Source organism: Sinohyriopsis cumingii, unplaced genomic scaffold, assembly GCF_028554795.1.
Source record: "Sinohyriopsis cumingii isolate HCF-2022 unplaced genomic scaffold, ASM2855479v2 utg000036l, whole genome shotgun sequence".
In the NCBI taxonomy this organism is placed as follows: Eukaryota; Metazoa; Mollusca; class Bivalvia; order Unionida; family Unionidae; genus Sinohyriopsis; species Sinohyriopsis cumingii.
In genome coordinates, this window is record NW_028315863.1 from 294,656 (window position 1) to 438,834 (window position 144,179).

At 34.6% G+C, this 144,179-nt stretch overlaps 3 protein-coding genes and 5 long non-coding RNA genes across 9 annotated transcripts; 6 read left to right on the top strand and 2 right to left on the bottom strand.

Annotated features, from left to right (window-relative positions):
* Window positions 1–4,873: 4,873 nt before the first annotated feature.
* On the top strand, window positions 4,874–8,351 carry LOC149774998 (uncharacterized). Its single transcript, XR_016416639.1, has 2 exons — window positions 4,874–5,049; window positions 5,251–8,351. It is a non-coding gene; the product is annotated as an uncharacterized LOC149774998 (long non-coding RNA).
* A 17,878-nt stretch (window positions 8,352–26,229) lies between these two features.
* LOC149774999 (uncharacterized) lies at window positions 26,230–29,531 on the top strand. The gene is made up of 2 exons (XR_016416640.1): window positions 26,230–26,405; window positions 26,607–29,531. It is a non-coding gene; the product is annotated as an uncharacterized LOC149774999 (long non-coding RNA).
* Window positions 29,532–47,907: 18,376 nt separating this feature from the next.
* On the top strand, window positions 47,908–51,373 carry LOC149775000 (uncharacterized). The gene is made up of 2 exons (XR_016416638.1): window positions 47,908–48,074; window positions 48,276–51,373. It is a non-coding gene; the product is annotated as an uncharacterized LOC149775000 (long non-coding RNA).
* An 18,116-nt stretch (window positions 51,374–69,489) lies between these two features.
* On the top strand, window positions 69,490–71,978 carry LOC149775001 (uncharacterized). Its single transcript, XM_089944555.1, has 3 exons — window positions 69,490–69,520; window positions 71,270–71,482; window positions 71,802–71,978. Exons 1-3 carry the CDS (start codon window positions 69,500–69,502, stop codon window positions 71,976–71,978), a joined length of 411 nt encoding a protein of 136 aa, XP_089800681.1. The 5' UTR covers window positions 69,490–69,499.
* A 674-nt stretch (window positions 71,979–72,652) lies between these two features.
* On the top strand, window positions 72,653–81,871 carry LOC149775002 (uncharacterized). 2 transcript variants are annotated; one of them, XM_089944556.1, is made up of 10 exons: window positions 72,653–72,730; window positions 73,449–73,550; window positions 74,257–74,300; window positions 75,039–75,456; window positions 76,293–76,428; window positions 77,702–77,995; window positions 78,820–79,481; window positions 80,426–80,509; window positions 80,922–81,044; window positions 81,553–81,871. In XM_089944556.1, exons 1-10 carry the CDS (start codon window positions 72,712–72,714, stop codon window positions 81,744–81,746), a joined length of 2,076 nt encoding a protein of 691 aa, XP_089800682.1. In that variant the 5' UTR covers window positions 72,653–72,711; the 3' UTR covers window positions 81,747–81,871. The 2 variants fall into 2 exon arrangements, with proteins under 2 accessions (XP_089800682.1, XP_089800683.1); XM_089944557.1 differs by lacking the exon at window positions 74,257–74,300 and having other exon boundaries at window positions 72,704–72,730.
* Window positions 81,872–92,260: 10,389 nt separating this feature from the next.
* Window positions 92,261–102,380, bottom strand: LOC149775003 (uncharacterized). The gene is made up of 5 exons (XM_089944558.1): window positions 102,320–102,380; window positions 99,986–100,084; window positions 99,493–99,612; window positions 97,728–97,811; window positions 92,261–93,935 (listed from the first exon to the last, which is right to left on the bottom strand). Exons 1-5 carry the CDS (start codon window positions 102,354–102,356, stop codon window positions 93,790–93,792), a joined length of 486 nt encoding a protein of 161 aa, XP_089800684.1. The 5' UTR covers window positions 102,357–102,380; the 3' UTR covers window positions 92,261–93,789.
* An 8-nt stretch (window positions 102,381–102,388) lies between these two features.
* On the bottom strand, window positions 102,389–106,116 carry LOC149775004 (uncharacterized). The gene is made up of 3 exons (XR_016416658.1): window positions 106,020–106,116; window positions 104,457–104,519; window positions 102,389–102,402 (listed from the first exon to the last, which is right to left on the bottom strand). It is a non-coding gene; the product is annotated as an uncharacterized LOC149775004 (long non-coding RNA).
* A 2,731-nt stretch (window positions 106,117–108,847) lies between these two features.
* LOC149775005 (uncharacterized) lies at window positions 108,848–133,786 on the top strand. Its single transcript, XR_016416654.1, has 3 exons — window positions 108,848–109,005; window positions 109,207–109,377; window positions 130,522–133,786. It is a non-coding gene; the product is annotated as an uncharacterized LOC149775005 (long non-coding RNA).
* The last annotated feature ends 10,393 nt before the right edge of the window (window positions 133,787–144,179 follow it).

Here is a 144,179-nt window from a genome sequence, read left to right on the forward strand (position 1 = left end):
TGTAACAAAGGTACCAAACAGTCCACTAAAATAACTGACTGAATTGCTAACTAGATGCTAAGTGATTATTTGAGTGGATGTATGGACTGGCCTGCAGATTTTCGAACTGGGTGCAGGGACTGACTGACTGACTGATAACTGTAACTGACTACATGACAGTGAGTATGCCTGGATGACATGCAGTATGCGTGGACAAATAAACTGGCTGAATAAGTAACTAACTAAACTAAGTAACTAAGTAACTAACTAGCTAAATAAATAAATAAATAAATAAATGATAAGGTGGTAGGACTGGACCAAAATAGATTAATAGTTTATTTCAATCAATAAGATAGATTACAACTCACAATGTATGTACCTATAAACCTATTTTCCTTGTTAAATACCCATCTAACCTATCGGCCTCGCTATCGATGTATTTATTTCCCATTCACGACCTTTATTTTGCAAAACATTTATATATTAGCCGCATACAAATTATGGGTATGGTCATGTCAACTCGGATATGAACTCACTGAAGGAATGCCGGTCTGTTTCACGATATCCTTAAGCATGGATACTCGTTTAGTAAATTGTATACAATAATCTGTAACTGAAACCGATATCGCAATCTACGTTATACTTTTATCGTTTAACGATATATTTCAAACAAAGCAAGGCATTTAAAACAAAGCAAACGTGGCAATGGTACTTACGATAATACATCGTAGCTATCCCCAAGTCCATTAAATAGCTTTAGATCTACCATTTTATCGAAATTTAACACTGTCTGAAACAACGCGTGTTAAATACGAGAACGGCGCTAGACTAACACTGACAACGTCCCATGTCAACCAGCAGATGACGTCGAGAATGTAGTGACGTCAACAGTTGCTTAGAATTTCGAAGTTCTTTAGAACAGACACTAAGAAAACTTTCGACCGCGGTATTTCTGAACTTAACGTGGTATAGTACAATTATATTAGCGACCAACAATTCAATGTTCTTGGGCAGGGGACTGACACTTTCCGTCTCTTAATACTGGAAATTGTCTTGATATTTGATATACATGTCAATTGTTGAATATGTTTAAATCTTAAAGCAGTACATAAAGAGGAATAATTAGGCTAACGTTTTAGCAGATACCGTTAAAGAGACCCTTTTGACATTAGAGAACGTATTGCTCAAAGTCGGAACCGTTGATAATGAAGAATACAATTTATTAGCTATACTATTGATGTAGGCAGAACAACTGAGTTGGATGCCAACCCTGGAAAAAATATGTGTCAGAGAGGGCAGGCAAATACAAAACACACATGCTTACCAACCGAGAAAATATTTAGTCGACTTGAAAAAAAAATGATCTAACGTTCAAGCAGAAAACAAACGCGCTCCTGAAAATATCAGGATCAATCGAAGCAATACAAAGAAAACGTAAACTTAACACATTCACATACACTAGTAAATAACTAAAACAGGGCATTCGGCGTTTTTTTTTTCTTCTTCGGGTGTGTGTGTTTTCGTTCCTTCTTTTTATCCGAATTTTTCCGGAAATTTAGATTTGGCCCGATTATGTTTCACACCATTTTGTTTTTCGCTGCGTTGGCATACTTGACACGTGTCAAAGATGTGATCACAAATTTTAAAGAATAATTTGTGACATATATAACCGTTTTGTAAAAAGATAATTATTGAAAACTCTTTGTCACGAATAACGAAAGGACGCATATAATGCTGATATCTCCGATTAGGACTCACAGTACTAATTCATTTTCCAGAGTAAAAATATGCAAACCCCATGATATTAAAAATAAAATAACTTAAATTGTTTTAGTGTTCATGATCAAACCTATATTTTTTAGTATAGATGAAACCCGGATGTCAGCTTCTGTGTAGAGGAAAGGATATGAGGCGCGGCATTTTCTGGACCTGCATCTGATCTGTTTGAAACATGTACTTTCAATTCCGCACCAAAGTGTCAGGAGCGAATTTTAGTAATGAGTGTTACAAACTCAAGACTGTTAAAGGACTAAACTTCCAACAATAAAAATTGTCTCTAATTTTTTCACTTACAACTAGGGTAAGTGCTCAAAAGATTCTTTTTCCTACAACATAACTTACATTATTAACCAATCATGGTCAGCCTAACCCATATATATTTATTTTAGGTTCACCCATTTCCAAGCTGCTTCCCATTTTTCCATATCATTAGTACCGCGTGTCCTTTATCTGGTATCTATTCTGCAACAATGATCGAAGAAAAGCAGTCTAAAAGCAAGCCTAGCCTATTTACAACTTACGGAAAAGTAGTATCTTTAATAATGTAATAACATATTGGCCTTAGAAATTTCCTTTAATATTGAGAACCCTTTACATAACGTCACGTTGGTTACCTTAGCAACTTAATATGAGAGAAGTAATTGGGTAATCAAATCAATCTGAAAAAGAAGAAGAAAGGACAAGCCAAGTCAGATGAGTGTGTGTGTGTGTGGGGGGGGGAGAGGGAAATGGGCAGACATACAGGTACATATGTAGGTAGGTAGGCAGGCAGGCAGGCAGGCAGATGGACAGACAGACAGACAGATAGATAGATAGATAGATAGATAGATAGATAGATAGATAGATAGATAGAGAGATAGATAGATTTTGAATTGGATATGTAATATAGCTTTAACATGTTTTCAGTTCCTATCACTAACTGTTACTGCTGAGCGCCAAGCGATATGTATTTGGTATGACTCGGCCGGGAACCGAACCCGCGATAAAGAGAGAGAGAGAGAGAGAGAGAGAGAGAAAAGATGATAAATGTGGAAATATCACTTGTGATTGTGAATTAGATCTGACTTATGAAATAAGGCAAATTGAAATCCAGACATTGATTGCACCAAATAGAAAACGTGTTTATTTCGCATAACACAAACTGTTAAACGAATACGGGTTATTCGGATAGGTAAAAAAATTGAATCAATATATTTATAGTAGTAAACACATATTGATAAACAACAATGAAGGACACTTCACTTTGCGGTGGGTATTATTTAATGGAATATTATCAAATTATCAGAATCTAAAAAAATGTACGTACAAGTATTGCATACATAATACCTTAACAAAACAAGTAAACACAGTGCATACCTTGTATACATTTATGGATTTGAATAGGGGCATGACAACGTAATATGCGTAATAAAATTAGGTGTAAAAAGGCTCTGTACTGAAGTGCTCCAAGAAAAAAAAACATTCGAAAACCATATAAAATTAAAATGAAGCTACAACAAAATTATTAAAACAGACAAAACAAACAACTAAAAAAAAAAAAGAAAACTGAAATTTGATGCTAAAATTTCTGTTCCAGTTACTATTGTAATACTCCATAGGGGTCTTTTTACATAGCGAATTCAATGCTAGCGTGAATCCCGCCAAAAGGCATTTTCCCCCCTGATCTCCAAGGATTTCTGTTCGTCGGTCGGTTACTGGTATAAACGATACAAATTGTACAAACCCAGATGGGCGGAGCTTAAGGACTGGCGGTACTTTTTCAACTCCAATAGTAAACATATGTAAACACTATCATATTCAAAATTCAATAACTTAAAATTTCTGGGTGCTGATGATGAGACCTATAATTATCCATGCACATCTAACCTTGGTGCAAGCTTATATGTGGGGAACACAATATGAGCCACGGCATTTTGTTTGTCTACATGTGCACGAAACAGTATTGAGTACTCCTGAGTCAAGCCTGTACAAATACTAAAATTGCATCAGTAGAAATATTTCTATCTTTTTTGAAAAAAAATTACATCTAGGATAAGCTATTTTAAGATATTTTTACTAAAATTTTAATTTTCTTTATGGCATCACGGTACCAATTGTTTTTCCATATACCTCAATGTTAATGTTTTGTGAAATAAATATACTTTCTGTCCAACTTGGGCATGCATGTCACACACTGTCATATAGAACACTGCTAGATTGTCAATTTGACAATGATATAACCAGTTACTCCATTGCATTTAAGAGAGATAACTCTACTGGAACTAGACAGGGGTAAGAGTTATCTAGTCACAACAGGCACATTTTCAGCCATGTGTACCATATTTTAAAAAAAATCATAAAACATACAAAATATGACCTAGATAGAAATTAACACAAACTCACATGTTGCCAAGAGGCTCAACTTTTTTTTAAAGCCAAACAGAAAGTACAACTCTTACATAATGCACCAATTACAGCTAGTGTTGTTCTTTAAACACCTTAAGCTCCGCCCACCTGGACTTGCGCAATTGGTACCGTTATACCATTATTAAACAGTTATGGACCACCAAACCCGTAAATACTCTATTATTTCTTCACCCATTTCTATAGTTCTTCCGTACAATTAGTACCGTGTGTCCTTTAGGTGTACGGAACAGTGTGTTCAGAAATAAACTACAAAATTAGCTGTGATTGGGGCAACATGTAAGAGTTGTACTTCCTGTTAGGATTTTATTTTATTTTTTAAAAATGAGCCTCCTGGTAACATGTGAAATTATGACAATTTATATCTAGATTATGTGTTGTATTTTTATGATTTAAAAAAAATAATTGTAGTACACATAACTGAAAATGCTTCAGCTGTGACTAGATAACTCTTACCCCTGTCTAGTTTCAGCAGAGTTATCTCTCTTAATTGCAATTGGGTGCCTGGTTTTGTCCCTGTCAAATTGTCAATCTAACATTTTTCTCTATGACAGTGTGTGACATGCATACTGAGGTCGGATAGAAAATATATTTATTTCACAAAACATTAGCATTGAAGTCTATGGAGAAACAATTGGTACCGAAATACCTGCTGTGACAATTGGAACATTGGTCAGTTACTTCCCCCTGATGTGATAAGGTGGCGCTTTAGTCAGGTAAACCCCTTCAATTCCGGTTTACTTCGTCTATGCTGAACCCATACTCGTGACTGTCTGAAAAATGCTTGTCGTGCCTCAGTGAAAAAGCCTATTACCTGTACTAGCCACATTTCTATTAAGATGGTTGGTCAAATGCATCAGTCGCACAATGAACGTGGTGTTCGTTATGGTGAGTACGTTATGACTTGGGCACATTTTGGTATTCATACATACGTACGTTTTGACTCTGTCAAGTTAATTTAGACTTGGGTATGTATTGAGTGTAATTCTCTGGCCAGAGTCGGCATTCATGTATTGGAAAACTTTACTAAGTGCTTTCTTTACTCTCATTAGTCATATAATGACCATGTGTAAATCTCTTCGGTTTCAGGTCAAATCTCCACAGTCCAGGATGCAACGAATCTGAATTCATTAATCAGAAAGACTATTGCTGATGGAAGAAACCAAACAACATCAACAACAACAACAACAACAAAAACCAAACAACAAACAAAAAACCGAACAACAAACAGCAAATACTCAATTGTGACATTCGTAATTAAAGGTACTCCAAGAGTTTCGACGTGAAGGAGAACATGCAGTTATACGTAGCTGAAAAGACATTGATGTCTGAAGTTTCTGATTAAATCATGTATGGCTTGAAAGAGCACGAGAGACTAGATGGAAATGAAAAGCCATTCAAGTGTGAAGTTTGTGACACCGTTCAGCCACAGGTCCACGGTGATTTTCCTTATGAGGGTACATACTGGAGTGAAACCATTCAAATGTGAAGTATGTACTAACATGTTTTGAAGGAGGTCAGACTTGAATGCCCACGTGATGATGCATATTGGAGAAAACAACATTCGTTTGTGAAGTTTGTGATAAACTGTTTAGAGATAATGCCATAGTGAAGAAGCACACAAGAATACAATGTGGAGGAAAACCATTCAAGTGTGAAGTATGTCCTAACCTGTTTTGTAGGAGTTCAGACTTGAATGCCCACATGATGATACATATTGGAGAAAACAACATTCATTTGTGAAGTTTGTGATAAACTGTTTCGAGATAATGCCATAGTGAAGAAGCACATGAGAACACACTGCAGAGGAAAACCATTCAAATGTGAAGTATGTACTAACCTGTTTTGTAGGAGTTCAGACTTGAATGCCCACATGATGATGTATATTGGAGAAAACAACATCCATTTGTGAAGTTTGTGATAAACTGTTTAGAGATAATGCCATAGTGAAGAAGTACACAAGAATACAGTGTGGAGGAAAACCATTCAAATGTGAGGCTAGTGATAATATGCTTAGTGAAAGTGATGAGTTTTGGGTGAACTTGAAGATACATACAGGAGAAAAAACATTCAGTTGTGAAGTTTGCAATGAATTGTTTAGTAGGCATTTAAAGTTGAAAGAACGCACGAGGTTACATACTGGAGAAAAGCCATTCAAATGTGAAGTTTGCTATGAAATCTGCATCAATTGTTCAAAGATGAAAGAGCACTGGAGTGTACATACTGGAGACAAAATATTCTTCCAGTGTGAAGTTTATGACAAACTGTTTAACCACCGTTTTAGCATCAATGCTCATAAGAGGTTATATACTAAAGAAAAGCATTCAAGTGTGAAATTTGCAATAAAATATTCAGTGAGGTTACAACCTGAACAGGCACGTTCAGATACTTACTGGAGAAAAACCATTTAAATTTGAAGTTTGTAAAATAATGTTTAGCCAGAGTACTAGTGTTACCAGACATATGAAAATGTATAAAGGAGTAAAAACATTTATATGCAGTGTTTGTGATATAATGTTTAGAGTGGTGATTCAATGAAGGACATGTAATACATACTGGAGAGAAACCATTCAAGTGTGAAGTTTTTTAGAATTGATCATTTCAAGAAGATCAAAATGACACATGTCATGAAAGCAGACAAGCATACATATGATACAATTGTGATAAAATGTTTGGGCAGTGTCCTCACATGGTCCAGATAAAACTCTGACATACAGAATTGATGACAAAAGTTTCCCCTCACCTCATCCGATGAATAAATTGATCTTTTGAACACTTATTTAAGTAAGTGTAGCCAGTCTTAGAAATTGTAACTAAATGCACCCAGGAGTAAGTTTTCAGTTTTCGAAATTCACTTGGGAATATTGCTTCAGTAGAAATTATGCCAGCATGAAAATAATTACTAGAACTACAAAAAGACACTGTACAATCTCTAGCTTTATATGCCTATTTTAATCATTACTTCATGTCTGTAGTCCACCTTGACTTCAAATCGTCAGAAAAGAAACTATGTTGTTGTAGGGTTTAACGCCATTTTTCAGCACACAATAGGCTATACATGGTGGCTGGTATTAATGGTGGAGGAAGAACCACTGACCCACAAGAAGCTACTGGCAAGCTTTCTCACATACCCACATTAGCTGAATCCAAGACTCAAACCCATGCATATATATGTATATATATATATATATATATATATATATATATATATATACGTTTCTTGTCCATTTGATACTTTTTGTAGACTCTTTGAAGTGAATGAAACAGTACTTTATGTTGGGGCATACTACTTTGTCACAAGAATTAAATCAAATTCAGCACTTTTGTTAAAATTAGACAGCAGTAGCTGCTACAAGGTTTAACAGCATATCAGCATGATCCTGGTTTAACTGTGTTTAGGAAATTTAGGTGTCCTTAGATAAGAAAGAAATCATAAAGGGTAATATCATTAAAATACAAAATCTATTCTTTGTTCTATATAAGCTGTCCTCTTGAAAGACAAAGTCCAAGACTTTTGCATTTGAAACATTATCCAGGATTATGAATAGATGCATATCCTGGTATTTTGACAATTGGAATTTAAATGTGACCCATTTCTAATGCATGGTACTCCAGCATAATTTCCTACTGAGATTGTGTTCTCCATTGCAAATTTACTGAACATGCCACCCATGATCAACATTTGCTAGACTACTGTTTACTACTTATTGGCCAATAATATCATACCAGTTTAAAATCATTATGAACTGGATGTAGCTAACAGTTCAGTGACGTGACACGTAATTGAATGAAGGTTAGTTTATGAAATGATTGTATTAATATTTCATCTGTTATCAGCATTTATTTGATTGTCCATTAAATTATAAGCAATTAGTCAAAACTGGAATATACAATGGATCATGAAGTCAGTGGTCAATGAAGTTGTCAATCCCAAGATGGTTTCCAGTGCTGAATATAACATTGAGTTATGGTAATGAATGGCATATCTTTTTTTCTTATTTACAAAGGGGAACAATGAGATTAGACTGACGTTTTGTCACTTTGTATCAGCTGTTGATTTCTTTTCCAACTTGACTAAATCACCTTCTTGGGGGATTAATTTATCTAGTGCTGTTAGATTTACTTTAAGTGAGTCATGCAATTATTTCAGTAGGTAATGATCTGTTTCCAAAATAAAACCATAGACTAAATTTGTTTGTTACTTTTCTGTGTTATTCTTTTATGAGTATATATTGGCACATGAGCCACCATATAATAATTACAATCAAAATACATGTTGCAGAGGCCTTTGAAACTCTGTAATTGTAGTAAGAGAATATCATAAAATATAAAAGAAAAACCAAATTGTATAGGACTTTGTACTGTGATGCACTCAATTGGAACATCTGTGACGTTCATCCTGGTTCTACTGTTATGTCCGTTTTTTGTAGTCATGTTTACTAAAGAAATTCTTCAATCTTGCTATACTATCTGAAGCATGATCATATGAATTGTTGTGTTCATTTTTGGATTTGAATATATTCAAATTATTTTTCACTGGAATCACAGTGCTCATTTATTTGGAATTATAGTAAATTCAGAGAAGGACATATTTGGATAATATTAGTGGGATACATCAAGAGACTGGTAATACATAGCTACACTATAGGACACTGGCACATTATCATATTCGAGACAACCGGCATATCAACACATTAAGTATTTGAACTGATTTGGAATACCACTAAAATTCAATTTAAATTTTATACATTTGGACTTGTGATAAAACTTTTAGGGCTATTGGGGATTTAATTAACAACACAGTAAGTTATTTTTGAATATTTACGTTGTATTTTAGGGAAATAACTTATTTGTTGAATTTTACAAAACTTGTTGGTTTTGGCTCATTTCTGTTTCTTAGTTTAAGGACATAGATTTGTAACATTATATTCATAGTAATTATGCTAGGGTTCATTGTATTTGCCGAAGATTTATATTACTTCCAATCGCAATACCTGTTTCAGTATAATAAAAGTGTAATATGACTTGAAAGATTCAAGTCACAGAATGAATGATACAGGAACAATGGACAAAAGGATGGACATATTGCCTGATCGCTGTTTTTCTTAAATAACGCAGTATGCGGTCAGGAAATGTCATCAGAAGAGAAACATTTCAGGTTCAATTATATTTATTTATTTCACGGTTTTATGTATATGACAATAGTGTACAATTGAAGAATATATAAATTTAATTTTGATTGGTCGTTAGAGAAAGAGAGAGAGATAAAAGTAAATATACATTGTGTGCAAGAGAGAGAGAGAGAGAGAGAGAGAGAGAGATACAGAAAGAGAGAGATACAGAAAGAGAGGTGAGATACATATAGAGAAAGAGAGAGGGAGATAGAGACAGAGATACATATACAGAGAGAGAGAGAGTGATATATATATATATATATATATATATATATATATATATATATATATATATATGAGATACATAGAGAGAGAGAGGGAGGGAGATAGAGACAGATACATATACAGATTGAGAGAGGGAGATGTCTGATGGTTTTTTAAATGTGTTCATATGTAGATAATTATACATTAATACATAATATAATCTGATTCAAATATCCACGTAAGAACAAAAACAATTGATGAATGGACGATAGTGAGCAAAGAAACTGAAAATTATAAGCATTTACATTCGATTATCAGTGAATGAGAAATGCACAAGAGAGAAATACAGAAAGGGGGGAAGGGAGTAAGATGGGGAAAATATTTGTTTTCAAATATGTTCATATTTCGCTAAACAAACAATTAAAACATGACTAAATCTAACCAAAAATTCACAACAAAAAAACCAAAACAAACGATTGATGGCAAAAGGAGGGAAGGTGAAATCGTGATTTAACAATCAGTCATAATGCCCTCTTCTCCACCAATCTGTACATTAATAAATTCTTTGTTAACCAGCTAAAATGCAACTGGACGGAATAAATCCGCCCACTTTCTTCCTTGTTATCCGTGATCTCCTCGTTCCATATACCATTCCCATGGAGTTAGGAGGTGTCAGTTGTTCCAACAAATCACCTAGAGATAGATAGATAGAAACAAAGATATTAATTTCTTTAACAACTTTATCAATTTTCATAAACAAATAGTGAACCCACCAAAATAGTGACATCAACATATTCCAAAAAGGTACAACATTGCTGCTAACCATTGACGAAAAGATTGTCTGTCAGAGAATATAGTTTCGGCGACATTTTTAACGCTTCTGCTAGCTAAAGTGTTATGATTTCAAATTCGATATAGGTGTTGCTGCAGAATGCGCGATGATAATAATTTCGATAGCATAATATAAACGACAGTTAAGGATACTTTAGAAAACTGACCCTTACGGGAAGTACTGTATAGTCTACTATAACCGATCTTAAATGGAAATAGGAAACTGATAATATCTTTACCTTTTTTGATATTCATTTCCAGAAATTCCATCTTTTTATGCTCATTAATAGCCACAGCCTTTACGCATCGATTCAGTCTTCTCTCACCTAAAATAAATGCTCGATTCAATGAAAGAGAGGTAACAGATTGTAAAAGTACTTTGTACGTATCTATAGCAGGTGTTATTCATTATTGTTTTGCTTTGGATGTTTTCAATAGAGAGAAATAACCTAAGCATAAATAAATAAACTTGAACGTGTTTATGCGTCGTTATTATTACTTCTTCTGTCCATATAAAACACAATCCCGTGTTCAAGGAATAAAATCTCCAAGTCTCATAATATAATCCTGTGCTCGAGGAGTAAGTTCGATGTACGTTTGTAATACATTACAGACCATATTTAATTTATTAATCGTTGACTCCGCCCTATAAACACATAGCAATGAACAATGTCCCGCTAACCAATGCTGTAACTGGCTAGATGGAAGAGTTACTTAAAATCGGCGTCAGTTGAATGACAAACGAGATGCTAATAAATAGACGTAGCCATATATGTCCGGATCAACTATTGATTACTACCTCACCCCTTGTAAGGATCAATAGACGGAGGTGTGATTGATTAATTATAACCCTCTTCCCCCCCCCCCCCCCAACCCTTGTACAAGTACAATTTGAAACGCTTTCTTTCTTTACCATTTATTAAACGAGAAAATAACAGTAATGGATTCTAACCAGATTCCATTCATCAATCAAGCAATTAAAGATAATAACGCAGTCTGGAATTTATTACTTCAGATTGAACGACTTGATTATATTACTCTAGTTTGAATGAAACAGTAATTTAGTGTATTTTTAGGTGCTCGATGTGTGTATTATTTTTCTTACGAATATCAACATATAAAGTGTATTTATACTATTTGTAGCTAAAGGTACTGGTTCTTACAATTGCAAAAGAACGAGTTCAACCTACCACAGCTGTGAATTGGGGTACAAGGATTATCCACTTCTTTATTTTCTTCATTGTTTTCATCTTCTGGAATAAAATATAGGTGACGCACGCTTTGTACTAGTTATATTGTACATTTCTATTTACGTCTCAAATTGTTTCATCAATATGTGTTCACAAGAAAAAGTGCAGAAGCTGATACAATTTCTGAAAGTCTAGTTTTCGTCAACGGAAACAGTTACAACAATCGTAGATAATTCCATTTTGGACAAGGGTTGAATTTTCTTACGGGGGTTTAACTTCACGTCATCATCAAGTCACATGCATTTATAAAACATGTTCTACTTCAGATTTTATTTCAACGCGTCATGCTTATGCATAATGTTTTAAGCATGGAACTTACCATTGAAACAAAATGGGTTGTATAGTTTATCGTAACTATCGGCCGGTGTCAATGGCTTGTTCCCATTCAGTTCCTCCTGTTCCTCATCTTTTTCGTTTCCTGAAAGATATTTTGGAAAATAAAAATGGTAAATGTACATTACCAAAATAACAACAGTTACAACACCAGCAAATGTAAATGTGTATTTTATAAGCATATTATCGTAAGAACAAATATCAAGTCTTATGAATTTAGGAATCATGGTCTCGTTCATAATTTATTTAAACACATAACGTTTGTGTAGGCTTGGCTAATAGTATTGTTCTCTTCGATTTCCTTTTCTTCTTCATCATTTTCATCTGCCGAAAGATATTGCGGCAGATAATAGTAGCTAATACTCATTGTGAATACAAAACATGTTCCCCTGCAGATTTTATTTCAACACGTCATGCTTATGCATTATGTTTTAAGCATGGAACTTACCATTGAAACAAAATGGGTTGTATAGTTTATCGTAACTATCGGCCGGTGTCAATAGTTTGTTCCCATTCAGTTCCTCCTGTTCCTCATCTCTTTTGTTTCCTGAAAGATATTTTGGAAAATAAAAATGGAAAATGTGCATTACCAAAATAACAACAGTTACAACACCAGCAAATGTAAATGTGTATTTTATAAGCCTATTATCGTAAGGACAAATATCAAGTCTTATGAATTTAGGAATCATGGTCTCGTTCATAATTTATTTAAACACATAACGTTTGTGTAGGTTTGGGTAATGGTATTGTTCTCTTCGATTTCCTTTTCTTCTTCATCATTTTCATCTGCTGAAAGATTATGCGGCTGATAATAGTAGCTGATATATATTCATTGTGAATACAAAACTAACTACAATTTAAACAAGAGATAATTACGATATGTAAAATGGTAAATTTTGGAAAGCATTTATCATAACAGCCACATCACGTCTTTTAAATTTATCAATTATGTTTTAATTCCTAATTTGCTTAAACAGTTCATGGTTAAGGATACATTTTAGATGCTTAACTTAGCATAAGAGCAGAAGTCTATCGTAACTATCTGCTGGGGTAAGGAGACTGTCATCCTTTACCTCATTCTTTTCTCCTCCATAATCATCTGCTGAAAGTAACATACATTGTAAAAACAATATCATATTTTGGAGTCGTTAGTTCGTTTAATTATATTTTATTCGAATCTGAGAAGGATATCGGGGCAAAAGCAATTACTCTGCCCCACCCCCAACCACCATCCCGCACCAAACATTAACCATTTTATATATCGTAATTATCTCTCTCTTTAGTTGTAGTTTGTTTTTTTTTATATTTATTCGCAATGAATATTTGCTACTGTTATGTGCCACAATACCACCACTGATTATCCAACACAAACTTAGGAACTTCCTCCAACTGATACAATCTTACTTTGTTTATTGGTCCAATAAACAAAATAAATTTGTATCAGTTGCATGAAGTTCCTAGGTTTTTGTTGGATAATCAATCACAAAATGTATTTGTTTCAAAAACATTTTGGTTAATATTTCCTAATTTCTATATAATCTGCAAAGAACTGATATTGGTCCGCCGAACAATGGAAGTAAAATGTCATACTGACGCGATCAAGAGCATTTATCCCAACTCAGGAATGATCGAGTACATACCACGAAAGAACACTTGTCCCAACTCAGGAAAATAATCGACTACAAATAGCGAGAATAAGAACACCGTAAAGCTACTTAGAATCCCAACTTCATAACTTTTCGTGGTTTCAAAATGTCCAGCTATTACAGGACTATTCAACCTCGCTAATCCGCTATTCAAATTTTTTCATAGAAAGCACAACAAATTCGATTGCATTAATAGCAAGCATGGTCATTACTGATTATGAGAAGAATATCTCTGCACAAATAATACAACTGTTCATTAAGTAAATGCATATGCTTGTATCTGATTGGTGTTGGTAGCCTACAAAACAAGCTTCCTAAATGTACATTCATTCAGTTATGCAACGTTAGCTCCGTCTTCGGGGTTGGATACTATACTTATAGTTGTTCACTTATGGCCATTTGTCTTGTTTGTGTGACAGTATAGAGTTCTCATTTTCGTAGCAACGTCTTGATCTCAATGCATGGATTAAGTGCTGGTGTAATAATGGACAAATGCACGTGGAAAAGAATGCATTCACTGGTTGTAATGTGACAAAGACATGAAAAATATGAAGTTTAACTATGAAATCACAAAGATAAGGACAAGGAAAAAGGTATTCCACCTGGAAAAACAACGTCTAATTTAAAGCATACAAAATATTTGAATAATTCCCGCTCTTTGAAAAGGTCAAAGCAAGCACAGCTGATGCATTATAACAAGGGCGAAAAGGCTGCCTCAATTAGTCGCCTCTTATGATACACGGGATGATGCATCTGCAATATTCTGTATTTCCCGAAACTAAATGGTGCAAGGGACAGTAGTTATGTTTCAAAATAGCCTGTCAGCATAAAACTGCTAACCCAGTGTGAAACATAAAATGTGCGCATAAAATATCTAAACTTTACGTATTTCTATATTATCCCGATTGAGAGAATGCTTCGTTAAACCCTCTATACATACATACAAACATACTCATATTGCATAACTCCAAACTGACCTGAAATGATAGTTTCTACCACAGGCCGATAACCAAGTAGCTCCTCAACATCGATAACTCCTTGGAATTCCTAGAAATAATCAAAGATCTTGAAGATTATTTATGACAGATTATAGTGACTAAAGGTTCAAGCGACATAGAGATCAAAATAATAATACAATCAAATCAACACACACACACAGAGACATACACACACACAGACATATTTTCGATATTTATACAGATATCCACGAAATCTACATACATACCTCGAACTATACGCTTGACAACAAGACCTAAACACTTGACACATTATGCACTATATATGTGACAATATCTTCGCTAGCCAAAGTTCCGATATGATACCCTATATACATCTTGGTGTTTCGAGCAAATTTTTATGTGCGTCGGGTCTTTGAATTTCATTGGATGCAATGGCTTGCCGCTGCATCGAATCAAAATAAAGTTGTTTACATTTGAACACTGTTGCTGCGTGATTGAGGCAAGGGAGCACACAACTTAAATGGACTATTTTTAAATATATATAAAAAGCTTATAAAAAAGGAATTTTCCACTGTCGGTCCGTGTTTGTACAAATATATTTACGCACATAAACCTGCAATGGCTTCTCTGTGGCACGTAGAGATACTTTCGATGCTAAACTTAGCAAAGTATTCTTTTTAAGGCAATTGTCTCCATCATTTCCGGCCGATTACAATGCACCGTTATTACACGCTATTGGTTAGCTGGCATTAAATACTAAAGTAGGAAATCCGATAGATGTATCTAGGAGAAAGCACTAAAATATATGTTCGATCCACCAAGGTGCAGATTGGGTTATCGTATTGGAACTTTGGCTAGCGAAGATGACATGAAGCCCGATTGGCACTGGAATCCATGTTCATGTATAACAGATAGTGCTAAGATAGTGCAACTGTAATGCGCTCGTTTCTCAGCTATCCGTCCTGGGTTCGATTCCCAGTATGTGCAATAGTAAATAATCATCAATCCATTTTCCGCGATTTCCTGTCGACTCAACAGTCATTTCAGCGAAAGAGTCCATCCTACGGTACCATATATTTCAGAAAGACATGGCTTGAACATTTGAACACGATACACGCAATAAATATGACAATCGCAAAACAATTCACGATTAAATTTAGAACACGTGTTTCTGAAACGCATACGAATGTCACGTGTTCTTATAAACCTTTTGTATAAGAAGAGTACACATGAATGAGACATTGATCTCATTGACTTTGTTCTCAGCATCACTAGCAAACGTTCCTCTGACACCAAGAAGGTTGAGCGGTCGTAGAGAAGATGAGTGTTTCCTAAGTGGCATTTACCTGGTATGTTGGTATATGGAGGCTTTCCTTGTTGAATTCTGATAGAAGCTTGACCAGCTTTTCACAATCAACTTTGCTGAGCAGGTATTGTCCTGTATTATTCACGTTCCTGAAAAAGACATGAAAATAATCAACATCATATTGACATGTGTATGAGTATATGTGTATGTTGAAGTCTCGTCTTATAGGACATGAATTATCACTCTATATTCATGGCATACAATTAGTTTTAAGGCTTCCAAATCCAGAAATATATGCCTGTTATAAAGAGCAGGATATTTGTCCAGGACTTCTCTTTACTGATTGTTCTGTCTTGGTCTAGCTGAAACTGGACATATATTTTGAAAATTAAAAGTGTTATGTTTCTGGATTTGACCGAACAATCCTACTTCATATATGTGGTCCTCCCTATACTAAAATATATGAATTTGTTCTGTTCTACCGTTTCACCTCTTTCCTATCAATCTTTTATATGACATTCGGGTATGTGCATTTCAGAGAGAGAGAGAGAGAGAGAGAGAGAGTATAATTGGAGGTAGAGGTGAAGAAATAATACGTTTCGTGACCTAATGCAGATAATTCACAGATAAATGAATAGTTGGATTAACAGACGTGTAGACAGAAGAATATATCAATTTATACAACGTTGTAAAGTCGGGATTGATGTACGTACATGCGTATATATGCTTTACCTTCTATCATCAGTGGAATTTTCTGCATGTTGTAACATACAGGTAGACCAACAGTCCACGAACGATTTGACCTTTTGTCAGCAATCTCAGTGGCGACTCCTTCATATTCCAAAGAGAGCTGGAAGATATAGTATTGGTATAAGCAGCTGTCGCTCGTTGTAATGGGATACCAAATAACTTCAGACAAAAAGCGAAATTGGATTTATGTAGAGATTTAATTCGATCCTGTAATGGTAAAGGTTGCCAATGTAATAGCCTTAACTAATATTCCATCTTATGCTATGATGACAGTTAATGTTTGTGTTAGCGTTATTCCTTTATCTCTCCTTGTCGTATTTGCTACTTAAGTGCCTTACTGTTACCAATTTTCCTTTCAAGTGTGGCGTAAGCTGCATCACGTTAAATAGGGACTAATTATTTTATATATTTAATCGCAAATTGTGTTTCTTTTTTATAAAAAAAAAAAAATTATACAGCTGCTAAATTCACCTTTAGTCACTGAATTTTAAATGCTTTGCCTGCTTATGTTTCAATTCATGCCGTGTGTATTTTGTCCAATTTGTATTCATGTTATGATGCGTTTTGATGTCTTGCTAATCACGCTTGTTGTAATGCCTGATTTGTTTTACGTAATGTCGGTAAATAGATTGTTGTTTTAAATCATTCCGACATTAAATACATCTTATCATATACTCTGATAATTACAAGTATGGAACAAAGAATTCTCATGTTCATTGGTATTTCCAAAGACAGAAATGATCCGAGGTGAATGGAAAAGTGTTATATCTGAAGAATATTACACAGCCATTTGTTAGTAATAAATATCGGCTTACTGAGGCAATGTTAACCGCTTGATTTGTCTCCTCCTTTAAAAGTTTAATGTATCCATCAGAGTTCCTCTTCGCCACCTTCCTGGCTTTCTTTACTTTCCTCTTGCTAAACCAAGACGCGTTCTCTTCCAAAACCAACTTTTCTAATCTGACCATTGATCGTTTGTAGACCTAGAAATGAGGGAAATAAAACATTAACAGGGGTCCTTACTTGACCGATCGGTTTCAAACCCTGGTGCGATTCCCGCTAGAAGTCATAAGTTTACCCCAAATATCCAAAGGCTTCCACACAACTTCAGTTGTAAAGTAGAAAGTCCGACGTGTCCCTTCTATACATACATTTTACTCTAATCATTGCAAGACCACAGATCTCACAACCTGACAAATATATGAAATATATGGTTTCTCTTCGTTATGTTTCCGTACCGCCAGCAGTTCACGTCGTAGAAATTATGCAACTGTCCCTGAACACAGGGAACTAGTTTAAACGACGCTACCTTAGGCCAGTCAAACTGTAGTTTCCAGGCACTGTCGTAGGTATAACTGTTTGGCCTTTGCCACCATGGCCACATAAACGGCATCTGCCGAGTCCCTTCTTATTGATTATATTGTGTAATTTACCGGTTTCCCACCATAAATACTGCCACTGCAGTCACACCACCAATGTACGCGACTAGATTTTAGTAGGTACTTTATTAATCCATGGACACTTATTCGGTATGGACTTGAATTCACTACTACTGAACAATGGCATCATGGAAACTCACTAACACTTTACTCTGTGACGTTTGTTCCTAGTAATTGGCCTATTATTTCGGGCAAAGGAATATTTATATTGCATCAAATTCCAATAATCAGACAAGTCATCACAAAAATATAAAAATTCCTTAAAACGGTACACTATAACCAAATGCGAATACTTCAAATTTATTACGATAGCATCAACAGCTGGCTATTTTTTTAAAAATCTACACATACAGATAATAATTCCAAATATTGACAAAGAATGAATTGCAACATTAAATTAGCCGCAAGGCATTTGGAAACTAACAAAAACTGCATGATGTTAACAATTTAACGTGATGAGTTCACTTACAAACAATACGACATGAAAAATGATCATGCGACATAAAATTTATCAGGTGACGTTTTGCCATCAAATGAAAAACCATCTGTCACAGGAATCATATAATCAAAGATAATCTTATGAATTTATGGCGAGCAGATGTAAATGATACACAATGTTTCATAATTTGAATATTATTCCGCGTGTCACCTACAATATAACGGGGGCTGTCCATATAATTATAGGCTTTTTTGTGTTTATCTGCCTAAATGTTTTATGTTTGTTTTGGACAGTGTGATTTAACGTTTTGGGCCTCGACACATGTCGTTTTGACTTTATGAACATCCAGCAAGGTTAAACATTTCCTAGGTTGGCATTTGAAAATTTCTATGTGGGGTAAAAAGGTCATATTTCGACAGATGTAGCCACCACTGTGCGTTTCTATGTTAGTTACCCTTTCTTTCCAATAACCGTTTGACTACCAATTGGTAAAACGGACGCCATATTGTTAACATAACATTAAAATAAAAGTGGCTGGGCAAGGAAAATCAACATGGTGGTGGACATTTTATAATATGAAGACAGAGGAATGATTTAATGAGCTTTTTTGGGACCAATTCAAAGATACGCTAGGTCTTGACATATCAAATATAATAAAGGACAAGCGCTATTTGTAAATGATATCAACTATGTGATAAACCTATTTATAACAGTTCTAGGTTGTTAATTAGGTACATACAGTCATGTTGTATTTGTTTAATACTCTAATCAGGAAATAAAACAATTCAGACCTTTGTATGGATGTATTCAGTTTTATGAACCATCAAAACTATCATATTGATCGACGCGAACTCATCAAGACGAGACTTACTGTTTCATAACTTCTTATTGAATTGAATAAATATATGTATTAATATTGTACCAACGTTTTCGGTTGAGCTCCAGTCTGTACTCAATGAATATAGTAGTATTTAATTACTCCGGACTAAATTTAATGTACCTTCTGTCCTTTTTCAACTCTATTACAGAAACGTTTGTATGGGTTCAGCATCTCCTGGAAGGACGTTTCGTATTTTCTCAAGATGACTTTTTCATCAGCTTCTCTCTCACTGTAAATTAAGATATAAAACCGTATTGTCGCGGCAAACATCTTTACTCTATACCAATTAAGGGCTAAGATACAGACATCGCTTTTACCAAATACCCAATCTCCCCGAGCAGATATTGAAATGTCTTGGCACACTTCAGGTACTATAGCAAAATAAAACCACACTAATCGACAATTTTCGCGATTAAAACAGTAAGTGGACTCTGGTTCGTTTCTTCACAGCCTTATGTTTACTTACAAAATATGTACAGTTCAAAGGATACATAACAAATTATTGTGATATTGTATGGAAACTGATTATCTAACATACTATATATCCACAATAATAATAATAATAATAATAATAATAATAATAATAATAATAATAATATATCATCATCATTATAATCGTAATCGCGACATTCGTTACATGCCAGAAAGTAGTAATTATGTAAGTAATCACGAAAATAGACAGGCTTCTTCAAGTTTTCGTAAAACCAACTTTATTCTCAATATAAGGAATCTAAAGCATGGAGATCACCTCCGATGCAACCCACCATACTTTTATTTCTTTTCTTTTACTTAAGGTTGTCTGGTATGATTCCCAACATGGACATGGTTATAGTGATGGGCTATTGAATTTCATTCTCAGTCTCAAATACTCTGGCGTCTATTTCCATGCGGGTACGGGTGGAGTGGTTGGGGTTGTGTTCATTTGGAACACCATTGACCTTTACCATTACATGCGAGAGTAAATCTATGATATTTAACTCACTCGCATTGGAAACAGACGATGACGGGTTTAATCTGGTTTGAACTGGTGCTGGGTCGTTCAAAATCTACCAATTGTACACTACTCTACTTAACAATTGTACTCACTCGAGAAGGAGATTGGCAGCCTCTTCATATGAACATAATGATTCACGAGCAAAACGGGTCCTTTCTTCCATCGATGCCACTTCCATTCGGAGTGCAGATTCTATCTGAAGTATACCTACAAACCAATAAAGAGCTTACGAATTAATATATCTCACTGTAGTAGACTGTGGTGCTACGTTTTGTGGGACGAGATTGTCAATGGATTGAGGAAGTAACGACGGAAAGATAGGCAAACTGAATTAGTGTTTCGAAATGAGAGTGAGAACGATGGAATGATACACTGTTTACTTGTTGGCATGTTTAATTCAAGCAATGCTTATTCCTTTCGTGATGTATTTGAAGCCGATGGATAGATGGATCGATAACTAGATGTTAATTTCTTACTTTAAATATAAAGTACTTGGTGTTTCAGTATATACATACAAGAAGGCTTTTAACAAAAAAAGGAGTACCAGCTAGCGTGGAAAAGGGGTGGAATCTGGTTCAATCGTTACCGCGAGTAAATATGGTCAAATGATTATACATGTATGTTATTAAAGGACATATGCAATGAAGGCAACCCCACCCAACCTCCATTTTTATGAATATCATCAAAGAAATAACTCTTATTAAAGAAGAAAATAGCAAACGTGGAGACATGTAGGAAACTTACCATCAACGTTGTGTTGCCTCAGGATATAAAGTTTATCAGACACGTTCTTACACCATTTCTCTGCCTTTTCGGCAAACTCTCTTTCCAGCTGGGTACGAACTTGCATCACAGACAACCAGAATGGAACGTCTCTAAGAAACAAGAAGAACGACACATTTGCTCTGTTGTAATTTTACTAGCTTAGGCTGACACAATAAATACCATGATTTATGCAGAGATATGCCTAACACAAAGAAGGAAATATAATTACTGCTAATGTAACAAAGGTACCAAACAGTCCACTAAAATAACTGACTGAATTGCTAACTAGATGCTAAGTGATTATTTGAGTGGATGTATGGACTGGCCTGCAGATTTTCGAACTGGGTGCAGGGACTGACTGACTGACTGATAACTGTAACTGACTACATGACAGTGAGTATGCCTGGATGACATGCAGTATGCGTGGACAAATAAACTGGCTGAATAAGTAACTAACTAAACTAAGTAACTAAGTAACTAACTAGCTAAATAAATAAATAAATAAATGATAAGGTGGTAGGACTGGACCAAAATCGATTAATAGTTTATTTCAATCAATAAGATAGATTACAACTCACAATGTATGTACCTATAAACCTATTTTCCTTGTTAAATACCCATCTAACCTATCGGCCTCGCTATCGATGTATTTATTTCCCATTCACGACCTTTATTTTGCAAAACATTTATATATTAGCCGCATACAAATTATGGGTATGGTCATGTCAACTCGGATATGAACTCACTGAAGGAATGCCGGTCTGTTTCACGATATCCTTAAGCATGGATACTCGTTTAGTAAATTGTATACAATAATCTGTAACTGAAACCGATATCGCAATCTAAGTTATACTTTTATCGTTTAACGATATATTTCAAACAAAGCAAGGCATTTAAAACAAAGCAAACGTGGCAATGGTACTTACGATAATACATCGCAGCTATCCCCAAGTCCATTAAATAGCTTTAGATCTACCATTTTATCGAAATTTAACACTGTCTGAAACAACGCGTGTTAAATACGAGAACGGCGCTAGACTAAAACTGACAACGTCCCATGTCAACCAGCAGATGACGTCGAGAATGTAGTGACGTCAACAGTTGCTTAGAATTTCGAAGTTCTTTAGAACAGACACTAAGAAAACTTTCGACCGCGGTATTTCTGAACTTAACGTGGTATAGTACAATTATATTAGCGACCAACAATTCAATGTTCTTGGGCAGGGGACTGACACTTTCCGTCTCTTAATACTGGAAATTGTCTTGATATTTGATATACATGTCAATTGTTGAATATGTTTAAATCTTAAAGCAGTACATAAAGAGGAATAATTAGGCTAACGTTTTAGCAGATACCGTTAAAGAGACCCTTCTGACATTAGAGAACGTATTGCTCAAAGTCGGAACCGTTGATAATGAAGAATACAATTTATTAGCTATACTATTGATGTAGGCAGAACAACTGAGTTGGATGCCAACCCTGGAAAAAATATGTGTCAGAGAGGGCAGGCAAATACAAAACACACATGCTTACCAACCGAGAAAATATTTAGTCGACTTGAAAAAAAAATGATCTAACGTTCAAGCAGAAAACAAACGCGCTCCTGAAAATATCAGGATCAATCGAAGCAATACAAAGAAAACGTAAACTTAACACATTCACATACACTAGTAAATAACTAAAACAGGGCATGCGGCGTTTTTTTTTTTCTTCTTCGGGTGTGTGTGTTTTCGTTCCTTTTTTTTATCCGAATTTTTCCGGAAATTTAGATTTGGCCCGATTATGTTTCACACCATTTTGTTTTTCGCTGCGTTGGCATACTTGACACGTGTCAAAGATGTGATCACAAATTTTAAAGAATAATTTGTGACATATATAACCGTTTTGTAAAAAGATAATTATTGAAAACTCTTTGTCACGAATAACGAAAGGACGCATATAATGCTGATATCTCCGATTAGGACTCACAGTACTAATTCATTTTCCAGAGTAAAAATATGCAAACCCCATGATATTAAAAATAAAATAACTTAAATTGTTTGAGTGTTCATGATCAAACCTATATTTATTAGTATAGATGAAACCCGGATGTCAGCTTCTGTGTAGAGGAAAGGATATGAGGCGCGGCATTTTCTGGACCTGCATCTGATCTGTTTGAAACATGTACTTTCAATTCCGCACCAAAGAGTCAGGAGCGAATTTTAGTAATGAGTGTTACAAACTCAAGACTGTTAAAGGACTAAACTTCCAACAATAAAAATTGTCTCTAATTTTTTCACTTACAACTAGGGTAAGTGCTCAAAAGATTCTTTTTCCTACAACATAACTTACATTATTAACCAATCATGGTCAGCCTAACCCATATATATTTATTTTAGGTTCACCCATTTCCAAGCTGCTTCCCATTTTTCCATATCATTAGTACCGCGTGTCCTTTATCTGGTATCTATTCTGCAACAATGATCGAAGAAAAGCAGTCTAAAAACAAGCCTAGCCTATTTACAACTTACGGAAAAGTAGTATCTTTAATAATGTAATAACATATTGGCCTTAGAAATTTCCTTTAATATTGAGAACCCTTTACATAACGTCACGTTGGTTAACTTAGCAACTTAATATGAGAGAAGTAATTGGCTAATCAAATCAATCTGAAAAAGAAGAAGAAAGGACAAGCCAAGTCAGATGGGTGTGTGTGTGTGTGGGGGGGGGGGGGGAAATGGGCAGACATACAGGTACATATGTAGGTAGGTAGGCAGGCAGGCAGGCAGGCAGATGGACAGACAGACAGACAGATAGATAGATAGATAGATAGATAGATAGATAGATAGATAGATAGATAGATAGATTTTGAATTGGATATGTAATATAGCTTTAACATGTTTTCAGTTCCTATCACTAACTGTTACTGCTGAGCGCCAAGCGATATGTATTTGGTATGACTCGGCCGGGAACCGAACCCGCGATAAAGAGAGAGAGAGAGAGAGAGAGAGAGAGAGAAAAGATGATAAATGTGGAAATATCACTTGTGATTGTGAATTAGATCTGACTTATGAAATAAGGCAAATTGAAATCCAGACATTGATTGCACCAAATAGAAAACGTGTTTATTTCGCATAACACAAACTGTTAAACGAATACGGGTTATTCGGATAGGTGAAAAAATTGAATCAATATATTTATAGTAGTAAACACATATTGATAAACAACAATGAAGGACACTTCACTTTGCGGTGGGTATTATTTAATGGAATATTATCAAATTATCAGAATCTAAAAAAATGTACGTACAAGTATTGCATACATAATACCTTAACAAAACAAGTAAACACAGTGCATACCTTGTATACATTTATGGATTTGAATAGGGGCATGACAACGTAATATGCGTAATAAAATTAGGTGTAAAAAGGCTCTGTACTGAAGTGCTCCAAGAAAAAAAAACATTCGAAAACCATATAAAATTAAAATGAAGCTACAACAAAATTATTAAAACAGACAAAACAAACAACTAAAAAAAAAAAAGAAAACTGAAATTTGATGCTAAAATTTCTGTTCCAGTTACTATTGTAATACTCCATAGGGGTCTTTTTACATAGCGAATTCAATGCTAGCGTGAATCCCGCCAAAAGGCATTTTCCCCCCTGATCTCTAAGGATTTCTGTTCGTCGGTCGGTTACTGGTATAAACGATACCAATTGTACAAACCCAGATGGGCGGAGCTTAAGGACTGGCGGTACTTTTTCAACTCCAATAGTAAACATATGTAAACACTATCATATTCAAAATTCAATAACTTAAAATTTCTGGGTGCTGATGATGAGACCTATAATTATCCATGCACATCTAACCTTGGTGCAAGCTTATATGTGGGGAACACAATATGAGCCACGGCATTTTGTTTGTCTACATGTGCACGAAACAGTATTGAGTACTCCTGAGTCAAGCCTGTACAAATACTAAAATTGCATCAGTAGAAATATTTCTATCTTTTTTGAAAAAAAATTACATCTAGGATAAGCTATTTTAAGATATTTTTACTAAAATTTTAATTTTCTTTATGGCATCACGGTACCAATTGTTTTTCCATATACCTCAATGTTAATGTTTTGTGAAATAAATATACTTTCTGTCCAACTTGGGCATGCATGTCACACACTGTCATATAGAACACTGCTAGATTGTCAATTTGACAATGATATAACCAGTTACTCCATTGCATTTAAGAGAGATAACTCTACTGGAACTAGACAGGGGTAAGAGTTATCTAGTCACAACAGGCACATTTTCAGCCATGTGTACCATATTTTAAAAAAAATCATAAAAGATACAAAATATGACCTAGATAGAAATTAACACAAACTCACATGTTGCCAAGAGGCTCAACTTTTTTTTAAAGCCAAACAGAAAGTACAACTCTTACATAATGCACCAATTACAGCTAGTGCTTTTCTTTAAACACCTTAAGCTCCGCCCACCTGGACTTGCGCAATTGGTACCGTTATACCATTATTAAACAGTTATGGACCACCAAACCCGTAAATACTCTATTATTTCTTCACCCATTTCTATAGTTCTTCCGTACAATTAGTACCGTGTGTCCTTTAGGTGTACGGAACAGTGTGTTCAGAAATAAACTACAAAATTAGCTGTGATTGGGGCAACATGTAAGAGTTGTACTTCCTGTTAGGATTTTATTTTATTTTTTAAAAATGAGCCTCCTGGTAACATGTGAAATTATGACAATTTATATCTAGATTATGTGTTGTATTTTTATGATTTAAAAAAAATAATTGTAGTACACATAACTGAAAATGCTTCAGCTGTGACTAGATAACTCTTACCCCTGTCTAGTTTCAGCAGAGTTATCTCTCTTAATTGCAATTGGGTGCCTGGTTTTGTCCCTGTCAAATTGTCAATCTAACATTTTTCTCTATGACAGTGTGTGACATGCATACTGAGGTCGGATAGAAAATATATTTATTTCACAAAACATTAGCATTGAAGTCTATGGAGAAACAATTGGTACCGAAATACCTGCTGTGACAATTGGAACATTGGTCAGTTACTTCCCCCTGATGTGATAAGGTGGCGCTTTAGTCAGGTAAACCCCTTCAATTCCGGTTTACTTCGTCTATGCTGAACCCATACTCGTGACTGTCTGAAAAATGCTTGTCGTGCCTCAGTGAAAAAGCCTATTACCTGTACTAGCCACATTTCTATTAAGATGGTTGGTCAAATGCATCAGTCGCACAATGAACGTGGTGTTCGTTATGGTGAGTACGTTATGACTTGGGCACATTTTGGTATTCATACATACGTACGTTTTGACTCTGTCAAGTTAATTTAGACTTGGGTATGTATTGAGTGTAATTCTCTGGCCAGAGTCGGCATTCATGTATTGGAAAACTTTACTAAGTGCTTTCTTTACTCTCATTAGTCATATAATGACCATGTGTAAATCTCTTCGGTTTCAGGTCAAATCTCCACAGTCCAGGATGCAACGAATCTGAATTCATTAATCAGAAAGACTATTGCTGATGGAAGAAACCAAACAACATCAACAACAACAAAAACCAAACAACAAACAAAAAACCGAACAACAAACAGCAAATACTCAATTGTGACATTCGTAATTAAAGGTACTCCAAGAGTTTCGACGTGAAGGAGAACATGCAGTTATACGTAGCTGAAAAGACATTGATGTCTGAAGTTTCTGATTAAATCATGTATGGCTTGAAAGAGCACGAGAGACTAGATGGAAATGAAAAGCCATTCAAGTGTGAAGTTTGTGACACCGTTCAGCCACAGGTCCACGGTGATTTTCCTTATGAGGGTACATACTGGAGTGAAACCATTCAAATGTGAAGTATGTACTAACATGTTTTGAAGGAGGTCAGACTTGAATGCCCACGTGATGATGCATATTGGAGAAAACAACATTCATTTGTGAAGTTTGTGATAAACTGTTTCGAGATAATGCCATAGTGAAGAAGCACATGAGAACACACTGCAGAGGAAAACCATTCAAATGTGAAGTATGTACTAACCTGTTTTGTAGGAGTTCAGACTTGAATGCCCACATGATGATGTATATTGGAGAAAACAACATCCATTTGTGAAGTTTGTGATAAACTGTTTAGAGATAATGCCATAGTGAAGAAGTACACAAGAATACAGTGTGGAGGAAAACCATTCAAATGTGAGGCTAGTGATAATATGCTTAGTGAAAGTGATGAGTTTTGGGTGAACTTGAAGATACATACAGGAGAAAAAACATTCAGTTGTGAAGTTTGCAATGAATTGTTTAGTAGGCATTTAAAGTTGAAAGAACGCACGAGGTTACATACTGGAGAAAAGCCATTCAAATGTGAAGTTTGCTATGAAATCTGCATCAATTGTTCAAAGATGAAAGAGCACTGGAGTGTACATACTGGAGACAAAATATTCTTCCAGTGTGAAGTTTATGACAAACTGTTTAACCACCGTTTTAGCATCAATGCTCATAAGAGGTTATATACTAAAGAAAAGCATTCAAGTGTGAAATTTGCAATAAAATATTCAGCGAGGTTACAACCTGAACAGGCACATTCAGATACTTACTGGAGAAAAACCATTTAAATTTGAAGTTTGTAAAATAATGTTTAGCCAGAGTACTAGTGTTACCAGACATATGAAAATGTATAAAGGAGTAAAAACATTTATATGCAGTGTTTGTGATATAATGTTTAGAGTGGTGATTCAATGAAGGACATGTAATACATACTGGAGAGAAACCATTCAAGTGTGAAGTTTTTTAGAATTGATCATTTCAAGAAGATCAAAATGACACATGTCATGAAAGCAGACAAGCATACATATGATACAATTGTGATAAAATGTTTGGGCAGTGTCCTCACATGGTCCAGATAAAACTCTGACATACAGAATTGATGACAAAAGTTTCCCCTCACCTCATCCGATGAATAAATTGATCTTTTGAACACTTATTTAAGTAAGTGTAGCCAGTCTTAGAAATTGTAACTAAATGCACCCAGGAGTAAGTTTTCAGTTTTCGAAATTCACTTGGGAATATTGCTTCAGTAGAAGTTATGCCGGCATGAAAATAATTACTAGAACTACAAAAAGACACTGTACAATCTCTAGCTTTATATGCCTATTTTAATCATTACTTCATGTCTGTAGTCCACCTTGACTTCAAATCGTCAGAAAAGAAACTATGTTGTTGTAGGGTTTAACGCCATTTTTCAGCACACAATAGGCTATACATGGTGGCTGGTATTAATGGTGGAGGAAGAACCACTGACCCACAAGAAGCTACTGGCAAGCTTTCTCACATACCCACATTAGCTGAATCCAAGACTCAAACCCATGCATATATATATATATATATATATATATATATATATATATATATATATATATACGTTTCTTGTCCATTTGATACTTTTTGTAGACTCTTTGAAGTGAATGAAACAGTACTTTATGTTGGGGCATACTACTTTGTCACAAGAATTAAATCAAATTCAGCACTTTTGTTAAAATTAGACAGCAGTAGCTGCTACAAGGTTTAACAGCATATCAGCATGATCCTGGTTTAACTGTGTTTAGGAAATTTAGGTGTCCTTAGATAAGAAAGAAATCATAAAGGGTAATATCATTAAAATACAAAATCTATTCTTTGTTCTATATAAGCTGTCCTCTTGAAAGACAAAGTCCAAGACTTTTGCATTTGAAACATTATCCAGGATTATGAATAGATGCATATCCTGGTATTTTGACAATTGGAATTTAAATGTGACCCATTTCTAATGCATGGTACTCCAGCATAATTTCCTACTGAGATTGTGTTCTCCATTGCAAATTTACTGAACATGCCACCCATGATCAACATTTGCTAGACTACTGTTTACTACTTATTGGCCAATAATATCATACCAGTTTAAAATCATTATGAACTGGATGTAGCTAACAGTTCAGTGACGTGACACGTAATTGAATGAAGGTTAGTTTATGAAATGATTGTATTAATATTTCATCTGATATCAGCATTTATTTGATTGTCCATTAAATTATAAGCAATTAGTCAAAACTGGAATATACAATGGATCATGAAGTCAGTGGTCAATGAAGTTGTCAATCCCAAGATGGTTTCCAGTGCTGAATATAACATTGAGTTATGGTAATGAATGGCATATCTTTTTTTCTTATTTACAAAGGGGAACAATGAGATTAGACTGACGTTTTGTCACTTTGTATCAGCTGTTGATTTCTTTTCCAACTTGACTAAATCACCTTCTTGGGGGATTAATTTATCTAGTGCTGTTAGATTTACTTTAAGTGAGTCATGCAATTATTTCAGTAGGTAATGATCTGTTTCCAAAATAAAACCATAGACTAAATTTGTTTGTTACTTTTCTGTGTTATTCTTTTATGAGTATATATTGGCACATGAGCCACCATATAATAATTACAATCAAAATACATGTTGCAGAGGCCTTTGAAACTCTGTAATTGTAGTAAGAGAATATCATAAAATATAAAAGAAAAACCAAATTGTATATGACTTTGTACTGTGATGCACTCAATTGGAACATCTGTGACGTTCATCCTGGTTCTACTGTTATGTCCGTTTTTTGTAGTCATGTTTACTAAAGAAATTCTTCAATCTTGCTATACTATCTGAAGCATGATCATATGAATTGTTGTGTTCATTTTTGGATTTGAATATATTCAAATTATTTTTCACTGGAATCACAGTGCTCATTTATTTGGAATTATAGTAAATTCAGAGAAGGACATATTTGGATAATATTAGTGGGATACATCAAGAGACTGGTAATACATAGCTACACTATAGGACACTGGCACATTATCATATTCGAGACAACCGGCATATCAACACATTAAGTATTTGAACTGATTTGGAATACCACTAAAATTCAATTTAAATTTTATACATTTGGACTTGTGATAAAACTTTTAGGGCTATTGGGGATTTAATTAACAACACAGTAAGTTATTTTTGAATATTTACGTTGTATTTTAGGGAAATAACTTATTTGTTGAATTTTACAAAACTTGTTGGTTTTGGCTCATTTCTGTTTCTTAGTTTAAGGACATAGATTTGTAACATTATATTCATAGTAATTATGCTAGGGTTCATTGTATTTGCCGAAGATTTATATTAGTTCCAATCGCAATACCTGTTTCAGTATAATAAAAGTGTAATATGACTTGAAAGATTCAAGTCACAGAATGAATGATACGGGAACAACGGACAAAAGGATGGACATATTGCCTGATCGCTGTTTTTCTTAAATAACGCAGTATGCGGTCAGGAAATGTCATCAGAAGAGAAACATTTCAGGTTCAATTATATTTATTTATTTCACGGTTTTATGTATATGACAATAGTGTACAATTGAAGAATATATAAATTTAATTTTGATTGGTCGTTAGAGAAAGAGAGACAGATAAAAGTAAATATACATTGTGTGCAAGAGAGAGAGAGAGGGAGAGAGAGAGAGAGAGAGAGAGATACAGAAAGAGAGAGATACAGAAAGAGAGGTCAGATACATATAGAGGAAGAGAGAGGGAGATAGAGACAGAGATACATATACAGAGAGAGAGAGAGAGTGATATATATATATATATATATATATATATATATATATATATATATATATATATATATATGAGATACATAGAGAGAGAGAGGGAGGGAGATAGAGACAGATACATATACAGATTGAGAGAGGGAGATGTCTGATGGTTTTTTAAATGTGTTCATATGTAGATAATTATACATTAATACATAATATAATCTGATTCAAATATCCACGTAAGAACAAAAACAATTGATGAATGGACGATAGTGAGCAAAGAAACTGAAAATTATAAGCATTTACATTCGATTATCAGTGAATGAGAAATGCAAAAGAGAGAAATACAGAAAGGGGGGAAGGGAGTAAGATGGGGAAAATATTTGTTTTCAAATATGTTCATATTTCGCTAAACAAACAATTAAAACATGACTAAATCTAACCAAAAATTCACAACAAAAAAACCAAAACAAACGATTGATGGCTAAAGGAGGGAAGGTGAAATCGTGATTTAACAATCAGTCATAATGCCCTCTTCTCCACCAATCTGTACATTAATAAATTCTTTGTTAACCAGCTAAAATGCAACTGGACGGAATAAATCCGCCCACTTTCTTCCTTGTTATCCGTGATCTCCTCGTTCCATATACCATTCCCATGGAGTTAGGAGGTGTCAGTTGTTCCAACAAATCACCTAGAGATAGATAGATAGAAACAAAGATATTAATTTCTTTAACAACTTTATCAATTTTCATAAACAAATAGTGAACCCACCAAAATAGTGACATCAACATATTCCAAAAAGGTACAACATTGCTGCTAACCATTGACGAAAAGATTGTCTGTCAGAGAATATAGTTTCGGCGACATTTTTAACGCTTCTGCTAGCTAAAGTGTTATGATTTCAAATTCGATATAGGTGTTGCTGCAGAATGTGCGATGATAATAATTTCGATAGCATAATATAAACGACAGTTAAGGATACTTTAGAAAACTGACCCTTACGGGAAGTACTGTATAGTCTACTATAACCGATCTTAAATGGAAATAGGAAACTGATAATATCTTTACCTTTTTTGATATTCATTTCCAGAAATTCCATCTTTTTATGCTCATTAATAGCCACAGCCTTTACGCATCGATTCAGTCTTCTCTCACCTAAAATAAATGCTCGATTCAATGAAAGAGAGGTAACAGATTGTAAAAGTACATTGTACGTATCTATAGCAGGTGTTATTCATTATTGTTTTGCTTTGGATGTTTTCAATAGAGAGAAATAACCTAAGCATAAATAAATAAACTTGAACGTGTTTATGCGTCGTTATTATTACTTCTTCTGTCCATATAAAACACAATCCCGTGTTCAAGGAATAAAATCTCCAAGTCTCATAATATAATCCTGTGCTCGAGGAGTAAGTTCGATGTACGTTTGTAATACATTACAGACCATATTTAATTTATTAATCGTTGACTCCGCCCTATAAACACATAGCAATGAACAATGTCCCGCTAACCAATGCTGTAACTGGCTAGATGGAAGAGTTACTTAAAATCGGCGTCAGTTGAATGACAAACGAGATGCTAATAAATAGACGTAGCCATATATGTCCGGATCAACTATTGATTACTACCTCACCCCTTGTAAGGATCAATAGACGGAGGTGTGATTGATTAATTATAACCCTCTTCCCCCCCCCCCCCAACCCTTGTACAAGTACAATTTGAAACGCTTTCTTTCTTTACCATTTATTAAACGAGAAAATAACAGTAATGGATTCTAACCAGATTCCATTCATCAATCAAGCAATTAAAGATAATAACGCAGTCTGGAATTTATTACTTCAGATTGAACGACTTGATTATATTACTCTAGTTTGAATGAAACAGTAATTTAGTGTATTTTTAGGTGCTCGATGTGTGTATTATTTTTCTTACGAATATCAACATATAAAGTGTATTTATACTATTTGTAGCTAAAGGTACTGGTTCTTACAATTGCAAAAGAACGAGTTCAACCTACCACAGCTGTGAATTGGGGTACAAGGATTATCCACTTCTTTATTTTCTTCATTGTTTTCATCTTCTGGAATAAAATATAGGTGACGCACGCTTTGTACTAGTTATATTGTACATTTCTATTTACGTCTCAAATTGTTTCATCAATATGTGTTCACAAGAAAAAGTGCAGAAGCTGATACAATTTCTGAAAGTCTAGTTTTCGTAAACGGAAACAGTTACAACAATCGTAGATAATTCCATTTTGGACAAGGGTTGAATTTTCTTACGGGGGTTTAACTTCACGTCATCATCAAGTCACATGCATTTATAAAACATGTTCTACTTCAGATTTTATTTCAACGCGTCATGCTTATGCATAATGTTTTAAGCATGGAACTTACCATTGAAACAAAATGGGTTGTATAGTTTATCGTAACTATCGGCCGGTGTCAATGGCTTGTTCCCATTCAGTTCCTCCTGTTCCTCATCTTTTTTGTTTCCTGAAAGATATTTTGGAAAATAAAAATGGTAAATGTACATTACCAAAATAACAACAGTTACAACACCAGCAAATGTAAATGTGTATTTTATAAGCATATTATCGTAAGAACAAATATCAAGTCTTATGAATTTAGGAATCATGGTCTCGTTCATAATTTATTTAAACACATAACGTTTGTGTAGGCTTGGGTAGCGACATTGTTCTCTTCGATTTCATGTTCTTCTACATAATTTTCATCTGCCGAAAGATATTGCGGCAGATAATAGTAGCTAATATTCATTGTGAATACAAAACATGTTAACCTGCAGATTTTATTTTCATACGTCATGCTTATGCATTATGTTTTAAGCATGGAACTTACCATTGAAACAAAATGGGTTGTATAGTTTATCGTAACTATCGGCCGGTGTCAATAGCTTGTTCCCATTCAGTTCCTCCTGTTCCTCATCTTTTTCGTTTCCTGAAAGATATTTTGGAAAACAAAAATGGTAAATGTACATACCAAAATAACAACAGTTACAACACCAGCAAATGTAAATGTGTATTTTACAAGCATATTATCGTAAGAACAAATATCAAGTCTTATGAATTTAGGAATCATGGTCTCGTTCATAATTTATTTAAACACATAACGTTTGTGTAGGCTTGGCTAATAGTATTGTTCTCTTCGATTTCCTTTTCTTCTTCATCATTTTCATCTGCCGAAAGATATTGCGGCAGATAATAGTAGCTAATACTCATTGTGAATACAAAACATGTTCCCCTGCAGATTTTATTTCAACACGTCATGCTTATGCATTATGTTTTAAGCATGGAACTTACCATTGAAACAAAATGGGTTGTATAGTTTATCGTAACTATCGGCCGGTGTCAATAGTTTGTTCCCATTCAGTTCCTCCTGTTCCTCATCTCTTTTGTTTCCTGAAAGATATTTTGGAAAATAAAAATGGAAAATGTGCATTACCAAAATAACAACAGTTACAACACCAGCAAATGTAAATGTGTATTTTATAAGCCTATTATCGTAAGAACAAATATCAAGTCTTATGAATTTAGGAATCATGGTCTCGGTCATAATTTATTTAAACACATAACGTTTGTGTAGGTTTGGGTAATGGTATTGTTCACTTCGATTTCCTTTTCTTCTTCATCATTTTCATCGGCTGAAAGATTATGCGGCTGATAATAGTAGCTGATATTCATTGTGAACACAAAACTAACTACAATTTAAACAAGAGATAATTACGATATGTAAAATGGTAAATTTTGGAAAGCATTTATCATAACAGCCACATCACGTCTTTTAAATTTATCAATTATGTTTTAATTCCTAATTTGCTTAAACAGTTCATGGTTAAGGATACATTTTAGATGCTTAACTTAGCATAAGAGCAGAAGTCTATCGTAACTATCTGCTGGGGTAAGGAGACTGTCATCCTTTACCTCATTCTTTTCTCCTCCATAATCATCTGCTGAAAGTAACATACATTGTAAAAACAATATCATATTTTGGAGTCGTTAGTTCGTTTAATTATATTTTATTCGAATCTGAGAAGGATATCGGGGCAAAAGCAATTACTCTGCCCCACCCCCAACCACCATCCCGCACCAAACATTAACCATTTTATATATCGTAATTATCTCTCTCTTTAGTTGTAGTTTGTTTTTTTTTATATTTATTCGCAATGAATATTTGCTACTGTTATGTGCCACAATACCACCACTGATTATCCAACACAAACTTAGGAACTTCCTCCAACTGATACAATCTTACTTTGTTTATTGGTCCAATAAACAAAATAAATTTGTATCAGTTGCATGAAGTTCCTAGGTTTTTGTTGGATAATCAATCACAAAATGTATTTGTTTCAAAAACATTTTGGTTAATATTTCCTAATTTCTATATAATCTGCAAAGAACTGATATTGGTCCGCCGAACAATGGAAGTAAAATGTCATACTGACGCGATCAAGAGCATTTATCCCAACTCAGGAATGATCGAGTACATACCACGAAAGAACACTTGTCCCAACTCAGGAAAATAATCGACTACAAATAGCGAGAATAAGAACACCGTAAAGCTACTTAGAATCCCAACTTCATAACTTTTCGTGGTTTCAAAATGTCCAGCTATTACAGGACTATTCAACCTCGCTAATCCGCTATTCAAATTTTTTCATAAAAAGCACAACAAATTCGATTGCATTAATAGCAAGCATGGTCATTACTGATTATGAGAAGAATATCTCTGCACAAATAATACAACTGTTCATTAAGTAAATGCATATGCTTGTATCTGATTGGTGTTGGTAGCCTACAAAACAAGCTTCCTAAATGTACATTCATTCAGTTATGCAACGTTAGCTCCGTCTTCGGGGTTGGATACTATACTTATAGTTGTTCACTTATGGCCATTTGTCTTGTTTGTGTGACAGTATAGAGTTCTCATTTTCGTAGCAACGTCTTGATCTCAATGCATGGATTAAGTGCTGGTGTAATAATGGACAAATGCACGTGGAAAAGAATGCATTCACTGGTTGTAATGTGACAAAGACATGAAAAATATGAAGTTTAACTATGAAATCACAAAGATAAGGACAAGGAAAAAGGTATTCCACCTGGAAAAACAACGTCTAATTTAAAGCATACAAAATATTTGAATAATTCCCGCTCTTTGAAAAGGTCAAAGCAAGCACAGCTGATGCATTATAACAAGGGCGAAAAGGCTGCCTCAATTAGTCGCCTCTTATGATACACGGGATGATGCATCTGCAATATTCTGTATTTCCCGAAACTAAATGGTGCAAGGGACAGTAGTTATGTTTCAAAATAGCCTGTCAGCATAAAACTGCTAACCCAGTGTGAAACATAAAATGTGCGCATAAAATATCTAAACTTTACGTATTTCTATATTATCCCGATTGAGAGAATGCTTCGTTAAACCCTCTATACATACATACAAACATACTCATATTGCATAACTCCAAACTGACCTGAAATGATAGTTTCTACCACAGGCCGATAACCAAGTAGCTCCTCAACATCGATAACTCCTTGGAATTCCTAGAAATAATCAAAGATCTTGAAGATTATTTATGACAGATTATAGTGACTAAAGGTTCAAGCGACATAGAGATCAAAATAATAATACAATCAAATCAACACACACACACAGAGACATACACACACACAGACATATTTTCGATATTTATACAGATATCCACGAAATCTACATACATACCTCGAACTATACGCTTGACAACAAGACCTAAACACTTGACACATTATGCACTATATATGTGACAATATCTTCGCTAGCCAAAGTTCCGATATGATACCCTACATACATCTTGGTGTTTCGAGCAAATTTTTATGTGCGTCGGGTCTTTGAATTTCATTGGATGCAATGGCTTGCCGCTGCATCGAATCAAAATAAAGTTGTTTACATTTGAACACTGTTGCTGCGTGATTGAGGCAAGGGAGCACACAACTTAAATGGACTATTTTTAAATATATATAAAAAGCTTATAAAAAAGGAATTTTCCACTGTCGGTCCGTGTTTGTACAAATATATTTACGCACATAAACCTGCAATGGCTTCTCTGTGGCACGTAGAGATACTTTCGATGCTAAACTTAGCAAAGTATTCTTTTTAAGGCAATTGTCTCCATCATTTTCGGCCGATTACAATGCACCGTTATTACACGCTATTGGTTAGCTGGCATTAAATACTAAAGTAGGAAATCCGATAGATGTATCTAGGAGAAAGCACTAAAATATATGTTCGATCCACCAAGGTGTAGATTGGGTTATCGTATTGGAACTTTGGCTAGCGAAGATGACATGAAGCCCGATTGGCACTGGAATCCATGTTCATGTATAACAGATAGTGCTAAGATAGTGCAACTGTAATGCGCTCGTTTCTCAGCTATCCGTCCTGGGGTCGATCCCCAGTATGTGCAATAGTAAATAATCATCAATCCATTTTCCGCGATTTCCTGTCGACTCAACAGTCATTTCAGCGAAAGAGTCCATCCTACGGTACCATATATTTCAGAAAGACATGGCTTGAACATTTGAACACGATACACGCAATAAATATGACAATCGCAAAACAATTCACGATTAAATTTAGAACACGTGTTTCTGAAACGCATACGAATGTCACGTGTTCTTATAAACCTTTTGTATAAGAAGAGTACACATGAATGAGACATTGATCTCATTGACTTTGTTCTCAGCATCACTAGCAAACGTTCCTCTGACACCAAGAAGGTTGAGCGGTCGTAGAGAAGATGAGTGTTTCCTAAGTGGCATTTACCTGGTATGTTGGTATATGGAGGCTTTCCTTGTTGAATTCTGATAGAAGCTTGACCAGCTTTTCACAATCAACTTTGCTGAGCAGGTATTGTCCTGTATTATTCACGTTCCTGAAAAAGACATGAAAATAATCAACATCATATTGACATGTGTATGAGTATATGTGTATGTTGAAGTCTCGTCTTATAGGACATGAATTATCACTCTATATTCATGGCATACAATTAGTTTTAAGGCTTCCAAATCCAGAAATATATGCCTGTTATAAAGAGCAGGATATTTGTCCAGGACTTCTCTTTACTGATTGTTCTGTCTTGGTCTAGATGAAACTGGACATATATTTTGAAAATTAAAAGTGTTATGTTTCTGGATTTGACCGAACAATCCTACTTCATATATGTGGTCCTCCCTATACTAAAATATATGAATTTGTTCTGTTGTACCGTTTCACCTCTTTCCTATCAATCTTTTATATGACATTCGGGTATGTGCATTTCAGAGAGAGAGAGAGAGAGAGAGAGAGTATAATTGGAGGTAGAGGTGAAGAAATAATACGTTTCGTGACCTAATGCAGATAATTCACAGATAAATGAATAGTTGGATTAACAGACGTGTAGACAGAAGAATATATCAATTTATACAACGTTGTAAAGTCGGGATTGATGTACGTACATGCGTATATATGCTTTACCTTCTATCATCAGTGGAATTTTCTGCATGTTGTAACATACAGGTAGACCAACAGTCCACGAACGATTTGACCTTTTTGTCAGCAATCTCAGTGGCGACTCCTTCATATTCCAAAGAGAGCTGGAAGATATAGTATTGGTATAAGCAGCTGTCGCTCGTTGTAATGGGATACCAAATAACTTCAGACAAAAAGCGAAATTGGATTTATGTAGAGATTTAATTCGATCCTGTAATGGTAAAGGCTGCCAATGTAATAGCCTTAAATAATATTCCATCTTATGCTATGATGACAGTTAATGTTTGTGTTAGCGTTATTCCTTTATCTCTCCTTGTCGTATTTGCTACTTAAGTGCCTTACTGTTACCCCTTTTCCTTTCAAGTGTGGCGTAAGCTGCATCACGTTAAATAGGGACTAATTATTTTATATATTAAATCGTAAATTGTGTTTCTTTAAAAAAAACAAAAACAAATTTATACAGCTGCTAAATTCACCTTTAGTCACTGAATTTTAAATGCTTTGCCTGCTTATGTTTCAATTCATGCCGTGTGTATTTTGTCCAATTTGTATTCATGTTATGATGCGTTTTGATGTCTTGCTAATCACGCTTGTTGTAATGCCTGATTTGTTTTACGTAATGTCGGTAAATAGATTGTTGTTTTAAATCATTCCGACATTAAATACATCTTATCATATACTCTGATAATTACAAGTATGGAACAAAGAATTCTCATGTTCATTGGTATTTCCAAAGACAGAAATGATCCGAGGTGAATGGAAAAGTGTTATATCTGAAGAATATTACACAGCCATTTGTTAGTAATAAATATCGGCTTACTGAGGCAATGTTAACCGCTTGATTTGTCTCCTCCTTTAAAAGTTTAATGTATCCATCAGAGTTCCTCTTCGCCACCTTCCTGGCTTTCTTTACTTTCCTCTTGCTAAACCAAGACGCGTTCTCTTCCAAAACCAACTTTTCTAATCTGACCATTGATCGTTTGTAGACCTAGAAATGAGGGAAATAAAACATTAACAGGGGTCCTTACTTGACCGATCGGTTTCAAACCCTGGTGCGATTCCCGCTAGAAGTCATAAGTTTACCCCAAATATCCAAAGGCTTCCACACAACTTCAGTTGTAAAGTAGAAAGTCCGACGTGTCCCTTCTATACATACATTTTACTCTAATCATTGCAAGACCACAGATCTCACAACCTGACAAATATATGGTTTCTCTTCGTTATGTTTCCGTACCGCCAGCAGTTCTCGTCGTAGAAATTATGCAACTGTCCCTGAACACAGGGAACTAGTTTAAACGACGCTACCTTAGGCCAGTCAAACTGTAGTTTCCAGGCACTGTCGTAGGTATAACTGTTTGGCCTTTGCCACCATGGCCACATAAACGGCATCTGCCGAGTCCCTTCTTATTGATTATATTGTGTAATTTACCGGTTTCCCACCATAAATACTGCCACTGCAGTCACACCACCAATGTACGCGACTAGATTTTAGTAGGTACTTTATTAATCCATGGACACTTATTCGGTATGGACTTGAATTTACTACTACTGAACAATGGCATCATGGAAACTCACTAACACTTCACTCTGTGACGTTTGTTCCTAGTAATTGGCCAATTATTTCGGGCAAAGGAATATTTATATTGCATCAAATTCCAATAATCAGACAAGTCATCACAAAAATATAAAAATTCCTTAAAACGGTACACTATAACCAAATGCGAATACTTCAAATTTATTACGATAGCATCAACAGCTGGCTATTTTTTTAAAAATCTACACATACAGATAATAATTCCAAATATTGACAAAGAATGAATTGCAACATTAAATTAGCCGCAAGGCATTTGGAAACTAACCAAAACTGCATGATTTTACAATTTAACGTGATGAGTTCACTTGCAAACAATACGACATGAAAAATGATCATGCGACATAAAATTTATCAGGTGACGTTTTGCCATCAGATGAAAAACCATCTGTCACAGGAATCATATAATCAAAGATAATCTTATGAATTTATGGCGAGCAGATGTAAATGATACACAATGTTTCATAATTTGAATATTATTCCGCGTGTCACCTACAATATAACGGGGGCTGTCCATATAATTATAGGTTGTTTTGTATTTATCTGCCTAAATGTTTTATGTTTGTTTTGGACAGTGTGATTTAACGTTTTGGGCCTCGACACATGTCGTTTTGACTTTATGAACATCCAGCAAGGTTAAACATTTCCTAGGCTGGCATTTGAAGCTTTCTATGTGGGGTAAAACGGTCATATCTCGACAGATGTAGCCACCACTGTGCGTTTCTATGTTAGTTACCCTTTCTTTCCAATAACCGTTTGACTACCATTTGGTAAAACGGACGCCATATTGTTAACATAACATTAAAATAAAAGTGGCTGGGCAAGGAAAATCAACATGGTGGTGGACATTCTATAATATGAAGACAGAGGAATGATTTAATGAGCTTTTTTGGGACCAATTCAAAGATACGCTAGGTCTTGACATATCAAATATAATAAAGGACAAGCGCTATTTGTAAATGATATCAACTATGTGATAAACCTATTTATAACACTTCTAGGTTGTTAATTAGGTACATACAGTCATGTTGTATTTGTTTAATACTCTAATCAGGAAATAAAACAATTCAGACCTTTGTATGGATGTATTCAGTTTTATGAACCATCAAAACTATCATATTGATCGACGCGAACTCATCAAGACGAGACTTACTGTTTCATAACTTCTTATTGAATTGAATAAATATATGTATTAATATTGTACTAACGTTTTCGGTTAAGCTCCAGTCTGTACTCAATGAATATAGTAGTATTTAATTACTCCGGACTAAATTTAATGTACCTTCTGTCCTTTTTCAACTCTATTACAGAAACGTTTGTATGGGTTCAGCATCTCCTGGAAGGACGTTTCGTATTTTCTCAAGATGACTTTTTCATCAGCTTCTCTCTCACTGTAAATTAAGATATAAAACCGTATTGTCGCGGCAAATATCTTTACTCTATACCAATTAAGGGCTAAGATACAGACATCGCTTTTACCAAATACCCAATCTACCCGAGCAGATATTGAAATGTCTTGGCACACTTCAGGTACTATAGCAAAATAAAACCACACTAATCGACAATTTTCGCGATTAAAACAGTAAGTGGACCATGGTTCGTTTCTTCACAGCCTTATGTTTACTTACAAAATATGTACAGTTCAAAGGATACATAACAAATTATTGTCATATTGTATGGAAACTGATTATCTAACATACTATATATCCACAATAATGATAATAATAATAATAATAATAATAATAATAATAATAATAATATATCATCATCATTATAATCGTAATCGCGACATTCGTTACATGCCAGAAAGTAGTAATTATGTAAGTAATCACGAAAATAGACAGGCTTCTTCAAGTTTTCGTAAAACCAACTTTATTCTCAATATAAGGAATCTAAAGCATGGAGATCACCTCCGATGCAACCCACCATACTTTTATTTCTTTTCTTTTACTTAAGGTTGTCTGGTATGATTCCCAACATGGACATGGTTATAGTGATGGGCTATTGAATTTCATTCTCAGTCTCAAATACTCTGGCGTCTATTTCCATGCGGGTACGGGTGGAGTGGTTGGGGTTGTGTTCATTTGGAACACCATTGACCTTTACCATTACATGCGAGAGTAAATCTATGATATTTAACTCACTCGCATTGGAAACAGACGATGACGGGTTTAATCTGGTTTGAACTGGTGCTGGGTCGTTCAAAATCTACCAATTGTACACTACTCTACTTAACAATTGTACTCACTCGAGAAGGAGATTGGCAGCCTCTTCATATGAACATAATGATTCACGAGCAAAACGGGTCCTTTCTTCCATCGATGCCACTTCCATTCGGAGTGCAGATTCTATCTGAAGTATACCTACAAACCAATAAAGAGCTTACGAATTAATATATCTCACTGTAGTAGACTGTGGTGCTACGTTTTGTGGGACGAGATTGTCAATGGATTGAGGAAGTAACGACGGAAAGATAGGCAAACTGAATTAGTGTTTCGAAATGAGAGTGAGAACGATGGAATGATACACTGTTTACTTGTTGGCATGTTTAATTCAAGCAATGCTTATTCCTTTCGTGATGTATTTGAAGCCGATGGATAGATGGATCGATAACTAGATGTTAATTTCTTACTTTAAATATAAAGTACTTGGTGTTTCAGTATATACACACAAGAAGGCTTTTAACAAAAAAAGGAGTACCAGTTAGCGTGGAAAAGGGGTGGAATCTGGTTCAATCGTTACCGCGAGTAAATATGGTCAAATGATTATACATGTATGTTATTAAAGGACATATGCAATGAAGACAACCCCACCCAACCTCCATTTTTATGAATATCATCAAAGAAATAACTCTTATTAAAGAAGAAAATAGCAAACGTGGAGACATGTAGGAAAATTACCATCAACGTTGTGTTGCCTCAGGATATAAAGTTTATCAGACACGTTCTTACACCATTTCTCTGCCTTTTCGGCAAACTCTCTTTCCAACTGGGTACGAAATTGCATCACAGACAACCAGAATGGAACGTCTCTAAGAAACAAGAAGAACGACACATTTGCTCTGTTGTAATTTTACTAGCTTAGGCTGACACAATAAATACCATGATTTATGCAGAGATATGCCTAACACAAAGAAGGAAATATAATTACTGCTAATGTAACAAAGGTACCAAACAGTCCACTAAAATAACTGACTGAATTGCTAACTAGATGCTAAGTGATTATTTGAGTGGATGTATGGACTGGCCTGCAGATTTTCGAACTGGGTGCAGGGACTGACTGACTGACTGATAACTGTAACTGACTACATGACAGTGAGTATGCCTGGATGACATGCAGTATGCGTGGACAAATAAACTGGCTGAATAAGTAACTAACTAAACTAAGTAACTAAGTAACTAACTAGCTAAATAAATAAATAAATAAATGATAAGGTGGTAGGACTGGACCAAAATCGATTAATAGTTTATTTCAATCATTAAGATAGATTACAACTCACAATGTATGTACCTATAAACCTATTTTCCTTGTTAAATACCCATCTAACCTATCGGCGTCGCTATCGATGTATTTATTTCCCATTCACGACCTTTATTTTGCAAAACATTTATACATTAGCCGCATACAAATTATGGGTATGGTCATGTCAACTCGGATATGAACTCACTGAAGGAATGCCGGTCTGTTTCACGATATCCTTAAGCATGGATACTCGTTTAGTAAATTGTATACAATAATCTGTAACTGAAACCGATATCGCAATCTAAGTTATACTTTTATCGTTTAACGATATATTTCAAACAAAGCAAGGCATTTAAAACAAAGCAAACGTGGCAATGGTACTTACGATAATACATCGTAGCTATCCCCAAGTCCATTAAATAGCTTTAGATCTACCATTTTATCGAAATTTAACACTGTCTGAAACAACGCGTGTTAAATACGAGAACGGCGCTAGACTAAAACTGACAACGTCCCATGTCAACCAGCAGATGACGTCGAGAATGTAGTGACGTCAACAGTTGCTTAGAATTTCGAAGTTCTTTAGAACAGACACTAAGAAAACTTTCGACCGCGGTATTTCTGAACTTAACGTGGTATAGTACAATTATATTAGCGACCAACAATTCAATGTTCTTGGGCAGGGGACTGACACTTTCCGTCTCTTAATACTGGAAATTGTCTTGATATTTGATATACATGTCAATTGTTGAATATGTTTAAATCTTAAAGCAGTACATAAAGAGGAATAATTAGGCTAACGTTTTAGCAGATACCGTTAAAGAGACCCTTCTGACATTAGAGAACGTATTGCTCAAAGTCGGAACCGTTGATAATGAAGAATACAATTTATCAGCTATACTATTGATGTAGGCAGAACAACTGAGTTGGATGCCAACCCTGGAAAAAATATGTGTCAGAGAGGGCAGGCAAATACAAAACACACATGCTTACCAACCGAGAAAATATTTAGTCGACTTGAAAAAAAAATGATCTAACGTTCAAGCAGAAAACAAACGCGCTCCTGAAAATATCAGGATCAATCGAAGCAATACAAAGAAAACGTAAACTTAACACATTCACATACACTAGTAAATAACTAAAACAGGGCATGCGGCGTTTTTTTTTTTCTTCTTCGGGTGTGTGTGTTTTCGTTCCTTTTTTTTATCCGAATTTTTCCGGAAATTTAGATTTGGCCCGATTATGTTTCACACCATTTTGTTTTTCGCTGCGTTGGCATACTTGACACGTGTCAAAGATGTGATCACAAATTTTAAAGAATAATTTGTGACATATATAACCGTTTTGTAAAAAGATAATTATTGAAAACTCTTTGTCACGAATAACGAAAGGACGCATATAATGCTGATATCTCCGATTAGGACTCACAGTACTAATTAATTTTCCAGAGTAAACCTATGCAAACCCCATGATATTAAAAATAAAATAACTTAAATTGTTTGAGTGTTCATGATCAAACCTATATTTTTTAGTATAGATGAAACCCGGATGTCAGCTTCTGTGTAGAGGAAAGGATATGAGGCGCGGCATTTTCTGGACCTGCATCTGATCTGTTTGAAACATGTACTTTCAATTCCGCACCAAAGAGTCAGGAGCGAATTTTAGTAATGAGTGTTACAAACTCAAGACTGTTAAAGGACTAAACTTCCAACAATAAAAATTGTCTCTAATTTTTTCACTTACAACTAGGGTAAGTGCTCAAAAGATTCTTTTTCCTACAACATAACTTACATTATTAACCAATCATGGTCAGCCTAACCCATATATATTTATTTTAGGTTCACCCATTTCCAAGCTGCTTCCCATTTTTCCATATCATTAGTACCGCGTGTCCTTTATCTGGTATCTATTCTGCAACAATGATCGAAGAAAAGCAGTCTAAAAACAAGACTAGCCTATTTACAACTTACGGAAAAGTAGTATCTTTAATAATGTAATAACATATTGGCCTTAGAAATTTCCTTTAATATTGAGAACCCTTTACATAACGTCACGTTGGTTAACTTAGCAACTTAATATGAGAGAAGTAATAGGCTAATCAAATCAATCTGAAAAAGAAGAAGAAAGGACAAGCCAAGTCAGATGAGTGTGTGTGTGTGTGGGGGGGGGAGGGAAATGGGCAGACATACAGGTACATATGTAGGTAGGTAGGCAGGCAGGCAGGCAGGCAGATGGACAGACAGACAGACAGACAGATAGATAGATAGATAGATAGATAGATAGATTTTGAATTGGATATGTAATATAGCTTTAACATGTTTTCAGTTCCTATCACTAACTGTTACTGCTGAGCGCCAAGCGATATGTATTTGGTATGACTCGGCCGGGAACCGAACCCGCGATAAAGAGAGAGAGAGAGAGAGAGAGAGAGACAGAGAGAGACAGAGAGAGAGAGAGAGAGAAAAGATGATAAATGTTTAAATATCACTTGTGATTGTGAATTAGATCTGACTTATGAAATAAGGCAAATTGAAGTCCAGACATTGATTGCACCAAATAGAAAACGTGTTTATTTCGCATAACACAAACTGTTAAACGAATACGGGTTATTCGGATAGGTAAAAAAATTGAATCAATATATTTATAGTAGTAAACACATATTGATAAACAACAATGAAGGACACTTCACTTTGCGGTGGGTATTATTTAATGGAATATTATCAAATTATCAGAATCTAAAAAAATGTACGTACAAGTATTGCATACATAACATCTTAACAAAACAAGTAAACACAGTGCATACCTTGTATACATTTATGGATTTGAATAGGGGCATGACAACGTAATATGCGTAATAAAATTAGGTGTAAAAAGGCTCTGTACTGAAGTGCTCCAAGAAAAAAAAACATTCGAAAACCATATAAAATTAAAATGAAGCTACAACAAAATTATTAAAACAGACAAAACAAACAACTAAAAAAAAAAAAAAAGAAAACTGAAATTTGATGCTAAAATTTCTGTTCCAGTTACTATTGTAATACTCCATAGGGGTCTTTTTACATAGCGAATTCAATGCTAGCGTGAATCCCGCCAAAAGGCATTTTCCCCCCTGATCTCTAAGGATTTCTGTTCGTCGGTCGGTTACTGGTATAAACGATACCAATTGTACAAACCCAGATGGGCGGAGCTTAAGGACTGGCGGTACTTTTTCAACTCCAATAGTAAACATATGTAAACACTATCATATTCAAAATTCAATAACTTAAAATTTCTGGGTGCTGATGATGAGACCTATAATTATCCATGCACATCTAACCTTGGTGCAAGCTCTTGTGTGGGGAACACAATATGAGCCACGGCATTTTGTTTGTCTACATGTGCACGAAACAGTATTGAGTACTCCTGAGTCAAGCCTGTACAAATACTAAAATTGCATCAGTAGAAATATTTCTATCTTTTTTGGAAAAAAATTACATCTAGGATAAGCTATTTTAAGATACTTTTACTAAAATTTTAATTTTCTTTATGGCATCACGGTACCAATTGTTTTTCCATATACCTCAATGTTAATGTTTTGTGAAATAAATAAACTTTCTGTCCAACTTGGGCATGCATGTCACACACTGTCATATAGAACACTGCTAGATTGTCAATTTGACAATGATATAACCAGTTACTCCATTGCATTTAAGAGAGATAACTCTACTGGAACTAGACAGGGGTAAGAGTTTTCTAGTCACAACAGGCACATTTTCAGCCATGTGTACCATCTTTAAAAAAAATCATAAAAGATACAAAATATGACCTAGATAGAAATTAACACAAACTCACATGTTGCCAAGAGGCTCAACTTTTTTTTAAAGCCAAACAGAAAGTACAACTCTTACATAATGCACCAATTACAGCTAGTGTTGTTCTTTAATTCTGAATACAATGTTCCATACACCTTAAGCTCCGCCCACCTGGACTTGCGCAATTGGTACCGTTATACCATTATTAAACAGTTATGGACCACCAAACCCGTAAATACTCTATTATTTCTTCACCCATTTCTATAGTTCTTCCGTACAATTAGTACCGTGTGTCCTTTAGGTGTACGGAACAGTGTGTTCAGAAATAAACTACAAAATTAGCTTTGATTGGGGCAACATGTAAGAGTTGTACTTCCTGTTAGGATTTTATTTTATTTTTTAAAAATGAGCCTCCTGGTAACATGTGAAATTATGACAATTTATATCTAGATTATGTATTGTATTTTTATGATTTAAAAAAAAATAATTGTAGTACACATAACTGAAAATGCTTCAGCTGTGACTAGATAACTCTTACCCCTGTCTAGTTTCAGCAGAGTTATCTCTCTTAATTGCAATTGGGTGCCTGGTTTTGTCCCTGTCAAATTGTCAATCTAACATTTTTCTCTATGACAGTGTGTGACATGCATACTGAGGTCGGATAGAAAATATATTTATTTCACAAAACATTAGCATTGAAGTCTATGGAGAAACAATTGGTACCGAAATACCTGCTGTGACAATTGGAACATTGGTCAGTTACTTCCCCCTGATGTGATAAGGTGGCGCTTTAGTCAGGTAAACCCCTTCAATTCCGGTTTACTTCGTCTATGCTGAACCCATACTCGTGACTGTCTGAAAAATGCTTGTCGTGCCTCAGTGAAAAAGCCTATTACCTGTACTAGCCACATTTCTATTAAGATGGTTGGTCAAATGCATCAGTCGCACAATGAACGTGGTGTTCGTTATGGTGAGTACGTTATGACTTGGGCACATTTTGGTATTCATACATACGTACGTTTTGACTCTGTCAAGTTAATTTAGACTTGGGTATGTATTGAGTGTAATTCTCTGGCCAGAGTCGGCATTCATGTATTGGAAAACTTTACTAAGTGCTTTCTTTACTCTCATTAGTCATATAATGACCATGTGTAAATCTCTTCGGTTTCAGGTCAAATCTCCACAGTCCAGGATGCAACGAATCTGAATTCATTAATCAGAAAGACTATTGCTGATGGAAGAAACCAAACAACATCAACAACAACAACAAGAAAAACCAAACAACAAACAAAAAACCGAACAACAAACAGCAAATACTCAATTGTGACATTCGTAATTAAAGGTACTCCAAGAGTTTCGACGTGAAGGAGAACATGCAGTTATACGTAGCTGAAAAGACATTGATGTCTGAAGTTTCTGATTAAATCATGTATGGCTTGAAAGAGCACGAGAGACTAGATGGAAATGAAAAGCCATTCAAGTGTGAAGTTTGTGACACCGTTCAGCCACAGGTCCACGGTGATTTTCCTTATGAGGGTACATACTGGAGTGAAACCATTCAAATGTGAAGTATGTACTAACATGTTTTGAAGGAGGTCAGACTTGAATGCCCACGTGATGATGCATATTGGAGAAAACAACATTCATTTGTGAAGTTTGTGATAAACTGTTTAGAGATAATGCCATAGTGAAGAAGCACACAAGAATACAATGTGGAGGAAAACCATTCAAGTGTGAAGTATGTCCTAACCTGTTTTGTAGGAGTTCAGACTTGAATGCCCACATGATGATACATATTGGAGAAAACAACATTCATTTGTGAAGTTTGTGATAAACTGTTTCGAGATAATGCCATAGTGAAGAAGCACATGAGAACACACTGCAGAGGAAAACCATTCAAATGTGAAGTATGTACTAACCTGTTTTGTAGGAGTTCAGACTTGAATGCCCACATGATGATGTATATTGGAGAAAACAACATCCATTTGTGAAGTTTGTGATAAACTGTTTAGAGATAATGCCATAGTGAAGAAGTACACAAGAATACAGTGTGGAGGAAAACCATTCAAATGTGAGGCTAGTGATAATATGCTTAGTGAAAGTGATGAGTTTTGGGTGAACTTGAAGATACATACAGGAGAAAAAACATTCAGTTGTGAAGTTTGCAATGAATTGTTTAGTAGGCATTTAAAGTTGAAAGAACGCACGAGGTTACATACTGGAGAAAAGCCATTCAAATGTGAAGTTTGCTATGAAATCTGCATCAATTGTTCAAAGATGAAAGAGCACTGGAGTGTACATACTGGAGACAAAATATTCTTCCAGTGTGAAGTTTATGACAAACTGTTTAACCACCGTTTTAGCATCAATGCTCATAAGAGGTTATATACTAAAGAAAAGCATTCAAGTGTGAAATTTGCAATAAAATATTCAGTGAGGTTACAACCTGAACAGGCACGTTCAGATACTTACTGGAGAAAAACCATTTAAATTTGAAGTTTGTAAAATAATGTTTAGCCAGAGTACTAGTGTTACCAGACATATGAAAATGTATAAAGGAGTAAAAACATTTATATGCAGTGTTTGTGATATAATGTTTAGAGTGGTGATTCAATGAAGGACATGTAATACATACTGGAGAGAAACCATTCAAGTGTGAAGTTTTTTAGAATTGATCATTTCAAGAAGATCAAAATGACACATGTCATGAAAGCAGACAAGCATACATATGATACAATTGTGATAAAATGTTTGGGCAGTGTCCTCACATGGTCCAGATAAAACTCTGACATACAGAATTGATGACAAAAGTTTCCCCTCACCTCATCCGATGAATAAATTGATCTTTTGAACACTTATTTAAGTAAGTGTAGCCAGTCTTAGAAATTGTAACTAAATGCACCCAGGAGTAAGTTTTCAGTTTTCGAAATTCACTTGGGAATATTGCTTCAGTAGAAATTATGCCAGCATGAAAATAATTACTAGAACTACAAAAAGACACTGTACAATCTCTAGCTTTATATGCCTATTTTAATCATTACTTCATGTCTGTAGTCCACCTTGACTTCAAATCGTCAGAAAAGAAACTATGTTGTTGTAGGGTTTAACGCCATTTTTCAGCACACAATAGGCTATACATGGTGGCTGGTATTAATGGTGGAGGAAGAACCACTGACCCACAAGAAGCTACTGGCAAGCTTTCTCACATACCCACATTAGCTGAATCCAAGACTCAAACCCATGCATATATATGTATATATATATATATATATATATATATATATATATATATACGTTTCTTGTCCATTTGATACTTTTTGTAGACTCTTTGAAGTGAATGAAACAGTACTTTATGTTGGGGCATACTACTTTGTCACAAGAATTAAATCAAATTCAGCACTTTTGTTAAAATTAGACAGCAGTAGCTGCTACAAGGTTTAACAGCATATCAGCATGATCCTGGTTTAACTGTGTTTAGGAAATTTAGGTGTCCTTAGATAAGAAAGAAATCATAAAGGGTAATATCATTAAAATACAAAATCTATTCTTTGTTCTATATAAGCTGTCCTCTTGAAAGACAAAGTCCAAGACTTTTGCATTTGAAACATTATCCAGGATTATGAATAGATGCATATCCTGGTATTTTGACAATTGGAATTTAAATGTGACCCATTTCTAATGCATGGTACTCCAGCATAATTTCCTACTGAGATTGTGTTCTCCATTGCAAATTTACTGAACATGCCACCCATGATCAACATTTGCTAGACTACTGTTTACTACTTATTGGCCAATAATATCATACCAGTTTAAAATCATTATGAACTGGATGTAGCTAACAGTTCAGTGACGTGACACGTAATTGAATGAAGGTTAGTTTATGAAATGATTGTATTAATATTTCATCTGTTATCAGCATTTATTTGATTGTCCATTAAATTATAAGCAATTAGTCAAAACTGGAATATACAATGGATCATGAAGTCAGTGGTCAATGAAGTTGTCAATCCCAAGATGGTTTCCAGTGCTGAATATAACATTGAGTTATGGTAATGAATGGCATATCTTTTTTTCTTATTTACAAAGGGGAACAATGAGATTAGACTGACGTTTTGTCACTTTGTATCAGCTGTTGATTTCTTTTCCAACTTGACTAAATCACCTTCTTGGGGGATTAATTTATCTAGTGCTGTTAGATTTACTTTAAGTGAGTCATGCAATTATTTCAGTAGGTAATGATCTGTTTCCAAAATAAAACCATAGACTAAATTTGTTTGTTACTTTTCTGTGTTATTCTTTTATGAGTATATATTGGCACATGAGCCACCATATAATAATTACAATCAAAATACATGTTGCAGAGGCCTTTGAAACTCTGTAATTGTAGTAAGAGAATATCATAAAATATAAAAGAAAAACCAAATTGTATAGGACTTTGTACTGTGATGCACTCAATTGGAACATCTGTGACGTTCATCCTGGTTCTACTGTTATGTCCGTTTTTTGTAGTCATGTTTACTAAAGAAATTCTTCAATCTTGCTATACTATCTGAAGCATGATCATATGAATTGTTGTGTTCATTTTTGGATTTGAATATATTCAAATTATTTTTCACTGGAATCACAGTGCTCATTTATTTGGAATTATAGTAAATTCAGAGAAGGACATATTTGGATAATATTAGTGGGATACATCAAGAGACTGGTAATACATAGCTACACTATAGGACACTGGCACATTATCATATTCGAGACAACCGGCATATCAACACATTAAGTATTTGAACTGATTTGGAATACCACTAAAATTCAATTTAAATTTTATACATTTGGACTTGTGATAAAACTTTTAGGGCTATTGGGGATTTAATTAACAACACAGTAAGTTATTTTTGAATATTTACGTTGTATTTTAGGGAAATAACTTATTTGTTGAATTTTACAAAACTTGTTGGTTTTGGCTCATTTCTGTTTCTTAGTTTAAGGACATAGATTTGTAACATTATATTCATAGTAATTATGCTAGGGTTCATTGTATTTGCCGAAGATTTATATTACTTCCAATCGCAATACCTGTTTCAGTATAATAAAAGTGTAATATGACTTGAAAGATTCAAGTCACAGAATGAATGATACAGGAACAACGGACAAAAGGATGGACATATTGCCTGATCGCTGTTTTTCTTAAATAACGCAGTATGCGGTCAGGAAATGTCATCAGAAGAGAAACATTTCAGGTTCAATTATATTTATTTATTTCACGGTTTTATGTATATGACAATAGTGTACAATTGAAGAATATATAAATTTAATTTTGATTGGTCGTTAGAGAAAGAGAGAGAGATAAAAGTAAATATACATTGTGTGCAAGAGAGAGAGAGAGATATACAGAAAGAGAGAGATACAGAAAGAGAGGTGAGATACATATAGAGAAAGAGAGAGGGAGATAGAGACAGAGATACATATACAGAGAGAGAGAGAGTGATATATATATATATATATATATATATATATATATATATATATATATATATATATATATGAGATACATAGAGAGAGAGAGGGAGGGAGATAGAGACAGATACATATACAGATTGAGAGAGAGAGATGTCTGATGGTTTTTTAAATGTGTTCATATGTAGATGATTATACATTAATACATAATATAATCTGATTCAAATATCCACGTAAGAACAAAAACAATTGATGAATGGACGATAGTGAGCAAAGAAACTGAAAATTATAAGCATTTACATTCGATTACACTGGACAACAAATTTTTACAAAAGTCATGTTACTGAAATAAAATTAGTCAATTCTTATCAATTTTTATGTGCTGAACACGAATATGACAGTCAAATTGCAAAATTGGCTCTAGTTTTTTTGTAATCTGCAAGAAATTAATGTTTGCATAACGAAATGCATTCCAATAGTAAAAGGTCAACTGTAATAGCCTACCTATAAAAAATCAAGTCATTGACTACATCTTAGATTTCTTCGCCTGTCTCTTGTACAGCTGTTCGGGAGCATCTCTGAGGAGTGTCCAGCAGTAGTCAGCCAGCATTGTAGTGGACCATTTTCCGTGGTATCTTTGTTCCATTGTTGCGATATCTTGATGAAAACGTTCGCCGTGTTCATCACTAACAATACCACAGTTGCTAGGAAAGAAATCCAAATGGGAATGAAGGAAGTGAATCTTTAGAGACATATTGCAGCCAAGTTTCTTATACTTCATCAACATGTCTTCTACTAGTTCCTTATAGTTTTCTGCCCTAACATTTCCGAGGAAGTTTGTAGAAACTAGGCGAAAAGCATTCCATGCTTGTTTTGCGTCACCTTCCAGCAAGTTGTTGAACCGGTCATCTTTGAAAAGCTCTCGAATCTGAGGACCCACAAAAACTCCCTCTTTAATCTTTGCTTCGCTGAGTCGAGGGAATTTTTCATGCAGGTATCGGAATGCTGGCAAAGTCCGGTCAATGGCTTTCACGAAGTTCTTCATCAAACCTAGTTTGATGTGAAGGGGTGGTAGCAAGATTTTCTGAGCCTCAACCAGAGCTGGGTGTTGGATATTCTTCTCTCCAATGGCTACATTCTGCCTGTGAGTCCATTCCTTCCTCATGTAGTGCATTTCCCTTGCTCGGCTATCCCACTCGCATAAGAAACACATGTATTTTGTATATCCTTGCTGCAGTCCCATTAAAAGGGCAACTACCTTCAAATCACCACAGAGGTGCCAGCTGTACTTGTTATACTCAATGGAATTCAGTAGCTGCCTTAAGTTATCGTATGTCTCTTTCATGTGGACAGCATACGCTACTGGAATAGATGGAAGAATGTTTCCATTGTGCAAAAGCACAGCCTTGAGACTCAGTTTCGAAGAGTCCACAAATAGTCTCCATTCTTGTGGGTCATGAGTGATTTTTAAAGCATTCATGAGGCCCTCAATATCGGAACAGAATATCAGATTACTTTCCTTTCTGAAGAAAGGCTCCAATTGCTGGTGGCGCTTTCGATATGCAGTAATTGTGACATCTTCTTCTAGAAGATTCCATTGTTGGAGTCTTGATCCTAGCAATTCTGCCTTGTTCTTTGATAAGTCCAAATCACGAATCAGGTCATTTAGTTCTTCCTGTGTTATTCTGTGTGGGGTTGATGATGCACCACAGTGAAAATCTGGATCACTGCATGCTGATGGACCAGGAGAAGAACAGGTCGACTCACCTTTGTCTTCGTCAGATGAATCAAGAGAATATTCTGCTGGAGGTTCTGGAATAGGAAGTCCCTCACCATGTGGAACTGGTCTCAATGCAGACGGAATGTTTGGGTAGACTATTCTCGACTTCTTTCGCTTCGTTATTCCGCCGGAAAGAGGAGGAACCAAGCAGAAGTAACAGTCATTTAGGTGGTTGCTTGGCTCTCTCCACACCATTGGGACTGCAAACGACATTGATGACCTTTTGCAATTCAACCACTGTGAAAGCTGTGTTGTACATGTAGCACAGCATATATGCGGAGCCCAAGGCTTGTCTTGGTCACCAACCTTGCATCCGAAGTAAAGATGATATGCCTTCTTCACTTGAGAATTGATACTTTTCTTCTGGTTGGCAAATGTCACTTCCCCACAGATATAGCAAAAATTGTCCGCGGTATTAACACACTTTCGAGGCATTACTGTTCTTTATTGTACGTAAATGGATAAAATAATAAGTTTTATGTAACAGTAGCTTGAACTGTCTCGCACAACGTCTAAAATATTTTAAATGCTGAACCTATCTGATTGGGCTTTATATAGTACACTGCTTACGTCAGCTTCAGCAGCCGCCTGGCATTAGTATAATAGGCCTACACATGTATAGTACACTGCTGACGTCAACTTACTTCAGCAGCCGCATGGCATTAGTATTGCATTGCATCAGAAAATGATGCAATCAACTGTGGATGATGTGAGCATGATGGTATTATGCAATGTTACATCATTATTCCGGATGTTGCTGCAGTCCTACTGGAGAAATTTACACAGTGAAACATAGAAAATGAGGTATATGAATATCTTCAAAACGAGAGCCAATACAAATTTTTCACGGTTATATTCGTGTTCGGCACACCAAAATACTACAGATTAGGGCCTTTTCAAGTCAGTAATGATTTCACTGTTGACCAGTGTTTTCAGTGAATGAGAAATGCAAAAGAGAGAAATACAGAGAGGGGGCAAGGGAGTAAGATGGGGATAATATTTGTTTTCAAATATGTTCATATTTCGCTAAACAAACAATTAAAACATGACTAAATCTAACCAAAAACTCACAATCAAAAACCAAAACAAACGATTGATGGCTAAAGGAGGGAAGGTGAAATCGTGATTTAACAATCAGTCATAATGCCCTCTTCTCCACCAATCTGTACATTAATAAATTCTTTGTTAACCAGCTAAAATGCAACTGGACGGAATAAATCCGCCCACTTTCTTCCTTGTTATCCGTGATCTCCTCGTTCCATATACCATTCCCATGGAGTTAGGAGGTGTCAGTTGTTCCAACAAATCACCTAGAGATAGATAGATAGAAACAAAGATATTAATTTCTTTAACAACTTTATCAATTTTCATAAACAAATAATAAACCCACCAAAATAGTGACATCAACATATTCCAAAAAGGTACAACATTGCTGCTAACCATTGACGAAAAGATTGTCTGTCAGAGAATATAGTTTCGGCGACATTTTTAACGCTTCTGCTAGCTAAAGTGTTATGATTTCAAATTCGATATAGGTGTTGCTGCAGAATGTGCGATGATAATAATTTCGATAGCATAATATAAACGACAGTTAAGGATACTTTAGATAACTGACCCTTACGGGAAGTACTGTATAGTCTACTATAACCGATCTTAAATGGAAATAGGAAACTGATAATATCTTTACCTTTTTTGATATTCATTTCCAGAAATTCCATCTTTGTATGCTCATTAATAGCCACAGCCTTTACGCATCGATTCAGTCTTCTCTCACCTAAAATAAATGCTCGATTCAATGAAAGAAAGGTAACAGATTGTAAAAGTACATTGTACGTATCTATAGCAGGTGTTATTCATTATTGTTTTGCTTTGGATGTTTTCAATAGAGAGAAATAACCTAAGCATAAATAAATAAACTTGAACGTGTTTATGCGTCGTTATTATTACTTCTTCTGTCCATATAAAACACAATCCCGTGTTCAAGGAATAAAATCTCCAAGTCTCATAATATAATCCTGTGCTCGAGGAGTAAGTTCGATGTACGTTTGTAATACATTACAGACCATATTTAATTTATTAATCGTTGACTCCGCCCTATAAACACATAGCAATGAACAATGTCCCGCTAACCAATGCTGTAACTGGCTAGATGGAAGAGTTACTTAAAATCGGCGTCAGTTGAATGACAAACGAGATGCTAATAAATAGACGTAGCCATATTTGTCCGGATCAACTATTGATTACTACCTCACCCCTTGTAAGGATCAATAGACGGAGGTGTGATTGATTAATTATAACCCTCTCCCCCCCCCCCCGAACCCTTGTACAAGTACAATTTGAAACGCTTTCTTTCTTTACCATTTATTAAACGAGAAAATAACAGTAATGGATTCTAACCAGATTCCATTCATCAATCAAGCAATTAAAGATAATAACGCAGTCTGGAATTTATTACTTAAGATTGAACGACTTGATTATATTACTCTAGTTTGAATGAGACAGTAATTTAGTGTATTTTTAGGTGCTCGATGTGTGTATTATTTTTCTTACGAATATCAACATATAAAGTGTATTTATACTATTTGTAGCTAAAGGTACTGGTTCTTACAATTGCAAAAGAACGAGTTCAACCTACCACAGCTGTGAATTGGGGTACAAGGATTATCCACTTCTTTATTTTCTTCATTGTTTTCATCTTCTGGAATAAAATATAGGTGACGCACGCTTTGTACTAGTTATATTGTACATTTCTATTTACGTCTCAAATTGTTTCATCAATATGTGTTCACAAGAAAGAGTGCAGAAGCTGATACATTTTCTGAAAGTCTAGTTTTCGTCAACGGAAACAGTTACAACAATCGTAGATAATTCCATTTTGGACAAGGGTTGAATTTTCTTACGGGGGTTTAACTTCACGTCATCATCAAGTCACATGCATTTATAAAACATGTTCTACTTCAGATTTTATTTCAACGCGTCATGCTGATGCATAATGTTTTAAGCATGGAACTTACCATTGAAACAAAATGGGTTGTATAGTTTATCGTAACTATCGGCCGGTGTCAATGGCTTGTTCCCATTCAGTTCCTCCTGTTCCTCATCTTTCTCGTTTCCTGAAAGATATTTTGGAAAATAAAAATGGTAAATGTGCATTACCAAAATAACAACAGTTACAACACCAGCAAATGTAAATGTGTATTTTATAAGCCTATTGTCGTAAGAACAAATATCAAGTCTTATGAATTTAGGAATAATGGTCTCGTTCATAATTTATTTAAACACATAACGTTTGTGTAGGCTTGGGTAGCGACATTGTTCTCTTCGATTTCATGTTCTTCTACATAATTTTCATCTGCCGAAAGATATTGCGGCAGATAATAGTAGCTAATATTCATTGTGAATACAAAACATGTTCCCCTGCAGATTTTATTTGAACACGTCATGCTTATGCATTATGTTTTAAGCATGGAACTTACCATTAGAACAAAATGGGTTGTATAGTTTATCGTAACTATCGGCCGGTGTCAATAGCTTGTTCCCATTCAGTTCCTCCTGTTCCTCATCTTTTTCGTTTCCTGAAAGATATTTTGGAAAACAAAAATGGTAAATGTACATACCAAAATAACAACAGTTACAACACCAGCAAATGTAAATGTGTATTTTATAAGCCTATTATCGTAAGAACAAATATCAAATCTTATGAATTTAGGAATCATGGTCTCGTTCATAATTTATTTAAACACATAACGTTTGTGTAGGCTTGGCTAATAGTATTGTTCTCTTCGATTTCCTTTTCTTCTTCATCATTTTCATCTGCCGAAAGATATTGCGGCAGATAATAGTAGCTAATACTCATTGTGAATACAAAACATGTTCCCCTGCAGATTTTATTTCAACACGTCATGCTTATGCATTATGTTTTAAGCATGGAACTTACCATTGAAACAAAATGGGTTGTATAGTTTATCGTAACTATCGGCCGGTGTCAATAGTTTGTTCCCATTCAGTTCCTCCTGTTCCTCATCTCTTTTGTTTCCTGAAAGATATTTTGGAAAATAAAAATGGAAAATGTGCATTACCAAAATAACAACAGTTACAACACCAGCAAATGTAAATGTGTATTTTATAAGCCTATTATCGTAAGAACAAATATCAAGTCTTATGAATTTAGGAATCATGGTCTCGTTCATAATTTATTTAAACACATAACGTTTGTGTAGGTTTGGGTTATGGTATTGTTCTCTTCGATTTCCTTTTCTTCTTCATCATTTTCATCTGCTGAAAGATTATGCGGCTGATAATAGTAGCTGATATTCATTGTGAATACAAAACTAACTACAATTTAAACAAGAGATAATTACGATATGTAAAATGGTAAATTTTGGAAAGCATTTATCATAACAGCCACATCACGTCTTTTAAATTTATCAATTATGTTTTAATTCCTAATTTGCTTAAACAGTTCATGGTTAAGGATACATTTTAGATGCTTAACTTAGCATAAGAGCAGAAGTCTATCGTAACTATCTGCTGGGGTAAGGAGACTGTCATCCTTTACCTCATTCTTTTCTCCTCCATAATCATCTGCTGAAAGTAACATACATTGTAAAAACAATATCATATTTTGGAGTCGTTAGTTCGTTTAATTATATTTTATTCGAATCTGAGAAGGATATCGAGGCAAAAGCAATTACTCTGCCCCACCCCCAACCACCATCCCGCACCAAACATTAACCATTTTATATATCGTAATTATCTCTCGCTTTAGTTGTTGTTGTTTTTTTTTATCTTTATTCGCAATGAATATTTGCTACTGTTATGTGCCACAATACCACCACTGATTATCCAACACAAACTTAGGAACTTCCTCCAACTGATACAATCTTACTTTGTTTATTGGTCCAATAAACAAAATAAATTTGTATCAGTTGCATGAAGTTCCTAGGTTTTTGTTGGATAATCAATCACAAAATGTATTTGTTTCAAAAACATTTTGGTTAATATTTCCTAATTTCTATATAATCTGCAAAGAACTGATATTGGTCCGCCGAACAATGGAAGTAAAATGTCATACTGACGCGATCAAGAGCATTTATCCCAACTCAGGAATGATCGAGTACATACAGCGAAAGAACACTTGTCCCAACTCAGGAAAATAATCGACTACAAATAGCGAGAATAAGAACACCGTAAAGCTACTTAGAATCCCAACTTCATAACTTTTCGTGGTTTCAAAATGTCCAGCTATTACAGGACTATTCAACCTCGCTAATCCGCTATTCAAATTTTTTCATAAAAAGCGCAACAAATTCGATTGCATTAATAGCAAGCATGGTCATTACTGATTATGAGAAGAATATCTGTGCACAAATAATACAACTGTTCATTAAGTAACTGCATATACTTGTATCTGATTGGTGTTGGTAGCCTACAAAACAAGCTTCCTAAATGTACATTCATTCAGTTATGCAACGTTAGCTCCGTCTTCGGGGTTGGATACTATACTTATAGTTGTTCACTTATGGCCATTTGTCTTGTTTGTGTGACAGTATAGAGTTCTCATTTTCGTAGCAACGTCTTGATCTCAATGCATGGATTAAGTGCTGGTGTAATAATGGACAAATGCACGTGGAAAAGAATGCATTCACTGGTTGTAATGTGACAAAGACATGAAAAATATGAAGTTTAACTATGAAATCACAAAGATAAGGACAAGGAAAAAGGTATTCCACCTGGAAAAACAACGTCTAATTTAAAGCATACAAAATATTTGAATAATTCCCGCTCTTTGAAAAGGTCAAAGCAAGCACAGCTGATGCATTATAACAAGGGCGAAAAGGCTGCCTCAATTAGTCGCCTCTTATGATACACGGGATGATGCATCTGCAATATTCTGTATTTCCCGAAACTAAATGGTGCAAGGGACAGTAGTTATGTTTCAAAATAGCCTGTCAGCATAAAACTGCTAACCCAGTGTGAAACATAAAATGTGCGCATAAAATATCTAAACTTTACGTATTTCTATATTATCCCGATTGAGAGAATGTTTCGTTAAACCCTCTATACATACATACAAACATACTCATATTGCATAACTCCAAACTGACCTGAAATGATAGTTTCTACCACAGGCCGATAGCCAAGTAGCTCCTCAACATCGATAACTCCTTGGAATTCCTAGAAATAATCAAAGGTCTTGAAGATTATTTATGACAGATTATAGTGACTAAAGGTTCAAGTGACATAGAGATCAAAATAATAATACAATCAAATCAACACACACACACAGAGACATACACACACACACAGACATATTCGATATTTATACAGATATCCACGAAATCTACATACATACCTCGAACTATACGCTTGACAACAAGACCTAAACACTTGACACATTATGCACTATATATGTGACAATATCTTCGCTAGCCAAAGTTCCGATATGATACTCTATATACATCTTGGTGTTTCGAGCAAATTTTTATGTGCGTCGGGTCTTTGAATTTCATTGGATGCAATGGCTTGCCGCTGCATCGAATCCAAATAAAGTTGTTTACATTTGAACACTGTTGCTGCGTGATTGATACAAGGGAGCACACAACTTAAATGGACTATTTTTAAATATATATAAAAAGCTTATAAAAAAGGAATTTTCCACTGTCGGTCCGTGTTTGTACAAATATATTTACGCACATAAACCTGCAATGGCTTCTCTGTGGCACGTAGAGATACTTTCGATGTTAAACATAGCAAACTATTCTTTTTAAGGCAATTGTCTCCATCATTTTCGGCCGATTACAATGCACCGTTATTACACGCTATTGGTTAGCTGGCATTAAATACTAAAGTAGGAAATCCAATAGATGTATCTAGGAGAAAGCACTAAAATATATCTTCGATCCACCAAGGTGTAGATTGGGTTATCGTATTGGAACTTTGGCTAGCGAAGATGACATGAAGCCCGATTGGCACTGGAATCCATGTTCATGTATAACAGATAGTGCTAAGATAGTGCAACTGTATGCGCTCGTTTCTCAGCTATCCGTCCTGGGGTCGATCCCCAGTATGTGCAATAGTAAATAATCATCAATCCATTTTCCGCGATTTCCTGTCGACTCAACAGTCATTTCAGCGAAAGAGTCCATCCTACGGTACCATATATTTCAGAAAGACATGGCTTGAACATTTGAACACGATACACGCAATAAATATGACAATCGCAAAACAATTCACGATTAAATTTAGAACACGTGTTTCTAAAACGCATACGAATGTCACGTGTTCTTATGAACCTTTTGTATAAGGAGAGTACACATGAATGAGACATTGATCTCATTGACTTTGTTCTCAGCATCACTAGCAAACGTTCCTCTGACACCAAGAAGGTTGAGCGGTCGTAGAGAAGATGAGTGTTTCCTAAGTGGCATTTACCTGGTATGTTGGTATATGGAGGCTTTCCTTGTTGAATTCTGATAGAAGCTTGACCAGCTTTTCACAATCAACTTTGCTGAGCAGGTATTGTCCTGTATTATTCACGTTCCTGAAAAAGACATGAAAATAATCAACATCATATTGACATGTGTATGAGTATATGTGTATGTTGAAGTCTCGTCTTATAGGACATGAATTATCACTCTATATTCATGGCATACAATTAGTTTTAAGGCTTCCAAATCCAGAAATATATGCCTGTTATAAAGAGCAGGATATTTGTCCAGGACTTCTCTTTACTGATTGTTCTGTCTTGGTCTAGATGAAACTGGACATATATTTTGAAAATTAAAAGTGTTATGTTTCTGGATTTGACCGAACAATCCTACTTCATATATGTGGTCCTCCCTATACTAAAATATATGAATTTGTTCTGTTCTACCGTTTCACCTCTTTCCTATCAATCTTTTATATGACATTCGGGTATGTGCATTTCAGAGAGAGAGAGAGAGAGAGAGAGTATAATTGGAGGTAGAGGTGAAGAAATAATACGTTTCGTGACCTAATGCAGATAATTCACAGATAAATGAATAGTTGGATTAACAGACGTGTAGACAGAAGAATATATCAATTTATACAACGTTGTAAAGTCGGGATTGATGTACGTACATGCGTATATATGCTTTACCTTCTATCATCAGTGGAATTTTCTGCATGTTGTAACATACAGGTAGACCAACAGTCCACGAACGATTTGACCTTTTTGTCAGCAATCTCAGTGGCGACTCCTTCATATTCCAAAGAGAGCTGGAAGATATAGTATTGGTATAAGCAGCTGTCGCTCGTTGTAATGGGATACCAAATAACTTCAGACAAAAAGCGAAATTGGATTTATGTAGAGATTTAATTCGATCCTGTAATGGTAAAGGCTGCCAATGTAATAGCCTTAAATAATATTCCATCTTATGCTATGATGAAAGCTAATGTTTGTGTTAGCGTTATTCCTTTATCTCTCCTTGTCGTATTTGCTACTTAAGTGCCTTACTGTTACCCCTTTTCCTTTCAAGTGTGGCGTAAGCTGCATCACGTTAAATAGGGACTAATTATTTTATATATTTAATCGTAAATTGTGTTTCTTTTAAAAAAAAAACAAAAGAAATTTATACAGCTGCTAAATTCACCTTTAGTCACTGAATTTTAAATGCTTTGCCTGCTTATGTTTCAATTCATGCCGTGTGTATTTTGTCCAATTTGTATTCATGTTATGATGCGTTTTGATGTCTTGCTAATCACGCTTGTTGTAATGCCTGATTTGTTTTACGTAATGTCGGTAAATAGATTGTTGTTTTAAATCATTCCGACATTAAATACATCTTATCATATACTCTGATAATTACAAGTATGGAACAAAGAATTCTCATGTTCATCGGTATTTCCAAAGACAGAAATGATCCGAGGTGAATGGAAAAGTGTTATATCTGAAGAATATTACACAGCCATTTGTTAGTAATAAATATCGGCTTACTGAGGCAATGTTAACCGCTTGATTTGTCTCCTCCTTTAAAAGTTTAATGTATCCATCAGAGTTCCTCTTCGCCACCTTCCTGGCTTTCTTTACTTTCCTCTTGCTAAACCAAGACGCGTTCTCTTCCAAAACCAACTTTTCTAATCTGACCATTGATCGTTTGTAGACCTAGAAATGAGGGAAATAAAACATTAACAGGGGTCCTTACTTGACCGATCGGTTTCAAACCCTGGTGCGATTCCCGCTAGAAGTCATAAGTTTACCCCAAATATCCAAAGGCTTCCACACAACTTCAGTTGTAAAGTAGAAAGTCCGACGTGTCTCTTCTATACATACATTTTACTCTAATCATTGCAAGACCACAGATCTCACAACCTGACAAATATACGGTTTCTCTTCGTTATGTTTCCGTACCGCCAGCAGTTCTCGTCGTAGAAATTATGCAACTGTCCCTGAACACAGGGAACTAGTTTAAACGACGCTACCTTAGGCCAGTCAAACTGTAGTTTCCAGGCACTGTAATAGGTATAACTGTTTGGCCTTTGCCACCATGGCCACATAAACGGCATCTGCCGAGTCCCTTCTTATTGATTATATTGTGTAATTTACCGGTTTCCCACCATAAATACTGCCACTGCAGTCACACCACCAATGTACGCGACTAGATTTTAGTAGGTACTTTATTAATCCATGGACACTTATTCGGTATGGACTTGAATTCACTACTACTGAACAATGGCATCATGGAAACTCACTAACACTTTACTCTGTGACGTTTGTTCCTAGTAATTGGCCAATTATTTCGGGCAAAGGAATATTTATATTGCATCAAATTCCAATAATCAGACAAGTCATCACAAAAATATAAAAATTCCTTAAAACGGTACACTATAACCAAATGCGAATACTTCAAATTTATTACGATAGCATCAACAGCTGGCTATTTTTTTAAAAATCTACACATACAGATAATAATTCCAAATATTGACAAAGAATGAATTGCAACATTAAATTAGCCGCAAGGCATTTGGAAACTAACCAAAACTGCATGATGTTAACAATTTAACGTGATGAGTTCACTTACAAACAATACGACATGAAAAATGATCATGCGACATAAAATTTATCAGGTGACGTTTTGCCATCAAATGAAAAACCATCTGTCACAGGAATCATATAATCAAAGATAATCTTATGAATTTATGGCGAGCAGATGTAAACGATACACAATGTTTCATAATTTGAATATTATTCCGCGTGTCACCTACAATATAACGGGGGCTGTCCATATAATTATAGGCTGTTTTGTGTTTATCTGATTAAATGTTTTATGTTTGTTTTGGACAGTGTGATTTAACGTTTTGGACCTCGACACGTGTCGTTTTGACTTTATGAACATCCAGCAAGGTTAAACATTTCCTAGGTTGGCATTTGAAAATTTCTATGTGGGGTAAAAAGGTCATATTTCGACAGATGTAGCCACCACTGTGCGTTTCTATGTTAGTTACCCTTTCTTTCCAATAACCGTTTGACTACCAATTGGTAAAACGGACGCCATATTGTTAACATAACATTAAAATAAAAGTGGCTGGGCAAGGAAAATCAACATGGTGGTGGACATTCTATAATATGAAGACAGAGGAATGATTTAATGAGCTTTTTTGGGACCAATTCAAAGATACGCTAGGTCTTGACATATCAAATATAATAAAGGACAAGCGCTATTTGTAAATGATATCAACTATGTGATAAACCTATTTATAACACTTCTAGGTTGTTAATTAGGTACATACAGTCATGTTGTATTTGTTTAATACTCTAATCAGGAAATAAAACAATTCAGACCTTTGTATGGATGTATTCAGTTTTATGAACCATCAAAACTATCATATTGATCGACGCGAACTCATCAAGACGAGACTTACTGTTTCATAACTTCTTATTGAATTGAATAAATATATGTATTAATATTGTACTAACGTTTTCGGTTGAGCTCCAGTCTGTACTCAATGAATATAGTAGTATTTAATTACTCCGGACTAAATTTAATGTACCTTCTGTCCTTTTTCAACTCTATTACAGAAACGTTTGTATGGGTTCAGCATCTCCTGGAAGGACGTTTCGTATTTTCTCAAGGTGACTTTTTCGTCAGCTTCTCTCTCACTGTAAATTAAGATATAAAACCGTATTGTTGCGGCAAATATCTTTACTCTATACCAATTAAGGGCTAAGATACAGACATCGCTTTTACCAAATACCCAATCTCCCCGAGCAGATATTGAAATGTCTTGGCACACTTCAGGTACTATAGCAAAATAAAACCAAACTAATCGACAATTTTCGCGATTAAAACAGTAAGTGGACCCTGGTTCGTTTCTTCACAGCCTTATGTTTACTTACAAAATATGCACAGTTCAAAGGATACATAACAAATTATTGTGATATTGTATGGAAACTGATTATGTAACATACTATATATCCACAATAATAATAATAATAATAATAATAATAATAATATATCATCATCATTATAATCGTAATCGCGACATTCGTTACATGCCAGAAAGTAGTAATTATGTAAGTAATCACGAAAATAGACAGGCTTCTTCAAGTTTTCGTAAAACCAACTTTATTCTCGATATAAGGAATCTAAAGCATGGAGATCACCTCCGATGCAACCCACCATACTTTTATTTCTTTTCTTTTACTTAAGGTTGTCTGGTATGATTCCCAACATGGACATGGTTATAGTGATGGGCTATTGAATTTCATTCTCAGTCTCAAATACTCTGGCGTCTATTTCCATGCGGGTACGGGTGGAGTGGTTGGGGTTGTGTTCATTTGGAACACCATTGACCTTTACCATTACATGCGAGAGTAAATCTATGATATTTAACTCACTCGCATTGGAAACAGACGATGACGGGTTTAATCTGGTTTGAACTGGTGCTGGGTCGTTCAAAATCTACCAGTTGTACACTACTCTACTTAACAATTGTACTCACTCGAGAAGGAGATTGGCAGCCTCTTCATATGAACATAATGATTCACGAGCAAAACGGGTCCTTTCTTCCATCGATGCCACTTCCTTTCGGAGTGCAGATTCTATCTGAAGTATACCTACAAACCAATAAAGAGCTTACGAATTAATATATCTCACTGTAGTAGACTGTGGTGCTACGTTTTGTGGGACGAGATTGTCAATGGATTGAGGAAGTAACGACGGAAAGATAGGCAAACTGAATTAGTGTTTCGAAATGAGAGTGAGAACGATGGAATGATACACTGTTTACTTGTTGGCATGTTTAATTCAAGCAATGCTTATTCCTTTCGTGATGTATTTGAAGCCGATGGATAGATGGATCGATAACTAGATGTTAATTTCTTACTTTAAATATAAAGTACTTGGTGTTTCAGTATAAACACACAAGAAGGCTTTTAACAAAAAAAGGAGTACCAGCTAGCGTGGAAAAGGGGTGGAATCTGGTTCAATCGTTACCGCGAGTAAATATGGTCAAATGATTATACATGTATGTTATTAAAGAACATATGCAATGAAGGCAACCCCACCCAACCTCCATTTTTATGAATATCATCAAAGAAATAACTCTTATTAAAGAAGAAAATAGCAAACGTGGAGACATGTAGGAAAATTACCATCAACGTTGTGTTGCCTCAGGATATAAAGTTTATCAGACACGATCTTACACCATTTCTCTGCCTTTTCGGCAAACTCTCTTTCCAGCTGGGTACGAACTTGCATCACAGACAACCAGAATGGAACGTCTCTAAGAAACAAGAAGAACGACACATTTGTTCTGTTGTAATTTTACTAGCTTAGGCTGACACAATAAATACCATGATTTATGCAGAGATATGCCTAACACAAAGAAGGAAATATAATTACTGCTAATGTAACAAAGGTACCAAACAGTCCACTAAAATAACTGACTGAATTGCTAACTAGATGCTAAGTGATTATTTGAGTGGATGTATGGACTGGCCTGCAGATTTTCGAACTGGGTGCAGGGACTGACTGACTGACTGATAACTGTAACTGACTACATGACAGTGAGTATGCCTGGATGACATGCAGTATGCGTGGACAAATAAACTGGCTGGATAAGTAACTAACTAAACTAAGTAACTAAGTAACTAACTAGCTAAATAAATAAATAAATGATAAATGGTAGGACTGGACCAAAATCGATTAATAGTTTATTTCAATCAATAAGATAGATTACAACTCACAATGTGTGTACCTATAAACCTATTTTCCTTGTTAAATACCCATCTAACCTATCGGCCTCGCTATCGATGTATTTATTTCCCATTCACGACCTTTATTTTGCAAAACATTTATATATTAGCCGCATACAAATTATGAGTATGGTCATGTCAACTCGGATATGAACTCACTGAAGGAATGCCGGTCTGTTTCACGATATCCTTAAGCATGGATACTCGTTTAGTAAATTGTATACAATAATCTGTAACTGAAACCGATATCGCAATCTAAGTTATACTTTTATCGTTTAACGATATATTTCAAACAAAGCAAGGCATTTAAAACAAAGCAAACGTGGCAATGGTACTTACGATAATACATCGCAGCTATCCCCAAGTCCATTAAATAGCTTTAGATCTACCATTTTATCGAAATTTAACACTGTCTGAAACAACGCGTGTTAAATACGAGAACGGCGCTAGACTAAAACTGACAACGTCCCATGTCAACCAGCAGATGACGTCGAGAATGTAGTGACGTCAACAGTTGCTTAGAATTTCGAAGTTCTTTAGAACAGACACTAAGAAAACTTTCGACCGCGGTATTTCTGAACTTAACGTGGTATAGTACAATTATATTAGCGACCAACAATTCAATGTTCTTGGGCAGGGGACTGACACTTTCCGTCTCTTAATACTGGAAATTGTCTTGATATTTGATATACATGTCAATTCTTGAATACGTTTAAATCTTAAAGCAGTACATAAAGAGGAATAATTAGGCTAACGTTTCAGCAGATACCGTTAAAGAGACCCTTCTGACATTAGAGAACGTATTGCTCAAAGTCGGAACCGTTGATAATGAAGAATACAATTTATTAGCTATACTATTGATGTAGGCAGAACAACTGAGTTGGATGCCAACCCTGGAAAAAATATGTGTCAGAGAGGGCAGGCAAATACAAAACACACATGCTTACCAACCGAGAAAATATTTAGTCGACTTGAAAAAAAAATGATCTAACGTTCAAGCAGAAAACAAACGCGCTCCTGAAAATATCAGGATCAATCGAAGCAATACAAAGAAAACGTAAACTTAACACATTCACATACACTAGTAAATAACTAAAACAGGGCATGCGGCTTTTTTTTTTTCTTCTTCGGGTGTGTGTGTTTTCGTTCCTTTTTTTTATCCGAATTTTTCCGGAAATTTAGATTTGGCCCGATTATGTTTCACACCATTTTGTTTTTCGCTGCGTTGGCATACTTGACACGTGTCAAAGATGTGATCACAAATTTTAAAGAATAATTTGTGACATATATAACCGTTTTGTAAAAAGATAATTATTGAAAACTCTTTGTCACGAATAACGAAAGGACGCATATAATGCTGATATCTCCGATTAGGACTCACAGTACTAATTAATTTTCCAGAGTAAACCTATGCAAACCCCATGATATTAAAAATAAAATAACTTAAATTGTTTGAGTGTTCATGATCAAACCTATATTTATTAGTATAGATGAAACCCGGATGTCAGCTTCTGTGTAGAGGAAAGGATATGAGGCGCGGCATTTTCTGGACCTGCATCTGATCTGTTTGAAACATGTACTTTCAATTCCGCACCAAAGAGTCAGGAGCGAATTTTAGTAATGAGTGTTACAAACTCAAGACTGTTAAAGGACTAAACTTCCAACAATAAAAACTGTCTCTAATTTTTTTCACTTACAACTAGGGTAAGTGCTCAAAAGATTCTTTTTCCTACAACATAACTTACATTATTAACCAATCATGGTCAGCCTAACCCATATATATTTATTTTAGGTTCACCCATTTCCAGGCTGCTTCCCATTTTTCCATATCATTAGTGAGGTATATTAGTGGACAAAAAATGTCTTAGAACGGAACGCACAGAACAGTGACGTCAAAACTGATTCGTAACTTTGAGCATGCACAATTTTAGTTACAACAAAAATGGCGACTCCGGTTAAAAAGGTATCATCTCGAAATTACGTAGCAGAATAGAGACAAAATTTGTTTTTTGTTATGAAACAGTCCTAATTTATTAAGTTGTAAACCTGTTTTGATGGGCAAAAAGTTGTCTTCATAGAACAACCTGTCTTGTTGAATTTTGTGTCTGTTCTGTTGACAAAATTGTCCTTGCTGAATGAACTGAGTTAGTGAGTATAGCTGTTTAGACAATATTTGTATTCAGTGAGTAGTCTCAAGTTTTCGAATTGCATATCAGTTTTGATGGACAAAATTTGTCTTCATGGCTCCATGAATTGTTCATCTGCTTTCTAGATGTAATTTGTCTTGACAGAACAGTACCGGAGTTGTGCATTTATTCACAAGTGCTCGACGCGAGATTGATGTTGAGAAAAAAAAAAAAATAATAATCTGAAGGAAAAAACATCATACAGAGTGACAAAACTACCTTAGATTACCCCCATGACCCGTTCTGACATAGGACCCTCTCTATCATAATATATAAGAGAGAAGGTACGTAACTTCCAAACACTTCGTAACTTACACCCATGACCCTCGATTTCCTTCTGCTATTTCCGTCTTTAAAGACAACCGGCCGTACTATATGGCTTGTTTTACTCCCGAGATGTTTTTCTGTTCATTAAATCATCATTCACTTTTTTGCATTGTACCAAAATAAAGTTACAGGCTCCGTCTACAATAATGTCAGTTATTGGTTGTTGATACCTTGCTGAAGTCGGTGATAACCTCAAAATGTTTTCCCAAGTCATGATGTTTCCTTTAAATGCTGTATTGCAGCATAGTCCTATGTGTAAGACCTTGACAGTGATATTTATGTTTCTGGCATCAGGGTCTTACTGCCTAACTAACAGGGCTGTGTAGTGTGCTTTGATGTTGACTAGCATCGTAACGGAAGTAAGATCTTCAGGAATATCTCACAACTGGCAACTAAAATAACGGCACTTTTCTACAAAGTAAAGGCATAATGTTTTGGTCAGACTTTACTTACTTTTGTGTCTTTTCTCTAATAAATTCAAATTCTCACAAAAGAAATGGACCTGTTTTCAAGTTTCGTTGGCCTCCATTCCAATTGACTGGACAGCGATGAATCCCGAAGTCGGGTTAAGTTGAAATTCTAACTTTAACGAAACGAATAAAAATATATTATTCCTATTGGAACTGTAAAGCAACGTTTCGTTTTGTTCAAGAAACATATCCGTCGCATGAACCTACTTAAACGTACTTTGGCATACCTCGACCACCGTCGCATTGCAAAATTTTTAAATGTATGTCAACGGAACAAGAAAATGCATCCATTTGCTAGTGTGATATTTTCATTCCCCCAGGATGAAGACAGCACAGTAAATATATTAAATACACATAAATTAGTAGAAGAGTGTTGATATATGCTGCTGAATGTGTGAGATATTCCTGAAACTTTGACTACTCGTTCCGAAGTCAACATCGGACCATGCTATACATGGCTATACATGGCCGTTATTTGGATAGTACGACATAGCACTATAACAAAACCATCATGTGCTATGTCTTACATTGTAGGATTATATTGCATCAGTGCTTAAAAATTTCTCACTACTTACCTACCCACATCCGTTTGACATAATTGGATATTTTGGAATTTGTGTTTTAAAAAAAAAAACAATTGTATCAGTCTATTTTGCAGTACAAAATCATAAGGCACATTTTTATTTGGTGTGTAAATATTTAAATTCAGATTATCTTAATTATTTGCAGAAGAGAATCAGAGCATCAGACTTGATGAAAAGTTGTTGTCGTGTCGGTGAGGAAAAGTATGACTTCAGCAAAATTGTTGATCTAAAGGGAGGCGGTGGTAGAGATTCAACAAAGAAGGGTAGACCACCAGGTATTACATCAAGCATGCCGTCAAAGACTGCAGTGCAACCTGTTGCATTGACACTACCAGATGCAGTACCATGTGAAACTGAGGTAAGATACTATTTTCATTGCCCAATGTGCTTTAGGATTGTAAAAATATATTTAACTCATTACGGTTTAAGTCCATTTGAGTAATGTCTGCTGCTGTATATTTTCTTCTTTTACAAATTTAATTACACATATAAAAGTGCCCTGTTCCCGTATGTGTTTGCACTGTGTGCAAGAACCATGTGAGAAATAAAAATTTCTTTTGCAGAATCTCATCAAAATGTAAACATTTACTGTTATATCAATAGATGATGTGTATTTACCAATTTTTTTGTATTTTATTTACTTTTGTCTTATTTTCTATGTTGAATGTCTATTGCAGACAGTAGTGGAGGATTCAACTACTGAGAGATTACTTACATCAGAAGAAATGTATAGTAATCTTTTAAAGGAGTCTGATGGTCTTTTCATGATTGACAAGATCTACCAAACATTTATGTTGCAGGATTTTGACAAAGATAGGATGGCCCTTAAGGTAAATTTTTCTTTAAATTTTTAATCTTTCTAGATTTGTGTAGCCTAGCACTCCATACTCCAAGTTCCTGCTTCCAGAGCCTTACATTAGGTAATAGTTCTATTATGATGGACATCTTGCTAAAAGAATGAATAATTGGAAATGAGTTTTGCTAGTAGGAGATAGGCTACTTTAAACTAGTGATACTTTGTCAATTATACATGTATTCAAAACATTATATAATACTGTATGTATGTTTATTCACAGATTGTGTTCTTTGTATATTATTGTTCTATATTTATGTGAACATTGTTCACTAACAAAATATTGTTTATGTACAGGCATCATATTTGCAAGATATAGCAAAATTACCTTGTTTATGTCTGGCATACACAATGTACATGCCATTAGACCATTTTCTCAGGACCCTAATATATGTTATAATAAATAATTTAATGCCATGTCCTCCTAGTAGAGCTTTACCAACCGCTCACTGCTTTGATCATGGTATCAAAGTCAAGTCACATGACAATAAGAAATTGTGATCATGATTTGTTACAATATGACTTTTGTTTGTTATTAAGTTCATTATAATGTATTCATTTTTATAAGTTTAAACTGTTATCAAAGATCTTCTCTCTGGTTTTTTTTTTCACAGACAGGGAAGTTTCTTTTTGCAACAAGAAGGGGGATGTCTTTCAATGACGATATCCATTGGATATATAAATGCACCTGCGATGTAACTAGATCCGAATTTATAGAATGCTGTGGAGAAAGGATGCATGTACCATACAGTGGTAAAAAAATAAAAATGATTTCTCTGCAATTTCAATCAAATCATCCACTTTAAAGATGCATATTCCAGTTCTGACATTATCACAAGAAAGTGAGATATAGCAATAACTTTGCCCAATTACATGGTCCATTTTGTTTTTGTTTTTCCCATTTCTGTCTAAACTATTTCTTGAGTTATGCATGCAGTTTCATAGAATTTTACTAAAATAACAATTCACAATTGCAAATAGTGTTATACATCAAAGTCAAGTTCAGTGTGTCACTAGGAATTGTAGCTTTACAATCAAAATAATATTGGGCTATGTAACTTTTGTTCAGCTTTGGAGAAACCTCGTATAAATCAATTCTTTGTGCATTACTGATGTCATTGTTCATGACTTGGAACAATTATGTACCACTACAGTTTGGTTATGTAAGTGGTGTTTCTGCATTTGTTCTTTCTTAATAGTAAGTTTTATCCCATGTACGATGACTCATACTTTACATGGAAAGTTTTATTTGTCCAACACTATTTGTTGTTTCTGAAATATAAAAATTTAATCTAATATTATAATTACCTATTTATGTGATTACAGACAGTCTTTTTTTCCTATTATTATTGCCCACTTCAGTGATCATGGTTAAATTGTTTCATCCCTTATTAATTATTCAGCAGCTCAGTGGCTTGGATTATTATAACAAATTATGTTCACTTGTGTAAGGACACGTTTTTTATTTCAGATTTTATGAGGAGAGTGCCTGGATGCATCCACGTAAGCACATTGACAACCATTTTAGACCCCTTCGATGCAGTGAACCAGATTTTTCCGACTCTTTCAACAGGTATATAAATAATATTCCAAGTGCCAATCAGTATTGCAAATTACTGTGAAACCTAAGTTGTAAGGGTACAAAGAGAATGATATTATAAATAAGTCATGTCATGACCAAAATTGACAGTCCATCCTTACTTTGTGTTTATTTTAGTGTTGCACATGTATTTGCATTTCATCTGAGGCATTAACATTAATAACTGACTGATATAATAACTTCTGGTAATCTGATTTCTGTAAAACAGTGAAGCTTTTAAATTGTTTTCTGTCAGTGGTGATACACATGTACAACATTAACATTACATCAACGAAACTCACAACAATTACACATTCAGATATGAATAATAAGTAAATAGCCAAAATTTAAAGCTGACAAAATTGACATTTATTCGATAATTACCAACTGCATGAATTTGTAATAAATGGTTCATTTTTCAGCCTAATGTTATTGTTTTATTTAGATATTTAGTCAATCTTGTAATATAAGTTAACCCATTATCAAGACTATTTGCTATATTTACTTTTGAGTTTTCGTTTACAAATTCTTCACTGTAGCATTTTCAGTTTTATGAATATTACATTTTCGGTTAAAATTTCTGTTTGTCACCATGCCCAATTATTGCATCATGGACTGTCTGGTAATATCTAGAAAAATATGAAAATGATTGCATTGTTCAGAGTATGTATTTGCTTTTAAGTCACTTCACATTTTTCAGATGATAATGAAGAAGATACAAATGAGTGTGATACATACGCAGATGTAAGTTTAAATTTTGTTAGGTATTAAATAACCTGCCCAACCCTACCTTAAAGAGTATGGTTTACATTCCAATCTAATACCTAAATTTCCCTCATCATAAAAAGGTATGCATCACTTAAAATTGTTGTCTATAATTGTGTTTCTTTTAGTAAGATTTGAAAATATCTTTGAAAAGTAAATGACAGGAAGTTATGTTTTTGAACAATAAACTCATCTAGCCAGTATGAAGTAAATATCGGTAGATAATGCAAAAGACATGTCACAATAAAATATGGGTAATTGGCTATCTTGATCTTCAGGACTTTAAGACAACATTATTGTTTTTAAAAATCAGTTTATACAGTAATGATTTCCTTTCTTTGTAAATTGAACATAATTTCTTTAACTTAGAGATCTGAAAATAATGGCTTGGTTTCTTTTATAACTTGTATATTTACATGATACTTTTATTTTCAGCTAAATAACAAATTTCCATGATTGTGTGTCTGTTACAAACATTGAATTATTCAGTAAACCTTCTGTGATAACATTATTTTCCCGTCCTCAGTGCAGATAAGTAGGTACCAAATATTTTTTTATAAAAAAGACTGAAAAATTATATGAACCAAAATTGTTGAATATTCAAATGCGATGAATTTAAAAAAAAAAAAAAAAAATATATATATATATATATATATATATATATATATATATATATATATATATATATATATATATACACATTTTATTTTTTCATAGAAAATAATAGAAGTGAGGAAGGGGCTGTTCTGTATTGTTATAGAACATTGTCATGGTGTAATCGATGTCTCTAAAGAAACTAAATGCTTGACCTGTGGAACCACCATGAAGGTCAAGTGCATACACCTACAGAAATTTTCTTCCCATCATGAAGAACTCTGTCAGACAAGTGGGAGCACACGTCCATCATCATATGAGCCCAAATGTTTGTCAAAGAGGAAAATACCATTTCATTCCTCCATCCTAATGCAAGCTGAGTATAAGAAACCATTCACAGAGAGATTCATATACGATGGTGAATATGTCATCTTGGTTTCTGATAACCAGCTGTGTGATGTTTGCTCTGGTAGACTGCAGGAAACCAGCAGCTACATACAGGCCAACATATTTGGTGTCCAGCAGATATTAAGTGCTAAAAGTAAGTAAACTTGAAATTTTAACTGGAAATTTAATTTTACTTTCATGGGACAGTTAAGCTCAAACATTTTGTGCTGTCTCAAAAGGTTCTTCTGGGCATATGAGTGATTGATTGTAGGTGCAAATGCAGTCTGGTTATGGTATTTTAAGGCTACATATGAAGAAAGGTCCCAAATGTTTTAAAAGACGAGCTAAAGAGAGACAATCGTTTTTTATATTTTTGCACTATTGAAATAAACAGAATCAGTTACTTTTGTTCCACTTTCTTATTGAATTCAATTTTTATGGCACACTGAGAGGACAAAACTATTACCCAATTCCCCACCTCACCCTTTGTTTTGCTCGTTCCTTTTGATTAGCCCCCGTTTCTTTCCTTCTTGACAGTGCCTAAATTAACCCAATCATAAATGTAATCCTGTTGCTTAAATTAACTGCTTTCATTACATCATACTATAAAACTGAATAATTAGCTTGTTACTCAGAACTGGTAGAATGGTTTTTATCTGTTTTGATGAAAAATGCTTTCTTATACACACAAATTAAATTATTACGACTTTTTCGTGACAAAATGAATAGTGTGTCATGTGCAACAGTTCAAATTTTCAGAGAAAGTTTGTAATATAATATGAAATGTTAAGTACAGATATATGGAAAGATAACAGGTACACTTCATTAAGAGTAAATATTGAGAATATGTTATCATTACCTACTGATATAATCCTTAAGCCTGTTATATTATCCAGTACCACTGTAAATAATACATGAACATTTTACATGTCTCTAATGACTCATGTATTTATTGAAATGTAACAGAGTTATGTGATATTTAATTTTCAGTCTTCTCCAAAACATGCATGGAATGTGAGAAAACATTCCATTTGGATGGCCTGGAGCAGTGTGTGCTAAATATGGGTAGATACATCATATGTCATGAAGTCCTTAGAAGATTCATGTATTACTTCTTAACTGGAAAGTAAGCATATCGTATTCTCTGAGTATTAATTAAAATATTTGCTTTATTAAGGGTTTTTTCCCTTGTAATTAGGTTCTTCTTTTTCAGCCACAGCAGCTTTCTTAAATAGCTCATGTTACTGTATTAAAGTTTATGAAAGCCCTCTTAATCATTTTCTTTATTGAACTGCATGTGTATGCTTAAGATATTATCATTGCTATTAACTACCTGTTTTCTTGGTCATGTTTGATATAATCTTCAATTGTTTGCATATACATATAATTATATATACAGATCATGCTTTTGGCCAAAAATTGTATTGATTCCATGTTCATTTTTGAAGCATATGAAGAAGAAATTTTTTTTTGAAGCATCCAGTTTAAATATTATTCTTGGGGGTGGGGATTTGCTTTTTACTTGCAATTGTCTCAATATTCTGTAGTAATATTTGCAATTATTACAACAATGCAGTACTGCTTCGATGGCCTAGTCATTAGAGTGGCTACCTCGGATGCTGTAGGTCGTATTATTGATCCCTGTCCGAGTCATACCAAAGACATACAAAAATGGTACTAACAGCTGCCTCGCTTGGCTCAGCATTAGGAGGTTAGTATTATGACTGGTATGGATGATGTGACTGCCTGGGACCTAATGATACATGTCTGCAGCATGATGCCCAGTGCTAGACAGCACTATAAACTGCCACACTGCAGACATTGTAGCGATATGACTGAAAAATTGTTAAAGCTACATTAAAAATCCAAATCACACACACACACACACACACACAAATACATTTAAATTTGTACAATATTATAGTTGTAACACTTGGATTCATTTGAGCTAGCCAAGGTTCCTATATGACAGCCCATCTACAACTTGGCATATCGTGCAAATATTTCTGTGCTGCGGGTCTGTAAATTTCATTGGATATGGCAGCAAGCCACTGTATCCAATCAAAATTAAGTTGTTAAAATTTTAACTCTGTTCCTACATGACCAAGACAAGGGGAGAACACAACTTGCATGGCTGATAAATAAGCAATTTTCCAGTGCTGGTCCATGTTTGCACAAATGCCTTTCACTCAAATACACCTGGAACTTTGGCTAGCAAAGATCCACATGGATTATTTTTAATATCACAATTGAGTAATTGCAAACTGGATGAAAGTAAAACTATGTGCTAATATCTTGTCCTTTGCTCTCTCCTTATAATTAATGATATCAAAAACTATTTTCATCATTCCTTTTTAATTGAATACTGGAATATTTGTTTATAATTTTATTTTGCACAGGTCAACAATTTTCACAGAATACACAGTCCTGTGTAAGATGCACACAGATGCTGGACATGACATTCAGGGAAAACTCAGTTATGGTGAATTTAAATCAGCATGGTACAGCTTTTTGGATCTGCTTGAAATAGATTATTCCAGTGCCTTTGTATGCCCACACTGTGGCCCAGATCCAGACACTGTAGTAATGGATGCAACGTCAGTGTCATTCCGAAAGGAACTTATGTCTTGGCAAAATATACTGTCTTCAGTTAACACCGTGGACAAACCATATGATGCTAGAGATGCACACAGGTAATAATATGAGAGTATGTTAACATTTATTGATGTCTATCCATCTGCCAGAAATTTGGAAGGGACATATTGGCTTTTACCCTATCTTTGAAAAATATCTTGCATTGTTATTGGTGAAGTGTGTTATATTAGACCTGGCAAAATGCCATTTGAGGTCATTACGAAATATAATAGGTCAGTGTGAGTTGATGTCAAAGATTACAGCATTTGAGCACTCATTCACTTATCATTGCTTAACAGTGTCTCCACAAATAATCGTTTGAAAATAATTAACACGTTATTTGTGGCAATTGTCAGAGTAAATTATTGGCATGGTTTGTTGCAACCTAGTATTGATTGATAGTGTCATCTATATATTATAACATACCAAGATTATAATAAATAATGTAACAAATATCCTACATGTGATTTTTAGTAGGTCACTTTCTCCACTTTAGCCAAACGAATGAGTATCATTTCTTATAATTATTTATATATGCAGATTTGTATGGTTTCATGGACACTATTGTTTCAATAGCAATATTGCTTTGCACTGCAAGTTCACAATTATCACTATACAAGACAAATAAAGCTTGATTCTAATTGTGCATGTGTCAGTATATAAGTCAATAAGACATTATGGGGTTGAGAATCATTAAGTACTTCAACTCTAATAGCAAAGTAAGTTTTGTTTTACTAAAATATATTTTAAATCTGATGCTATCATTGGTGATTCTAATTCCTGAGTGACAAATGTTCATTCCTTTTTTGTATCATGTTCTGTGCCCTCACTTTCATTTTGTCACAGAAATGGCGCCAATATATTACCGTTTCTTTTTTAACAGAGCCAAGGAGCGGACACTTTTTTCAAGGATAGTGAGATCTTTCCTGCTTGACTTTACATCAAGGGGAATAAGTTTAGAGCAGAAAGGGAAACTCCTTCAAACTGTTCAAGAAGAAAATCAAAGTTGTGAATTGTTGTCTTTCTTAACAGTTATACTAGAAGACTGCATCAACAGAGGAGACAGAATTGTAGCTAAAGGATATTGGAGGGAGCTGATCAAAGCTTTGGCTTCCTCAAACCCTTTGTGTAGTTTTTTAGCTCCATCAGAAGATTTATTTGATTTTCTGAATTGTTCTTTGGCAAAACATGTTTCTATCTTTAAAGATGACACCACTCTTTCCAGAATTCAGAAAGAAATACCAGTATTTTTCAACCTTCTTTCAAATTTGAAGGAGAAATTTCCATTTGACACGCTACAAAACATCCTTCCCTATCTTAAACAAAAAGTTTTTGATCCATTCGTTAAAAAAACATGCCCATCAGAATTACCAAATGAAGAAGATATCGATGATCTGGCATTTTTTCCTCAGCTTCCACAGATTAGAAAGAGAGGAACATTTGTTGCAGATAAGAAAGGGTCTAGGCTGAAGGACATTTGCTCCAAGTTTGCCAAGGGACATCCGCATCTGCTGCCAGGAGTGTTTACACTGTTTTGCCCACATGGTAAGCATAAGTAAGATGTTGTCAGAAAAACAAATTGAATCATGTAACAGAGTATATTTTACCCGAAGATTGTCTTAACACATTAACCCCTAGCGACAACTTTACGGGGCAGGAGGTAGTAGCCTACTGCCGAGCTCTGTAGCGTCATGGTCATGGATGATACACTAAAGTGGGTGGTATCATAGAAAGGTAGACAGATGTAGCTCTACAATGAAACTAAATAATCTGGAATATCTAGTTGCACTTCAAAATACAGATAGAAAAACCTCATTTTTTAGACCCAAATTTTTTAAACCCAAAATTTGCCTGTGGTCGGAATCCGATTTCGTGTCTGGATTTTAGACTTTTTGGTATCAGATCTAAGGCAAACCGGTATGAACTGCAAACAGATGAGTTTTGTAAAAGGTAGGATAAGATGGGCATTTGGAATAAAGAGTGGTCTCCATACAAAAATAATGGCTCCGTTTAACAAAAAAATAAAAATAAAAAGAAATTCCAACTTTTACTCCTCTGCTCATGTGCGAGTCAAATAGCCAACAAATAACGATGTTTTTAACACAACTAGGTAGTATGTTATTGAAAGATGGCCGGGGATTTGGTGTTTTCGAGTCAATTCAGAAATAGCTTTCAAAATGTGTTTCCTACTCGATTTTCAGGCAAAAATGACAAAAAGCTCCAGGGGTTAATGTGTTAATGGCATTAAATTAACTGCACACTGGTATCACCAGACTCTAGTTTAATGAGTTCTTATTTGCTCAAAAGGCTACCAAGTTTATCACTTTCAGTTAATCATTGTTTTTAGCCGACATTTCTTCAGAATTGTTATTGTATTAATAAATATTTTTAAACTAAATCACTTGCATGTACATGTTATAGTTTGTTTATGTACTGTTACCCCATGATTTTGTCAAGAAAATATTTAAGTGTCTTATTTTAATTTATAGGAATTTGCTACGGGTTCCAGGTAATGAAAGTGCATGAATCACCAGATGTTCCATTCACCCTCCTGAGGACCAGATTTAGGAAAGGTCAGTTGTGTGATTGGCTGTTATAAACTTAGATCTTTTGTTTCTTCTTTGAGCATGTGACAAGATATAAATGTATATTTTCAATCATTATTCAGCTGATGGCTATATCTTAATAATACCTTTAACAACAACCATTCAATAATCTTTTCTTTGTTGACAATATTAATTATAGAATGAAACAAATTTTGCCGTTTGGGAATATAGATGGTGTTGTGGATAAGTTCCTTGAATTTTTATACCATGTAATATGGATAATTGTCAAAGGTTATAATATTCGGCCTTTTTTCTACCATTCATAGTTAAGCAGTTAAGAAAGAAATGCTTGAGATTCATATACTTTATATACAAATTAGCAATGATAGTTTTGAAGGCATCATTCAGAAATAGTATATGAGTGTGATTTTTGTTTCAGCTCCAAAACTAGTAGTTTACGATAATGCCTGCTCTCTCCATGTTTACAGCCTTAATAGGGACCCAGTATTTTTCAAGGACACATCATTCCGAGTGGACAGTTTGCATTTTAGAAATCATACAGGTACATGTATTTAAATGAAGTTTTGTTTATTGAATTCCTATACAACATTCTGTGCTATCCATCCTGTTATAGCATTATTTTTATCTGTACATTGCAAACTACACTTCATTCCAAAGACTTGGTACCAGCAGCTGTCTCACTTAGCGCTCAGCAGTAAAAGGTTAGTGTTAGGACTGGTTGGCCTGGTGTCAGGATAATGTGACTGGGTGGGACATCATGCTATGTCTGTGGCATGATGCACCAGTGGCAGACATCACTATAAACTGATACACTATCAACATCATAGCATTCTGACAAATATTGTTAAAGCTACGTTAAATACCCAAATCACACACACACACTCAAACTACTCTTGATTTTGTGGAAAATTCTGTTTATCTTTTTTCTGAAGTTTTACTATTGTTTTGTTATGAAAACAGAGACTGTAATCTTAATTTTGGGGTCCATTCTATATTTTATATTCTGGAGTTTACTTAATTTAAGGATTTGTTTTTCTCTATATTTACAGCATGTGGTCCGAGTTACGAGTTGAAGGCATATCCACAGTATTGTAAATTAAATTCCCAAGTGGTCGAACAGTCCAACTCAAGATTGCAGAGGTTAAAGGGATCCCTGTCTTACATGACGCAAAATAATTTCATGAAACACTGTAAATTTTACTTGTGGGGCCAAAATCAAGAGATCCTTTCTAAAAACAGATGAACCTAAAGATTGCAGTTATTGTTGGCATCAAGCAAAACTGATACACATTTTTGTATGGCAACTTTAATTCAAATTATATTTTCTAGAGAATTTATAACCTAAAGTTGAAAATTTTTGTTCTTTGACAAAATGTCTTCATTCCTTTATCATGAACATCAGTGGTTTTCCTTATCAGGTGTGAAGTAATTAAACTTGAGCCTGTCAGTAATAGGCAACACCTGAAATCTCTTATCATTGAAATACACTAGTTAGGGGTACTGATCAAGGAAGTGATGTCATTTCCATTGATGAAGGGGAGGAACTCACAGATGTTAAGCTTCCAATAGTATTGAAGAGTTGGTGGAGTTCTTTGAAAATCAAGGTATCATGCCTCTTCTAGCTATACAAGTGAGAGAAAGGATACTTGTACTTTACATGCAGTTATTGTAACTGAAACCATGAAAGTGTACAACAAGAGGAAGAAGACTTTATTTTAAACCTGGAAATATTCCACATAAAGTGGTCGCATATCTGATTGATAATACTCTACCAAATTCCAGTGCTGCATCAGTTAAGTGACCAGAAGAATAGCAGGGACAAAGCTGACAAATGAGGGTCTTTTTTCAGTTGTGGCACCAGACAGTAATGGTTTGGGTCTTCTAGAATTCTATGGCCATCATCCACAACAAAACTGGACCTTAAATAGATGGAAATGAATCATTATAATGGGGCACGTATGATCTGTAGGGGGAAAAAATGTTGAAAAGTTTAACCAAATCATTCATGGACATGGCAATCCAGACAGCATATCTGAGAGACCCAAGTTCCAAATTGTTGATGAAAGAAAACAGAGACTTGCTTGGAAGCATATAATGATGTTTAAGAACTGCAACTTTAAGTCAGCAGAGTATAAGTTGTACAAGGAGATAAAAACAATAAACCTGGGCCAAATCCTGATGTTGCCAATATGATGCTTCAAGCTGGACTACAAGATACACCAGTGAGCAACACCAGAGCTAGATATTTGCTTGTGGCCATTGCCATTCCACCACTTAGGAGAACATATATGCAAAGGACCTCCAACATTGTAGGCAAGCTACTGTAGAGTTAAATACAAACTTTTTATAGCAGACAAGCTGAAACTAGTCAGACAAGTTAATGTCATGCATGGTGTCCAGAATCCTACACAAATGAAGGTTGCTTTTGATGCAAGATGCAATGCCATATAGCCTTGAATGTGAAAAGAAACCTGGTCAAAGTTTATCTCAAACTGTTGGAATTGCCTGTGAAAATGTTAAAGAGATAGCAAATTCTCAGCCAAGATAAGTACTCGACCTCAGTACTCTGCAGTTTGATCTTCAAATGAATGATGGAAGACAATTATGGTGGTGATGTTAGAAATATTAAATGTCAACTCCCCCAAGTACTGGATGCCACTCTGTGCTGTTATTCTGGGTACTGCAGGAAATGTCAGCATTATTCAGTGGTCAGTGGGGAGGAAGTTCTAACAATTGATCGATACGATCAGCATACCTGGGCCCTCATCAAGTGATTCATCTGAACATGATAGAAAATGATAAGAATATCCTACTAGAAGTCCTGAAAATGTAATGTGTTGTTGTGGAACAATTGCAACTGAACACAATGACACAGAAATGTGAGGCTGTGAACTGATCAATCAGTGTTAAATTACCTAAAAATGTGAACTATTCAATAAACTTTGAGGCAAGAGTGCATTCAGCAAGACATAGACTCAATAACAGACTGGGAAAACCATTGAAAACCAAAGTAAATTACCTGGGAGGTATAGTTTCACCAAGGACTATGAGATCAATGGAAACAGTGGATAAAAACTGTACTTTCCATGAGTTGTAGGAAACCAGGCAACATATTCTGACAAGACAAGTAGATACGATGCAGGCTCATCTGCGGTACAGAACTCAGCAAGGCAAAAGGAAGTCTGACTACTGCAAAGTACTGCTGGATTCCAAGGGTGATGACTCCTGTGCATGTGTTTATCAGGAGCCAGTGGACACTGCAGACAGAAATGAAGATCTTAGTCCATGTGCAAAATGACTGCTCAAAGAAATCATGAAAAGCATGATACAGAATGGAAAACTGTCGTGGGGAAATCCGTAGGTAACACAATGCATGTTATGTGCACTTTTGTTTTTTACTACCACCTGATGAGACCTATGGAGAGGTCGAAACAGTTTTCTCAGAATATAAAGACAATGTAAAGAAATTAAAAAGCAAAATAAATCTATAACAAAAAATTCTAAAGTGAAATGACTCACTGACTGAACAAATAAAGGAATGTATTTAAGACGGAGCTGTCATGCCAGCATGTTCTAATACCTAAAGAACACACTCTTTCTTCTATCCTTGTTATTCAACACAATCATCCATGTTTGCATGCATCATATCAATCAATAATCTCCATTTCATGCATTTAAACAGTACGTCAGACCTGATTTGATATGGATGTGGGTGGGTGTACAGGACATATCATGATACAGGTAATACCTGTATTATTCTTGTCACAGTTTCAACTTTATCATGCAATCTGGAAAGTCAACATGCCTGGTAACCTTTGCAGCACTGCCTATTGCTGTTGATGGAATTAGGTTTTATATAAACACTCACACCTAAACTATTGTGGTAGAAATGGGATGCATCAAGCTCTTTTGGAATGTTTAGACTTCGCAGCTTTACTTTTAATTATAGTCTCTGGATGGACACACTTTTTCTTCGATATGTTTGTCTCAAGGTCCCTATATGACAACAGGCCTTATAACCTAGATTATATTACATATATAGAGAGAGACAGTCAGACAGACAGACAATCAAATCATTCAATAGCTCGTGAAACAAAGAAAGTTATCACCTAAGGCAGTGTAAAACCATGATTTGTTCAGAAAACTCCTGACATACCTCAGTGGAAGGCAAAGACCTTTAAATACAAGACATTTATATATTTGCTGGGATGAAATTTGAATTGCTGTTGTTACCCGGTGACTACAAAACACGTATTCATTAGTAGTACAGGTTTGACTTTGTGTGTTTGTGTATGTATGTTTAATATATGTATATAACAACAAATATTTAAACATATAAATGAACATAGGACATAAAAAAATTATATCAGTCAATCATTATCATCTCATGTTGCCACACATTTGAACAAGAGTTCCCTTACTTTACAAGATTTCTTCTTTCAACTTATTATAGCTGATGCTGAGATGGAACATCCGCTAAAGAAAGCCTATTGGATTCACCGTCTTAATACGGTATATCCAAAAGGTATAAAGTTCAAAACACTATACCACATTCATGAATCAAACTTTTTATGATAATTGTATGTCCCATGTTTACAATTAGTTAAGAATATTTGTATATTTTTCTAATTTTCAGAATAATTTAACTAGTAAAAGTATCCACAAAAATCATACAAATAAGTTTACTAATTCTTTAAAAATGAACAGGCATTTTAAAATTCTCATTATATTATGATTAATTACCTATAAAATATTTATTAATTGATTATAAGTATTATGCACGCCATAATTTTTTATTATATAATTAGAGTTCTGATGAAATATTGAACATTCTTGAATAATGTCAAGATATATATTTTTTTAAATTGTGCATTATACATAATAAAAATATTAATAAAATTGTTTCACTCTATTTATTCATAAATGTTTGAGATAGTTATTAATAGAAATATATGTATCTTTACAATCCAGTTTCATGCATTGAAATACCATCTATTTGTACTGTATAAGCATATTTCCATGTCAGTTATTCATTCAATAATAAAATAATTAGGTTAAAAATGTAATATATTATGTCATCTTGTTTATGTTATAATTGTCTATATCATCGATCACTTAGAAACAGAATATATTTAATGACATAAGCAATGATATTGAATTCAGTGTGATGAAGCAATAAAGCAAAACTGGTTACACATTCTATGTGTTTGTGTTGTCTATTTTATAATATATATATATATATATATATATATATATATATATATATATATATATATATATATATATATATATATATATATATAATGGGAGATAACACCTAATCTTATCTTGATACAAAGCTAAAATAGTGCATGCTTTTAAACAGATAATCATTAGAAACCAAATATATACTTTGGTCTCAAAAGATTTCAACTTGGAGACCAGTAAAGAATTGTTCATTATATATCAACAACTTTTGATCATCCTGAGTTGCAGAGGCAATTAAGGCATATACAAATATGCATTGAATGGGGTGAGCTGAAAATTTGACACATTAAATAAAAAAACATTTTAATAGTAAAAGCTGCAGCTTGTGCCAATTAAAAATAAACTTTGATCCAGAACTCTTGACAGATCTCTTACCTCTGCTGTGGAGAAGATGAGTTTTTCTTGCGATGTGTTTCTGACGCTGAATTAAGTTTGAGGAAAATGGGTATATGAAGGACAAATGTAGGAAAAGCCTTGGGTTTTGTGCCAATTGTGACCGATTCGCGAGCTGACGGAATCAGTTACTCATTTTAAAACAGTAATAACATCGCCACTTGCTTATGGTTCTATTGTGTACTATTAACAGCGGCAATCTTGCGATGCTGATGTTGACGCATGATCTGATGATATTCAGTCGGCGAATCCGACTTTCTGTTGCATTACTTAGAACTTCCACTTGATAAAACGTCTATACTGAGGCAAATCAATCATCACTTTCTCTCAGACGAATAAAACTGGCTCTTCAGTATACCATCAAAGTATATTATAATCCATTTATTACCGCATATTACACCTTTCGGTCCAAATACAAAATATCCTTATCTTTCTACTGCTGAAATTAAGCTCTACTCAAATCAAAGAACTATATTGAAACCTATTGATAATTTTAAAAAATGAAACAGTGTCATCAGTCATTCCAGGAAAATGGTTAGAAAATTAAAAACATATAAAGTATCGAATCTAAGATAAACAATCACGTATTCTTAATCATGTACTCATTTTTCTTCATAATTAAAAGTTTTACTCGCAAATTATATTTGGCTATTTGTATGTGTTATGATTAATATAATATATCTGTTATATTAGAGAGGTCATGACCTTGGAAATAATTTTTTAAACCACAATGCATGTGACTGACGAGTGACTTGCGACCTCTTTCATATAACAAGCGTTATATTAAATTTAAAGAGATTGTTTTCTACAATAGGACGAAATTACCTTGTCAACATAGTATTTGAGTAAATTATATTCCTAAGACGTTCGTTAATATCTGTCCGGGGTAAACAACGTTAAGTAGGTTAGGGATCTTGAATACGACAATGGGGAAAATTCGGTAGGTTAGGCGTTTTTTGACATTTAAAAAAAAAGACTAGACCATATAAGTATTGACATATTACCATTATCCTTTCTCCTACAAAATTACATCCACTCTTAAATCCACGTTTGTTTCGGAGTAGATTTGGAATAATATTAAATTTCATGATCCTTCAGAAAGTCTATATACGACTGGCGACATGCATGTTTCGTATAATTTATGACACTTTCGGAACTCTAAAAGAAACATAAAAAGTTCAAATCATGGTTGATAAGTTTGTTATGTTGATCTAAAGAAAGTCATTTTGGAAAACACGAGCATTTGACGCTATTAAAAGGAATTTATATTTAGTGAATTGGGTATCAGTTTGTACGAACAGAACTCTTTACATGAAATGTACAAGTGTTTTCCAAAAGGAAAAGGTTGATTTCACCAGGAACAACGGTAGAATATTCACTCCATTTGGAAAGAAACACACAAAACATTTCAAATCTAGATGAGCGCGCGAAAAAGCATGGCTATCTAAAGGAATATGTTCTGCTAATTTGTTTAGAGATGGACATACAAATTGGTCAAATAGTTTATAATATCAGCAGATTAAAATGCATGTAACAGTGTATGATTCAGCTAATGTACATAACGAAGGAGCTGTATGTCCCAGCTTTGTCACAAAATATATATTCCCAGGAATGAGACATTACACACAAACCGCAACTCACGTATATACTAATAATCTATAGTATCTGTTTAGAAGGGACGTTCGCATTTAACTTATGAATAAGGTAATTAAAAAAAAAGTAATATGAAGTTATGCTTGGTATTTTTCTTCATTGATATGCATTTTCCCGTAGGAGTAATTGTTTCTTTTACTTAAAGTAACCCTAAAACTGTCAGATACAATTAGAGGTAATAACAGTCGGCATGGTTTTCAAACGTTTTCTTTTATTCCTGGCTTGCGTATCTGTGTGTACTGCCTATTTATTGAGTGCAATTGTTTATAAATTTAAGTACAGAAAACGTAATAATGTTACGAATTTGTATATTTCTTTTTATTTTGGTTTTAATTAAACAAATTTGGACATTTTGGGTATGTACGGCATTTTATCACATCATTCGCTAATCTCCTTTTACAATGACACAGCAAGGCAGCCTACCCCGGCTGTCCTCGGCCGGTATCGATTCTACGACCAACGGATTAAGAGACATACCTTCTTCCAACTGATCGCCGTCATTACAGGAACAATGCATTACAGTGAAAAAATGTATGGTATTGAGTGAACAGGAACTTCATTATTAGAGATTGCATGAAAACATCATAGCACCATTCGCTATATTTTGCTTCAGAAAAGCAGTCAATTTACAAGACTCGATGCATACGTGATAAAATTAAATGAAGTTGTTGTCAGTAATAAAATTCCTACCATTTTTAGTGATTAAATAGCAGAGATCATAATCTAATGTAACACATAACGCTACTATTACACTTGTTAAGTGAAGACATTCTTTGGGTTGCCGATTTTCTTAGATTCTCATATTACATGGCATAAAAATCAGAAAACAAACAGAGGACCTTCATTTCCAATAAGGCATCTATTGTATGATTTTTTCCTCTTCTTAATTCTTCGGATTACTTGATTGGAAGGTTGTATCAAACACACACGCACACACCAACAAACACAGAGTAGATATTGTCATGAATAACTGGAAGCACGTTTTATTCTGCAACGAATGGGTATTTTGAGGCTCGTACTTGTGTGTATTATGGGAAAAAACACGACGACGGTTAGATGGTGCCGAGGTAAGTAAAGTGCCTATGACCTAGACACAAAATGATATAGGACCATTTTCTTTTAGAAACAACTTGCCATAATAGGTCTTCTGTTGAAAACATAATGTCGAGATAACCGTAAGTTCAGGAGTAGCCAAAACAAGATTTGTTTAAAATAGCTGTCATGACAACCAAATTTGATGTATTGGCACCGTTTTTGTTTTGGATCAATTAGGCATCATTAGAAGTCTTGGTGTAATTATTTGCATAAGCAATCTGTTCAAAATTCTCGAGTCTGTGATCCATGCTTGTACTTATCTTACACATTATTCCATTGAAGGGACTATTTCTTCCTTTTGAGTGTCCATTGTTGAAACCATCTCTGATATTCTTTAGTGATAACACGATTTTTAAATTAACTGTTTTGGTAGATGTACTATATGTCAATTGTGCATCATTTTCTGAGTAATGATAAGATTTTCAAGATGTTTGCCATACTGGGTGTCAGATTGACACTATTTTCATTTAGTATCAACTACACATCATAAAAAGTATTTTTGTAAAAGCACAAGATCAATATGATCAGTATACCAGGGGAAAGTAGTATTAACAGGATTTTCAATGTGGCGTCCATACTGAACAGATCATAACCATGACCATTTTTGACCAATGAGACATCATATTAAGTCTTCTGCTGAAAATAAGCCATGTTAACCTCTCATTTCCGGATGAACGTCAAGATTGCTATTATGGATGTCAGAGTAGCACCATTTTCATTTAGGACCAACTGGATCACCGAGTGAATATGTGTCATGTCAATCAATGTAGTTTAGTAGGAGTAGCAAAAACAAACTTGGAGAAATGTAAAACAGACAATAGGTTGTAGCAGTCATGTGGTTTGAGGAACATGCAAGGATTTTATGTGCACTCTTGATACAATGCTTTATTGTTTACATCTGGCACATTTTGGGCATACAACTAAATAATATATTTTTGCTTCAAGGTAGTCAACCTTCAATGGCTGTGATTTACATGATAATCCAGCTTGTGCTTTCTGCCTACTGTGTAATGGGTTCAGTGATAACATGTACTTATGATACATCAATGGTGTTTGGTTAAACAGAGCAACCAAATCAAGTCTGGAATTAGTTTTGTGCTGTATTCTTCATTATCAATGCAAAGTGAAAAACTGTAGATGCAAAAATTGTTTACTTAAGAATGAAAAGGAGTTCATTATCTACTTTTCCAGTGTCGAGTGAATGAAACTATCTGCTGATGCATGCATCAGAACAGTTGTTGCTGAAGTTGAGAGTGAAGCTGACAATAAATAACACAATATAGAAGAAAGCAGATTTCTGTAAGTATACAAATAGATTCTGCCTATGTATTGTGTTGAATGGCAATGGCATACAAAGTGGCAGGACTCCAGAAGCTGACTGACCTAAAATACACCACTTAGCAGTGTGTAACAGATTGAAAGATAGAACTTAGTAATGTATGCACCTTCCACATTTGTGGCAGAGAAAAAACAAAGAGGAAAGAAATATGCCTTTACTGCATTTTATTACTTCTTATTTTCTTTTCTGGAACAAGTAACAAAACATGAAACAGGTTCATGAAGAAAACAAATCTGAAGTTTATTTGCATCAAGTCTTCATGTAGACACTATACTAAATAGAAAAACAAAAATATAAAGTGAAAATTTTTAAGCACCATACTTGTTACTATAATACTTTTGAAGCATATGAATACAACTGTTGCAAATGTCATATTTCCAGAAAATAAATTCTACATTTTGTCTGTATAAAAAATCATAATGATAGATATCAGTGTAACATGCATACTAACTGGGCTACATCTTTATTACTATAATATTACATTTAAAATTTATAACACACCAAGCCTACAAATTGATTCAAAAATGCTATACTGTATATACTTGCACATAAGCCGACCCCCAAACTGAACATGTATAAACACCAAAAAGTGCATGACCTTCATATAAGCGGACTTACAACACCGAGGCATCTCAAGATGTATGAGGTAAGTTCTAAATGCATTTATTTTGGCAAACTTGTATTTAAAAAATTACATGTATACTTATCTCGAGGTTATTGCGCATGATTACTAAAAAGAAATTGTAAAATCTTCTTTGAAATGAAATTTATTTAATATTTTGTTTTCTTATAAAGCTGCATAAATAATGCTTCAAAAATTATGCTAATACCATAAAAGCTGAGTTGTACTTTGCTTTGATGTAAGCGACCTTACACCATACCTCTCAACTTTCATGCCGGGAGGGAAAAAAACCTTGATTTTTGGGGTCGCTCAACGCCTACCTCCCCATTTTATATCTTCTGATTTTTGTACAGAACTCCTGATTATTACATGTCTTCGATTTTCATTTCTTCTAAACAAGAAAAGTCCTACGTGTTCTGTTGTATCGTCTGTGAATTATTGTTATAACGAAATAATTATTTTAGTATAAAGCATTCGCTTCTTCACTAAATAGAATGTTAAGTTTAAACATTATTCACAAATTAATGATTATTTTTACCTCTACAATAATACAAAAATAAAAAACTAAACTAGAAAAAAAGATAAACCAAAACAATAAAATAGTCCACAATTAATTTCAACTGCAATAATGATTACTAACAATGCTGCAACTCCATATGCTAAAGCTCCTTCCCACGAAAGAAACTTACACAAGTGAAAACCTGGCATTTTAATACTGTATATACCAATGTTAAACTGGTATAGTTACTGGTCAAAAATCCTTTTTATCACAAGCCAGTTTCAGAGTTTTAATGATTAAGTGGCCTGTACAGCTGTCACAAAATGAAAGACAAATTCGCAGACTATCAACATAGGAGACGCCAAAACATCAAGCTTTCCACTGTGTGGAAAGGAATGTTTGTTCAGCTAAAACACAAAACTAAAATTGATTTATGTTGATCTTAGTTGATCTCGATGTGCATTTTAGGCTTTATTATTACCATTATTCATGAACATGTAAATTATGATGGTTCTGTGCATTGTACAAATAAATGTGCGTACCTTTTAAAAAATATTACATCAATTTGTAGGATCACTTATATAATTGAAAATTAGTAACTTGTGAGCATGTAATTCAACATAAATGAAACAACTATTAAGGACTAGCTGAAATGTTATCTGGAAGAATGCAATTTGGTTGAAACAATGAATAAAGCGAAATCTGCATCTATGTTTGGGAATAAGCGAGGATTTAAGTGAGGCTATGCACACTTTGCACTGTGTAAATATTGTACATTATAGTTCAGCATGGTCTTCCTGGTAAACTCAACCGGCCTGCAAATTATAAAGTCTTTTGTTTACTTTTATTCAACTTTGTGTTTGAGAAATCAGAAAATATGCACATGCAAAGTAATAACAAAATCAAGCATAGTACTTTAAAACAGTTTAATAATTGTCAGGTCACCGAAAGTTACAATTTTTCTACATGCATATGTCTTAGGACACAGAATAAATTATTGTTTCATGTTCCAAGATTTACAGCCATTATATCAGTAAAAAAAAAAGACACAAAAACTGTAAAGTTTACACACTGGCCCATGGATAAGCCGACCCCCCCCCCCTTCCAGGCCTTTATTTATTCGTAAATTATTCGGCTTATACGTGAGTATATACGGTACACATTTGCTATTGATATAATAAAGAAAGCTTATACCCCATATCCATGTTATGAAACCTGACACTGTGTACATTACAATCAGGTCGATACGAGTATCTTTTCAGTGACAGCTGGTTTTCAACTAACCAATGAAAATGTCCGACAAGGAGTCCATTATGAGTGTGTGTGTGATGCAGCTTTAACAATATTTCAGTCATATCACTAAGATGTCTGCAGTATGGCAGTTTATAGTGATGTCTAGCACCGGGGCATCATGCCGCAGACATGTAGCATAATGTCTCACTCAGTCACATTATCCTCGGACCAGGCTGACCAGTCCTAACACTAACCTCTTAATGGTGAGTGCCTAGCGAGGCAGCTGTTAAAAACATTTGTGTAAGTCTATGGTATGACTCGGCTGGGGTTCGAACCCACAAACTCCCGCTTCTGTGGTGGAAGCTTTAACCACTAGGCCACGGTTTGTTGTCAGTCTATTATGAGAACAACGAAGTCAGCAACCAAGCTTTACTTCTTATAGCAAGAGCATTTATCCGTTTTCACAGTAAAGCATAACGTGTATTCAGTTCATCAACTATTATGAATAACTTGGAAATAAACTGTCTTGCACACAATGAAATTAAATCTTAGTTGGCAGTCAATAACAGTGCTTTACTGCTTGTAATAAACTGATTAAGAAACTAGCTTAAAAGCACGAAGCACTGGTTTTGATTTTTCACTGGCATAAAAAATGTCAGCTGCCAAATCACACAGCTTACTCTATGACATCTGGATATTGTTTGCTATGTGATGTTGCCACTGACAGCTTATACCAGAATACACTCAACCTAAAAATTAAATTTTTAAGTCTGTTAAATTAAATCTGACAAAATACACAAACATATCTGCTTGCAGAAACAGCTTTATAAGAATCATTGGTTCTCATGCACTGGTAATGAATCCAGAAGTCTCCACACTGATCACAACCAATCAGTACATATCAAGATTCATAACATTCAGTCCACAAATATTGAAAACATCTTAAAGTCTTGTATTGTTAAAAAAATATCAGTTTTATAAAGGAAATAGCAAATGTGCATTAGACACTATCTGAAAAGATACAGTAAAAATGAAAATTGATATCAATATTAGTTTATGTAACTGACATATTCTCATTAAACATCCTGAATTCTGTATGCACACAGTTACTAAAGTTTGACAATTCCATTGTCAGATACTAGGACAGAGCATATGATGGTAGCTGAATGACATATTCCACCTGAGGATTCACAACATCAGCTTCTTCATCCTGGTGGCCCTGACAGGTAACTGCTCAACTGGATCTTTCTCCAGGTGGATATGATGGGAGAGAGAGCTGGATGCTCCATCTCTCCATCCTCTTCCACCATGTTACCCTGACACATGGCAGCCTCATTATCATTCATGAACACTATAAATAAAAGAATAGCTGATTGTAAATCTACTATTGAAACAAAATAATACATTCTTAAACTTTGACAACTTATGAGCCATAACCGGAAGTAATTCTGGATTACTTTAATATATAAAAAAATACAATAAAAGTCAATACCCCCGACCTGCCAGCCTTGACAAGTCCGTCTCAGTAAGGCAGTAGATTTTTCCTTAAGTTTGACCAGTTTTCAGTACGGTGTAAAACAGTATCAAAAGCTGTTATTGTAAAGCTCAAAAATGTAATTAAAAGTTAAGTATTCGAATCATGCAGCAAAAATAAACATTATGTTCAACTGAAAAGTTTGTAAAGTAAACAGAGATTAGTTGCTACTAGTACAGTTGCACATACTCAAGTTCCAAACCCTGTGCAGCTCAATGGCTTGTGTCTATCTCTCAACTTGACCTAATTCTTATCTTTTTCCATTTCACATGATGACGGCAATCACATCTCTTGCCACAAGTGATACTCAAACTGGCATGTGATGTCCAATCAACGTAATTGTGTCCATTCCAGCTTTTTATTAACAATAATCTGAATAATCCTTTTTATTCTTCGGTGTCGATAATTAACACTTTTCAAGAGGATTATTTCCCCTTTTATCTTAAAAATTCATCTCTTTTTTTTTTTAAAATCGAAAATAAACAGTTTGATCATGGCAACACAGTTTAAAGCATCTGTAAAGTTAGTCAGGTTCGCTGAATAATTTAACTAATTCAAATATGAAACCCAGATCCAAATCAAACACAGATGAACAAATGTTCCACAATTTTTGCCATTGATCATTTCCCATAGTTTTTGCTTTTATAACCTAAATCTGCATGTTATGGGTAATTTTCATAACACAAATGGCAAAATTGTAAGGGCTGGAAGGTGTGATACCCTACATGTCATTTAAATATGTTGTAAACTTTAAAGAAAATGGCTAAAGCGGACTGGTCATCACTAACCTGTCTGATATTACCACAGTAACAAGCAACACACATTCAAATTCATGGAATTCTTTCCATAAATGCTTTTGATTGAAATTTTTATGTAAATAATTATTTTCCGATAAAGTTGTGTAATGGTCTTTCTATTTTTCTTAATGGTGGTGTTAATAAGATAAATGTGAAGTAACTTAAGCTTTAATAAATTCATAACATACATACAGACAAAGTCCAGTAAGTTACATGGGAAAACGCTTCACCTACCACTAGTATATATAATACTTTTTATGATAGAGACACAATATATATATATATATATATATATATATATATATATATATATATATATATGAAATTATGTCATATATATTCAGCTGTTCCTATTATATTAACACCTGCATATCACATCAAACGTTTAATTAGAAATTCTTTATGAAACCATCATCCTGATGCTGGATTTAATTGACCTTCTTTCTTACACTTTGTACTCTCGTGTATATTATATTTTAAGCTGCCAACATCTTTATTATTTTTATTGTTCATTGTCTATCTATTTAAACATGCTGCAACACATTAGTAAATCTAAGAACTGAAGTATTGGCATGCCAACATTCAAACAGTACTTTGAAATAAACTTGTTCCTGCAAGTATTAACAGTAAATGCAAATAATACACTTGAAGACTTTGCTATTCTGAGTACCAGGCAACTCTTAAAATTAATATTTAAAACAGAAATGATATACAAGGTTAACAATTAAATACTGCCCTAGCCTTGATATTGCAATTGGCCATATGACACAGCCAACTGATCATGCTTTGAATCTACATTTCCACTAAAATAAATATAATTTCTTTGAATCTTGTAAAAATTTCTTGCTTGCAAACATCAAATATCATGCAGCTATGTTTTTTCCTACATACTTATTAATCCATTAGCAAAATGGAGGAATAAGTCTCAACAGGTTTTCTTAATTTTCTAAATTTAAAGTTACATTAACCCACTGAGGACTGAAACCTCAGGATATGTCCACTAATCAACACAACTAGGTAGACACATATATACCAATATGATGAAAATTCTTAAGTGTTATCATGCACATGCAATCTTATGTCATTGCAATTAACATGCATTCATTCATGATGTCATTTTTAAATCTGATATTGTGCGAGCTAAGGAGACCTGAACATTTCTATAATAGATTATATAGATACACTTTTGACATTGCTTTCTCAATATAATATAAAAATTCAATGAAGAGTCTGTACAGTGAAGTTGAATTACTATTGTTGTGGGTTTAATGCCATTTTTCAGCATATGATATGCTATACATGACAAGCAGTATTTATTGATTATTAGTTGTTATTATGAATCAGAAACTACTGAAACTTTATTTGTACATACATACAATGTTAAATTAAACTTTCTTATCATAACTACTTGGTAAGTACTGTCTCCAGAGAAGTAATTTGGTCACAATTTACTCACTTAATTGTGAAAAGTCCCTTCTGAACTTGAAACAGGAAACAAGCACTATTTATCATGGACTTGAACACATATCTTTCAATAACAGGATAAAATATAAACTTTAGACAATTATTATAAAAACTCGCCATCTTTAGGCAAATTAACCGACTGGAACCACTCGGTATTAAAAATCTCCAAGCTGCTTGGGACGAAAAATTTCAATAGCTGTAACTATTTCAACTTTGAGCTATTAATTATAAAGATATTTGTTTATAACCAGTTCATGAGGTGGCAACCATTGAACGAAAAACAACAAAAAAACAACAAGATAATGACAACTTTTGCAATGCATACTGACTGGACAAAATTACATTTCTATATTTAATGGGTCTATTCAACGTGAAGACAAAATTCAATTGGATAATAGCTGTCAATCATTGGCTTTAGAAAATTAAGACATTATACATACTTCTGGATAGATAAATACTGCTTGGATACGAATGGTTAAGTGAATTTTAATAAAAATTGAAATATTGCCTTTCTCTTGTAAAAATTTAAAATTTATCACTATATAATAAATTTATCAATAAAACAAAAACAAAATCAATAAATGAAATAATTAATAAAACAGAAAAATATTTCCATTACAAAAGAATGAGTCTAATTCGGACTATGGCTTGTTAATCATGCTTGTGTTGGCATTCAAAATCAACTAATACTAAGGAACAAGAAATAAAAGAAAAAAAGTATACAAACATAGTGTATTCATTTCTGCATTGTTCTAAAAATGAATTCAGAACCATTCGCATCTCTCCAACACTAAGTCGCTTATTCTCTAGAAACAGCAACATGTTTATTTGAAATACACTATAACAACATACTGACACAATGTATATGCATAGTGTAAACACGAAGCACGATAACTGTAATAGATAAATTACAGACAATACCATTACAGAATGCCAGCTACAGCCATTGATAAAGGAACAGAACTTTTTTTCTTGCATGTAGGCAAAATAAAATGCATTTTTCAACCAATTCTGGAAATTCAAGAAGGTAGTCATGGTTTGATACCCATGTTTGCAATATGACAATGTACACATTTAAATAAAAAAAATGTTTATTGCATCTTTTTCTCTTAAAACAAATTTTTTTTAAAGGCTTTAATGATATGGTGATGCAAAACAAATTGCTCTCACCTACAGAACAATATGAAATCTCTAAAGTAAGAGGATGATACATCTACAATGAAATTTAAAACATTGAAATCTATCTTTAACATGTGCTTGACTGATAGGTACAATTGAGAAAGGCAAATAAATGAAGAAATTCTTGAACAAAGCAATGGTGGCAATGCAATAGGAAAATCAGGATTACCCTGGGTATTGCTGTTTGGAGAGGAAAAGCGGACATTTCTTGGCCACCATGAAGGTTGATTTTCTGGCCTATATGCGGCTTTTCCTGTAAAAATTTAAGACAAAAACATTACCATAAAACATAAATTTTGTACAAATCATAATACATGTATTTTGTTTGTGGGTACTCAATTAACATAAACTTTCATGTACATAAAAATCACCATGATGACTTGTTTTAAAGGCAGTGCTAAAAAATCTCATAGTCAGATGCCTGGGGCCCCTCTTATGTCAGATCAGGCCTGTCCAGTGTTATAAAAGAGGTGCACATTTGAGTTGTAATCAAATTTTCAAAGAAAAATTTGACTTAAATGATGAAATGCAGAAATGTATTTTCAAGATGCTGACATACCTGCCACAAAGATTAAAATCAGACTGCTGCTGTCCTATGTGGAGTCTAAATCTGATTTTAATCAAATTGTTACATGACATGTCATGCTAAAAACATGATTTGTAGTCCCAAACCCCCCAACACTGATGTGTTTCGAGAAAACAATTTTCAGAAGTCTTTGGAAATAAAATATGGAGAAAAAAACTACAACTCTCAGTAGATGCCCATTACAAGTAGCATACAGAAACAGTAAACAGTCATAATTGGAGTTGATGTAAAACTATCCTTTGGGAAACTTAAAAGCGGTAATTAAAAGGCTAAGAGATCAGGTTATACACCACCATTTCATATATTATTTAACTGGCTGACAATAGCTTGTGAGATGTGTTTGAACACTGCACTGGGTGAGACCACTGTGTGGTCTGCATAGGTATGCTCATTGCTCAGGACATGGAACAACGCAATAGGTAAATCAATGAGATGCTAGATGCATGTAATATAAAAAAAGGTAATGTGTATCATTCCTTTAAATGAAAATGTTTAAGCCATATGTATTACAGGTTCTTGATATGTTTGTGAATAGTGGCAACATTTAAAGCCAGATTTTAATGCACATATAAAATGAATAGTATGATCATTTCAACTGTCAGAATAGTATTCAAGTGTGATTCATATCTGAAGTTGATTTAAAAAGAAATTTGTTATCAATAGTATCAACAAAGCCAAACAAAAATAAATTTAAGAATTCATAGATGGAGTTTTAACTTGTGAAACATGCTATTAAATAAAAGCAAAAAAACAATTAAGCCTGGAGGGTGACAATGAATTCTTTGCACATACTTTAAACAATATATTGACATATGTCAACTTGATTCTGACCCTGATTGTCTGAGACACCAAAAGAGAAGTTTGAACACCAGGACAATCCAGTCTCAAGTGAGTGTAGTGGGGAACACTAAATACACCGGTATTACCTTCAAACCCCCTACGAATTGCAATTTTGTGTGACAAATAATATTAAAATAAGGGGAAATATTGGGTATATGGAAATTGGAGTTCAGGCTTGTGGAATGTTGGTCAGGGCTTGTGATCTTTTAAAGTTACAAGCCTTGGGTCTGTGTCCAATTTTTTTTTCTTTGAGCACTGCAGGGTTGATTATAATCAATTTTTATCACCATATCCCCTCCAAAAATGTCAATATATCACCAACTAATGGTATGCATATATGTCATTAATAACTTCTGAATGACAGAAAAAATACTTTCTTATGGCCAAAAAGAGGACCAATTGCACACATAAAACACATCTATGTTGTGCACATCTGGGCTTTCCCTCTATTCTTTGATCACCACACAAATGTATTCCAGGATGTTGAAATACATATCCTGATACTCACCATAAATTCCATTTCTTCTAAGTATTGCTGGTATTAAGAACACAAGCATATCCCAAGTGTACATTGACGACTCTGCATATGGCAATGCAAGAGGCTCCTCCTCAGTTTCTCTTGCAACATCTATGAACATATATTTAAAACGTTTGATAAGCGCTGTACCAGACAATTCTTACGGTATGAAATACTATTAACATGACAGAACAAAAGGAAAGTTTAAGCACTGTTAAACTTGTTCAGCATCAATCTTTGTACTCGGCTTTGACAATAACCTTTAACATTAAAAAAAAATTTGAAACTCTCAACCTACCGATTACAAAAATAGTTATATCTCTATCAAGGATTAAATGGCAGTCATGCCTAGCGCAGAGCAATCAAGTTTCTAAAATTATTTTGAAGAAAACTAAATTTCAACCAACATATAAAACATCATTTTCATAATTTTCTTATATCTTTAAAGTAACTGTGCATGGTAAAAGTATGTATGATTACTAACCATTTCGTTGACTGGGCATGTACAGCCGACCCAGAGCAACCTCCTTGAATTTGTCCAATACGGTTTGGCTATCAACAAAAGCACTCATGTGATCAGGTGCTGAATAAAATTCATCATCAATTTAAAAAAAATATAATGATTATATAAATCTCAAACTAGATTTTGTATTGAAGTACTTTTAGCATCATTTCTAAATTGAAAACAATGCCTTGCAACTTGTATTTTAAATCAAAGCCTAATAAAATTTAACGTCCTTTATCAGACCTGCCAACATTGAAAAACTTAAATCAGGATTTTGCCTCCAAAACACCATTAAAAATCAGGAGACAGGGTAAAAAAGGAGGGGGTAAAATAGTAAGGTGTACATTTCATGATAAAGATGTTTACTTGTATCATTTCAGTCTACTGTATGTTGCAGATCTGCATTTCTGCAAAAGTTTATCATTTTTTTGTCTTTGGGTGACAAATTTGCTAACAAGAATAGCTTTCAGTGTTGATGCTGACAGGCTGGCTCTTTGGCTGTTCTGTTGTTTTGTGGCGATTGAGAATGCTCCCTCGGCATTGCTGCAGCTGTGTGGTGTTGAAAGTATTGATAGCAGTACTGCCCCAAGGGTTGAAAAGAACAGTTGGCCAGATTCATCCTTTTTTTTCATGAGAGCAACCCACTAAAGGATGACTTACTAATTCATGCGAGCATTGCAGATGTGTCTAAACAATCTGTAGTATCATTTAAGGACCTAGCCTTTTTCTCCAACTGAATGGAAGAATCAATACTGATGATCTGCACTGATAATTTTAGCTTCACCAAATGTACATTTCTGACGCAGAATTGAATGTGGAAAGAGCAGATCTTCAGTGGCAGAATGTATGATAGGCCCCACAAGTCGATGGACGAATGAAAACAAACTGCTTCTCCCAAACACTCCTATATTTTTATCATATTTCTTTTTTTCTTACCTGTTACTTCCTTTCCATCTTTTTTTCACTCCTTGCTGAGAAACGTATCCATTATGCTGCTGTGATTTGCTGATAGGATCAGATAAAGAGAACCATCTCTTTGTGAGAAAATCTCTTTGTATTGGCGGATGAAAACCGAAATCAAGCCAGATATGGTAAAGTACTAAGAAACATACCAGACCAAGAAAGTCAGGAAAAAAACCAGGAAAATGATGTTTTTGTATAAACAAATAAGTTTTTTTTTCTTTTTCGGGGAGTTTAAAAATAAGGATTTCATCTTAAAAATCGGGGATTCAGGAGATCCATAAATCAGAATTTTCTTGATTTTTTCAGTATGCTTGGCAGGTCTGCTTTATATAAAATAACTTTTTGACAATTTATTATAACAAAATTATTTAATGAATGGTTTATAAAAGTGATATGCAAATTCAACAGTTACAGTTAGATTGATAAAAATGCAAGAAATGGTACACTACATTTGATAAAGTAGGCAAAATGGATGATACATGTGCCAAAATTAAAATAAAATGGGATATCATTGATTGGAACCATTTTCAAATGATAATTTCATGACAATCCAAATAAACAGACAAATTAACCATAGGAATAGTCTCTCTACGATGCTGCCAATCATTAGTCTTTCCCAAGTTTCAGCTTTCACTGGACACCTTGAAGGTGTGATAATGTTTTGTACAATTCTTTGTTGGAAGATTTACATAGGTTTTACCTTTTTCTCAGTTATTGTAGTTTTATCTACCATCTGGTGCAATAGTTATGATGTCTACAATTATTTTTACTGGGGTAAAAAAATGTCATCAGTTGTTCTGTATCTATCTTTTTGTAAAACTTTACAGATTTTACCAATGATAAATGGAGCTACATATGTAATTGGAACCTATGCACATTTTAGTCAAATATGAAAACAGAACTGGAGTTGATGTTATGGAAAAGTGTTAAATTATTCTTAACCTCACAATCAAGAAATATATACTGGGTATAGGACTATTTTCAGTTCCAATGCTTGCTGTATATGGTATTAGGAAAATAGGAAAATAGTCAGAACATGGCAACCAGTGCAAATTTTTTTTTTTAAATTGCATGATGGATTGTGTTTATATGCACAAAAACAACAATTGAGCATATGGAGATTAAACGATTGCTTGCTGCACCTATATTTGATTTAAGGTAATGACACACATCCTTGGTATTTACTTTATGTAAACTCAAATGGGACATGAAAGCAATTCACTTAAGAGAAGCCAAACAAGTATAAATAGAAGCAGTTTTATTGAATAAAGGTGTTTATTAATAGTGAATTTTTCTGACAGAAATAGCTTATTAAGGAGGGATGCCTATGAAAAGCATGAAATAAAACACCTTTCCATTCCACTCGATCTCCTCGCAAAACCATCATGGCAAAATTTGGTGGCTGTTCAGACTCTTTTTAACCATGCATCAGCCTAGGTAATGAAAAAATAAAAAATAGATCAAATAAAAGCATTTCTTGTTTCAATTTCATTGGCATCATTTATTATTACCATTCATGTTCTGAAACACTTACAAGGAATTACGTAAATCCACTTTCAAAAGTCTACAAAATGCTCAGACAGCTCCAGTGGCCAAGTGGTTAGAGCATCTGCCCCGGATTGGTGAGGTCATGGGTTCGAACCACAGTTGTCCTATAAGACTTATACAAATGGTATTGACAGCTGCCTCGCTAGGCACTCAACATTAAGAGGTTAGTGTTAGGACTAGTTGACCTAGTTTCAGGATAATGTGACTGGGTGGGACTTTATGCTACATGTCTGCCTCATGATGCCCCAGTGCTAGACATCACATTAAAATGCCACACTGCAGATATCATAACAATATGACTGGAAAATTGTTAAAGCTACGTTAAAAATCTAAATCACACACACAAAATGCTCTCGAGATTATATGCCACAAAAGATTAAAATAATTGGGCCAAAAGTACTTCCTTGCTGATGTATTTGCCATATATCCTTGGACACGATAAAATAAATTATTTTTTTCCTGTCTCAGAACTTTTTTTTAACTAGGTCATATATCCCCAGAATTAAGAAACAAAATAAATTTGTGTTGAAATTTTTGCCTGCCCCACTCACCACATGTTACGATAAAATAGATACACAAAATGCTTATTCGTTAAGAAAAGTAAAGAAACTTACCTTGTACTGTTAAAATGTATTATTCATCAATGATTTATTAAAGACAAACTATGTCCACGAACTCTGGTTATGTAATATATGCACCCATACCATAATGTATATAGATTTGGAGAATATAAAATCGTTTGATTAGTTCGTGAAGGACGGAAGAGAACAAACTGACAATTTGATCAAAAACATTGATGAAACAACGGTGTACTTTGTTCATATTCACACAAAACAGTGGATCATATATGTGGACGGGGTGCATAGGAAGGGTTTTGTTGATGAGATGCAGTGGATTAAAGAGTTTTATCTTGAGTACTTAGTTTAATATTTTTTAAAAAATATATTTAAGTTTGCTTGCAACTCACAAATTAAAAAAACTAGCAAAAACAATGGGTCCAGAATGTACAGTGCCAAACGAAAAATGTGTTTCCGGTAAGTCGATCACCAGTGTTTCTTACCAAACCTAACACTTTCCCCTCCATGGAAAAAAAAATCCCAAAAATAACATTTAATATATATATAATATTGAGGGGAAAAAATGACCAGCCTAAACCAATATAATGTTATGTTTGTCATTACATTGTTTCTAATGTAACATTTACAGGTAGTAAATGAAACTAAGCTGTTCACCTAGTAATTCTTTAAACCTTATTAAATAAGGCAAATGGTTAGAATGTCAATGAAGTAAATATTTTATATAGCAGATTAAATTTTAACTGCACTAATACTGATTGTCAGGTGTCATATTAAAATAAAAATTTGAAGATGATTCTTTCCAAAGTTCAAAACAAAAAACTTGGAGTTTTATCCGTTGAATGTCAGCTTATTATACGACCCCATGGCAGATGACCTGGAAAAATCAAAAACTGATTTCTGCCTAGTTAAAGCAAAATCGAACAACAAAAACCACTTTTTACCCGTTGTCCTGAACTTTCACAGCTCAAAGGTTTAAAATCCTGTCTAATTATAAAGCCAATTTTATTGTGCTTGTGTTTTAATAAAAGTCATACAAGTGCACTTAATCATCTTTCAATTAGGATATAATCTGATTACACCTTTAGTTTGATCTTGTCCACATATGGTGACGTACTTGAACATTGATATTACCATATGTACTTCTCAGGGTGTTAAATAATGACCTTTCAAAGGAATATGGTTGTAACAGGATCCAAATATAGTGAATAACTGTCATTTAAATGTACTTTAATACAATTTATGAAATAATTACACTCACTACTGAAATGTTTGGTGTTGAACGCCTACATGACCAGTACGACTTTTACTATAAATGAAAATACAATAATAAAATGGCAGCGACTGTGCAAAGAAATAAATACCCTTTTCACCAACAGATCCCACTGTCTCCTCAATCGCTTCTTCTTACTTTCTTCTTTAATTTCCTGCAAAAGGTGTGATGCATTAAAAATGTGTGTGAAATTCACTGTGCAGTAGTCTAACAATGTAAGACTTATCATATGATATTTATAATAATAATAATAATAATAATAATAATGAGGACTTTGTATAATGCCTAATCTTTAGAAGCTCTAAGAGCTTTACAATATTAGACAACACTAGTAAGATAAAAAACATCTAACGATTACAAAAACAAGCACCATGAAATTAGAAAAAAAAAATAAAAATAAATGCTGAGAATATTTAAGTTAGGAAACATTATTAGGTCTTTAAGTTTGTTCTTGCAGTCGAAATAAGTGAGTTTTGAGAGCCCTCTTGAATGTAATCACTGTGTCTTTGTGTCTAAGTTCAGTGAGCAATTCATTCCACATTGCATGGGCACTGGTATGCAAAAGAACGCTGTCCATATGACTTTGTTTTCATACTTGGAATAATGAGCATACGATTGTCAGAAGAGGAGCGTAAGTAACTTGCTGGTGTGTACACATGGGTGAGGTCAGATAGGTATGTTGGACTAGAGTCTGACAGTGAAATGTAGCACAGAGAACAAATTTTGTGTTTGATTCTGGAACGAATGGATAGCCAGTGTAGGGTACAGAGCAGCGGGGAGGTGTGCTCTGATCATGGTACTCTAAGTATGATCCGAGCAGCTTTGTTTTGAACTTTTTGAAGTTTCTGGAGTAGATATTGAGATGAACCAGACAGAATTGAGTTACAATAGTCCAGTCTTGAAAGTACTAATGAACACACAAGTGTTTTAGTGGCATCAACTGAAAGATATTTGCGAATTGAGCTGATGCGTCTCAGCTCAAGATATGTAGCCTTGCATATGTTCATGACATGTGAGAGTACCGTCCAGAGTAACACCTAGGTTTCGTACTGATTGTGTGAATTTAATGTTGGTGTTGCTGACATTTATTGTTTGAGGTAAAGGATGTGAATGAGAAAATCTTTGTGTTGTGATCAGAGTGGCCTCAGTTTTATCATTCATCTGCAGCTTGTTACATGTCATCCATGATTTCACATGAGAAATGCACGTCTCTACACCTTGAATGTTAGCATCAACTTCAGTTGGGTGGCTAGATTTGTATATTTGGGTGTCATCAGCGTACAATTGGTGAGACACTGGATGATGAAGTATGACACTTGACACATTTATGGTTCGGTAACACCAAAACAAAATTATGTGATGCGTCTTACGTTTTAGAACTGTGCAGCAACTTTAAATGGGTTAACAAGTAACATTTTTACACTGGCAAAGAAGCCTAATACATAAGCGAGAATTGCAGATTTGGGTTCGATACGTTGAAAACGTCTACAGTTGTAAATAAACTTGAGCTTTTCATCTGAAGGTTCCACTTAAAATAACATAATCACTAATGTTTGAATAGATCACTGGGGACTCTGCCCCACTTATGTGTTCTTAAATAATGAACTAAGCAACAATGTAAACATGTCTAGAATTTACTTATAAACATAAGTACCGTCATGGAAGCCGCCATTTTTGTTGTAACTAAAATTTGCGCATGCTCAAAATTAAGAATCAGTTTTGACGTCACTGTTCTGTGCGTTCCGTTCTAATACATTTTTTGTCCACTAATATACCTCCATTAGTACCGCGTGTCCTTTATCTGGTATCTATTCTGCAACAATGATCGAAGAAAAGCAGTCTAAAAACAAAACTAGCCTATTTACAACTTACGGAAAAGTAGTATCTTTAATAATGTAATAACATATTGGCCTTAGAAATTTCCTTTAATATTGAGAACCCTTTACATAACGTCACGTTGGTTAACTTAGCAACTTAATATGAGAGAAGTAATTGGCTAATCAAATCAATCTGAAAAAGAAGAAGAAAGGACAAGCCAAGTCAGATGAGTGTGTGTGTGGGGGAGGAGGGAAATGGGCAGACATACAGGTACATATGTAGGTAGGTAGGCAGGCAGTCAGGCAGGCAGATGGACAGACAGACAGACAGACAGATAGATAGATAGATAGATAGATAGATAGATAGATAGATTTTGAATTGGATATGTAATATAGCTTTAACATGTTTTCAGTTCCTATCACTAACTGTTACTGCTGAGCGCCAAGCGATATGTATTTGGTATGACTCGGCCGGGAACCGAACCCGCGATAAACAGAGAGAGAGAGAGAGAGAGAGAGAGAGAGAAAAGATGATAAATGTGGAAATATCACTTGTGATTGGGAATTAGATCTGACTTATGAAATAAGGCAAATTGAAATCCAGACACTGGTTGCACCAAATAGAAAACGTGTTTATTTCGCATAACACAAACTGTAAAACGAATACGGGTTATTCGGGTAGGTAAAAAAATTGAATCAATATATTTATAGTAGTAAACACATATTGATAAACAACAATGAAGGACACTTCACTTTGCGGTGGGTATTATTTAATGGAATATTATCAAATTATCAGAACCTAAAAAAATGTACGTACAAGTATTGCATACATAATACCTTAACAAAACAAGTAAAAACAGTGCATACCTTGTATACATTTATGGATTTGAATAGGGGCATGACAACGTAATATGCGTAATAAAATTAGGTGTAAAAAGGCTCTGTACTGAAGTGCTCCAAGAAAAAAAAACATTCGAAAACCATATAAAATTAAAATGAAGCTACAACAAAATTATTAAAACAGACAAAACAAACAACTAAAAAAAAAAAAGAAAACTTAAATTTGATGCTAAAATTTCTGTTCCAGTTACTATTGTAATACTCCATAGGGGTCTTTTTACATAGCGAATTCAATGCTAGCGTGAATCCCGCCAAAAGGCATTTTCCCCCCTGATCTCCAAGGATTTCTGTTCGTCGGTCGGTTACTGGTATAAACGATACCAATTGTACAAACCCAGATGGGCGGAGCTTAAGGACTGGCGGTACTTTTTCAACTCCAATAGTAAACATATGTAAACACTATCATATTCAAAATTCAATAACTTAAAATTTCTGGGTGCTGATGATGAGACCTATAATTATCCATGCACATCTAACCTTGGTGCAAGCTTATGTGTGGGGAACACAATATGAGCCACGGCATTTTGTTTGTCTACATGTGCACGAAACAGTATTGAGTACTCCTGAGTCAAGCCTGTACAAATAGTAAAATTGCATCAGTAGAAATATTTCTATCTTTTTTTAAAAAAAAATTACATCTAGGATAAGCTATTTTAAGATATTTTTACTAAAATTTTAATTTTCTTTATGGCATCACGGTACCAATTGTTTTTCCATATACCTCAATGTTAATGTTTTGTGAAATAAATATACTTTCTGTCCAACTTGGGCATGCATGTCACACACTGTCATATAGAACACTGCTAGATTGTCAATTTGACAATGATATAACCAGTTACTCCATTGCATTTAAGAGAGATAACTCTACTGGAACTAGACAGGGGTAAGAGTTATCTAGTCACAACAGGCACATTTTCAGCCATGTGTACCATATTTTAAAAAAAATCATAAAAGATACAAAATATGACCTAGATAGAAATTAACACAAACTCACATGTTGCCAAGAGGCTCAACTTTTTTTTAAAGCCAAACAGAAAGTACAACTCTTACATAATGCACCAATTACAGCTAGTGTTGTTCTTTAATTCTGAATACAATTTTCCATACACCTTAAGCTCCGCCCACCTGGACTTGCGCAATTGGTACCGTTATACCATTATTAAACAGTTATGGACCACCAAACCCGTAAATACTCTATTATTTCTTCACCCATTTCTATAGTTCTTCCGTACAATTAGTACCGTGTGTCCTTTAGGTGTACGGAACAGTGTGTTCAGAAATAAACTACAAAATTAGCTGTGATTGGGGCAATATGTAAGAGTTGTACTTCCTGTTAGGATTTTATTTTATTTTTTAAAAATGAGCCTCCTGGCAACATGTGAAATTATGACAATTTATATCTAGATTATGTGTTGTATTTTTATGATTTTAAAAAAATATTTGTAGTACACATCATTGAAAATGCTTCAGCTGTGACTAGATAACTCTTACCCCTGTCTAGTTTCAGCAGAGTTATCTCTCTTAATTGCAATTGGGTGCCTGGTTTTGTCCCTGTCAAATTGTCAATCTAACATTTTTCTCTATGACAGTGTGTGACATGCATGCTGAGGTCGGATAGAAAATATATTTATTTCACAAAACATTAGCATTGAAGTCTGTGGAGAAACAATTGGTACCGAAATACCTGCTGTGACCATTGGAACATTGGTCAGTTACTTCCCCCTGATGTGATAAGGTGGCGCTTTAGTCAGGTAAACCCCTTCAATTCCGGTTTACTTCGTCTATGCTGAACCCATACTCGTGACTGTCTGAAAAATGCTTGTCGTGCCTCAGTGAAAAAGCCCATTACCTGTACTAGCCACATTTCTATTAAGATGGTTGGTCAAATGCATCAGTCGCACAATGAACGTGGTGTTCGTTATGGTGAGTACGTTATGACTTGGGCACATTTTGGTATTCATACATACGTACGTTTTGACTCTGTCAAGTTAATTTAGACTTGGGTATGTATTGAGTGTAATTCTCTGGCCAGAGTCGGCATTCATGTATTGGAAAACTTTACTAAGTGCTTTCTTTACTCTCATTAGTCATATAATGACCATGTGTAAATCTCTTCGGTTTCAGGTCAAATCTCCACAGTCCAGGATGCAACGAATCTGAATTCATTAATCAGAAAGACTATTGCTGATGGAAGAAACCAAACAACATCAACAACAACAACAACAAAAACCAAACAACAAACAAAAAACCGAACAACAAACAGCAAATACTCAATTGTGACATTCGTAATTAAAGGTACTCCAAGAGTTTCGACATGAAAGAGAACATGCAGTTATACGTAGCTGAAAAGACATTGATGTCTGAAGTTTCTGATTAAATCATGTATGGCTTGAAAGAGCACGAGAGATTAGATGGAAATGAAAAGCCATTCAAGTGTGAAGTTTGTGACACCGTTCAGCCACAGGTCCACGGTGATTTTCCTTATGAGGGTACATACTGGAGTGAAACCATTCAAATGTGAAGTATGTACTAACATGTTTTGAAGGAGGTCAGACTTGAATGCCCACGTGATGATGAATATTGGAGAAAACAACATTCATTTGTGAAGTTTGTGATAAACTGTTTAGAGATAATGCCATAGTGAAGAAGCACACAAGAATACAATGTGGAGGAAAACCATTCAAGTGTGAAGTATGTCCTAACCTGTTTTGTAGGAGTTCAGACTTGAATGCCCACATGATGATACATATTGGAGAAAACAACATTCATTTGTGAAGTTTGTGATAAACTGTTTCGAGATAATGCCATAGTGAAGAAGCACATGAGAACACACTGCAGAGGAAAACCATTCAAATGTGAAGTATGTACTAACCTGTTTTGTAGGAGTTCAGACTAAATGCCCACATGATGATGTATATTGGAGAAAACAACATCCATTTGTGAAGTTTGTGATAAACTGTTTAGAGATAATGCCATAGTGAAGAAGTACACAAGAATACAGTGTGGAGGAAAACCATTCAAATGTGAGGTTAGTGATAATATGCTTAGTGAAAGTGATGAGTTTTGGGTGAACTTGAAGATACATACAGGAGAAAAAACATTCAGTTGTGAAGTTTGCAATGAATTGTTTAGTAGGCATTTAAAGTTGAAAGAACGCATGAGGTTACATACTGGAGAAAAGCCATTCAAATGTGAAGTTTGCTATGAAATCTGCATCAATTGTTCAAAGATGAAAGAGCACTGGAGTGTACATACTGGAGACAAAATATTCTTCCAGTGTGAAGTTTGTGACAAACTGTTTAACCACCATTTTAGCATCAATGCTCATAAGAGGTTATATACTAAAGAAAAGCATTCAAGTGTGAAATTTGCAATAAAATATTCAGCGAGGTTACAACCTGAACAGGCACATTCAGATACTTACTGGAGAAAAACCATTTAAATTTGAAGTTTGTAAAATAATGTTTAGCCAGAGTACTAGTGTTACCAGACATATGAAAATGTATAAAGGAGTAAAAACATTTATATGCAATGTTTGTGATATAATGTTTAGAGTGGTGATTCAATGAAGGACATGTAATACATGCTGGAGAGAAACCATTCAAGTGTGAAGTTTTTTAGAATTGATCATTTCAAGAAGATCAAAATGACACATGTCATGAAAGCAGACAAGCATACATATGATACAATTGTGATAAAATGTTTGGGCAGTGTCCTCACATGGTCCAGATAAAACTCTGACATACAGAATTGATGACAAAAGTTTCCCCTCACCTCATCCGATGAATAAATTGATCTTTTGAACACTTATTTAAGTAAGTGTAGCCAGTCTTAGAAATTGTAACTGAATGCACCCAGGAGTAAGTTTTCAGTTTTCGAAATTCACTTGGGAATATTGCTTCAGTAGAAATTATGCCGGCATGAAAATAATTACTAGAACTACAAAAAGACACTGTACAATCTCTAGCTTTATATGCCTATTTTAATCATTACTTCATGTCTGTAGTCCACCTTGACTTCAAATCATCAGAAAAGAAACTATGTTGTTGCAGGATTTAAGACCATTTTTCAGCACACAATAGGCTATACATGGCGGCCGGTATTAATGGTGGAGGAAGAACCACTGACCCACAAGAAGCTACTGGCAAGCTTTCTCATATACCCACATTAGCTGAATCCAAGACTCAAACCCATGCATATATATATATATATATATATATATATATACGTTTCTTGTCCATTTTATACTTTTTGTAGACTCTTTGAAGTGAATGAAACAGTACTTTATGTTGGGGCATACTACTTTGTCACAAGAATTAAATCAAATTCAGCACTTTTGTTAAAATTAGACAGCAGTAGCTGCTACAAGGTTTAACAGCATATCAGCATGATCCTGGTTTAACTGTGTTTAGGAAATTTAGGTGTCCTTAGATAAGAAAGAAATCATAAAGGGTAATATCATTAAAATACAAAATCGATTCTATGTTCTATATAAGCTGTCCTCTTGAAAGACAAAGTCCAAGACTTTTGCATTTGAAACATTATCCAGGATTATGAATAGATGCATATCCTGGTATTTTGACAATTGGAATTTAAATGTGACCCATTTCTAATGCATGGTACTCCAGCATAATTTCCTACTGAGATTGTGTTCTCCATTGCAAATTTACTGAACATGCCACCCATGATCAACATTTGCTAGACTACTGTTTACTACTTATTGGCCAATAATATCATACCAGTTTAAAATCATTATGAACTGGATGTAGCTAACAGTTCAGTGACGTGACACGTAATTGAATGAAGGTTAGTTTATGAAATGATTGTATTAATATTTCATCTGATATCAGCATTTATTTGATTGTCCATTAAATTATAAGCAATTAGTCAAAACTGGAATATACAATGGATCATGAAGTCAGTGGTCAATGAAGTTGTCAATCCCAAGATGGTTTCCAGTGCTGAATATAACATTGAGTTATGGTAATGAATGGCATATCTTTTTTTCTTATTTACAAAGGGGAACAATGAGATTAGACTGACGTTTTGTCACTTTGCATCAGCTGTTGATTTCTTTTCCAACTTGACTAAATCACCTTCTTGGGGGATTAATTTATCTAGTGCTGTTAGATTTACTTTAAGTGAGTCATGCAATTATTTCAGTAGGTAATGATCTGTTTCCAAAATAAAACCATAGACTAAATTTGTTTGTTACTTTTCTGTGTTATTCTTTTATGAGTATATATTGGCACATGAGCCACCATATAATAATTACAATCAAAATACATGTTGCAGAGGCCTTTGAAACTCTGTAATTGTAGTAAGAGAATATCATAAAATATAAAAGAAAAACCAAATTTTATATGACTTTGTACTGTGATGCACTCAATTGGAACATCTGTGATGTTCATCCTGGTTCTACTGTTATGTCCGTTTTTTGTAGTCATGTTTACTAAAGAAATTCTTCAATCTTGCTATACTATCTGAAGCATGATCATATGAATTGTTGTGTTCATTTTTGGATTTGAATATATTCAAATTATTTTTCACTGGAATCACAGTGCTCATTTATTTGGAATTATAGTAAATTCAGAGAAGGACATATTTGGATAATATTAGTGGGATACATCAAGAGACTGGTAATACATAGCTACACTATAGGACACTGGCACATTATCATATTCGAGACAACCAGAATATCAACACATTAAGTATTTGAACTGATTTGGAATACCACTAAATTTCAATTTAAATTTTATACATTTGGACTTGTGATACAACTTTTAGGGCTATTGGGGATTTAATTAACAACACAGTAAGTTATTTTTGAATATTTACGTTGTATTTTAGGGAAATAACTTATTTGTTGAATTTTACAAAACTTGTTGGTTTTGGCTCATTTCTGTTTCTTAGTTTAAGGACATAGATTTGTAACATTATATTCATAATAATTATGCTAGGGTTCATTGTATTTGCCGAAGATTTATATTACTTCCAATCGCAATACCTGTTTCAGTATACTAAAAGTGTAATATGACTTGAAAGATTCAAGTCACAGAATGAATGATACAGGAACAACGGACAAAAGGATGGACATATTGCCTGATCGCTGTTTTTCTTAAATAACGCAGTATGCGGTCAGGAAATGTCATCAGAAGAGAAACATTTCAGGTCCAATTATATTTATTTATTTCACGGTTTTATGTATATGACAATAGTGTACAATTGAAGAATATATAAATTTAATTTTGATTGGTCGTTAGAGAAAGAGAGAGAGATATAAGTAAATATACATTGTGTGCAAGAGTGAGAGAGAGAGAGAGAGATACAGAAAGAGAGGTGAGACACATATAGAGAAAGAGAGAGGGAGATAGAGACAGAGATACATATACAGAGAGAGAGAGAGAGAGTGATATGTATATATATATATATATATATATATATATATATATGAGATACAGAGAGAGAGAGAGGGAGGGAGATAGAGACAGATACATATACAGATTGAGAGAGAGAGATGTCTGATGGTTTTTTAAATGTGTTCATATGTAGATGATTATACATTAATACATAATATAATCTGATTCAAATATCCACGTAAGAACAAAAAACAATTGATGAATGGACGATAGTGAGCAAAGAAACTGAAAATTATAAGCATTTACATTCGATTATCAGTGAATGAGAAATGCAAAAGAGAGAAATACAGAGAGTGGGGAAGGGAGTAAGATGGGGATAATATTTGTTTTCAAATATGTTCATATTTCGCTAAACAAACAATTAAAACATGACTAAATCTAACCAAAAATTCACAACAAAAAACCAAAACAAACGATTGATGGCTAAAGGAGGGAAGGTGAAATCGTGATTTAACAATCAGTCATAATGCCCTCTTCTCCACCAATCTGTACATTAATAAATTCTTTGTTAACCAGCTAAAATGCAACTGGACGGAATAAATCCGCCCACTTTCTTCCTTGTTATCCGTGATCTCCTCGTTCCATATACCATTCCCATGGAGTTAGGAGGTGTCAGTTGTTCCAACAAATCACCTAGAGATAGATAGATAGATAGAAACAAAGATATTAATTTCTTTAACAACTTTATCAATTTTCATAAACAAATAGTAAACCCACCAAAATACTGACATCAACATATTCCAAAAAGGTACAACATTGCTGCTAACCATTGACGAAAAGATTGTCTGTCAGAGAATATAGTTTCGGCGACATTTTTAACGCTTCTGCTAGCTAAAGTGTTATGATTTCAAATTCGATATAGGTGTTGCTGCAGAATGTGCGATGATAATAATTTCGATAGCATAATATAAACGACAGTTAAGGATACTTTAGATAACTGACCCTTACGGGAAGTACTGTATAGTCTACTATAACCGATCTTAAATGGAAATAGGAAACTGATAATATCTTTACCTTTTTTGATATTCATTTCCAGAAATTCCATCTTTTTATGCTCATTAATAGCCACAGCCTTTACGCATCGATTCAGTCTTCTCTCACCTAAAATAAATGCTTGATTCAATGAAAGAAAGGTAACAGATTGTAAAAGTACATTGTACGTATCTATAGCAGGTGTTATTCATTATTGTTTTGCTTTGGATGTTTTCAATAGAGAGAAATAACCTAAGCATAAATAAATAAACTTGAACGTGTTTATGCGTCGTTATTATTACTTCTTCTGTCCATATAAAACACAATCCCGTGTTCAAGGAATAAAATCTCCAAGTCTCATAATATGATCCTGTGCTCGAGGAGTAAGTTCGATGTACGTTTGTAATACATTACAGACCATATTTAATTTATTAATCGTTGACTCCGCCCTATAAACACATAGCAATGAACAATGTCCCGCTAACCAATGCTGTAACTGGCTAGATGGAAGAGTTACTTAAAATCGGCGTCAGTTGAATGACAAACGAGATGCTAATAAATAGACGTAGCCATATATGTCCGGATCAACTATTGATTACTACCTCACCCCTTGTAAGGATCAATAGACGGAGGTGTGATTGATTAATTATAACCCTCTCCCCCCCCCCCCCAACCCTTGTACAAGTACAATGGAAACGCTTTCTTTCTTTACCATTTATTAAACGAGAAAATAACAGTAATGGATTCTAACCAGATTCCATTCATCAATCAAGCAATTAAAGATAATAACGCAGTCTGGAATTTATTACTTAAGATTGAACGACTTGATTATATTACTCTAGTTTGAATGAGACAGTAATTTAGTGTATTTTTAGGTGCTCGATGTGTGTATTATTTTTCTTACGAATATCAACATATAGAGTGTATTTATACTATTTGTAGCTAAAGGTACTGGTTCTTACAATTGCAAAAGAACGAGTTCAACCTACCACAGCTGTGAATTGGGGTACAAGGATTATCCACTTCTTTATTTTCTTCATTGTTTTCATCTTCTGGAATAAAATATAGGTGACGCACGCTTTGTACTAGTTATATTGTACATTTCTATTTACGTCTCAAATTGTTTCATCAATATGTGTTCCCAAGAAAGAGTGCAGAAGCTGATACAATTTCTGAAAGTCTAGTTTTCTTAAACGGAAACAGTTACAACAATCGTAGATAATTCCATTTTGGACAAGGGTTGACTTTTCTTACGGGGGTTTAACTTCACGTCATCATCAAGTCACATGCATTTATAAAACATGTTCTACTTCAGATTTTATTTCAACGCGTCATGCTTATGCATAATGTTTTAAGCATGGAACTTACCATTGAAATAAAATGGGTTGTATAGTTTATCGTAACTATCGGCCGGTGACAATGGCTTGTTCCCATTCAGTTCCTCCTGTTCCTCATCTTTTTCGTTTCCTGAAAGATATTTTGGAAAATAAAAATGGTAAATGTACATTACCAAAATAACAACAGTTACAACACCAGCAAATGTAAATGTGTATTTTATAAGCATATTATCGTAAGAACAAATATCAAGTCTTATGAATTTAGGAATCATCGTCTCGTTCATAATTTATTTAAACACATAACGTTTGTGTAGGCTTGGGTAGCGACATTGTTCTCTTCGATTTCATGTTCTTCTACATAATTTTCTTCTGCCGAAAGATATTGCGGCAGATAATAGTAGCTAATATTCATTGTGAATACAAAACATGTTAACCTGCAGATTTTGTTTGAACACGTCATGCTTATGCATTATGTTTTAAGCATGGAACTTACCATTAGAACAAAATGGGTTGTATAGTTTATCGTAACTATCGGCCGGTGTCAATAGTTTGTTCCCATTCAGTTCCTCCTGTTCCTCATCTTTTTCGTTTCCTGAAAGATATTTTGGAAAACAAAAATGGTAAATGTACATTACCAAAATAACAACAGTTACAACACCAGCAAATGTAAATGTGTATTTTATAAGCCTATTATCGTAAGAACAAATATCAAGTCTTATGAATTTAGGAATCATGGTCTCGTTCATAATTTATTTAAACACATAACGTTTGTGTAGGCTTGGCTAATAGTATTGTTCTCTTTGATTTCCTTTTCTTCTTCATCATTTTCATCTGCCGAAAGATATTGCGGCAGATAATAGTAGCTAATACTCATTGTGAATACATAACATGTTCCCCTGCAGATTTTATTTCAACACGTCATCCTTTTGCATTATGTTTTAAGCATGGAACTTACCATTAGAACAAAATGGGTTGTATAGTTTATCGTAACTATCGGCCGGTGTCAATAGTTTGTTCCCATTCAGTTCCTCCTGTTCCTCATCTCTTTTGTTTCCTGAAAGATATTTTTGGAAAATAAAAATGGAAAATGTGCATTACCAAAATAACAACAGTTACAACACCAGCAAATGTAAATGTGTATTTTATAAGCCTATTATCGTAAGAACAAATATCAAGTCTTATGAATTTAGTAATCATGGTCTCGTTCATAATTTATTTAAACACATAACATTTGTGTAGGTTTGGGTAATGGTATTGTTCTCTTCGATTTCCTTTTCTTCTTCATCATTTTCATCTGCTGAAAGATTATGCGGCTGATAATAGTAGCTGATATTCATTGTGAATACAAAACTAACTACAATTTAAACAAGAGATAATTACGATATGTAAAATGGTAAATTTTGGAAAGCATTTATCATAACAGCCACATCACGTCTTTTAAATTTATCAATTATGTTTTAATTCCTAATTTGCTTAAACAGTTCATGGTTAAGGATACATTTTAGATGCTTAACTTAGCATAAGAGCAGAAGTCTATCGTAACTATCTGCTGGGGTAAGGAAACTGTCATCCTTTACCTCATTCTTTTCTCCTCCATAATCATCTGCTGAAAGTAACATACATTGTAAAAACAATATCATATTTTGGAGTCGTTAGTTCGTTTAATTATATTTTATTCGAATCTGAGAAGGACATCGGGGCAAAAGCAATTACTCTGCCCCACCCCCAACCACCATCCCGCACCAAACATTAACCATTTTATATATCGTAATTATCTCTCGCTTTAGTTGTAGTTTTTTTTTTTTTTTATATTTATTCGCAATGAATATTTGCTACTGTTATGTCCCACAATACCACCACTGATTATCCAACACAAACTTAGGAACTTCCTCCAACTGATACAATCTTACTTTGTTTATTGGTCCAATAAACAAAATAAATTTGTATCAGTTGGATGAAGTTCCTAGGATTTTTTTGGATAATCAATCACAAAATGTATTTGTTTCAAAAACATTTTGGTTAATATTTCCTAATTTCTATATAATCTGCAAAGAACTGATATTGGTCCGCCGAACAATGGAAGTAAAATGTCATACTGACGAGATCAAGAGCATTTATCCCAACTCAGGAATGATCGAGTACATACAGCGAAAGAACACTTGTCCCAACTCAGGAAAATAATCGACTACAAATAGCGAGAATAAGAACACCGTAAAGCTACTTAGAATCCCAACTTCATAACTTTTCGTGGTTTCAAAATGTCCAGCTATTACAGGACTATTCAACCTCGCTAATCCGCTATTCAAATTTTTTCATAAAAAGCATAACAAATTCGATTGCATTAATAGCAAGCATGGTCATTACTGATTATGAGAAGAATATCTCTGCACAAATAATACAACTGTTCATTGAGTAAATGCATATGCTTGTATCTGACTGGTGTTGGTAGCCTACAAAACAAGCTTCCTAAATGTACATTCATTCAGTTATGCAACGTTAGCTCCGTCTTCGGGGTTGGATACTATACTTATAGTTGTTCACTTATGGCCATTTGTCTTGTTTGTGTGACAGTATAGAGTTCTCATTTTCGTAGCAACGTCTTGATCTCAATGCATGGATTAAGTGCTGGTGTAATAATGGACAAATGCACGTGGAAAAGAATGCATTCACTGGTTGTAATGTGACAAAGACATGAAAAATATGAAGTTTAACTATGAAATCACAAAGATAAGGACAAGGAAAAAGGTATTCCACCTGGAAAAACAACGTCTAATTTAAAGCATACAAAATATTTGAATAATTCCCGCTCTTTGAAGAGGTCAAAGCAAGCACAGCTGATGCATTATAACAAGGGCGAAAAGGCTGCCTCAATTAGTCGCCTCTTATGATACACGGGATGATGCATCTGCAATATTCTGTATTTCCCGAAACTAAATGGTGCAAGGGACAGTAGTTATGTTTCAAAATAGCCTGTCAGCATAAAACTGCTAACCCAGTGTGAAACATAAAATGTGCGCATAAAATATCTAAACTTTACGTATTTCTATATTATCCCGATTGAGAGAATGCTTCGTTAAACCCTCTATACATACATACAAACATACTCATATTGCATAACTCCAAACTGACCTGAAATGATAGTTTCTACCACAGGCCGATAGCCAAGTAGCTCCTCAACATCGATAACTCCTTGGAATTCCTAGAAATAATCAAAGATCTTGAAGATTATTTATGACAGATTATAGTGACTAAAGGTTCAAGCGACATAGAGATCAAAATAATAATACAATCAAATCAACACACACACACAGAGACATACACACACACAGACATATTCGATATTTATACAGATATCCACGAAATCTACATACATACCTCGAACTATACGCTTGACAACAAGACCTAAACACTTGACACATTATCCACTATATATGTGACAATATCTTCGCTAGCCAAAGTTCCGATATGATACCCTATATACATCTTGGTGTTTCGAGCAAATTTTTATGTGCGTCGGGTCTTTGAATTTCATTGGATGCAATGGCTTGCCGCTGCATCGAATCCAAATAAAGTTGTTTACATTTGAACACTGTTGCTGCGTGATTGAGACAAGGGAGCACACAACTTAAATGGACTATTTTTAAATATATATAAAAAGCTTATAAAAAAGGAATTTTCCACTGTCGTTCCGTGTTTGTACAAATATATTTACGCACATAAACCTGCAATGGCTTCTCTGTGGCACGTAGAGATACTTTCTATGTTAAACTTAGCAAAGTATTCTTTTTAAGGTAATTGTCTCCATCATTTTCGGCCGATTACAATGCACCGTTATTACACGCTATTGGTTAGCTGGCATTAAATACTAAAGTAGGAAATCCAATAGATGTATCTAGGAGAAAGCACTAAAATATATGTTCGATCCACCAAGGTGTAGATTGGATTATCGTATTGGAACTTTGGCTAGCGAAGATGACATGAAGCCCGATTGGCACTGGAATCCATGTTCATGTATAACAGATAGTGCTAAGATAGTGCAACTGTAATGCGCTCGTTTCTCAGCTGTCCGTCCTGGGGTCGATCCCCAGTATGTGCAATAGTAAATAATCATCAATCCATTTTCCGCGATTTCCTGTCGACTCAACAGTCATTTCAGCGAAAGAGTCCATCCTACGGTACCATATATTTCAGAAAGACATGGCTTGAACATTTGAACACGATACACGCAATAAATATGACAATCGCAAAACAATTCACGATTAAATTTAGAACACGTGTTTCTAAAACGCATACGAATGTCACGTGTTCTTATAAACCTTTTGTATAAGAAGAGTACACATGAATGAGACATTGATCTCATTGACTTTGTTCTCAGCATCGCTAGCAAACGTTCCTCTGACACCAAGAAGGTTGAGCGGTCGTAGAGAAGATGAGTGTTTCCTAAGTGGCATTTACCTGGTATGTTGGTATATGGAGGCTTTCCTTGTTGAATTCTGATAGAAGCTTGACCAGCTTTTCACAATCAACTTTGCTGAGCAGGTATTGTCCTGTATTATTCACGTTCCTGAAAAAGACATGAAAATAATGAACATCATATTGACATGTGTATGAGTATATGTGTATGTTGAAGTCTCGTCTTATAGGACATGAATTATCACTCTATATTCATGGCATACAATTAGTTTTAAGGCTTCCAAATCCAGAAATATATGCCTGTTATAAAGAGCAGGATATTTGTCCAGGACTTCTCTTTACTGATTGTTCTGTCTTGGTCTAGCTGAAACTGGACATATATTTTGAAAATTAAAAGTGTTATGTTTCTGGATTTGACCGAACAATCCTACTTCATATATGTGGTCCTCCCTATACTAAAATATATGAATTTGTTCTGTTCTACCGTTTCACCTCTTTCCTATCAATCTTTTATATGACATTCGGGTATGTGCATTTCAGAGAGAGAGAGAGAGAGTATAATTGGAGGCAGAGGTGAAGAAATAATACGTTTCGTGACCTAATGCAGATAATTCACAGATAAATGAATAGTTGGATTAACAGACGTGTAGACAGAAGAATACAGCAATTTATACAACGTTGTAAAGTCGGGATTGATGTACGTACATGTGTATATATGCTTTACCTTCTATCATCAGTGGAATTTTCTGCATGTTGTAACATACAGGTAGACCAACAGTCCACGAACGATTTGACCTTTTTGTCAGCAATCTCAGTGGCGACTCCTTCATATTCCAAAGAGAGCTGGAAGATATAGTATTGGTATAAACAGCTGTCGCTCGTTGTAATGGGATACCAAATAACTTCAGACAAAAAGCGAAATTGGATTTATGTAGAGATTTAATTCGATCCTGTAATGGTAAAGGCTGCCAATGTAATAGCCTTAAATGATATTCCATCTTATGCTATGATGACAGCTAATGTTTGTGTTAGCGTTATTCCTTTATCTCTCCTTGTCGTATTTACTACTTAAGTGCCTTACTGTTACCCCTTTTCCTTTCAAGTGTGGCGTAAGCTGCATCACGTTAAATAGGGACTAATTATTCTATATATTTAATCGTAAATTGTGTTTCTTTTAAAAACAAAAACAAATTTATACAGCTGCTAAATTCACCTTTAGTCACTGAATTTTAAATGCTTTGCCTGCTTATGTTTCAATTCATGCCGTGTGTATTTTGTCCAATTTGTATTCATGTTATGATGCGTTTTGATGTCTTGCTAATCACGCTTGTTGTAATGCCTGATTTGTTTTACGTAATGTCGGTAAATTGATTGTTGTTTTAAATCATTCCGACATTAAATACATCTTATCATATACTCTGATAATTACAAGTATGGAACAAAGAATTCTCATGTTCATTGGTATTTCCAAAGACAGAAATGATCCGAGGTGAATGGAAAAGTGTTATATCTGAAGAATATTACACAGCCATTTGTTAGTAATAAATATCGGCTTACTGAGGCAATGTTAACCGCTTGATTTGTCTCCTCCTTTAAAAGTTTAATGTATCCATCAGAGTTCCTCTTCGCCACCTTCCTGGCTTTCTTTACTTTCCTCTTGCTAAACCAAGACGCGTTCTCTTCCAAAACCAACTTTTCTAATCTGACCATTGATCGTTTGTAGACCTAGAAATGAGGGAAATAAAACATTAACAGGGGTCCTTACTTGACCGATCGGTTTCAAACCCTGGTGCGATTCCCGCTAGAAGTCATAAGTTTACCCCAAATATCCAAAGGCTTCCACACAACTTCAGTTGTAAAGTAGAAAGTCCGACGTGTCCCTTCTATACATACATTTTACTCTAATCATTGCAAGACCACAGATCTCACAACCTGACAAATATATGGTTTCTCTTCGTTATGTTTCCGTACCGCCAGCAGTTCTCGTCGTAGAAATTATGCAACTGTCCCTGAACACAGGGAACTAGTTTAAACGACGCTACCTTAGGCCAGTCAAACTGTAGTTTCCAGGCACTGTCGTAGGTATAACTGTTTGGCCTTTGCCACCATGGCCACATAAACGGCATCTGCCGAGTCCCTTCTTATCGATTATATTGTGTAATTTACCGGTTTCCCACTATAAATACTGCCACTGCAGTCACACCACCAATGTACGCGACTAGATTTTAGTAGGTACTTTATTAATCCATGGACACTTATTCGGTATGGACTTGAATTCACTACTACTGAACAATGGCATCATGGAAACTCACTAACACTTTACTCTGTGACGTTTGTTCCTAGTAATTGGCCAATTATTTCGGGCAAAGGAATATTTATATTGCATCAAATTCCAATAATCAGACAAGTCATCACAAAAATATAAAAATTCCTTAAAACGGTACACTATAACCAAATGCGAATACTTCAAATTTATTACGATAGCATCAACAGCTGGCTAATTTTTTAAAAATCTACACATACAGATAATAATTCCAAATATTGACAAAGAATGAATTGCAACATTAGAATAGCCGCAAGGCATTTGGAAACTAACCAAAACTGCATGATGTTAACAATTTAACGTGATGAGTTCACTTACAAACAATACGACATGAAAAATGATCATGCGACATAAAATTTATCAGGTGACGTTTTGCCATCAAATGATAAACCATCTGTCACAGGAATCATATAATCAAAGATAATCTTATGAATTTATGGCGAGCAGATGTAAATGATACACAATGTTTCATAATTTGAATATTATTCCGCGTGTCACCTACAATATAACGGGGGCTGTCCATATAATTATAGGCTGTTTTGTGTTTATCTGCCTAAATGTTTTATGTTTGTTTTGGACAGTGTGATTTAACGTTTTGGGCCTCGACACATGTCGTTTTGACTTTATGAACATCCAGCAAGGTTAAACATTTCCTAGGTTGGCATTTGAAAATTTCTATGTGGGGTAAAAAGGTCATATTTCGACAGATGTAGCCACCACTGTGCGTTTCTATGTTAGTTACCCTTTCTTTCCAATAACCGTTTGACTACCAATTGGTAAAACGGACGCCATATTGTTAACATAACATTAAAATAAAAGTGGCTGGGCAAGGAAAATCAACATGGTGGTGGACATTCTATAATATGAAGACAGAGGAATGATTTAATGAGCTTTTTTGGGACCAATTCAAAGTTACGCTAGGTCTTGACATATCAAATATAATAAAGGACAAGCGCTATTTGCAAATGATATCAACTATGTGATAAACCTATTTATAACACTTCTAGGTTGTTAATTAGGTACATACAGTCATGTTGTATTTGTTTAATACTCTAATCAGGAAATAAAACAATTCAGACCTTTGTATGGATGTATTAAGTTTTATGAACCATAAAAACTATCATATTGATCGACGCGAACTCATCAAGACGAGACTTACTGTTTCATAACTTCTTATTGAATTGAATAAATATATGTATTAATATTGTACTAACGTTTTCGGTTGAGCTCCAGTCTGTACTCAATGAATATAGTAGTATTTAATTACTCCGGACTAAATTTAATGTACCTTCTGTCCTTTTTCAACTCTATTACAGAAACGTTTGTATGGGTTCAGCATCTCCTGGAAGGACGTTTCGTATTTTCTCAAGATGACTTTTTCATCAGCTTCTCTCTCACTGTAAATTAAGATATAAAACCGTATTGTCGCGGCAAATATCTTTACTCTATACCAATTAAGGGCTAAGATACAGACATCGCTTTTACCAAATACCCAATCTCCCCGAGCAGATATTGAAATGTCTTGGCACACTTCAGGTACTATAGCAAAATAAAACCACCCTAATCGACAATTTTCGCGATTAAAACAGTAAGTGGACCATGGTTCGTTTCTTCACAGCCTTATGTTTACTTTCAAATTATGTACAGTTCAAAGGATACATAACAAATTATTGTGATATTGTATGGAAACTGATTATCTAACATACTATATATCCACAATAATAATAATAATAATAATAATATATCATCATCATTATAATCGTAATCGCGACATTCGTTACATGCGAGAAAGTAGTAATTATGTAAGTAATCACGAAAATAGACAGGCTTCTTCAAGTTTTCGTAAAACCAACTTTATTCTCAATATAAGGAATCTAAAGCATGGAGATCACCTCCGATGCAACCCACCATACTTTTATTTCTTTTCTTTTACTTAAGGTTGTCTGGTATGATTCCCAACATGGACATGGTTATAGTGATGGGCTATTGAATTTCATTCTCAGTCTCAAATACTCTGGCGTCTATTTCCATGCGGGTACGGGTGGAGTGGTTGGGGTTGTGTTCATTTGGAACACCATTGACCTTTCCCATTACATGCGAGAGTAAATCTATGATATTTAACTCACTCGCATTGGAAACAGACGATGACGGGTTTAATCTGGTTTGAACTGGTGCTGGGTCGTTCAAAATCTACCAATTGTACACTGCTCTACTTAACAATTGTATTCACTCGAGAAGGAGATTGGCAGCCTCTTCATATGAACATAATGATTCACGAGCGAAACGGGTCCTTTCTTCCATCGATGCCACTTCCATTCGGAGTGCAGATTCTATCTGAAGTATACCTACAAACCAATAAAGAGCTTACGAATTAATATATCTCACTGTAGTAGACTGTGGTGCTACGTTTTGTGGGACGAGATTGTCAATGGATTGAGGAAGTAACGACGGAAAGATAGGCAAACTGAATTAGTGTTTCGAAATGAGAGTGAGAACGATGGAATGATACACTGTTTACTTGTTGGCATGTTTAATTCAAGCAATGCTTATTCCTTTCGTGATGTATTTGAAGCCGATGGATAGATGGATCGATAACTAGATGTTAATTTCTTACTTTAAATATAAAGTACTTGGTGTTTCAGTATATACACACAAGAAGGTTTTTAGCGTGGAAAAGGGGTGGAATCTGGTTCAATCGTTACCGCGAGTAAATATGGTCAAATGATTATACATGTATGTTATTAAAGAACATATGCAATGAAGGCAACCCCACCCAACCTCCATTTTTATGAATATCATCAAAGAAATAACTCTTATTAAAGAAGAAAATAGCAAACGTGGAGACATGTAGGAAAATTACCATCAACGTTGTGTTGTCTCAGGATATAAAGTTTATCAGACACGTTCTTACACCATTTCTCTGCTTTTTCGGCAAACTCTCTTTCCAGCTGGGTACGAACTTGCATCACAGACAACCATAATGGAACGTCTCTAAGAAACGAGAAGAACGACACATTTGCTCTGTTGTAATTTTACTAGCTTAGGCTGACACAATAAATACCATGATTTATGCAGAGATATGCCTAACACAAAGAAGGAAATATAATTACTGCTAATGTCACTAAGGTACCAAACAGTCCACTAAAATAACTGACTGAATTGCTAACTAGATGCTAAGTGATTATTTGAGTGGATGTATGGACTGGCCTGCAGATTTTCGTACTGGGTGCAGGGACTGACTGACTGACTGATTGATAACTGTAACTGACTACTTGACAGTGAGTATGCCTGGATGACATGCAGTATGCGTGGACAAATAAACTGGCTGAATAAGTAACTAACTAAACTAAGTAACTAAGTAATTAACTAGCTAAATAAATAAATAAATAAATGATAAGATGGTTGGACTGGACCGAAATTGATTAATAGTTTATTTTAATCAATAAGATAGATTACAACTCACAATGTATGTACCTATAAACCTATTTTCCTTGTTAAATACCCATCTAACCATCTGAATCGCTATCGATGTATTTATTTCCCATTCATGACCTTTATTTTGCAAAACATTTATATATTAGCCGCATACAAATTATGGGTATGGTCATGTCAACTCGGATATGAACTCACTGAAGGAATGTCGGTCTATTTCACGATATCCTTAAGCATGGATACTCGTTTAGTAAATTGTATACAATAATCTGTAACTGAAACCGATATCGCAATCTAAGTTATACTTTTATCGTTTAACGATATATTTCAAACAAAGCAAGGCATTAAAAACAAAGCAAACGTGGCAACGGTACTTACGATAATACACCGTAGCTATCCCCAAGTCCATTAAATAGCTTTAGATCTACCATTTTATCGAAATTTAACACTGTCTGAAACAACGCGTGTTAAATACGAGAACGGCGCTAGACTAACACTGACAACGTCCCATGTCAACCAGCACATGACGTCGAGAATGTAGTGACGTCAACAGTTGCTTAGAATTTCGAAGTTCTTTAGAACAGACATTAAGAAAACTTTCGACCGCGGTATTTCTGAACTTAACGCGGTATAGTACAATTATATTAGCGACCAACAATTCAATGTTCTTGGGCAGGGGACTGACACTTTCCGTCTCTTAATACTGGAAATTGTCTTGATATTTGATATACATGTCAATTGTTGAATATGTTTAAATCTTAAAGCAGTACATAAAGAGGAATAATTAGGCTAACGTTTTAGCAGATACCGTTAAAGAGACCCTTCTGACATTAGAGAACGCACTGATCAAAATCGGAACCGTTGATAATGAAGTATACAATTTATTAGCTATACTATTGATGTAGGCAGAACAATTGAGTTGGATGCCAACCCTGGAAAAAATATGTGTCAGAGAGGGCAGGCAAATACAAAACACACATGCTTACCAACAGAAAAAATATTTAGCAGACTTGAAGAAAAAAAATGATCTAACGTTCAAACAGAAAACAAACGCGCTCCTGAAAATATCAGGATCAATCGAAGTAATACAAAGAAAACGTAAACTTAACACATTCACATACACTAGTAAATAACTAAAACAGGGCATGCGGCGTTTTTTTTCTCTTCTTGGGATATGTGTGTTTTCGTTCCTTTTTTATCCGAATTTTTCCGGAAATTTAGATTTGGCCCGATTATGTTTCACACCATTCTGTTTTTCGCTGCGTTGGCATACTTGACACGTGTCAAACATGTGATCACAAATTTTAAAGATTAATTTGTGACATATATAACCGTTTTGTAAAAAGATAATTATTGAAAACTATTTGTCACGAATAACGAAAGGACGCATATAATGTTGATATCTCCGTTTAGGACTCACAGTACTAATTCATTTCCCAGAGTAAACCTATGCAAACCCCATGATATTAAAAATAAAATAACTTAATTTGTTTGACTGCTCATGATCAAACCTATATTTATCAGTATAGATAAAACCCGGATGTCAGCATCTGTGTAGAGGAAAAGATATGAGCCGCGGCATTTTCTGGACCTGCATCTGATCTGTTTGAAACATGTACTTTCAATTCAGCACCAAAGAGTCAGGAGCTAATTTTAGTAATGAGTGTTACAAACTCAAGACTGTTAAAGGACTAAAATTCCACCAATAAAAAATGTCTCTAATTTTGTTCACTTACAACTAGGATAAGTGCTCAAAAGATTCTTTTTCCTACAACATAACTTACATTATTAACCAATCATGTTCAGCCGAACCCATATATACTCTGTTTTAGGTTCACCCATTTTCAGGCTGCTTCCCATTTTTCCATATCATTCCTTTATCTGGTATCTATTCTGCAACAATGATCGAAGAAAAGCAGTCTAAAAACAAGACTAGCCTATTTACAACTTACTGAAAAGTAGTATCTTTAATAATGTAATAACATATTGGCCTTAGAAATTTCCTTTAATATTGAGAACCCTTTAAATAACGTCATGTTGGATAACTTAGCAACTTAATATGAGAGAAGTAATTGGCTAATCAAATCAATCTGAAAAAGAAGAAGAAAGGACAAGCCAAGTCAGATGTGTGTTGTGGGGGGGGGGGAGGGGGGCAGACATACAGGTACATATGTAGGTAGGTAGGCAGGCAGGCAGGCAGGCAGATAGATAGATAGATAGATAGATAGTGAATTGGGAATGTAATATAGCTTTAACATGTTTTCAGTTCTTATCACTAACTGTTACTGCTGAGCGCCAAGCGATATGTATTTGGTATGACTAGGCCGGGAACCGAACCAGAGAGAGAGAGAGAGAGAGAGAGAGAGAGAGAGAGAGAAGATAATACATTTGGAAATATCACTTGTGATTGTGAATTAGATCTGACTTATGAAATAAGGCAAATTGAAATCCAGACATTGATTGCACCAAATAGAAAACGTGTTTATTTCGCATAACACAAAGAGGTAAAAAAAACTGAATCAATATATTTATAGTAGTAAACACATATTGATAAACAACATTGAAGGACACTTCACTTTGCGGTGGGTATTATTTAATGGATTATTATCAAATTATCAGAATCTAAAAAAATATACGTACAAGTATTGCATACATAATACCTTAACAAAACAAGTAAAAACAGTGCATACCTTGTATACATTTATGGATTTGAACAGGGGCATGACAACGTAATATGCGTAATAAAATTAGGGGAAAAAAGGCTCTGTACTGAAGTGCTCCAAGAAAAGAAAATCATTCGAAATCCATATGAAATTAAAATGAAGCTACAACAAAATTATTAAAACAGACAAAGCAAACAACTAACAAAACAAACCTTAAATTTTATGCTGAAATTTCTGTTCCAGTTACTATTGTAATACTCCATAAGGGTCTTTTTACTTAGCGAATTCAATGCTAGCGTGAATCCCGCCAAAAGGCATTTCCCATTTCCCCCTGATCTCCAAGGATTTCTCTTCGTCGGTCGGTTACTGGTATAAACGGTACCAATTGTAAAAACCCAGATGGGCGGAGCTTAAGGACTGACGGTACTTTTTCAACTCCAATAGTAAACATATGTAAACACTTTCATATTCAAAATTTAATAACTTAAAATTTCTGGGTGCTGATGATGAGACCTATAGTTATCCATGCACATCTAACCTTGGTGCAAGCTTATGTGTGGGGAACACAATATGAGCCGCGGCATTTTGTTTATCTACATGTGCATGAAACAGTATTGAGTACCCCTGAGTCAAGCCTGTACAAATACTAAAATTGCATCAGTAGAAATATTTCTATATTATTTTTTAATTAAAAATTACATCTAGGATAAGCTATTTTAAGATATTTTTACTAAAATTTTAATTTTAAGTATTATACAGTTATGGACCACCAAACCGGTAAATACTCACCCATTTCTACACTGGTTCCCAGTTCTTCCGTACAATTAGTATCGTGTGTCCTTAAGGTGTACGGAACAGTATGTTCAGAAATAAACTACAAAATTAGCTGTGATTGGTGCAATATGTAAGAGTTGTACTTCCTGTTAGGATTTTATTTTATTTTTTTAAAAATGAGCCTCCTGGCAACATGTGAAATTATGATAATTTATATCTAGATTATGTGTTGCATTTTTATGATTAAAAAAAAAATAATTGTAGTACACATAACTGAAAATGCTTCAGCTGTGCCTAGATAACTCTTACCCCTGTCTAGTTTCAGCAGAGTTATCTCTCTTAATTGCAATTGGGTGCCTGGTTTTGTCCCTGTCAAATTGTCAATCTAACATTTTTCTCTATGACAGTGTGTGACATGCATGCTGAGGTCGGATAGAAAGTATATTTATTTCACAAAACATTAGCATTGAAGTCTATGGAGAAACAATTGGTACCGAAATACCTGCTGTGACAATTGGAAGATTGGTCAGTTACTTCCCCCTGATGTGATAAGGTGGCGCTTTAGTCAGGTAAGCCCCTTCAATTCCGGTTTACTTCGTCTATGCTCAACCCATACTCGTGACTTTCTGACAAATGCTTGTCGTGCCTCAGTGAAAAAGCCCATTACCTGTACTAGCCACATTTCTATTAAGATGGTTGGTCAAATACATCAGTCGCACAATGAACGTGTTGTTCGTTATGGTGAGTACGTTATGACTTGGGCACATTTTGGTATTCATACATAGGTACGTTTTGACTCTGTCAAGTAAATTTAGACTTGGGTATGTATTGAGTGTAATTCTCTGGCCAGAGTCGGCATTCATGTATTGGAAAACTTTACTAAGTGCTTTCTTTACTCTCATTAGTCTTATAATGACCATGTGTAAACCTCTTCCGTTTCAGGTGAAATCTCCACAGTCCAGGATGCAACGAATCTGAATTCATTAATCAGAAAGACTATTGCTGATGGAAAAAAACCAAACAACATCAACAACAACAACAACAACAAAAAACAAAAAACCGAACAAAAAACAGCAAACACTCAATTGTGACATTCGCAATTAAAGGTACTCCAAGAGTTTCGACATGAAGGAGAACATGCAGTTATACGTAGCTGAAAAGACATTGATGTCTGAAGTTTCTGATTAAATCATGTATGGCTTGAAAGAGCACGAGAGATTAGATGGAAATGAAAAGCCATTCAAGTGTGAAGTTTGTGACACCGTTCAGCCACAGGTCCACGGTGATTTTCCTTATGAGGGTACATACTGGAGTGAAACCATTAAAATGTGAAGTATGTACTAACACGTTTTGTAGGAGGTCAGACTTGAATGCCCACGTGATGATGCATATTGGAGAAAACAACATTCATTTGTGAAGTTTGTGATAAACTGTTTCGAGATAATGCCATAGTGAAGAAGCACATGAGAATGCACTGCAGAGGAAAACCATTCAAGTGTGAAGTATGTACTAACCTGTTTTGTAGGAGTTCAGACTTGAATGCCCACATGATGATACATATTGGAGAAAACAACATTCATTTGTGAAGTTTATGATAAACTGTTTAGAGATAATGCCATAGTGAAGAAGTACACAAGAATACATTGTGGAGGAAAACCATTCAAATGTGAGGTTAGTGATAACATGCTTAGTGAAAGTGATGAGTTTTGGGTGAACTTGAAGAAACATACAGGAGAAACAACATTCAGTTGTGAAGTTTGCAATGAATTGTTTAGTAGGCATTTAAAGTTGAAAGAATGCACGAGGTTACATACTGGAGAAAAGCCATTCAAATGTGAAGTTTGCTATGAAATCTTCATCAATTGTTCAAAGATGAAAGAGCACTGGAGTGTACATACTGGAGAAAGAATATTCTTCCAGTGTGAAGTTTATGATAAATTGTTTAACCACAGTTTTAGCATCAATGCTCACAAGAGGTTATATACTAAAGAAAAGCATTCAAGTGTGAAATTTGCAATAAAATATTCAGCGAGGTTACAACCTGAACAGGCACATTCAGATACTTACTGGAGAAAAACCATTTAAATGTGAAGTTTGTAAAATAATGTTTAGCCAGAGTACTAGTGTTACCAGACATATGAAAATGTATAAAGGAGAAAAAACATTTATATGCAGTGTTTGTGATATAATGTTTAGAGTGGTGATTCAATGAAGGACATGTAATACATACTGGAGAGAAACCATTCAAGTGTGAAGTTTTCTAGAATTGATCATTTCAAGAAGATCAAAATGACACATGTCATGAAAGCAGACAAGCATGCATATGGTACAATTGTGATAAAATGTTTGGGCACTGTCCTCACATGGTCCACATAAATCTCTGACATACAGCATTGATGACAAAATTTCCCCTCACCTCATCTGATGAATAAGTTGATCTTTTGAACACTTATTTAAGTAAGTGTAGCCAGTCTTAGAAATTGTAACTGAATGCACTCAGGAGTAAGTTTTCAGTTTTCGAAATTCACTTGGGAATATAGCTGCAGTAGAAATTATGCCTGTATGAAAATAATTACTAGAACTACAAAGAGACACTGTACAATCTCTAGCTTTATATGCCTATTTTAATCATTACTTCATGTCTGTAGTCCACCTTGACTTGAAATCGTCAGAAAAGAAACTATGTTGTTGTAGGGTTTAACACCATTTTTCAGCACACAATAGGGTATACATGGCGGCCAGTATTAATGGTGGAGGACGAACCACTGGCCCATGAGAAGCTACTGGCAAGCTTTCTCACATACCCACATTAGCTGAATCTGAGACTCGAACCCATGCATATATATATATATATATATATATATATATATATATATATATATATATATATATATGTTTCTTTTCCATTTGATACTTTTTGTAGACTCTTTGAAGTGAATGAAACAGTACTTTATGTTGGGGCATACTACTTTGTCACAAGAATTAAATCAAATTCAGCACTTTTGTTAAAATTAGACAGCAGTAGCTGCTACAGGGTTTAACAGCATATCAGCATGATCCTGGTTTAACTGTGTTTAGGAAATTTAGGTGTCCTTAGATAAGAAAGAAATCATAAAGGGTAATATCATTAAAATACAAAATCGATTCTATGTTCTATATAAGCTGTCCTCTTGAAAGACAAAGTCCAAGACTTTTGCATTTGAAACATTATCCAGGATTATGAATAGATGCATATCCTGGTATTTTGACAATTGGAATTTAAATGTGACCCATTTCTAATGCATGGTACTCCAGCATAATTTCCTACTGAGATTGTGTTCTCCATTGCAAATTTACTGAACATGCCACCCATGATCAACATTTGCTAGACTACTGTTTACTACTTATTGGCCAATAATATCATACCAGTTTAAAATCATTATGAACTGGATGTAGCTAACAGTTCAGTGACGTGACACGTAATTGAATGAAGGTTAGTTTATGAAATGATTGTATTAATATTTCATCTGATATCAGCATTTATTTGATTGTCCATTAAATTATAAGCAATTAGTCAAAACTGGAATATACAATGGATCATGAAGTCAGTGGTCAATGAAGTTGTCAATCCCAAGATGGTTTCCAGTGCTGAATATAACATTGAGTTATGGTAATGAATGGCATATCTTTTTTTCTTATTTACAAAGGGGAACAATGAGATTAGACTGACGTTTTGTCACTTTGTATCAGCTGTTGATTTCTTTTCCAACTTGACTAAATCACCTTCTTGGGGGATTGATTTATCTAGTGCTGTTAGATTTACTTTAAGTGAGTCATGCAATTATTTCAGTAGGTAATGATCTGTTTCCAAAATAAAACCATAGACTAAATTTGTTTGTTACTTTTCTGTGTTATTCTTTTATGAGTATATATTGGCACATGAGCCACCATATAATAATTACAATCAAAATACATGTTGCAGAGGCCTTTGAAACTCTGTAATTGTAGTAAGAGAATATCATAAAATATAAAAGAAAAACCAAATTGTATATGACTTTGTACTGTGATGCACTCAATTGGAACATCTGTGACGTTCATCCTGGTTCTACTGTTATGTCCGTTTTTTGTAGTCATGTTTACTAAAGAAATTCTTCAATCTTGCTATACTATCTGAAGCATGATCATATGAATTGTTGTGTTCATTTTTGGATTTGAATATATTCAAATTATTTTTCACTGGAATCACAGTGCTCATTTATTTGGAATTATAGTAAATTCAGAGAAGGACATATTTGGATAATATTAGTGGGATACATCAAGAGACTGGTAATACATAGCTACACTATAGGACACTGGCACATTATCATATTCGAGACAACCGGAATATCAACACATTAAGTATTTGAACTGATTTGGAATACCACTAAATTTCAATTTAAATTTTATACATTTGGACTTGTGATACAACTTTTAGGGCTATTGGGGATTTAATTAACAACACAGTAAGTTATTTTTGAATATTTACGTTGTATTTTAGGGAAATAACTTATTTGTTGAATTTTACAAAACTTGTTGGTTTTGGCTCATTTCTGTTTCTTAGTTTAAGGACATAGATTTGTAACATTATATTCATAATAATTATGCTAGGGTTCATTGTATTTGCCGAAGATTTATATTACTTCCAATCGCAATACCTGTTTCAGTATAATAAAAGTGTAATATGACTTGAAAGATTCAAGTCACAGAATGAATGATACAGGAACAACGGACAAAAGGATGGACATATTGCCTGATCGCTGTTTTTCTTAAATAACGCAGTATGCGGTCAGGAAATGTCATCAGAAGAGAAACATTTCAGGTCCAATTATATTTATTTATTTCACGGTTTTATGTATATGACAATAGTGTACAATTGAAGAATATATAAATTTAATTTTGATTGGTCGTTAGAGAAAGAGAGAGAGATACAAGTAAATATACATTGTGTGCAAGAGTGAGAGAGAGAGAGAGAGATACAGAAAGAGAGGTGAGACATATAGAGAAAGAGAGAGAGGGAGATAGAGACAGAGATACATATACAGAGAGAGAGAGAGAGTGATATATATATATATATATATATATATATATGAGATACAGAGAGAGAGAGAGGGAGGGAGATAGAGACAGATACATATACAGATTGAGAGAGAGAGATGTCTGATGGTTTTTTAAATGTGTTCATATGTAGATAATTATACATTAATACATAATATAATCTGATTCAAATATCCACGTAAGAACAAAAAACAATTGATGAATGGACGATAGTGAGCAAAGAAACTGAAAATTATAAGCATTTACATTCGATTATCAGTGAATGAGAAATGCAAAAGAGAGAAATACAGAGAGTGGGGAAGGGAGTAAGATGGGGATAATATTTGTTTTCAAATATGTTCATATTTCGCTAAACAAACAATTAAAACATGACTAAATCTAACCAAAAATTCACAACAAAAAACCAAAACAAACGATTGATGGCTAAAGGAGGGAAGGTGAAATCGTGATTTAACAATCAGTCATAATGCCCTCTTCTCCACCAATCTGTACATTAATAAATTCTTTGTTAACCAGCTAAAATGCAACTGGACGGAATAAATCCGCCCACTTTCTTCCTTGTTATCCGTGATCTCCTCGTTCCATATACCATTCCCATGGAGTTAGGAGGTGTCAGTTGTTCCAACAAATCACCTAGAGATAGATAGATAGATAGAAACAAAGATATTAATTTCTTTAACAACTTTATCAATTTTCATAAACAAATAGTAAACCCACCAAAATACTGACATCAACATATTCCAAAAAGGTACAACATTGCTGCTAACCATTGACGAAAAGATTGTCTGTCAGAGAATATAGTTTCGGCGACATTTTTAACGCTTCTGCTAGCTAAAGTGTTATGATTTCAAATTCGATATAGGTGTTGCTGCAGAATGTGCGATGATAATAATTTCGATAGCATAATATAAACGACAGTTAAGGATACTTTAGATAACTGACCCTTACGGGAAGTACTGTATAGTCTACTATAACCGATCTTAAATGGAAATAGGAAACTGATAATATCTTTACCTTTTTTGATATTCATTTCCAGAAATTCCATCTTTTTATGCTCATTAATAGCCACAGCCTTTACGCATCGATTCAGTCTTCTCTCACCTAAAATAAATGCTTGATTCAATGAAAGAAAGGTAACAGATTGTAAAAGTACATTGTACGTATCTATAGCAGGTGTTATTCATTATTGTTTTGCTTTGGATGTTTTCAATAGAGAGAAATAACCTAAGCATAAATAAATAAACTTGAACGTGTTTATGCGTCGTTATTATTACTTCTTCTGTCCATATAAAACACAATCCCGTGTTCAAGGAATAAAATCTCCAAGTCTCATAATATGATCCTGTGCTCGAGGAGTAAGTTCGATGTACGTTTGTAATACATTACAGACCATATTTAATTTATTAATCGTTGAATCCGCCCTATAAACACATAGCAATGAACAATGTCCCGCTAACCAATGCTGTAACTGGCTAGATGGAAGAGTTACTTAAAATCGGCGTCAGTTGAATGACAAACGAGATGCTAATAAATAGACGTAGCCATATATGTCCGGATCAACTATTGATTACTACCTCACCCCTTGTAAGGATCAATAGACGGAGGTGTGATTGATTAATTATAACCCTCTCCCCCCCCCCAACCCTTGTACAAGTACAATGGAAACGCTTTCTTTCTTTACCATTTATTAAACGAGAAAATAACAGTAATGGATTCTAACCAGATTCCATTCATCAATCAAGCAATTAAAGATAATAACGCAGTCTGGAATTTATTACTTAAGATTGAACGACTTGATTATATTACTCTAGTTTGAATGAGACAGTAATTTAGTGTATTTTTAGGTGCTCGATGTGTGTATTATTTTTCTTACGAATATCAACATATAGAGTGTATTTATACTATTTGTAGCTAAAGGTACTGGTTCTTACAATTGCAAAAGAACGAGTTCAACCTACCACAGCTGTGAATTGGGGTACAAGGATTATCCACTTCTTTATTTTCTTCATTGTTTTCATCTTCTGGAATAAAATATAGGTGACGCACGCTTTGTACTAGTTATATTGTACATTTCTATTTACGTCTCAAATTGTTTCATCAATATGTGTTCCCAAGAAAGAGTGCAGAAGCTGATACAATTTCTGAAAGTCTAGTTTTCTTAAACGGAAACAGTTACAACAATCGTAGATAATTCCATTTTGGACAAGGGTTGACTTTTCTTACGGGGGTTTAACTTCACGTCATCATCAAGTCACATGCATTTATAAAACATGTTCTACTTCAGATTTTATTTCAACGCGTCATGCTTATGCATAATGTTTTAAGCATGGAACTTACCATTGAAATAAAATGGGTTGTATAGTTTATCGTAACTATCGGCCGGTGACAATGGCTTGTTCCCATTCAGTTCCTCCTGTTCCTCATCTTTTTCGTTTCCTGAAAGATATTTTGGAAAATAAAAATGGTAAATGTACATTACCAAAATAACAACAGTTACAACACCAGCAAATGTAAATGTGTATTTTATAAGCATATTATCGTAAGAACAAATATCAAGTCTTATGAATTTAGGAATCATCGTCTCGTTCATAATTTATTTAAACACATAACGTTTGTGTAGGCTTGGGTAGCGACATTGTTCTCTTCGATTTCATGTTCTTCTACATAATTTTCTTCTGCCGAAAGATATTGCGGCAGATAATAGTAGCTAATATTCATTGTGAATACAAAACATGTTAACCTGCAGATTTTATTTCAACACGTCATCCTTTTGCATTATGTTTTAAGCATGGAACTTACCATTGAAACAAAATGGGTTGTATAGTTTATCGTAACTATCGGCCGGTGTCAATAGTTTGTTCCCATTCAGTTCCTCCTGTTCCTCATCTCTTTTGTTTCCTGAAAGATATTTTTGGAAAATAAAAATGGAAAATGTGCATTACCAAAATAACAACAGTTACAACACCAGCAAATGTAAATGTGTATTTTATAAGCCTATTATCGTAAGAACAAATATCAAGTCTTATGAATTTAGGAATCATGGTCTCGTTCATAATTTATTTAAACACATAACATTTGTGTAGGTTTGGGTAATGGTATTGTTCTCTTCGATTTCCTTTTCTTCTTCATCATTTTCATCTGCTGAAAGATTATGCGGCTGATAATAGTAGCTGATATTCATTGTGAATACAAAACTAACTACAATTTAAACAAGAGATAATTACGATATGTAAAATGGTAAATTTTGGAAAGCATTTATCATAACAGCCACATCACGTCTTTTAAATTTATCAATTATGTTTTAATTCCTAATTTGCTTAAACAGTTCATGGTTAAGGATACATTTTAGATGCTTAACTTAGCATAAGAGCAGAAGTCTATCGTAACTATCTGCTGGGGTAAGGAGACTGTCATCCTTTACCTCATTCTTTTCTCCTCTGCTGAAAGTAACATACATTGTAAAAACAATATCATATTTTGGAGTCGTTAGTTCGTTTAATTATATTTTATTCGAATCTGAGAAGGATATCGGGGCAAAAGCAATTACTCTGCCCCACCCCCAACCACCATCCCGCACCAAACATTAACCATTTTATATATCGTAATTATCTCTCTCTTTAGTTGTAGTTTGTTTTTTTTTATATTTATTCGCAATGAATATTTGCTACTGTTATGTGCCACAATACCACCACTGATTATCCAACACAAACTTAGGAACTTCCTCCAACTGATACAATCTTACTTTGTTTATTGGTCCAATAAACAAAATAAATTTGTATCAGTTGGATGAAGTTCCTAGGATTTTTTTGGATAATCAATCACAAAATGTATTTGTTTCAAAAACATTTTGGTTAATATTTCCTAATTTCTATATAATCTGCAAAGAACTGATATTGGTCCGCCGAACAATGGAAGTAAAATGTCATACTGACGCGATCAAGAGCATTTATCCCAACTCAGGAATGATCGAGTACATACAGCGAAAGAACACTTGTCCCAACTCAGGAAAATAATCGACTACAAATAGCGAGAATAAGAACACCGTAAAGCTACTTAGAATCCCAACTTCATAACTTTTCGTGGTTTCAAAATGTCCAGCTATTACAGGACTATTCAACCTCGCTAATCCGCTATTCATATTTTTTCATAAAAAGCATAACAAATTCGATTGCATTAATAGCAAGCATGGTCATTACTGATTATGAGAAGAATATCTCTGCACAAATAATACAACTGTTCATTGAGTAAATGCATATGCTTGTATCTGACTGGTGTTGGTAGCCTACAAAACAAGCTTCCTAAATGTACATTCATTCAGTTATGCAACGTTAGCTCCGTCTTCGGGGTTGGATACTATACTTATAGTTGTTCACTTATGGCCATTTGTCTTGTTTGTGTGACAGTATAGAGTTCTCATTTTCGTAGCAACGTCTTGATCTCAATGCATGGATTAAGTGCTGGTGTAATAATGGACAAATGCACGTGGAAAAGAATGCATTCACTGGTTGTAATGTGACAAAGACATGAAAAATATGAAGTTTAACTATGAAATCACAAAGATAAGGACAAGGAAAAAGGTATTCCACCTGGAAAAACAACGTCTAATTTAAAGCATACAAAATATTTGAATAATTCCCGCTCTTTGAAAAGGTCAAAGCAAGCACAGCTGATGCATTATAACAAGGGCGAAAAGGCTGCCTCAATTAGTCGCCTCTTATGATACACGGGATGATGCATCTGCAATATTCTGTATTTCCCGAAACTAAATGGTGCAAGGGACAGTAGTTATGTTTCAAAATAGCCTGTCAGCATAAAACTGCTAACCCAGTGTGAAACATAAAATGTGCGCATAAAATATCTAAACTTTACGTATTTCTATATTATCCCGATTGAGAGAATGCTTCGTTAAACCCTCTATACATACATACAAACATACTCATATTGCATAACTCCAAACTGACCTGAAATGATAGTTTCCACCACAGGCCGATAGCCAAGTAGCTCCTCAACATCGATAACTCCTTGGAATTCCTAGAAATAATCAAAGATCTTGAAGATTATTTATGACAGATTATAGTGACTAAAGGTTCAAGCGACATAGAGATCAAAATAATAATACAATCAAATCAACACACACACACAGAGACATACACACACACAGACATATTCGATATTTATACAGATATCCACGAAATCTACATACATACCTCGAACTATACGCTTGACAACAAGACCTAAACACTTGACACATTATGCACTATATATGTGACAATATCTTCGCTAGCCAAAGTTCCGATATGATACCCTATATACATCTTGGTGTTTCGAGCAAATTTTTATGTGCGTCGGGTCTTTGAATTTCATTGGATGCAATGGCTTGCCGCTGCATCGAATCCAAATAAAGTTGTTTACATTTGAACACTGTTGCTGCGTGATTGAGACAAGGGAGCACACAACTTAAATGGACTATTTTTAAATATATATAAAAAGCTTATAAAAAAGGAATTTTCCACTGTCGGTCCGTGTTTGTACAAATATATTTACGCACATAAACCTGCAATGGCTTCTCTGTGGCACGTAGAGATACTTTCTATGTTAAACTTAGCAAAGTATTCTTTTTAAGGTAATTGTCTCCATCATTTTCGGCCGATTACAATGCACCGTTATTACACGCTATTGGTTAGCTGACATTAAATACTAAAGTAGGAAATCCAATAGATGTATCTAGGAGAAAGCACTAAAATATATGTTCGATCCACCAAGGTGTAGATTGGGTTATCGTATTGGAACTTTGGCTAGCGAAGATGACATGAAGCCCGATTGGCACTGGAATCCATGTTCATGTATAACAGATAGTGCTAAGATAGTGCAACTGTAATGCGCTCGTTTCTCAGCTGTCCGTCCTGGGGTCGATCCCCAGTATGTGCAATAGTAAATAATCATCAATCCATTTTCCGCGATTTCCTGTCGACTCAACAGTCATTTCAGCGAAAGAGTCCATCCTACGGTACCATATATTTCAGAAAGACATGGCTTGAACATTTGAACACGATACACGCAATAAATATGACAATCGCAAAACAATTCACGATTAAATTTAGAACACGTGTTTCTAAAACGCATACGAATGTCACGTGTTCTTATAAACCTTTTGTATAAGAAGAGTACACATGAATGAGACATTGATCTCATTGACTTTGTTCTCAGCATCGCTAGCAAACGTTCCTCTGACACCAAGAAGGTTGAGCGGTCGTAGAGAAGATGAGTGTTTCCTAAGTGGCATTTACCTGGTATGTTGGTATATGGAGGCTTTCCTTGTTGAATTCTGATAGAAGCTTGACCAGCTTTTCACAATCAACTTTGCTGAGCAGGTATTGTCCTGTATTATTCACGTTCCTGAAAAAGACATGAAAATAATGAACATCATATTGACATGTGTATGAGTATATGTGTATGTTGAAGTCTCGTCTTATAGGACATGAATTATCACTCTATATTCATGGCATACAATTAGTTTTAAGGCTTCCAAATCCAGAAATATATGCCTGTTATAAAGAGCAGGATACACTGGTCAACAGTGAAATCATTACTGACTTGAAAAGGCCCTAATCTGTAGTATTTTGGTGTGCCGAACACGAATATAACCGCGAAAAATTTGTATTGGCTCTCGTTTTGAAGATATTCATATACCTCATTTTCTATGTTTCACTGTGTAAATTTCTCCAGTAGGACTGCAGCAACATCCGGAATAATGATGTAACATTGCATAATACCATCATGCTCACATCATCCACAGTTGATTGCATCATTTTCTGATGCAATGCAATACTAATGCCATGCGGCTGCTGAAGTAAGTTGACGTCAGCAGTGTACTATACATGTGTAGGCCTATTATACTAATGCCAGGCGGCTGCTGAAGCTGACGTAAGCAGTGTACTATATAAAGCCCAATCAGATAGGTTCAGCATTTAAAATATTTTAGACGTTGTGCGAGACAGTTCAAGCTACTGTTACATAAAACTTATTATTTTATCCATTTACGTACAATAAAGAACAGTAATGCCTCGAAAGTGTGTTAATACCGCGGACAATTTTTGCTATATTTGTGGGGAAGTGACATTTGCCAACCAGAAGAAAAGTATCAATTCTCAAGTGAAGAAGGCATATCATCTTTACTTCGGATGCAAGGTTGGTGACCAAGACAAGCCTTGGGCTCCGCATATATGCTGTGCTACATGTACAACACAGCTTTCACAGTGGTTGAATTGCAAAAGGTCATCAATGCCATTTGCAGTCCCAATGGTGTGGAGAGAGCCAAGCAACCACCTAAATGACTGTTACTTCTGCTTGGTTCCTCCTCTTTCCGGCGGAATAACGAAGCGAAAGAAGTCGAGAATAGTCTACCCAAACATTCCGTCTGCATTGAGACCAGTTCCACATGGTGAGGGACTTCCTATTCCAGAACCTCCAGCAGAATATTCTCTTGATTCATCTGACGAAGACAAAGGTGAGTCGACCTGTTCTTCTCCTGGTCCATCAGCATGCAGTGATCCAGATTTTCACTGTGGTGCATCATCAACCCCACACAGAATAACACAGGAAGAACTAAATGACCTGATTCGTGATTTGGACTTATCAAAGAACAAGGCAGAATTGCTAGGATCAAGACTCCAACAATGGAATCTTCTAGAAGAAGATGTCACAATTACTGCATATCGAAAGCGCCACCAGCAATTGGAGCCTTTCTTCAGAAAGGAAAGTAATCTGATATTCTGTTCCGATATTGAGGGCCTCATGAATGCTTTAAAAATCACTCATGACCCACAAGAATGGAGACTATTTGTGGACTCTTCGAAACTGAGTCTCAAGGCTGTGCTTTTGCACAATGGAAACATTCTTCCATCTATTCCAGTAGCGTATGCTGTCCACATGAAAGAGACATACGATAACTTAAGGCAGCTACTGAATTCCATTGAGTATAACAAGTACAGCTGGCACCTCTGTGGTGATTTGAAGGTAGTTGCCATTTTAATGGGACTGCAGCAAGGATATACAAAATACATGTGTTTCTTATGCGAGTGGGATAGCCGAGCAAGGGAAATGCACTACATGAGGAAGGAATGGACTCACAGGCAGAATGTAGCCATTGGAGAGAAGAATATCCAACACCCAGCTCTGGTTGAGGCTCAGAAAATCTTGCTACCACCCCTTCACATCAAACTAGGTTTGATGAAGAACTTCGTGAAAGCCATTGACCGGACTTTGCCAGCATTCCGATACCTGCATGAAAAATTCCCTCGACTCAGCGAAGCAAAGATTAAAGAGGGAGTTTTTGTGGGTCCTCAGATTCGAGAGCTTTTCAAAGATGACCGGTTCAACAACTTGCTGGAAGGTGACGCGAAACAAGCATGGAATGCTTTTCGCCTAGTTTCTACAAACTTCCTCGGAAATGTTAGGGCAGAAAACTATAAGGAACTAGTAGAAGACATGTTGATGAAGTATAAGAAACTTGGCTGCAATATGTCTCTAAAGATTCACTTCCTTCATTCCCATTTGGATTTCTTTCCTAGCAACTGTGGTATTGTTAGTGATGAACACGGCGAACGTTTTCATCAAGATATCGCAACAATGGAACAAAGATACCAGGGAAAATGGTCCACTACAATGCTGGCCGACTACTGCTGGACACTCCTCAGAGATGCTCCCGAACAGCTGTACAAGAGACAGGCGAAGAAATCTAAGATGTAGTCAATGACTTGATTTTTTATAGGTAGGCTATTACAGTTGACCTTTTACTATTGGAATGCATTTCGTTATGTAAACATTAATTTCTTGCAGATTACAAAAAAACTAGAGCCAATTTTGCAATTTGACTGTCATATTCGTGTTCAGCACATAAAAATTGATAAGAATTGACTAATTTTATTTCAGTAACATGACTTTTGTAAAAATTTGTTGTCCAGTGATATTTCTCCAGGACTTCTCTTTACTGATTGTTCTGTCTTGGTCTAGCTGAAACTGGACATATATTTTGAAAATTAAAAGTGTTATGTTTCTGGATTTGACCGAACAATCCTACTTCATATATGTGGTCCTCCCTATACTAAAATATATGAATTTGTTCTGTTCTACCGTTTCACCTCTTTCCTATCAATCTTTTATATGACATTCGGGTATGTGCATTTCAGAGAGAGAGAGAGAGAGAGAGAGAGAGAGAGAGAGTATAATTGGAGGTAGAGGTGAAGAAATAATACGTTTCGTGACCTAATGCAGATAATTCACAGATAAATGAATAGTTGGATTAACAGACGTGTAGACAGAAGAATACAGCAATTTATACAACGTTGTAAAGTCGGGATTGATGTACGTACATGTGTATATATGCTTTACCTTCTATCATCAGTGGAATTTTCTGCATGTTGTAACATACAGGTAGACCAACAGTCCACGAACGATTTGACCTTTTTGTCAGCAATCTCAGTGGCGACTCCTTCATATTCCAAAGAGAGCTGGAAGATATAGTATTGGTATAAGCAGCTGTCGCTCGTTGTAATGGGATACCAAATAACTTCAGACAAAAAGCGAAATTGGATTTATGTAGAGATTTAATTCGATCCTGTAATGGTAAAGGCTGCCAATGTAATAGCCTTAAATGATATTCCATCTTATGCTATGATGACAGCTAATGTTT

Bases quoted from the DNA above. Each gene is read 5' to 3' on its own strand.
- LOC149775003 (XM_089944558.1), bottom strand. From the start codon at position 102,356: ATGATGGTTTTGCGAGGAGATCGAGTGGAATGGAAAG. The intron at 100,085-102,319 runs GTGTTTTATTTC...AATTTTATTCAG, and splicing joins AGATCGAGTGGAATGGAAAG to CACCTGATCACATGAGTGCT. The intron at 99,613-99,985 runs GTTAGTAATCAT...ATATGTTCATAG, and splicing joins CATGCCCAGTCAACGAAATG to ATGTTGCAAGAGAAACTGAG.
- LOC149775001 (XM_089944555.1), top strand. From the start codon at position 69,500: ATGGCGACTCCGGTTAAAAAG. The intron at 69,521-71,269 runs GTATCATCTCGA...AATTATTTGCAG, and splicing joins TGGCGACTCCGGTTAAAAAG to AAGAGAATCAGAGCATCAGA. The intron at 71,483-71,801 runs GTAAGATACTAT...TGTCTATTGCAG, and splicing joins CAGTACCATGTGAAACTGAG to ACAGTAGTGGAGGATTCAAC.
- LOC149775002 (XM_089944556.1), top strand. The intron at 73,551-74,256 runs GTATATAAATAA...CACATTTTTCAG, and splicing joins TTTTCCGACTCTTTCAACAG to ATGATAATGAAGAAGATACA. The intron at 77,996-78,819 runs GTAATAATATGA...CTTTTTTAACAG, and splicing joins GATGCTAGAGATGCACACAG to AGCCAAGGAGCGGACACTTT.